At 54.4% G+C, this 105,479-nt stretch overlaps 1 protein-coding gene across 2 annotated transcripts; it reads right to left on the bottom strand.

Moving 5' to 3' along the window:
• Nucleotides 1-25,854: 25,854 nt before the first annotated feature.
• FBLN5 (fibulin 5) lies at nt 25,855-97,712 on the bottom strand. Of its 2 annotated transcripts, none has more exons than XM_055132005.1 (11): nt 97,427-97,712; nt 93,998-94,052; nt 90,131-90,182; nt 86,371-86,667; nt 51,202-51,324; nt 47,716-47,832; nt 43,852-43,971; nt 39,313-39,435; nt 38,201-38,327; nt 35,200-35,395; nt 25,855-26,815 (listed from the first exon to the last, which is right to left on the bottom strand). In XM_055132005.1, the coding sequence occupies exons 1-11, from the start codon at nt 97,441-97,443 to the stop codon at nt 26,654-26,656; spliced, it is 1,389 nt and encodes a 462-aa protein (XP_054987980.1). In that variant the 5' UTR covers nt 97,444-97,712; the 3' UTR covers nt 25,855-26,653. The 2 variants fall into 2 exon arrangements, with proteins under 2 accessions (XP_054987980.1, XP_054987979.1); XM_055132004.1 differs by lacking the exon at nt 97,427-97,712 and adding an exon at nt 94,501-94,600.
• Between the last annotated feature and the right edge of the window lie 7,767 nt (nt 97,713-105,479).

Below are 105,479 nucleotides of genomic sequence, written 5' to 3'. Positions count from 1 at the left end.
CCAGTCTACACTGCACCAGCTAATTCCCAGAGACTGATTGAGAATTTTTTTAGGGGTCAGACTCAGTGATTCTCAGGGGTTACTCTTGGCTCTGCACTCAGGAATTACTCTTGGCGGTGCTTGGGGGGCCCTATGGGATGCTGGGTATCGAACCCAGGTTGGCTGCGTGCAAGGCAAACACCCTACCCGCTGCATACTACTGCTCAGATCCCGAGACTGACAGAATTAATAGATGGTTGCTTTCGTCTACACGGCACTCGTAGTCTGTTACACAGCAGTACTTATCTAACATATCCTCCTAGTGTGGGGTGGGCTGGGGTGAACCCAACTGTGACTCAGAGTTCTAGACTAGCGTGCCTATATCCTCCCCACCCCACCCCATGTCTCAAGACCCAGGAGGACTAAGGGGAGGATATAGTTTCACACTTTCAGTCAGATTCTATTTGACATTTTCTCTCCTTTTAGCTGAAGAGCATAACTATTTGCCAAGCAGAGAGTAAAAAGATTTAAATAAAAGTCCCCGGAAAGGCTATTCCTGAAGATGAATGGTTGTTTCTAGATGCAACTGAAAATCACTATCTGCAATAAAATGTGAAGCCTATCATTTGTGTGATTTTTTTCCCCTTTCATCAAAGTTTTAAGGAAAACTCATATGGCAACAAAAGCCCCAGGCAGCTCAGGATGCCAAGATTTTCCTCCCCTCCCTTTAAATCTGCTCCAAGTCCATATGGAGAATTCATGAATAAATGTGGTTGGCAGATGAACGAAATATCCAAAGACAGGCTTTACGGCCATTGCATCTTAATTTGCGAGTTTGAAGTTCCCATTGGTCGTTACATGAACGAGGAGAGGGGAGATCAGGAAAGGGGAACCTTCACAACGCTTGGCAATCCTTGCTTTTCAGACATTCCTTCTTTCCCGACCCCTCCCTGTCTTTCACTAGCTTCCCCCACCCTTCTAGTTTATGAGAGAACTGATGATGATGGGATATTTTTTTTTTGAGAAAATGTGGGAGGTCTGCTCTCCATTTCCTACTTGATGTGGGCTTCATTTACCAGAAGAAGAAAAAAAAAGACCAACAATGCAAACACACTTGTAGCACAGCTGGATGGCAGCTCCATGTGCTGCAAGGGCTGAGAGATCCCCCCGAGAGGTGACAGTGCTCCAGGGAGTGGACAGGGGCTCTGAGGGCCAACCCTTCCATTCCTGAAAAACATCCCCTTAGGAAATAATTTGGCATTTCCTGCAAAACAGGAACTTGCTTGGCAGTCTGACTAACTCATCACCCCTGTTCATCTCATGCCGCATGGATGATTAATTACAAGGACCCCTACAAGAATCCAGAGACTACAACTTCGACAGGAAAGGGGGCCAGGGGACACAAGCCCTCTGGCCAAGAAAACACACAAGCACACACGCCTACACACCCCTCCCCACAGATATATAAATCCACTTCCCAAACGTTGAGAAATATCAAGAGCCTCCATTAAAACCACTTTTCAAGACTGGGAACTGGGTGGAAAAGTAACTTCCTTTCTCTCATCCAAATATGTTGGGAATGATAATAGCCATTCTCCTGTGACCTATCTCATGCCACGCACTGCGTTATGGACCATATGCGGACACGTTGTTTTTTTTTTTTTTAACTCTTGCAACAACCTGCCGAGTCAAGAGTAATCTCCAAACTTTACAGTTCAGTAGCTTTGCCAAGATCCCCCAGCCCCGACCCACGCCAAAAATAATTGAGAAGCCAGGATTTGGACCCGATGCTGTGTGTGATTCTAAAAGCTAAGCTCCTTTCCTTAAACTGCAGGCTCTGTTAGAGTCCTGGCAAGCCCAGGCACAGAAGCTATTTTCAGACACACTTCATTCTTTACTCAGCACCCGATGAAATCTCTACCTTTCTATGAATTCGTCACATGTTATAGACAAGAGTTCTGATGATTACAAGCACCAGTCGGCTTGGATTGTTCCAGCAAATGGTCGACTGTGATGTTCTAGTCCCAGCCCGAACAAAGCTAAGCAAACAATGAAAACAGAGAGGAATTAAGACACGTAGGTCAGCTTGTTCCAACCAGTTACTCTGAGCCCTCAGTCCTTCGAAGCTGCTGTCAGCTTTGACTTCTTTGATGAAAATTCAATCAACCCTGGGGCTTGGAGCCTACTGCCTAAAGAAGTAACAGCTTCTCCCTTCCTACTTTTCAGGGGGATGAGCTCAATCCCTATATACCAGCAAGGCCCCACGTAAGGTGTTGGACATTCCTGGAACAGATATTTATCCCAGTTCCAACCAGAGGTATAAAGAGAGGAGAAGATCAATCAATTTTTTGCTAGACATCCTGGTCTTGGAAGAATCCTGAAATCTCATTAATGCTCAGCTCCTACGCCCCCCTTTTCTTTATAGGGCTGGTTTGCACAACTTAGTTTAACACTTAATTTTTTCTTTTTAATTATTATTATTGTTGTTATCAAATCACCAGGAGATTCAGTTACAAAGTTGTTCATGATTGGGGTTCAGTCATACAATCACCAATGCATAATTCCCACCACCAATGTCCCCAGTTTCCCTCCATCCACCCCTCAACTCCCCCCTCTTTCCCTCTCTCTCTCCTTTTGGGCATTATGGTTTAGTGCTTAATTTTAAGTAACTCTCATCGCTCTTAGCCTTCTGTTTTTTTGCCAGAGTCTAGAGAACCACATCTAATTTTGTTTCATATGCGAACCCTAGCAGAATGTTAAGCATATAGTGGACACCTCCAAATAAGTTGCTTTATTAAAGTTCACTGTGGACTGAATAATGGCGAAAATAGAAAGGATTTCTGTTTTTCTTCCCATGCCCACAGAAAAGTAATCAACCTAGAAGCAATACCAAGCAGATCCCAAGGTTTTAACTCGGTGATCTAACTGAAGCTCTCATGGAGAAGGAATTTGATTCAAAGCACACAAACTCTAAAACGTCCAAATCATATTAAAGAGATATTTAGGCTTATAGCTCTCCAACTGAGCTAATACCCCTTATCTCTGCTCTGATTCCATTCCTTTACTGTAGATCAGAAGTCCCCTCTGAAAATAAACAACTCTTAGACTATTAGAGTGGTACATTTACTTGTGCTCCAATTTGCTAAATTTGCTTTTGAAAGCCTTGGTATGGCATTACCAGAAATTAACTACTGGCTATGCTGCTGCATTAGGTATTGTGGCTGAAAGCTATTAGTTCAGGACATTCTGCTGCCTATAGCTGAAATGACACTCAGCGTATCAGTAAGAATACTCTCAGTCACATACAAAATCCTGGTGATAGAAAATAAAGAAATGCACCAGCTGGGATAGCTGTTCAAAACATATACCTCAGACTTCGACAGCCCTCCCATCAAAAGTTACTCTGTGGGGCTGGAGCGATAGCATAGCAGTTAGGGCATTTGCCTTGTAGGCAGCCGACCCGGGTTCGATTCCCAGCATCCCATATGGTCCCCCCGAGCACTGCCAAGAGTAATTCTTGAGTGCATGAGCCATGAGTAGCCCTTGTGCATCATCACTGGTGTGACCCAAAAGCAAAACAACAACAACAACAACAAGTTAGACTCTGTGTCCCTTCTCTCCCAGCAAGAATGACCTTAGTGACTGCCCAACAAAAGAATACTCTGGATATCATATAGATGTCCTAGTTAGGTCATAAAAAGAAACAAAATTTGGTCCTAGCTCTCTTTGGATATTTTGTCTTGACTTGCAGGGCTACCAAGCTCCGTGGAAGCCGAAGAAGTTCATGAAGAGGCCTTAACATGAAAAGAACGGGTGGCCTTGAGTCTCGAGTTTGACAGAGCCAACACCAACTTCCCGGCTCTGCGGGTGGGCCATCTTGGAAGGGACTCCTCCACTTCAGCTGTCCTCCTCCTCCTAGTTGAGCTGTCCCAGATGACAATTGTGGAGCAGAGACAAGTCTTCCCCACCCAGCCCTGCCTATATTGAACTGAAGAATGACTAAATGTCATTGTCTTCAGCCACTAAGTTTCGGGAAGGTTTGTGATGCCAACAATAAGTAACTGATATGGGGAAACTAAAAAGGGAGTCCAAAGGTAGATGGACTTCAGAGAAAACAATTCAATAATCAGACCATTTATCATTGAATGTTTTCCTTCCTGCTGCCCTGTTCTGGATTATGTAAAGTCTTTCTAAGTCTAGCTCCCCTCATGTTTATAGAAAAAGTGCCAGAAACAATTAGACCTTCCTCCTTTAATTCAGGGTTGGAAGAGAATGACTCCCCTGGATGATTCTTGAGAAATAAACTTTTCCAGAAATCTTCAAACTTCTCCTCCGATTAGGTCACTGCTAGTTTTTAAGTCAATAAGATGGACTAGAGCAATAGCACAGCAGATAGAGCACTTGCCTTGAACATGGCTGACCTGGGTTCGATTCCTCTGTCCCTCTCGGAGAGCCCGGCAAGTTACTGAGAGTATCCCGCTCACAGGGCAGAGCCTGGCAAGCTCCCCGAGGCGTATTGGATATGCCAAAAACAGTAACAACAAATCTCACGATGGAGACGTTACTGGTGCCCGCTCAAGCAACTTGATAACATCGGGATGACAGTGCTACAGTGCTATTCACCTGTCGAAGAGAGTGAGATGCCATTTTGGTTAATTGGTGCTGTCTCTCAAGTTGACATCCATGCTCCAAGTCTTACTGCTGCTACTCCAGGGAGATATTGAATGTTGAAAACATTTACTGGTCTAGACATTTAAGACATTTAAAAGAGAGGGCCAGGTAAATAAATGAGAAACATCCTTGGGTTATGACCAGTGTAAGATGATAATGAATAACAAAGGATAGAGATTCTCTTGAACTGGCCAGATGGGGTTTAGCTTCCACATATTAGGAAGGAGAACTACTTCCAAGACCATTATTCAGGACTTTCCACTTATCTCCTCTCTGGCACATCCTATTTTTGCTGTCTGTATTATCATCAGTCATTTACATACTTAAACTCATTCTCTGGCAAGACTCAACAGAAGGGATGCTGCATCATTCAACTTCTGGTAACTTTATTTCCCCTGAAGATAACCATTTGACCTAAGTTAGGATTTATGTCATTATTTTCCCCGTTTTTGTTGATTAAATAATGAAGGCTTTCTGCTTTGGGCAGGTTGTTTTCTCTTGGATCAATCTACTCATATATTAAAAAAGAAGGGAATAAATGAATAGCTTTCGAGCTCTAAGAGTTCCCGCATTTCCTCTTTTCTCTGCTCCAAGAAGACTACATACAAGACGGATGACTATGGCAGCTCAGAGTATGAATGCTGTTTACTCAGCTTTATCCATAATTGCCAACTCCCCTATTTCTTAGCATGTTTTCACTTCTCTGGCCATTTCCCCACATTCTGTCTGCTTTACTCCCTCCCCACCCTGACTAAAACGAATAAAAACCCCTTATCTTTTCTCTATGAAGTCTTCTTGCTCATTTCTTCAGCATTATGCTGACCCCTTTAAATACTCCTCTATTTTATTTTATTTTTTGTTACAGGATACCCAGTACTGCTCAGGGGTTGTTCCTGGCTTTGGGTTCCCTGATTCTTCCTGGGTGCTTGGGAGAACATCTTCAGTGCCTAACTTAGGTGTACACAAGGCAAGTCCTTGAACCCCTGTCCTAACTCCCCAGTCCTAAATACTCTTTTAAACAAACTCAAGTTGTGATGGAATTCACCAAATGTTATATTTCCAAAGTGAAATAGGATTCTTCCTGAAAAAAAATTATTTTTTATTTATTTAATTTATTTTTTATTGAATAACAGTGAGATACAGTTACCAAGCTTTCATGTTTGAGTTTCAGTCATGCAATGTTGAACACCCATCCCTCCACCAGCGCACATCTTCCACCTACCAATGTCCCCATCCACCTACCAATGTCCCCAGTATACCCCCCCATCCTAGCCCTCCCCCTGCCTCTATGGCAGATAATTTCTCTCTCTCTCTCTCTCCCCCCTTTTGAGCATCATGGTTTGCAGTATAGATACTGAGAGGCTATCACTTTTGGTCCTTTATCTACTTTCAGCACACATCTCCCATCCCAAATGATCCCTCCAACCCTCCAACCATCATTGACTCAGTGATCCCTTCTCTATGCCAGTTGCCTTCTCCCCCAGCTCATGAGGCAGGCTTCCAATTATGGGGTAGTATTCCTGTCCTTTGTGTCTACTGTCTTTCTGTGTCAGTCTCATATTATGCTATTTGTATTCCACAAGTGAGTGCAGTCCTTCTATATTTGCCCCTTTCTTTCTGACTAAAAAAAAATTGTAGAGTAAGTTTTGGGTGTTCAAATTAGGCATCAAGTTATAATCTCATCATGGGAACCACTCCCTCATCCACTCCAAATTTGCACTTCTGGAGTCACTACTATATTTTTCTATAATTTTACTCCCACAGAGTTGACTGGTTCAGAAAATGTCTGACCCAAAATGGGCAAATCAGAATCTTCCTCTAGAGCACTAAAAATAAAATCATAACAAGAAAAAATAGTCGGCTTTTTAGCAATAGAAGACTCTTTAGTGGCCAGTGGCCTAAATAGAAGGAAACAATATGTAATAAAGGGTAATGCAATTGATTTACTGAGAGAATTAAAGATAAGAGAGGGTAAAAGACACCCCGGCTAATGGGGGAAATATCCTTCTTCCTTGGTCTTTCTTCCCTCTGGGAAGAAGCGGCGTGGCATCCGCCATATTATGGGACTTTTAAACAGGTATGAACTTGGTGGCACGGGGAAAAAAATGTGTTTTGAACTTGAAACAGTGGGATGCTTGGGCAGTCTCAGGCCGGAGCCAATACCGGCTCGTGCTCCGCCAAGATTCGACCCGGGTGGCCATGCCTTTGCACGGCCGCTTTGCTGCTGAACGACCAAAATCTAGAACCAGCTATATTACTTCTGGTCCCAGCAAGTGCTTGCAGCCATGTCTCCAGACTGTGAACAAAGCTTTTGCCCCATGCTGCCCCAGGAAGATAAATGATGCAATTTCCAACATAAATCTCTCTGGACTTAATTACTAAAATACAGAAATCCTAGATATTTGTGTTTGTCTACATATCCTAGATATTTGTGTTGTCTATATATCCTAGATAAATAGATACATATTTAGATAAAATACTAAAATACAGAAAGACTTTATATCTCTTCATTCTCTTCAGTGAAAAACTAATTATCAAATGTTTCCTTGTCAATAGGGCCGTATTTTGGGGGGATAAACTCCAACAAGAATAGTGAGTTCTGTGTTGAAACTCCAACAACAATAGTGAGTTTTGTGTTGAAATATGAAATGTAATCAAGGTAAAGAGAAAATGAAGTGAAATTTATCAGTTATGCAGGTGGGGGTGGGGGATTGGGGGATAGGGGGTGGGAGGTATACCGTGATTCTTGGTGGTGGAATATGGGCACTGGTGAAAGGACGGGTGTTTGAGCATTGTATAACTGAGACATAAGCCTGAGAACTTTGTAACTTTCCACATGGTGATTCAATAAAATAAATTTTTTAAAAAAGAGGGTAAAAGAGCCTTCGAAGGCATTAATTCCTCGGTTTTAATGGGGTTGTCGTGCTAAGGGAACATATGCCCATGCTTTCCTCATTGTACTAAGCCACACCAGTTATAAACCCAAATGAGTCATTTACCTAAGTTAATGTTTGTTTGTACTACTTAAACACACGATATTTAGTCTGAGTACTCAAATAACCAGGTTCCTACAAAATTCTTGGGACTAGGTGAAGGGCATTTCATTTGAATGTGATTTGAATTCATTTTCATTTGTTTAAAGTACTCACCTCTTGGACTGGAGCACAGCAGGTAGGGTGTTTGCCTTGCACGAGGTCGACCCGGGTTCGATTCCTCCGTCCCTCTTGGAGAGCCCGGCAAGCTATCAAAAGTATCATGCTCGCATGGCAGAGCATGGCAAGCTCCCCATGGCATATTCGATATGCCAAAAACGGTGACAACAAGTCTCACAATGGAGATGTTACTGGTTCCCGCTCGAGCAAATTGATGAACAACGGGATGACAGTGCTACAGTGCTACAGCGCTACTCACCTCTTAATATTTTCTTCTGACAGGCCTGAAAAAAAGAAAACAGAGGAGAGAAAATAATTTAGGGACAAAAACCTGCATTTCAATTCTAACTTGAATATTTTTGTGGTAGTGCAAGAGACTCCTTGCACCTTGATTTCTTTTCTATAAAGTGAAGATAATAATAATAATAATAATCTTTTTCATATCAACCACTTAGATCATTAAGATTCATCAAAAGAAAATAATGGACAGAAAGGAAGTTCCATAGTCTTCTTTGGAATATCTATTCCAGAATAGATACTGAACTTAGTAAAGGAAAGAATAAAGCTTCAGAGCATTGTGTACACTTCAAAACACTATTGACATGTGACCTAAAATGAATAATACCACTTTACAATAGTGGAGTGTCCACATTGGCAGAGTGAGTCCAAGCAGCAATCTCAGGTTATGGACCAAACTTCCCTCGAACAAGACTTAAGATAAAGGCAGGAGTCTGTTCGTGGTACCTTTCCACATTCTCTTTGGTCACTGGAGCTCTGAGAAAGATTTGCATGGTATCCTGCCCTCCCAAGCCTGTGTTCTCCCCTGGAGTACGAATCTTGCTTGCCTGTGTTTCTTTTCTTACTCACAAAATATAAAACTATTTTGCATCACTAAAAAAAGTACTGGTCCCAAGTTTGGAAAGTGGACAAGGGTCTGGAGATGGGGGGTGCTCTTCAGAAGCATGTTGGTGGAGACAATGTGAAGAAAGAATAATTTATATGATCCAAGGGCCATTCACTTCCCCTTCACACATCAACTCAATCTCTCCCTTTGATTCACATCAACATGCTTAAGGTTCCCACAAAACTATGAAGCTGAAAATTGCTCCTAGTGACTCACTTTACCCTCCTCGAATGTTCATGAAAATGAGGCAGGATTCAAGAATCTCAGTGACCTGGGACTCATCAGTGTGTGCCAAACAGTTCTGCGTGTTGTATTAAATGCAGCAGCGTATAGCCATTCTCATGTATAAAATTAATCTTGCATCACCACCAAGTACAACTTGACACATGTCATAAGCCAGCTACCAAGACAGAACAACACCCGATCCTTTATTTATGATATCCATCTAAGTGACTACAATTATTTTAAAGGAGTCACATTTCAAAATGAAAAAGACTAAATTGTCTGAAACATATTTCCTCAGATGATTCATTTTCCAGCTATTCAAGAGAGTCCGGTCTCCAGATGGCATCCAACAGTTCAGCAAATTAATTGTGTTTATTCGATGCCCATAAAGATCACAGCTCTGAATATTGTATGAAGGTAAAAATGAACGATCTCCCAGCAGCATGCATTTTCCAGTGAGATAAAAGAAAATATCTGGCTTGGAACTGGAGAGATAGTACAGCTGAATACAAGGGTAGGACACTTGCCTTGCACTTGGACAGTTTGGGTTTGATTGATCCCTAGCATGCCATATTGTCCCCCGAACATTGCCAGGAGTGATTCCTGAGTGCAGAGCCAGTAGTAACCCTTTGTGCATTGCCAGGTGTGGCCCTGAAACTAAAAGACAGAAATAAAAAAAAAAAAACTACCTGGTTTGATGGGCCAGAGAGATAGCTCAACAAGCCAGAACACATACTTTCCATGTGGGAAACCTGGGTTCAATCCTAAACAAATTGCCACTGAGCACCGCTGATAAGCCTCAGTGTCTTCAGTCCCCAACTTTTTTGTTCTCATTAATCTTGGCTTTTTCATGTTTTGAGGGAATGCCTGTATTTGCCCAAAATTCCTACAGCAAAGATGGTTGGGAGAAAATTATTGGGGGCTTTGTTTTTTGTTTGTTTGTTTGTTTTTATTTTTAGTTGATACCAACAGTACACAAAGTTGATTGTTCTAAACAAATTATCGCCCACTTTTCTACCTTACTAGGTAATACATGCATGTTATCGGGTCACAGCATCACCAGAAGACACTTTGCCTGACATGTTTGAAGATCAGTAAGGGGGGAGGGGGACAGATTATCTAAAACAAGAGGAAGAGAAGGAGAAGATCAGAAATAATAATAAAAACAAAAAAAAAACATGAGGTGGGTTCAGGGTCAAGGAAATGGTGTGATCCACAGTCAAGACATCTGTTTTCACTTTGAATAGGCTGAGAGGACACGGGGGGTTTGGAGTAAAGGAATGACATGATTTGGCTTCCCATTTATTCTTATCCCTCCGTGGTTGGGTCGTGCATAGACTCAGGAAGAAGGATGGAAGCAGAGAGTAGAAGCAAGAGAGAAGAGTGGCTGGACCACGAAGGCAGCAGTGCGGGGGAATGAGTGAGGGTTAAATGACATAAAATGTGCAGAGAAAACAGCATAACAGTGACACAGTCTCTAGGAGATGCTGCCTGCCATTGATTACTATGCTACTTTGAAGTTCACAACTTGTCAATATGTGGTTGGTTGATTTACAAGTCAGGGTGTCCACAACAGAGCTAGAAGAGGAACTTTTTAGACCTTTTTGAAAAGACAACCAAAATGAAATGAAATGAAAAACAAAGAGCCTATTGCCTCATCATTAGACTCTTCTTGGACTTAAATAAAAACAACTACAGAGAGAGAGAGAGAGAGAGAGAGAGAGAGAGAGAGAGAGAGAGAGAGCTATGATAAAAAGGTTGTTGAAACCTTCAAATACCTAGAATCCATCCTGACCTCACTGAACTCCAAGATTTTAAAAATTATTTCTCTGGTCTTAATATTTTTGGGTTTAATAAGCACAAGAGGCTATGAACTCCAATATCTGAAGCAAACGTGTTAAGCATCTGGGATCTGGCATTAGTTTCTCCTGTGGGATGCATTGTTTGTGCAAGCTTTTATTAAATAATAAAAAAGACTGAGTTTCAAATTTTTCATGTAACCTAATAAGAATATTTCTCTTGAGCCAGAGACAAAATACAGAATTCTTCAAACCATTTAACCCCCTTAGTTTAAAACCAGGTCCTTAGATTAAAAGCCCAACGTGATATGTTAATGGAGTCAAGTTGAAGTACCCAGAACTTTCCACTAACAAAATAGTTTAAATAAAGTGGTTGTTTTTCTGCTAAAGTCTGCAGCTCACCATCACAACACCCTAAGAAGGCCCAGGGGATTGACAAAAAGGCATTGGCTCTCACACACGTAAGGGCATCTTGTATTCTCTTCTACGCTTGACTTCTACTTATTTCCAATAAAAAGTAGAAAGAACAACACTGTCCTATTAAAAGCATGAAAAAATGAGCAAAAAGCTTTGTAAACACAGACTTCTCAGAAAAGAGGAAACACAGAGAGGGAGAAGCAGGAAGAAGAACACCAGAGATTGTAACTAAAAGATGACAAAGACCAAAACAGCTGAACAAAGCTTTGGAAAGAAGGAAAGCTCAGAGTGATTTTTCAAAATCCCCAAGGTGCTCCCCAAAGACAGGGGACTTCCTGGACAACCTTATGCCCCTCCAAAGCACCCATAGGCTGATTGATGCTGACTGATGACCCCCCCACTCCAACTTTTACAACTCATTCCCTGAAAATTTTAAAGGCTGGGGGACAGGGGGACAGTGGGGAGGACAAAGGGGCCTACCCTGCTCTCCCTGGCCGGCTGAAAGATGGAAAGCAGAGAGGGACAAGGTCCTCTTGCAAAGGGAAGAGGCATAACTTCTGGGGTGTCTATCACTCTTCTGGGTTGAGATGCTCCTTCCTGCAAAGTATTTTTGTGAAACAGAGCATCTGGAGAGCTTTAATGGTCAACTGGGAGTTGGGTTGCAGAGTAGGAGTCCTGCACACTGTGTAGGATGAGTCTGGGGTCTGGGTTCCTCGTGAGAGGGAGAGATGAGGAAGAAAGTGGAACACAGAGGAAGCCAGAGAAACAGCAGGGACGAAGAGCTGAAATGTCCACTCCTCTCTGGCCACTCTCCCCTCAAATCCTCGGTTCATTTGCCTACAACCACATGGAAAATGACACTCGTGTGGTTTCTTTAAGGTTGCTTCGCTTTGAGTATCAAAAATTTGGTGGCTGAAACAACAAAATTTTATTTCTCTCAGAAGAGGGAGAAGTTTGACAGCCCTAGGTCAGGGTGCAATAGGACCAACTGCTTCTGAAGCTCTATCCTTGCCTCCTCCAACTTCCAGGGGCTCCTGGAAATTCCTGTTGATCTTCGACTTTAGTTGACTCACTCCAGCCGTACCTTCTCCGGGCCTTTTCCTGGGAGTGAGCCTGGGTATCTTCCCTTCCCTAAAGGACACGATCGTCCATTCACTGATCTCAGCGCTACCCATTCCAGTTTGGCCTCATCATCACCTGATTTGTTGTAAGTATAAATACCTTATTCCTGAATAAGAATCACACTCTGAAGTTTTAGCACTGCAGCACTGTAGCACTGTGGTCCCATTGTTCATCGATTTGCTCGAGCGGGCACCAGTGACGCCTCCATTGTGAGACTTGTTGTTACTTTTTTTGGCATATCGAATATGCCACGGGGAGCTTGCCAGGCTCTGCGGGCAAGATACTCTTGGTAGCTTGCCAGGCTCTCCAAGAGGGACAGAGGAATCGAACCCGGGTCAGCCGCATGCAAGGCAAACGCCCTACCTGCTGTGCTCTATTGCTCCAGTCCAATAATTGTTTACTTTAAGTGAAACAGATTCTAATGGTTGCAGTTTTAAGTCAACATGAATTGGAGGGGAAGCAATGGAGAGTTGTTGCATGTTGTTTTTGTGGAAAGCAAGGGAGAGGCTGAGTTTCATGTGAGGGTCAACTGGGAAGGGCCTCAGGGGCGAGGCTGGGGTGGGAGTCGGGGAAGAGGCCTCTGAGAGCAAATTCAAGCAAAGTTCCAAGTTTGGAGTCAAAGGTAACCATGAAAACAACAGCTCCCCTCTCCACCTCCCGGAGGAATTCTCAGAAGTTTGGAAGGAAGGACTCCGGCATTTCACAAGAGCAGGGGATGAGGAGTTCAAGACAAGATTATGTGGAAAGACCGCCACTGACTGCTGGGTTACCTGAAAGAAAGGAAAACGTAGACGTGGGATAGAAGGAAGAACAAAAGTGGGGCCAGAGTGGGGAGGTGGGTGAGAAAGAGAGATGGATGGGTCTTGAAAGGAGAGAGAGGGGGAAAAGGAAGCACACGTTTTTTAGACTTGGGAGATTTAAAGATCTAACACCAGACGTGGAGTATAAAAAGTGCTCCGCTTAAGTTTGGGGAAGAAAGACAGAGGAGAGGCACAAAGGAGCAGAGAGAGAGAGACAGAGAGACAGAGAGAGAGACAGAGAGACACAGAGAGAGACAGAGAGAGGTGTGCCTGGCAGAACTAATGAGGTATTGCCAAACATGCCACCTCTGTCACCCAGAGCCATCCTCACCATAGCGACCACCTCAGGGCCTCGTGAACTTCAGAGGCCAGAGCACCAGGAGGGCACTCTTTCTGCTCCTCTCTGGGTGCCCTTGTTCTTCTGAGGCAACAGTCATTTTCCAGCCATGCGTTACAGAGACTTCCCTTCCCAGAGGCTGCACGTCTGATTTCCACTCTGCTTGGAGCGGCCATATATTTGTGCTTCTGTGGTTTTTGCTGCCCTGCAGGGTTTATCAGGCTGAATTTCTACACAGGGGAATGAAAATGGCTTACATGTCTGAGTCCTTCAACAATAAAGTGCCCGGAGAGCTTCATGGATGAGATGGGCAGTTTTCTAATCACCTGAGACACAAGCAAATACAGCAGCTTAGGCCTGGAAAGATTCTGGAGTTTAAGAGAACTGGACCAGACTGACGCCCAAGGACAGTAGATACAAGGGCCAGGGGGATTGCCCCATAGCTGGAAGCCTGCTTCACGAGTGGAGATGGCAGATGGAATAGAGAAGGGATCGCTAAGAAAATGATGGCTGGAGGAATCAGTCGGGATGGGAGATGTGTGCCGAAAGTAGATAATGGACCAAACATGATGACCTCTCAGTGTCTGTGTTGCAAGCTATAATGCCCCAAAGTAGAGAGAGAGTATGGGGAATATTGTCTGCCGTGGAGGCAGGGGGAAGATAGGAAACGGGGGGCGGGTATACTGGGGATATTGGTGGTGGGGAATGTGCACTGGTGGAGGGATGGATGTTTAATCATTGTGAGATTGTAATCCAAACATGAAAGCTTGTAACTATCTCACAGTGAGTCAATAATTTTTTTAAAAAAGAGAGAACTGGACCAGGGACCTTGTGGCCTATATACCAACCCATCACCAGGCGACACCCAAAATGAGTCAGTTCTCTTTACCCAGCTCATTGTTAGCAAGGTGACTAGAACTTGATATAATTTCTCTCAGTTCAGTAGCCACAGCATTGCAGAAACATTATCAGTACAATTCCTTAAAAATTGCCTAATTGGGGGGCTGGAGTGGTAGCACAGTGAGTAGGGCATTTGTCTTACACGTGGACGACCCGGGTTCGATTCCCAGCATCCCATATGGTCCCCTGAGCACCGCCAGGGGTGATTCCTGAGTGCAGAGCCAGGAGTGACCCCTGTGGATCGCCAGGTGTGACCCAAAAAGCAAAAAAAAAAAGGCCTAATTGGTATAGTGTAACGTATTATAACTGAAAATTTATTATAAACCAAACCCCCTATTTGTAGAAAGTGGGTTTTTTTTGTTTGTTCGATTGTTTGTTTTGGCTTTTTGGGTGATGCTCAGGGGTTACTCCTGGCTCTGTACTCAGGAATTACTCTTGGTGGTACTAGGAGGACCATATGGGATGCCACGGATCAAATTCAGGTTGGCCGCCTGCCCTACCCTCTGTCCTGTCTCTCCAGACCCTAATTTGTAGAAAGCATAGATGAAATGGATTCTCTAAAATAAAATGAAAGGAAGTGAGATGAGATGAGATGAAAGATAAGGCAGGATGAGATGAGATGTGAGATGGGATGAGACAAGATGAGATGATGAAATGAAGTGAGGTGGGATGATGCCATGAGGTGATGTGAGGGGAGGGGAGATAAGTGAAGTGAAAAGGAAATCGTTGAGGTGGACTGAGGAAAGTTAGGGCCAGTTTGGTCTTTCACATAACTGTTGATAAACTGAGTTGTGGCTCAGGCGAAAGAGTAAGTTATTTAGGTGAAGGAAAGCAAGAGGGGAATCGTTGCTTGCTGGGGTAACAGGGGACTAAATCATTTCAACTTAACACCTGTTGCAATTCTGAAAATAGCAAGGAGTTACACCCATTGAATATGAGGAAAGTGAGGCTCAGAGAACCCAAGGTACTTATTACACAGACCACAGACTCATGAGTAGCAGAGTCAGACCCAAACCCAGATCTCTTCAACTCTATCCCAGGGTTCCTTCTGTGTCCCCATATTGGCACTGTTAGACCGAGTGATCGGAACCAGAACACAATGAATATAAAGAACCCAAGTCATGTGGGATTTCATCCTTTGGGATAGGAACGTGGACATGCTTTTGAACTGAGGGATTGTCTGGTCGGGGATCAGAGGAGAGACTTATCAGAGCAGGAATTCTGAACATTACCGGCGACAACAGCAGAGTGGGAAGCTGAATGAACAGGAGCTGAGTGAATATAGGATCCAGGGTTAGAACGATCTGCCAGTTATAAGAAGAGAAGTATCTGGGACTCAGATCATGTGATTTGTCTTAGGTCAGAGAAGATCTGGAAAAGTTTTCACTTCCCAGAGAGTTCTAAAAAATGAGCCCCAGATGCCTAGACTTCTGGCCTGGAGCTCTCTGCACATCGCCATTACTTCTAGGACCAAATAGACTTTTCCTATATCTTCAATGAAATGCAATATACTTTGCGGAAGAAACAAAAAATGTTACCCTTCAACCAAGAGCATTTATTTGCCTAATGGGCTCATTACAAATCGATTCTGTAGCTTCAGGGAGCTATTAGATAGCATGATTAATGAGATTTTCAGTTCTCATATTTGGTTATGAGTCATGTTTGTTTATCTTAGAATTATTTCCTCATGTGTTGTGTGTGGTAGCCATAAACCCTGGGGACTGGCACCCCGTCACTCACTCAGGGAGTCATCAGCTGACTTGCTGAGTTCATGATTGCCTCCCTGATGTGTTTGATCAGTCAGACTGAAAAAGAGGCCCTCAGATTCCTCAGTTCCAAGGAGCCACTTTATCTATGTGCCCAGGGCCCCTTCTCATGAGGACTCCCAAAGCTCAAACTTTAGCACCAAACTCTTGTGTGTGTGAATGTGATTAGGGAACAAACCTAATCTCATGCATATAAGGCACACATTTTACCACTGGGTCACATCCCTGGCCCCCGACTTCTCTTCTTTCACAGACTTTGGAGCATCTTCAGGATATCTCCCCTAATGTCTCATCATCGCAACTTCAACAAGACCAAGAACACCTAACGGTCCAACTAAGATCCATGCATTCTTATGGTATAGGTGCTGTACCTATACCATAACGCGGCAGGGTTTTTTTTTTTTTTCCTTTCTTTTTCTTTTTTTTTTTTTTTAAATTTATTTATTTTTAATTAGAGAATCACCGTGAGGGTACAGTTACAGATTTATACACTTTTGTGCTTATACTTCCCTCATACAAAGTTTGGGAACCCATCCCTTCACCAGTGCCCATTCTCCACCACCCGTAAACCCAGTGTCCCTCCCACCCTCCCCAATCCCATCTCCCCCCCACCCCACCCTGCCACTGTGGCAAGGCATTCCCTTCTGTTTTCTCTCTCTAATTAGCTGTTGTGGTTTGCAATAAAGGTGTTGAGTGGCCGCTGTGCTCAGTCTCTAGCCCTCATTCAGCCCGCAACTTCCTTCCCCCACATGGCCTTCGACTACAATGTAGTTGGTGATCGCTTCTCTGAGTTGACCTTTCCCCGGAACGTGAGGCCAGCCTCGAAGCCATGGAGTCAACCTCCTGGTACTTATTTCTACAGTTCTTGGGTGTTAGTCTCCCACTCTGTTATTCTATATACCATAGATGAGTGCAATCTTTCTATGTCTGTCTCTCTCTTTCTGACTCATTTCACTCAGCATGAAACTTTTCATGCCCATCCACTTGACTACAAAATTCTTGACCTCCTTTTTTCTAACAGCTGCATAGTATTCCATTGTATAGATGTACCAAAGTTTCCTCAACCAGTCATCCGTTCTGGGGCATTCGGGTTTTTTCCAGATTCTGGCTATTGTAAACAGTGCTGCGATGAACATACATGTGCAGATGTTGTTTCGATTGTACTTTTTTGCCTCTCTGGGATATATTCCCAGCAGTGGTATTGCTGGGTCAAATGGGAATTCAATATCTAATTTTTTGAGAGTCGTCCAAATTGTTTTCCAGAAGGGCTGAACCAGTCGGCATTCCCACCAGCAGTGAAGAAGGGTCCCTTTCTCCCCACATCCTCTCCAACAGCGGTTGCTTTTGTTCTTTTGGATGTGTGCTAGTCTCTGTGGTGTGAGGTGGTATCTCAAAGTTGTTTTGATCTGCATCTCTCTGATGATTAGTGATGCAGAGCACTTTTTTATGTGCCTTTTGGCCATTCGTATTTCTTCCTTGGTAAAGTTTCTGTTCATTTCTTCGCCCCATTTTTTGATGGGGTTGGATGTTTTCTTCTTGTAGAGTTCAACCAGTGCTTTATATACCATTGATATCAACCCCTTATCTGATGGGTATTGTGTAAATATCCTTTCCCATTCTGTGGATAGTCTTTGTATTCTGGTCACTGTATCTCTTGCGGTGCAGAAGCTTTTTAGTTTAATGTAGTCCCATTTGTTGATCTCTGTTTTTACTAGATTGCTTAGTTCCGTGTCACCTTTGAAGATACCTTTATCTTCAATATCGTGGAGGGTTTCGCCGACCTTGTCTTCAATGTACCTTATGGTTTGTGGTCTAATGTTGAGGTCTTTAATCCATTTTGATCTGACTTTTGTGCATGGTGTCAGGTCAAGGTCTAAACCCATTTTTTTGCATGTGGTTGTCCAGTTGTGCCAGCACCATTTGTTAAAGAGGCTTTCCTTGCTCCACTTCACATCTCTTGCTCCCTTATCAAAGATTAGATGATCATACATTTGGGGTTGTGTGTAGGGATATTCCACCCTGTTCCATTGGTCTACGGCTCCGCGGCAGGGTTTTTTAAAGAAACAATTCTGATATGGGATTCTTCTTCTCCGACTGCTTAAACTCCCCCTCTCGAGGTTTCCTTTGACTCAGCACAGGGTGTCCCTCCATGCCCCCGACCTCTATACTCAATGAGTCATCAAGACTTAACTGACTTCATCGACTGCAGTGTTTGTTCTGGTCACTTCCCATGATCACATTCACTCAATGACTCTTCTCAGTGGCTGCTCTGATTCAATGACCCACTTCTACAGGTACCATAATGGCCCTTAAGCTCATACTGATGACCGTGAGTAGTAGCCTGCCACAAAGACTGCGTGGTAGCAGCCTGCGTTTCAGAACCCCGTGTGGTGGCTACCCGAGAGGTGCTCTGGGAGCACAGGAGGAAGCTGCTACATCCGGAAGCAGTAGGGAAAGGGAAGCAGTGCCATTGGGAAGGGGTCATGGACGGAGTCGGGGAGCTCCTAGAAGATTTGATCTCGGAGGGGAATTTTGAGAGTTAGAAAAGCCAAGTGGAAAAAAGCAAAGAATGGCTAATTCTAAGAGCCCTCTCAGGAGCAAGTGAGGGTAAATGAAAGTGAAGAGTTTGTTGTTCGTTCGAGAATTTGCTACAAAATGAGGGGAATCGTAGGGCTATTCCTGGCTCGGTGCTCAGGAGTGACTCATGGCAGTGCTCAGGGGCCCGAGCACGATCCTTTCTCTTCCTTAGTTACAAGAGAAGGAGAAAAAGGAAGTTGGGACTTTGCTGAGGAAAGTATGTTCTAGAAAGTACATTCTAGAGTCTGGGGAGAGGCTCCCATGAGATTAGGAGAGAAGGAAGGGGACCTTCTTCAGGAAAGAAGAGAGAAGAAGGGCAAAATACATCAACACTCTCCTTATTGACCCCCCAGACCCAACTTCACTTTCCCTAGACATGACCTAGCCCTGATCCCCTTCCAAGCTCTAGGACTGTGAGACCGAGAGGGTGTGTAGACCCTGATTAGAGACTGGATAAAGGGAAGGAAGCAAAGGGAGCAATGAGGGAAGGGAGTCTTCCAAATGCCAGTCTTCTCTGGGAAGGAAAGCAAGGTAGCACAATTCAACCTGCACCGGCTCCGTCTCCAACCTCTTCCTCTTTTCCCTCTTTGGCTCTCTGCGGGTTGTTGGAGAACCAACAAAGGCGAGAAAGGAGGAGGCTGAGTGAAATCTGGTGAAAATTAAGAACAAGAGCAGGCTCAAGGCGATGTTCCAAGATGCGCGCGGGCAGCTGGAGAGCGTGAGTGTGAAAAGCAGAGGCTTCATTAACTGAGCATTAGCAGAGCGTTGGCTGGGCGTGTGCTGGAAGCCCTGACTTCCTCTCCTCCCCGTGCTAGCTGCAATCCCCCCGATGAGGCAATCCGTCTCTCTGCCCTGTGCCTTAGCTGTCTCCACATTCCTGGAGCACACCAGGGAGCTCTTCACCATCAGTTTCCGGAAGTCCTGGCTTCCGTGGTGAAAAACGATGCCAAGGAGTTTTAAAATATGGTACCGAGGCCCGAAGAAGATAATATATGCTTAAGCACAGAAGGGGAAGCAGGAAGCAGGGAGAGGAGGGTCTAAGTGCTCTCTCTGCAAATGTGCCTGAATGCTGAGCTGAAGGAATCCTTTCAACTCATGTGAGGATTTTGCTGAAAACAAGGAGATTGGGATTTCAGCCGTGACCTCCCCCGTGAGACTGCAGCAGGGTGACTGGCCTGAGTGGCCGTATTTTGCAAAGACTGGCACACTGCGGAGTGGAAACACCAGGTTTGGGGTGGAAATCTCTGGGGGTAAGTGGTCTTTACAACGTAGAAGTAAAAAGCAAAACCAAGACTAAACAAAAAGGCTTCGTCTTGAGGATCGCTGTGAAGAACTAAGTTCTTTGCAAATTCCACTGCTCGATTCCAGTGGTGGACGTTTGGGGTTAAAAGAAAAATTAAGAATAAGGGAGGAAAATTTTTTACCAATATGGCAGTAATCCATGGTATTCTTTCAGGATAAAATATAAATGTATGTGACTTAGCACTGAGGAGAGAGGTAATGCTGTGGATTGTACACAATTACCTCAGTTTGATCCCCTGGCACCACATGTGGCTCCCTGAGTCCCACCAGGACACCCCCCCCTCCCGAAAAAAAAAACCAAACAAAACAAAACCCAAAAAAGACACACATACACACACACACACACACACGTGTTTGCAAAAACCCTGAGGTCAACTTTGCTTGCTGGAGACCCAGGTTGGATCCCCAGAACCATACACTCCCTCCATGTCCAGCACTGCCCCCAGGCTGACCCACTGGGTAGCACTGCACTGTAGCATTGTCGTCCCCATTGTTCATCGATTTGCTCGAGCGGGCACCAGTAACGTCTCCATAGTGAGACTTGCTGTTACTGTTTTTGGCATATCGAATATGCCACGGGGAGCTTGCCAGGCTCTGCCGTGCAGCGGGATACTCTCGGTAGCTTGCTGGGTTCTCTGAGAGGGACGGAGGAATCGAACCCGTATCGGTCACATGCTACTGGGTCTGACCCCAAAACAAGCATAAAGAACTAGGAAAAAAGGCTAGGTTAAAATCAAAACAATCTTCCCCTGTCCCACCTCCAAACAACACACACCAAACAAACCAACAAAAACGATTTTGGAGCATTAGGGAGAAAGAAGGAAGCCTCCTAAGATGTGCTTGGGGCTGGGGCCACCCATGGTGATAGTTGACCAGACTGTGTGGGCCTGATGGTTCAGTGCTAGGGCCAGGGATGAGGTGCTGGGGACCACCAGGGCCTCAGGAGTTGCTCAGAAGGAAAACTTATCATGGCATCAAACTATGCAGCCAGCTCTCTCTGAATCAGTATTAAGAAATGAGTAGTCATTTGTGGAGTATAGAATAACATCACATGAGGCTGACACCCAAGGACAGTAGATACAAGGGCCAGGAGGATTGCCCCATAGCTGGAAGCCTGCTTCATGAGTGGAGGGGAGAAGGCAGATGGAATAGAAAAGGAATCACTGAGAAAATGATGGCCGGAGGAATCAGTCGGGATGGGAGATGCATGCTGAAAGTAGATAATGGACCAAACATGATGACCTACCAGTGTCTGTGTTGCAAGCCATAATGCCCCAAAGTAGAGAGAGAGAGTATGGGGAATATTGTCTGCCATGGAGGCAGGGGGAGTGAGAAAGGGGGTGTATACCTGGGATATTGGTGGTGGGGAATGTGCACTGGTGGAGGGATGGGTGTTTGATCATTGTGTGATTGTAACCCAAACATGAAAGCTTGTAACTATCTCACAGTGATTCAGTAAAATTTAAAAAAAAAGAAATAAGTAGTTTAGTAAGTCTTGATGACTAGGTATCTCAAAGACCTGGAGATTCGTATCTTGGTGCAATTTACCCTGGCCTTTGTGTTACAGTAGTTTTATATATTTGCATTTTACATTTTTTTTGCCCCCAGATAGTTCAGATCCCTGAACACAGACTTGCTAGCCACCACCTGTCAGCGTGTAGCATCCCCTGGGAGACAGTAGCATCCAGGTGGCTTAACAGGCCCCTTGTATTTCTTACCCAATGGCTGAGTTCATGGAAAAGGTTTGTTAACAAGAAGCATGAGCCAGTGAAAGATTCTGAATGGAGACTGCCTCACTCTTGGATGGGAGATATAGTACCTGTCACATGACCCACCTGGTTTGACCCCTGAACCCTTCGAGGAGAGATCCTCCAGCACAAAGCCAGGAGTAAGCCCTGAGTCTGGCCAGAGTGCGCCATACAACCCAAAGAGCCAAGTTATTACTCTCACCCTTCTGCACTCCCGTGTCCAGTGGCGTCCCGGTGATTCCATTTTTCACTTTTGAGCCACACCCCATGGTGCTCAGGGCTTATGTCTGGCTCTGGGCTCAGGGATTACTCCTGATGGGGTTCAAGGGACCATATGCAGGGTTGGCCACATGCCAGGCAAGTACCTTAACCTCTGTACCATCCATCTGGCTTGGTGATTTAAAAAAAAAAAACATTATTCAGTTTCTCAGGGATTCTATTTCTTTCTTTCTTTTGTTCCCTCAGCAATTCTAAGGAAGATATCATCCACCTTAGTGAGAGCACTAAGAAATTGGAAACAAAAACATCAACAGAAGGATTGACTTCAGCAATAGTTTTCATGAGGAGCTGATGAGAATTGGCTGATGCCAAGGTTATGGAGAGCTTCACTAGACTCTGGAAGCTATTTCAAAGGACGTACCCTTGGTATCAGGAAGTCAGAAAGTTTTCATGTAACCTGGCTTTTGTGATACCGTTCAATGTGTTTTAAATCCTTCTATTCTTCGTAGCTCTAAGCAGAGCCATCTTATTCTAAACCTCACAATGTCTCTGGACAGTTTAGAAGAATGAATGTTGCCTAAGATAGGTATGTCTTATTTTTTTGTTCTGTTTGGGGGCCACATCTACGGAGTAAGCAGTGCTCAGAGCTTACTCTAGGCTATATGCTCAGGGGCACTCCTGGTAAGGCTCAGGAGACCATATGGGGTGCTGGGGATTGAACCTGGGTTGGGCGTATGCAAAGTATGCGCCCTACTCACTGTACTTCCCCGTGGCTCTAAAATAGTTACGTCTTGTGAGGGGGCGGGGTGGAGCTATACTGGGATTCTTGGTGGTGGAATATGAGCACTGGTGAAGGGATGGGTATTCGAGCATTGTATAACTGAGATTTAAACCTGAAAACTTTGTAACTTTGTAACTTTCCACAATAAAAAATTTAAAAAAATAAATAAAATAAAATAGTTACGTCTTAACAATTATTAATGTCCAGCCAAAGTCATTTGTATTCATCCTGCTATCTACACACATCATACAACATTCATTTTGTCTCAGAGATCATGTGCATTATCGCCCCTGGATAAATATCAGTAGTTTAAAAGCTTCTTGTTCGGGGGCTGGAGCAATAGCACAGTGGGTAGGGCTTTTGCCTTGCACGCAGCCGACCCGGGTTCAAATCCCAGCATTCCATATGGTCCCCTGAGCACCGCCAGGAGTAATTCCTGAGTGCAGAGCCAGGAAGTAACCCCTGTGCATCACTGGGTGTGACCCAAAAATCAAAAAGAAAAAAAGCTTCTGGTTTGGGGGCCCTTCAATTGCTGTGATTCCTCCTCTTCAGACTCAAAACCAAACAAACAAAATAAAAACATTTCCAGGGGTCGGAGCCATAGCACAGCGGGGAGGGTGTTTGCCTTGCACAAAGCTGATCTAGGTTCGATTCCTGGCATCCCATATGGTCTCCCCAGGAGTAATTCCTGAGTGCAGAGCCAGGAGTGACCCCTGAGCATCGCTGGGTGTGACCCAAAATGAAAAAAAAAAAAAACATTTCCAAGAAGGTCCAGGACCAGGGACATAGTTAGTGGTGGTGGCCCCGGGTTTGACACCCAGTACTGATGACTCTGAGCACCAGCATGCGCATCCCCAGAGATGAATGACCCTCCCCTGCCAATCACCAATGGGGGCACCCCGGTGAAGAAAGAAAAGTTGCCACACTGTATTATCAATTGTATCTCTCTGGTCCACTCTCCTGGCTCAGGACGGGGCATTTGTGGGCACGGCAGTAAACAGGTCACAAAAACACACCGAGCCACTGAAAAGGTCGTCATCAGGCCCACCTCCATATCCTCACCGTCTGGGACAGTAACTTCCCCCATACCCCCCAACTCTGTTACCCTAGAAACTCTCTAATACTCGAGGGTGTTATAAGGCCTGAGAGACACAGACAGGCAGGCCCCTTCCAAAGTGCTAGGATTGGCAATACTGCGTGTGTCCCCAAAGTACCTTGCCAGGCCTCACGACACTTTAGAGTTGGAGGCGGCTGAATGGAATTCTCTGTAGGGAGCCCCGGGGCTGGAGCGATAGCACAGCGGGTAGGGTGTTTGCCTTGAACGTGGCTGGCCCGGGTTCGATTCCTCCACCCTTCTCGGAGAGCCCGGCAAACTACCAAGAGTATCCCGCCCGCACGGCAGAGCCTGACAAGCTTCCCGTGGCGTATTTGATATGCCAAAAACAGTAACAACAAGTCTCAAAATAGAGACGTTACTGGTGCCCACTCGAGCAAATCGATGAGCAACGGGATGACAGTGCTACAGTGCTACAGTGACACAGGGAACCCGTGAGGTGATGAGGTGGTAATACACGGTCTTTGTCAGGAGCGCACGGGGCTCTCATCCTGGCACTGCCGCGCCCAGGGAACCCTCCCGATGGGTCAGGACAGAGCAGAGCGGGTGCCTGTGACAGGCCAGCTCGGGTCTGGGGGTGAGAGTGAGGCACGGGGAGAAGGGATCTCTGGCGTGGAGGCCCCGCCAGCTCCCCCAGCGCTGCAGCAGGGGCAGAGAATGACACCCAACTCTTCCGAGGGGAGGGGGAAAGCAAACCATGGAATCGGCCTCCCAGAGCACATCATCCCGGGACATTTTTCCTTTTTTTGTGGGGGAGGAGGTGGAGGGACAAGTGCTTTCTTTTTTCTTTTTGGGTTCATGCCTGGTGATGCTCAGAGGTTACTGCTGGCTCTGCACTCAGGAATGACTCCTGGTGGTGCTCTGGGGACCATATGGGATGCTGGGAATCGAACCCGGGTTAGTCGCGTGCAAGACAAACGCCCTCCCCGCTGTGCTGCCGCTCCAGCCCCTGACAAGTGCATTCTGAGGGAAATGGGTCTCACATGCTCGGATTCATGAGAGCTCCTGGGATGGAGTTTGGGAAAAGCCTGAGGTCCCGAAAGGCCCCGGGGTGGGGGGTGGGGGGCACTTTCATGGGTCTCTCTTGGGCCTTTTCTCTCAGAAGCCGGAAGTTGCCACTGACACAGACAGAGACTCGGCTGGTCTCTGACACCAGCTGCTCCTCCGCCCTCCCAGCCAGAGCCACTCTGGGTTCTCACCCTGCCTTACCCAGGCGAGGAGAGACGGGCTTGTGGAGCCTGCCTCGTGGCTTCCCAGCACAGGGGCTAAAGCAGCCCTCGCCTCCTCGTACCTGACACCTCAGGACCCCGCTTCCCCCTGCAGGGAAGCCCCAGGCTGAGGGCCGGGCTGCTCTTTGCAGAGAGCTGGGCCAGGAGGCAGCGCCTACCTACCCTGGGAGGTCTGTGGGGAACTGTCTTCTCTCCGAGCTGTCACACGGGGCCACGGCGAGCCACCGCAAGCGGCCATGGGCAAAGGTGTGGTGTGATTCCTTCCAGAGCAGAAACCAAAGGCACCTGCAGGGCTGGAGCCGAAGTCCAGCGGGCCTAGCTTGGATCCCTGGCATCCCACGGCGTCTCCCCACCCCCGGCAGACGTCATCCCTGAGCACAGCATCAGGAGTTAAGTCCTGAGCACTGCTGGCTGTGCTCCCCCTCACATAAAAATAATAATCATAATTATTTTATTAAAGTCCCACTAGTTGTCTTCCAGGGCTGTCCAGGAAGATCTCGGGGTTGGAGAAAAGCCACTTGAGTTTTTCCAGTTCTGCAAAGGGCCTCAGATGACACACGGCCATACACTATTTCCGCATGGAATGAAGCCGGATTCAGGCTCGATATTTGTCTCCCAAGAGGTCCACCCTCACCCCCAAACCCATCTTCTGGTCCTCAGTCCCACCGCATGAGCCACAGGGCAAAGATCTGGCCCTCCCAAGAAGCTTTCCCAGCCACGACACAACTCACAGCTCTAAAGCGAACTCGACCCGGCCCCAGAACAGCAAATCCCCCGTAATGTGAAAATGAACTGGACACAAGCTCTCTTCAAATATTTAATCAGTTTGGAGACCTCTGCCTTCCAACCCAGGTGGGTCCAACTCGGCAAGAAAGCACAGTGAAGGGGTCCTCGGAGAACACGTTGGCGCTGGCAAGGCCAGGAGATTGGGTTGGAAAGAGGCAGAGCTTAGTATGTGTCTCCAGCCTCCTTGAAGAAACTCTACCACTTACGTTTGGGGTTTCGTTTTTTTTTTTTTTTTTAAAGAAACTCCAAATGAACAAGGAAAGATGAAACCGTTATACAGATTTCAGGACGACTAAAACTCCTTTTATGGCTGCAAATACCAGGGATAGTTTTGCAATCGACTCCTTGAGACCTCCTTCACTCCTGCCAGCGTTTCTCTCGACCCCCTTCCTCAGGCAAGAAGCAAACTAGCTAAGCCCGGTGCCCCGAGCTCACGGGGCCTCGGCAAAGCAGCGGTCAGCGAGAGCGAGGAAGGCAGCGTGGAGGGGGTGAGGCGCCGCGCACCCCCCCCACCTTGGAAACTCGCACCCCAGCAAAGCGAAGCTACTTTCTTGGACCATCTTGGAGATGAGCTACAAGACTGGCACCCTGGCCTGTGGGGTATGGACGCTCAGGGTGCCCAGAACAAGACATTTTGGTGGCTGCCGTGGAGGGGCTAGGGGCAAACTCGCGCCAAGTGGCGGGTCAGCATGAAAACGGGCGGGTCAGGCCCTGGGCCGCCTCCTCGGGAGACACTCAGCAGGAAAGGCGCTCGGCTTCCGCTCCTCGGCTCCTCTGCTGTCCCCGCGGGCTGTGACAGGCGCTGTCAGCGGCGACGGCCGGGGCTCAGAACGGGTACTGTGACACGTACACCCGCAGCCGGATGACGGAGCTGCCCCTGAAGTTGATGACGGTGTTGACGGTGATCATTTCCAAGTCCAGCTGCAGCTCCCGCGGCCCTTTGATGGGACGTGTCATCACCAGGGTGGCGCTGATGGGCCCCGTTTGCTGCAGGTGGGACAGAAGGGGGGACACCGTGAAGACAGGCCGGACTCCCAACCTCAGGAGCCGGGGGAGCAGCCCCCACTCCGACACTCCCCCGCTACACACACACCCTGCAGCCATGGAGTGCGGGGGATGGGGGGGCGAGCAGGAGGCCATCGGGAGGGGATTGCAACTTCCCCAACGTTCTCCCGAGTGGGAGGCTGGGTGGTCTGGCCATAGCGCCCCCTCATAGAGCCCTGGCCCGCTCGAGTCAGACTGACCCCCCCCTGCTCTTCCTCACCTGCCTATTCTTCGGGTCCTACCTGAGACATTACTTCCTCCCTGAGCACCCCCAATCTGATGGGGGGGATTCCCCGGGGTCCCCAGACACTGCCTCTATTCCCATGTGCCAGTACCCATACTGCTGACATCCTCCCCCTCCAGCCCACAGCCAGATGTGGGTCCACAGGTGCAGGTGTGAGAGGGTTGAGAACCACAGGTCTACACTCCTCCAGGGCCACGTCCGATGCCTCAGTCTCTACCGGGCTCTGAGCACTGCAAACGCAGCAGCTGGGGGCAGGGACACCCCCCCCCCGCAGGTGCTCGGCGAGTATCTGGGAAACTGTGGCCGCTGGAGGCACGGGGGCTACTCCCAGCACGGGGGGCTCCACAGTGCCAGGGACCAAACCCGGGGCTCTCCCGAGGAAAAGGCCACACCCCAGCCATCTGCGCCACCTCCCCGGCCCCACCAGAGAATCTGCCTTGAGCCATGAGTTGCCAGCTGCAGCTCAGATGGTCACTTCCGCCCGTCTCTTAGAGTCCCTAGCAGCAGCCCCCAACGTCCCTAGGCTGCCGTGGGGCAGGGCGAGGGGGTGCGTCCGGCACGCTTAGAGGCTCCGAGCTTGGGGGTTCCTCCGGGCAGTGCTCGGGGCACCAGGCAGACCAGGGACTTGGATCCAGGGCTCCGGCATAGCAAAGTGGGCATGCCAGCCCTTCCAGCTTTCTCCCTCGCCACGACCCGAGTTTTACAAAGAAAGGGCTCCAGGAGTCCGTTCCAGGATCTTCTGCTGCGGCTGCTAAAAGGACGCTCTGTGTGTGTGTGTGTGTGTGTGTGTGTGTGTGTGTGTGTGTGTGTGTGTGGTGGGGTGGGAGAGGACGCCAGGGGGAGCAGAATGGTTAATCTCCCCCACTAGGGCCCTGGCGAGAGCTCCATCTAGACCCAGGACCCGACCCTCCCCGCCCCTGCTTCACCACTCTCTGACCCCGTCATTGCAGACACACAAATAACTTTGTTTTTCCTCCCCTCAAGCTGCCTAGGAGCCCTGACATCGCTCCAGCACCCGCCCCTCAAAGACAGGGCTCCCCTGCAACGCCTTGCAGATGCACACACTTAGTTCATGTTCATGTTCAATGGAGCAGAGAACATGCCTCGCACATGCAAGGTCTTGAGTCCGACCCCCAGCACTGCACTGCATGACACCCCCCCACCTCTCAAGCACAGCTGAGTATGACCATGGTCACCTCTAAGGCCACCAGCCCAAGCACCAGAGGCCACACAGGTCCCAGCTCTGCCGGAAGAGACCTGCAGGAGGGACACAAAACAAAACAGAACCAAAGACCCAGAAACGCCTGGTGCCTTAGAGCGTGCAGGGGGCGGGGAGGCCCTCCGGGACTGGAATTTGGAGCTTGTCACCGTCCCCGACGGTTCCTGGACAAGAGAACAAGGGAAAAGTGCTGGCTTTTTACAAAGGACAGATCCTGGAGCCGCACAAGGGGTGTTTCATCATCCCCCCATCTCACCCGGCAGCAGGCGGGGGAGGGGACCGGCAGGACTAAGGTACTGCTTAGGGTCACTCGGCCAAGGGGGCAGAGCCAAGGGAGGCCCTTCACAAGCTCCTGCACCCTCCCCAGGCCTTTCTCCCCCCATGGGGTGTATTTCCCGTCTCCCTGGCATGGCCCTGCTGGACAGGTGCCACGGGCAGACACCGGGGGCCACAGAGTTGCTGCTTCTCTGCCGCCCAGAACCGGAATGCTCCGCCAAAGCCGGAGACGGGGCTGGTGGAAAGAAAGCCACACCAGGTGTTTTTCCTGCCCCTGCCGGGACGGCTCCCCACCCCCCCACCCCCATCAAGGTCTTTCCAGGCCCCGGAGGTGCCACAGTGTGTCAAGGGCAGGGCTGGGACCTGCCCAAGAGCCGTCCCAGATGCAGCTTCCTGTTGGCATCTGTCCCCTCCATTCCCGTCAGCAGCCGAGCAGCCGCCACCTCCACGGCCGGGGGGACCAGGTGCACTTCCTTGTCACCTCTTGCAAAACCTCGGGGCCCTGGGGCCAGGTCTGCAGCGGGGCAGGGCGCCAGGGGAAGTGCCCAGGGCCTTGGCATCTGCAAACACCTCACTGGCCTTCCTGTCTGTGTGAGCCCAGGCCCAGGGTGTGCGGGGAGCCCCTGGAGCGGGAGGGACGCTCCGGCTTCTGTTTTGGTTTGAAATGTACTAGTCTCGGCTCGGGGGACGAGCCGGTTTGGGGGCTGCTCTCAGGACTGGGATGTGGGGGGTGGATCCCAGTGTGCCCAGGGGACAGTCCCGTGTCCAGGCCGAACCCTGGCCTCGCTGCATACAAGGCCTGAGTTCAGATCGCCGTCTTACAGCCAGTGGGAGAGCTTATGACTGTCCCTGGCCAAGTCTCCAGAATGGAAGAGAATCGTCACCCACCCACTTGGAGTTACCCTGGACCCCCGGGACCCTTCAGGGTCTGCTCTGCACTCCCCTTGGGGGTGGGGGAGGGTACACGTCCGGAAGCTGAGGACGGCCACCTCTCTCCGCACTGTTTTTTATTGACTCGCTTTGTTTTGTTTTGTTTTGTTTTGTTTTGAGGCCCCACTGGGGGGTTCATGGGCCCCTCTTGCCGCTGCGCCTGGGAGTGCCCAGGAAACCGGGCAGAGCTGGGGACGAGCCTGGGCCTTCTGCATGCCAGGCTCTGCCCTCAGTTCTCTGAGCCTCTCCCGGCCGCCCTCTCACTACGCCGAGTCAGAGCACTAGTGACATAAGCCTCCGGGAGCCTCTAGTCGTCGGTGGCCTGAATGGTCACTGGTGCCAAATGGTCACAATGGTGATGGTGGTGGCACTGGTGATGGTGGTTATGGCGGGGGGTGATGGTGGAGGTGGTTATGGTGATCGCGGTGACTGTGGTCGTGGTGACGGTTATGGGGGTGATGGCAAGGGGGGTCACGGTGGTGGTGGCAGTGGTGATGCCAGGCTTTTCTCTGCCCTTTCTGCCACCTTACTGAGTTCCCTAAGGAGGTGAAGGACACCCCCAGCACGGGGCGGGCACGGCTCTTGCTCTTGAACCGTGCTCCCAGCCGCTGTTCCGCACACCCCCACTCTCTCATGTGTCGGGACCATCCCAAATACACTCGGTCCCTGGTCAGCGTTTGTGCGGTTCTTTCGTTCCTCCCCACGCCAGCTTCCGCAGGGCAGACGCACGTCTCCTTTGCGCCTGACTCAGAGCCACATGCTTCGTGGCCCCACGCCGGAAGGGAGAGTGGCAGAGAGTGCCAAGTGGAGGAGGCGGCCGGCACCCCGCCCGGCCCCCTCCCCCACACCTGGGTCTTGCTGGCCCCGGTCCTACACACCCGCTGCTCTGGATCGGCCGTGGATGGCGTGGTCTGACGTGTGGCCAGCAGCCAGTCAGCTTCCCTTTCCCTCCCCACCTGATCGCCGTGGGTCAGGGGGTCAGTGTACTTTGGCACAGTCTGAACCCCGTGACCCAGCTCCTTCTTCTGGCCCTCACTGCGTTTCCAAGTCAACCAGCCAAAGCCAATCAGCGGCCCTCAGCCTGGGGTTCAGTGTGAGCTAGAGTCCCGACAGAGCTTGGTGTGTGTGTGTGTGTGTGTGTGTGTGTGTGGTGTGTGCGCGCACGCACAGTATGTGTGTGCATGCATTTTTGCGTGCTCAGTGTGCACATGTGCTTGTGTGCATGTGTGTTCATGATATGTGTAGCACTGTCGTCCGGTTGTTCATTGATTTGCTTGAGTGGGCATCAGTAACGTCTCCACTGTAAGACTTGTTGTTACTGTTTTGGCATATTGAATACGCCACGGGTAGCTTGCCAGGCTCTGCCGTTCGGGCAGGATATTCTCGGTAGCTTGCCGGGCTCTCTGAGAGGGATGGAGGAATCAAACTTGGGTCAGCTGCGTGCAAGGCAAACGCCCTACCCGCTGTGCTATCACCCCAGTCCATGGTATGTGTATATGTACATATATGTGTGTGGTATGTTCACGGCACGTCCACTTGCATGGATGTGTTTGTGTGTACGGGGTGTGTATGTGGGTGCACACAGCGGCCGGCGTACATGTGTGGGCCTGCATGTGCTCTCATAGATGTGCATGTGTGCTTGTATGCACATTGTGAGTAGACGGTGCTTGTGCATGTGAAAATGAGACTCTGCCCACGGGCTTAGGGGACAATCAGCAACCCTGGGAGGCAGGAGGGCTGGGAGACCGAGCAGCCACGCAGCGCCTGCGCCAGGACGCCCTGTCCCTCGGACAGCACTGCCGACCTCCCGGGCCAGGGGCTGGCTCCCTCCCGGCAGCAGCGACAGCAGCCACAGAGGAGAAACCAGCGCACTCAGCAGACGGTCTGCTCGGGGTCTGCACGCTGGCGGTGCGAGTGGGCACGGGAGCAGGTGTCTGCTCGCATTGCGGTTTCTCCGAGCCCCAAAGCTCAGGGGGCCGGGGGGATCCCGACTCCCGTTAAGACACCCCGAGCCTTGTCTCCCACGTGGCACAGGCTGCCCGGCCGGGCCCCTCGCTGCTCTGGGCCTCAGCTGAGGATGGCCCTGCGGGGGCTGTTGCAACTTGGGCCTGGGGAGAGCCCCGGCCGCGTTTGCTGGTCCCCCCACCCCGTGACAGGCTGTTGTGGACAAACGGGCTGGCAAGGCCGGAGCCCGAGGGTGGATCTCCTTGGCCCACACCAGGGGACGGCCATGCACCGTCCTCCGGGACATCTCCAAAGAGCCCACAAGGACCCAGGGAATAGCCAGAACATTGGGGTGGAGCCCCAGAGAGAGCCCCGAAATCTGCTTCCGAATGGCACAATCAAGAAGACCCCTGTCCCCGGTCCCCTTGGACCCTCCATACTGCAACCTCTGAGGCAGCATGGTCACTGGGGACAAGAGAGGAGGCAGGTGGTCCTGGCTGGCAGGGAAGGGCAAGGTACTTTGCTGCAGAAGAGATGGAAGTTCCCGTGCTCACCAGCTCGGGCGTTTGCTATGGAAGAATGAGATGGTGCAATCGTAACTGCTGGAGTCCCGTGGGGACCACATGGGGGGCAGCTTGTGGGGTCCCCCTGAGAGGTCACACTTGAGGTGCGCAGATTGGAGACAGCAGGGAGAGAAAAAGAACGTTATTGAATGCTGCACATCCCTGCCAATTCCCACTTATTTGATGGTTAAAGAGGGAGGGGAAGGAAGGAAGGAAGGAAGGAAGGAAGGAAGGAAGGAAGGAAGGAAGGAAGGAAGGAAGGAAGGAAGGAAGGAAGGAAGGAAGGAAGGAGGGAGGGAGGGAGGGAGGGAGGGAGGGAGGGAGAGAGGGAGGGAGAGAAGGAGGGAGGGAGGTCATCATTCTGTGTTCCAGCCTGGGCTAAGTGGATGATCTCCTCTAATCCTGAGTAAGGACTATTATTATCCCCTCTTTACAGATAAGGAAGTCAGGCTCAGAGAGGCCAATGTGCCCAAGGTTGCACAGCCTGCAGGCTGCAGAGTGCCACCCCCAGCCTGGCTCCTGCACCCTTCCAAATGACCAAGGGCGCCCTGGTAGGGTGGGCGCTGCAGCCGTGGAAGGCAGATGTCTGTCTTCCTGTGGCTTCACATGGTCAGCATTGCCCGTGTCCTCTACCAAGATCGCTCCAGAAGACACCACCCGTCCCCGAGTACCTCTGCTGCCCCTCCCCTCGGCACCCCGACATTCTCCCCCTAGAAGTGCTAAAGAACTCGGGCCTTTCTCCTGCTCTCAGAGGCTGGGGTACACTCCGCCGGCTGTGAGTTTCCAGCGTCCACTGGCCTTCTTGACGGGCACCCGAGAACACTTCTGTAATGGGGCCTCTCGCCACCACCCCAGCTACAGGACACTGTCCTCCCACCCCCCCGGAGGCCTCTTAGAGGCCAGCCCCAGGGGGACATCTGGATGAAGGGGGCTTTAGGGGTGGAACCTGAGGAGTGAAATCTTGCCAAGACAAAACCACCTTCTGCCCCTCTTCATTCTATGGGGGGACACACAGAAGCGGGTACTAACAGAGGTGGGATTTTACATCCCCAGTTGGGGGCTCTGTGCCCGAGAACTGGCACCCACAGCGTCCATATATAAACAGCTTCCCGTGCACAGAAGCACACAGAGGTGGGTTGCTCGGGAGCTGGGGCTGACGAGTTTGGGGGAGCTCCTCTCCCCACACTCATCCATCTTCTTCCAAAGCTCAGATCCACCCCATTCCCCCAAGTAGCTAAAGCAGTTCTTGGGAGGAAGAAGACAGGAGGCTTCACTTTCCCTAACTTCAAGCGGTACTCTAAAGCGGGGGAAATTAAAACAGCATGGTGTACTGGAATAAAGACAGACCCACAGACTTGAGTATCCTGAAACAGAACCTCAGGTGTCTGACTGGTGGATCTTCACTAGAGAAGCAGAAAATATGCAGTGGTGCAAGGAAAGCCTCTTCCACAAGTGGCGCAGGGAAAACTGGTCAGCAAAAAAAAGTGAACTCAGATCTCTGTCTAACCCATGCGCAGAAACCAAATTCTCTGATCCACCGCTCCATGGGCTAGGCTTAAGGGTCTTGGGCAAAAGCACGTGATCGAGGGCACAGGCAGGGTGGATTGTGTCCTCCGCTCTCACTGCAGCTGCTGAAAGCGCCCCCTTCTCAGAGTCCCAAAGGCGAAGATGGAAAGAGTCTACAGGGAACAGGAAGCAGGGGTAGAAAGCTGAGGGGTCCGGGCAGCGCCACCCAGTGACTGAGGGACCCTGGTCCTGTCCTTCTGCCCACGGCGCCCCACCAGAACCTTGGCTCACCCCTTTCTGAGTCTGATACAGATGCATTCAGACCCCTGGGGGTAGTGGGCTGAGTCATGGCTCCCAAGATACCCGAGAACTGGAACTGGTGAGTGTCGCTGGATAAAGAAACTGGCTCTCTGCAGTGAGGCTGAATGGGAGAGATTATCTTGGATTGCTTGGGTGGAGGCTAAATCCAAGCCCTAATGTCAGGGCAAGGAAGAGGAATTTGATATACACAGGGAGCGGGAGGCAGAGGCTTGGAGGGATGTGGCCAAAAGTCAAGAAATGCTGGCAGCCACCAGAAGCTGGAAGGAGTGAGGAGAGGATTTTCCCGAGAGGCAGGGGGTGGGGGCAGTGCAGTTCTGCCAACACCTTGATTTCAGCTCGGGGAAAATGGCTTCAGAGCTGCACAGAGTACATTTCTGTTGCTTTAAACCCCGAGTGAGCCGTAATTCCTTACAGCCGTGGCAGAAACTGATACATCAGGCCTTCCTCCACGACCGTTTTCTGAAATAGATTCTCTGCAGAGGAAGCTCTTGGAATCCACTTTTTGGACAGGTGTCCAAACGAAGACCGAAATGGGGAAAAGCATCCCTGTGAAGCCAGAACTCTCTGAACAGGCCTGAGCACCCAGGAGGTTGGCCAGGATGCAGCTAGGACATAACAACAAAGTGTGTGTGTGTGTGTGTGTGTGTGTGTGTGTGTGTGTGTGTGTGTGTGTGTGTGTAAACTACAAATAAGCAAATAGATTTCAGGGCGCAGGAGCTATGACTGTTTGCTAAGCCAGGAATTCTCCAATTAGACTTTCTATAACGGTGGAACTGTTTTCTGAACTGGGGCAGCCCAAACACTCATGACGTGTGGCTGGGACCATGGGCATATCTAATTCTGAATCTTATCTCATTTCAGTTGGGATTTAAAGAGCCACTGCGGCCAGTGGGTGGAACAAGGCAGGCAAGGTGCAGACCTGTGGGTCTCTACCGTCTTGCACCATCAGAACCAGGAGGACAGGGATTAGAGGCTGATTTGTTAACTATGGCAAACTGTTTCTAGAAGAGCATAGGAGGTAATTAATAAATAATGGTCTCATGAGTGGGTGGATGCCTGCAGGCACCTTTCACCCAGGTTGTGGGGCGGGGGGGGGGGGGAAGGACACCTGTTTCCACTTGTGATAAAGTCTCTGGGCTCAGGTGAGGCTCCTGGGGTTCAGAGAGAAGCAGCTTTCCCAAGGCCACCCCAAAAGCAATGGGATCCAGAAGCTTGGACACACCTGACTCCCCCCACCTCCCTAATTCCCCCTCCACTCCTGCTCCTCCTGGTGGGGTCCTCCTGACCTTCTTTATTTTTTTAAGCCCCCGTGACCTTGTCTTACCCGCATATAGAACTCTCTGCCTTCATTCCCAGACTTGATCTGGAAAATGTAGTAGGCCCCAGGGTAGCGGGTGGTGGCTTGCATCTGGAAGATGTCAGCAGGAACAGAGCGATCGGACACCACATCCATGTCCCGGTACAAGATGGTGAAGGGCTGGTCTCTACAGCCAGGGTTCTCGGCGGGACACATACAGCGGCTGCAGGGAAGGAACACGGGGTGAGAGCTCAGCCAGCCCTTCCCAGAGGGTGGGCGTACTTGCTCTGAAAGTCCTCAGAAGGAGTTCGCCCCGTCACATGCTGTCACCTGTGATGGGTTTTGTTTCTGTCTCAGCATCTGCCCTATAAAAGATACGGCTTTATAGAATCCAAGTACTGAGTCTTAGGCCCACTTCGCTCCTGGCTCCCATCTAAAAAGTCTTGAGCATGTAGGTCCAAGAGCTTTGACTCCTAGAGAATGGCTTTGCCTCGGCAGGCAGATAGGATAAGCCTTGAGCATTTGTGAAGGCACTCTGCATCTGTCCTGCAGTCTGTCACAGAACGTGACTTTGGTCTCCCAGCCCGCTCGTGTACAGACACACTTCATTAACAGATGTTGGAAGTGAGAAAAGGCATTCAATGGGCAGGGCGTGGTTGGCCCTCTGTATTCTCGACTGCATGGAGCCAGGACGCATAACTGAGCCTTTTCGTTTGACATGCCAGAGCTTGGAATTCACTCTGTCTAATAAGACATGACATTTGCAATGGCAATGATCAGTGAGACCTTGACCTAAGACTGTTCAACTTCCTATCGCGGAAATAAATCATGGACACATATCTGATTCCGAGCAGCTCACCAAAAATGCTAGCAAGACAGGGCTGGAGCAATAGCACAGTTGGTAGGGCTTTTGCCTTGCACTCGGCCAACCCGGGTTCGATTCCCAGCATCCCATATGATCTCCTGAGCACCGCCAGGAGTAAGTCCTGAGTGTACAGCCAGGAGTAACCCCTGTGCATCGCCAGGTGTGACCCAAAAAGAAAAAAAAAATGCTAGCAAGAGAATTATCATAACAAAGAAACTTGAAGCTCTTCTTACCAGGAAAGCATGAGGCCTCTTGATTTATCCCCCATCACCCCACTTATGCCTGGTCCCTTGTCCTGCTGGGGTCAGAATTCAGGATAGGACAAAGACTCCTGTTAATCTATGCCTGGGTGTCCAGAACTGGGGCTCAGCCTTGCCTACTTGTATCTTTAAAGCCTCTGGGTTCTCTCTCCAGTCTCTCCTCGCCCGCTCCACTGTCTATGTTGCACTGCCCTTGAGGATCTCTGCGGTGGCCTCTGACCAGTGTGTGCCCTCCAATCCATAAAGTGGGACTAGAGTGCCCTGTCAATTCCCTGAACTCCGCCCAGACATCAGGGGGCGTGGCCTGTGTCGATTTCCCTAACTCCGCCCATCCCTCAAGGGCGTGGCCTCTGTTGATTTCCCTAACTCCAATCAGACCTCAGGGGGCGTGGCATCTGTCAATTTCCCTAACTCCGCCCAGACCTCAGGGGGCGTGGCCCCTGTCAATTTCTCTAACTCCTAGCAGTCTGCTCTCACTGCTACAGCTACACCAACTCCGAAGACAGAAGGGGTTGCTCCTGTTCGCAGCCTTCATTCACATTGTTCCCACCACGCACTGCTGGCATTCCCCGACTCCAGTCCCCACTGACCTTTCCTCGGAGGCATTTTCAGCTATGCCCTGTCTAGATCTGGTCTCGCTTTCTCTCCCGCCTAGGGAGTGTCTGGGCTTCCTCTCATGCACAGTGGCTGTGTATTCATGTCTCTTTTCCACTCCGCAGCAGAGCAAGGACCACAGCGCCTGGCCCAGAGTCTGACAGACCATGGAGCTCGGTGGCCACCAAATAAGCAAATGTGCAAAAATAATTTTCAAAGTTTTGCACTCTCAGGCTGCATCGAAAGAGCCACGTCAAATGTCCCTGGTGCAAAGATGGCCCCATAAAATATCACATGCCACAGAGCATTGTCTAGGATCACAACAGCAGGGAGAGTGGCACTGCACTGAGCCAGTGACATGGCCTGAAAGGGCAGTTTCCATGTGGCAGGAAATGTCTGATGCACAGAAGGCAGGAACTGGGCGCCCCAAATAGGTCCAGGTGAGAGCAAGCCCCAGCTGGGTTGCAGGAATGCAGGGCCCCTGAACAAGGTCGATTTAATTTGCTAATATGTATTAAATGGGGTTGCACTGTAGCACTGTCATCCCGTTGTTCACCAATTTATTCAAGCGGGCACCAGTAACGTCTCCATCGTGAGACTTGTTGTTACTGTTTTTGGCATATCGAATACGCCACGAGTAGCTTGCCGGGCTCTGCCGTGTGGGAGGGATACGCTCGGTAGCCTGCCGGGATTTCTGAGAGGGGTAAATAAATGGGGTTATTTTGTGAAAAACACTGTCCATCACCACGTCTACAACCAGCTTGGAAAAAGCGAGTCCAAGAGTGGACGGGAGATCTGGAGCATCGTCTGCAGCCCCAGTCGCTCACGGAAAGGCAGGACTTGACACCGTCCAGGCCCACGGAACCAGCATCTTCCAGGGTGGAGCGAAGTGTCTGTGTGTGTGTGTGTGCTTGTGTGTATGGGGGGCGTGCTATACACCATGACTCTTGAGAAGCTCGAATCTAAGTTCTCACGTGTCCAGGACAAGAACGTGGAAGGGAACGGAGGCTCGTGAGGCTGCTTCTACCGCTTAGCTGCAAGAGCGTCTCCCTCAAGCTCTGGCCAGAGAACAGGGGGTGCACGAGTATGTGTGCACAGGTGCCAACGTGCGTGTACGCGTGTACGTGTGTGCACATACCTGGGTCTATCTGTGTTTGTACACGGCTGGTAGCAGGAGAGGGCTCCCCCTTCCTGGGCAGGAGTTGCCAGGATGCCCACGATTCAGTCTCTTTGATCCCACACTACCACCACCTCGGCCACTCGGCCAGGGCCCCTGCCCCGCCCTCCCGCGGGGCAGCCCCCGACTCACTTGTCGTTCATGCGCAGATATGGCTCCTCGCAGCGGATGGGGTCAATGCACTTGAAGCTCCCCTGCAGATTGTAGCAGGTCTGCTGCAGGTTGCAGGTGTGGTTCCTGTGTTCGCACTCATTGATGTCTGAAACACAGGGGAGACGGGAGGTTGAGGCAGGGGGCGCTATCCGGGTCAGGCACTACGTGAGGACAGGTGTGTGTGTGTGTGTGTGTGTGTGTGTGTGTGTGTGTGTGTGTGTGTGTGTATGTGTGTGTGTGTGCTGGCTCTGACTTCTGAGCCGTGCCAGCCAACCTGGCAGCTGCCGGCCACGGTGCCCACTGGGCCCTGGGCACGTGCTATCTAAGTGACATGGGGCCACATGGACCATGGAGGCTGAATGCCAGAGAAGAAAGCAGGTGGTCCCGGGCAGCAGGTTGAGATTGAGGACCTGCCGGAACGAGAGGGGATGCTGTGGAACGTGCCTTCCTAGCGGGCATTTCCCGCTCCCTTTTTTTCTGGGCAGGAGACCCCCAGAAATCTTGAAGGCTGCATCTGGTTCACACACTGATCCTAAGCCTTGGCACTGCTATGGCGAATTCTTGCCTGGTGTGGGGATAAGGGTGGTCCCAAGAGTTGGAGGTCATAGGTCAACATCTGTCTCCCCGTTGGCTAAACAGCTAACCAGAATGAGTGTACCTCATTCACAGCTTGGGGTGCTGGCCCTCGGCGGGAGAGGGGTGGGAGCCCCACACAGGGATGGAGAAGAGCTGACCATTTAGCCTTTGGGACAGCGAGGACACGCCTGGGCCAGGCAGACCTGAGCAGGACAGAGCTTAGGCTCTCACAGCTGCAGGGTGGAGGAGGAGGGGGCTACAGTCCCCCCGGTCTGGGGACTGGAGTGGGAGTGGCCGTGTCCTCTCTGGAGCCAAAGGACACTGGGGAGGGGGATGATCCGGAAGGCACCCACCGGATCATCCAGCCTTGGGGCCTGCCACTCTGAAGACACCAGCAGCCGCACACACTGTCCCAAGGCGCACAGGATACCCTGGAGAGGCCAGCCAGGGGACACCCCGCCCCGAGCCCACCTCTCTCCCCACTGTCCCGCCCAGGGCCCACTGGACGGCCTTACCCTGGCAGCTTCGGTTGTCCTCCAAGAGGATGTAGCCAGGCGGGCAGGAGCAGAAGTAGGTGCCTGGCTGGTTCACACACTCGTGCTGGCAGAGGAACTCCGAGAAGCTGCACTCGTCCATGTCTGTGGGGAAGAAGCCGCACGGTCACCCACAATCACAGACTACCCGGGAGGGGGAGACCCCTCGCAGGAGACGGCATGACAGGCAACGTCTTCGTTGCCCGTTTGCTCCTTGAATGCTTCCGGTCACGGAGGGCTCACTACCTCCGAAGGAAACCCTCGGCTCCTTTCGGTGTTCCTGCGGCTAGAGAATTCTCCCCAAGTTGACGCCGCTCCAACCCCAGGCTCTCTCTCCCTCTGGATCAGGTCCATCCACAGCGGACTCCCACGGCCTCCAGTGGGGAGGTGGTCTTGGCCGATGGAACACTGATCTTGTCTCTAGCATCCCACTGCCCCCCACCCCACAAATTTACCAGCTCCCAGTCACACGGCCAGGGCAATATCAACTGTCCTGGTCCGGCCCCCACATTGAGAAACAGGATTTTCTCTGCGTACACTCCCAACTAAGCGGGACCTATGGACGAGGCCGGGCGGGGTGGGCTGGGGCGGGGGTGATGGTGGGTCAGTGTCATAGGAGGAGTCATTGTGTCAAATGGTCCTTGAGAGAGAAAACTCTGCAGAGGCCTGGGGGACTGGGCTGGTGATGTGCTGGCCTCAGCGTTCCAGGGGCCGTGAGGCTCAGGGGAGGGGACCCCACTCTGGCCGCCCGGGCGGGGGCGTGAAGTGTGCGCCCACTGGCCGCGGTGTGGAAGCAGGCATTCCCGAAAACCTGAAACCTCAGCACACAGGGTTTGGCCAGGGCGGCCCTCGCCGAGCCTCGCTCCGACAGCTGGCCAAAAATTAAAAAAAAAAAAAATGTTTTTCTTTCATTTGTTGTTTCCCAAAAGCTTGCTCTCCCTTGTTTCCCCCTGTGACATGTCCTTGGATTACTCTGTCCCTCTCAGGCCACGGTGGCTGGCCTCCCGAGGGCTCCCCGCCGGCTGCCTCACACCCACCCACCCCCACCCCCGGGGCCTGCAGAACGTGGGTGCGGCTGGAAAAGTTCAGGCCAAGGCAGCCCAGGAGCAGCGGCTCTGTCCTGCCTGCCCCATGCTGCTTCCTGGGTGTCCCCCACAGCCCGGGTGCCCCCGGCCCATGTCAGCACAGCAATTCTGTGTCTGCGCCTGTTCTCTCAGGAATATCTGCCCAGGCCTCCAGGAGGCGCGGCGGGAACCAGGAGCTCGCTAGGAATCAAGCCCCGAAGCAGATGCTTGAAGGATAACATGAGACTGACACCCAAGGACGGTAGAGACAAGGGCCAGGAGGATGGCTCCTGGGCTGGCAGCCCGCCTCGTGAGCTGGGGCAGAGGGCAGCTGGGGTGGAGAAGGGATCGCTGAGTCAATGATGGTGGGGGGGATGGCTCGGGGTGGGAGATGTGTGCTGGAAGTAGAGAAAGGACCAAACGCCAAAACGTGACAGCCTCTCAGTACCTGTATTGCAAACCATAACGCCCCCAAAGTAGAACAAGAGTAAGAAGGAAATTGCCTCCATAGAAGCGGGGAGAGGCGGGATGTGGAAGGAGAGGGATACTGGGGACACTGGTGGTGGGGAATGTGCACTGGCGGGGGGATGGGTGTTCGATCATGGCACGACTGAAACTCAAACGTGAAAGCTTAGGAACCGTCACTCGCAGTGATTCAATAAAGAAAAACCCAAACAGGATGCTTGAGTTCAGGACCCTCACCCTCGGAAGGGGGCCCAGTGCTCCGCACTGCACAAGGGCGGGGGACCCCCGAAACAAGGAGGGACGGGAGCCCGGTCACTCCACCCTACGGTGTCCTTGCAGAGCACCGGTGGCCCTGAGAGCCCCACGGGAGTGAGCAGGGCTGGCTGCGGGGTCAGGGTGGGGCTGAGGGGGAGGGTACGCACTGAGCAGGGCCCACTGGCGCAGGAGCGGAGGGGCAGCCCCTCCCACTGGGCGCCCCCAGCAGCCAGAGGGAGGCAGCCCCCATCTGCACCCTGGCCTCTCGCCTCCCCGCACCCACGGGCTGCACTGTGCCCCCGTGGGAGCCAGCTGTGCTCAGCTCCGCAAGTCCCGGAGGGCGAGGGACAGGGGCTGCGTGCAGAGGGGAAGAGCTCCTGGGGGAGGGCAGCAGAGGCCGGCCTCTGCCCCCTGTACGGGAGGGGTCTGACCCTGGCACTGGGAGTGCGTGCGTGTGTGTGTGTGTGTGTGTGTGTGTGTGTGTGTGTGTGTGAGCATGTGCGTGTGTATGTGTGTGAGCATGTGTATGTGTGAGTGTGTGAGCATGTGCGTGTGTATGTGTGTGAGCATGTGTATGTGTGAGTGTGTGAGTATGTGCGTGTGTGTATGTGTGTGAGCATGTGTGTGAGTGTATGTGTGTGAGCGTGTGTGTATGTGTGTGAGCATGTGTATGTGTGAGTGTGTGTGAGTATGTGTAGGTGTATATGTGTGTGAGTGTGTGTGCACGAGCATGTGTGTATGTGAGTGTGTGTGAGAGTGTATGTATGTGTGTGTGTGTGTGTGAGTGTGTGTTGGGGATGGGAATGGGGGAAGGAAGAAGAGATGACAGACGGCCACTCTCCTGGGTTCACACTGCGAGCCTGGAACCCCGGATCCGTGGCACGCAGAGGTCTCTCTGAGCACTACACAGTGGGAGTCAGACATTTTCCAGCACAGCCCTCCCGGCACCAGTGTCCCCAGGTGCCCCCCACCCTCCCCTTCTGGAATACTGAAACACTGAAATCCAGCCATGAGCAGCTCTGCAGTGGTCTCTCCCAGGGATTCAATAAAAAGGCTAATAAGTAAATAAATTAAACGGAACTAAGTTCTTAAAAAAAAACTAAAAAAAAAAAAGGAAAAGAAAGCGAGAGTGGGGTGAACACGGGAGAGGAGTGAGCTCTCTGGGGAGGGGGCAACAGAAAACTCCTTGCCCAGCCGCCACAGCTGTAAGCCCAAGGGACTCCCGGAGCACTGTCGATGCTTCCTTTCCGAGAGAACCACCGTGATGACTCCGGGATACCAGTCGGCTTGAGTCTCGGCGGCCTCTGGGAATCATCACTGACTAGTTACTAACTGAGAGACGGGCTGGGGACCCGCCAGGGAAACGCGGTCCAGCTCTGCCCCCGGGCCTCATCGGACCTGTGGGGCGCTGGAAACCCTGGGACATGGCCCGGCCCGAAGGCCCAACTCCCCGGGGCTTTCCTGGGGGCGAGGCTGAAGTCTAGGGAGGAAGTAGCTCTGCACAATCGAGGCTCTTATATGAAGGATTCCGGGACTGACATTTAATCTCTCTGAGGCGCTCTGTCACAGATTGGTGCGGTGCAAGGCTTCCCGGCCCGGGGGGGCCCCAAGTGACACTGTCACACAGTCCTGGGCACGGCCCGGGTCAGGTGGAGGCAGGATTAGGAGAGGCTCCATTCTGCAAAGCCGAGTGATCCTCACGCCCCAGGGAGCCACCCACTTACTCAGAAAACTCTGGACCCGTTTCAGTAAATCAGACCACGGTCACGTACAACTGTAGATGGTGCCTAAAGGGGACAGGTGTGTCACCACTTACAGAAGGAGGGAAGGAAGGAAGGGAGGAAGGAAGGAAGGAAGGAAGGAAGGAAGGAAGGAAGGAAGGAAGGAAGGAGGGAGGGAGGGAGGGAGGGAGGGAGGGAGGGAGGGAGGGAAGAAGATGGAAGGAAGGAAGGAAGGAAGGAAGGAAGGAAGGAAGGAAGGAAGGAAGGAAGGAAGGAAGGAAGGAAAGAAGATGGAAGGAAGGAAGGAAGGAAGGAAGGAAGGAAGGAAGGAAGGAAGGAAGGAAGGAAGGAAAGAAGATGGAAGGAAGAAAGGAAGGAAGGAAGGAAGGAAGGAAGGAAGGAAGGAAGGAAGGAAGGAAGGAAGGAAGGAAGGAAGGAAGGAAGGAAGGAAGGGAGGAAGGAAAAAAGGAAGGGAGGGAAGGAGGGAGGGAAGGAGGGAGGGAAGCCGGAGGGAGGAAGGGAGGGAGGGAGGGAGGGAGGGAGGGAGGCCCGCTAGGGGGTGGGACTCAGCGCTTCTCAGGCCTGAGGGGGTCTTCAGGAAAGCTCAGCTCAGCTACGTCCTGCTCACTCAGCCGCCTGTCTCTTGCCGTGATGTGGGAACTGAGGACCTGGACAAAGGGGCTGTCCCCCCACAGCCCTGCCCTCTGCGGCATCGCGTCCCCCAGGGTCCCTGCCTGCTCCACGCACCGGCCGTGCAGGGCCCTTGCATCGTGCTGGCAGCGGAGCACTCGCACCCAGGCAGAGTGGAGGGGGCCAGGCGGATTCCCCGCCCCCGTCTGCCCATCTCACGCCCCGAAGGGAGCAGCCCGGGTTGTTCCACGGGGTCCAGTGACCATGGGCCGCCCCTTCCAGGAAGCCTGGGCCGGGGCCGGGCCTGGAGAGGAAGCACCTGTGAAGGGAGCCCGCGGCCGCCCCCGCGCGCCCCCGTGTCCCTCTTCCCAAGCCAAGGTCATTACCGGTGCAGCGGACGCCGTCATCCGCCAGTTCATATCCCGGGTCACAGCGGCAGATGAAAGAGCCGTAGGTGTTGACGCAGGTCTGCACGCACGGGTTCTCGGCCGCACACTCGTTCACGTCTGCGGAAAGCCGAGCATGTCACCCGCCACCCCCCACCCCACACCCCGCAGCAACCACCTCACGCATGGAGCGAAACAAGGCACCTGCCACAAGCAGGGCCGGACAGGGCCCGGGGACCCATCAGGGCCAGAGCTCAGACCCCAAAGGGTGTGCCAGAGAGCCAGGGCACCCCTCTGGACTCCCCTCCTGGAGGCGCCCCGACCACACCCCCATCCAACCCTCAGCCCTCTCCGCTCCCCGGACTCCTGCCTCCAGTCTCAGCCACGGGACTCCCTGCACCACGTCTGTGCTGTCCGGTCCCTGGGTGCAGCCGTGTCCAGCTGCCAGGGACGGGGCTGTGCTGGCCCCCGGCATGGAGGGAGGCCGGCCACTGCTGCTCTACCGCTTGGTTCCCACTGCCTATCCCTGAGAGGCGCGGGGACGGGGGCCAGCCTGCAGGTGGGGAAGGGCCGAGCGTGGAGCGCGAGAGACAGTACAGGGTGGAGGCACTGGCTGCAGTTCAGCCCCCAGCGTGCAGAGGAGCCCCTGAGTACTCAGCAGTGAGCCCGGAGCACAGAGCTGGGGGGAGCCGGCTACGGAGTCAGCCTGGACACAGCAGATATGGCCAACCCCACGCCCAGCCCCCCAAAGGAGAAGGAGAGGCTGAAGACCACTCATCTCCCCTCGTGGTTCTAACTGCTGGACTGTGGGCGTGTGCAGGCCAGGAGCCCGCGGGGTGGGAAGTTTGAAGGCCGCTGATTGGCTGCATCCTACCACCCAACCCGTGGCTTTTTGCTCCTACCCATGTATCTTAACGTTTTATAAAAAGAGAAAAAGCATCACGACAATGCTAACAATGCTTCTACTTATTACAGCTTTAAACCGAATTGTGCCCTGACTCCATCTAAGAGGAAAATCTTTTCTCTGTCCTAACTTTGCCCTGTGGGGTGTTATTTAGAGACGGGGCCTTGGGTGCTGGTCCCGGTGGAAGGGGAGGGGCCCTCGGGAAGGGTGGGCGCACATCTAAGAGATGGGGACCCTTGTTCCCGCTGACCAGTGAGGACACAGTGCCGAGAGAGCCCTCCAGCAACCCACTGAACGAGCATTTTATCTTGTGCCTCTAGAATCATTAAAAAAAAAGAAAAAAGAGGAAGAAGAATCCTGGAGGCTGGAGCGATAGTACAGAGGGTAGGGCGTTTGCCTTGCACGCGGCCGACCTGGGTTTGATATCCAGCATCCCATATGGTCCCCCAAGCTCTGCCAGGAGTAATTCCTGAGTGCAGAACCAGGAGTAACCCCTGAGCATAGCTGGGTAGGACTCAAAAAGAAAAAAAATAGTCCTATTTTTGAAGCATCCCCATCTCTAGGTTTGGTTACAAAGGCCCCTTCCCCGGTGAGCTGTGGGCCCAGGGCCCGTCCCCTGGGTCCAGCAGGAGAATCGGGGGCCACACAGGGCCAGGGGAGTTTTTCAGGGGTGACAGTATATTGGCTGGTTTGAGGGGGAAATGGTTTCCTGTGGGGAGACGAGCGTCCAAGCTCCTGAGACCAAAAGCCTTCAAGGGTGTGTGGTTCGTTGCCCACCAGTTTCCATCAAGAGGACACTTGTCTAAAGGTTGGGAGGTGTAATCTTCAGCCAACAAAGGCATCGATGGGACTGAAACACAAGTCCGCCTCTTCCCATGATGCTCAAGGATTTGTGGGAGACGGGAAGGGGCGGACTCCCCATCGGGGGCCCAGCGGACACTCCGGGTGACCCTTGGCCGGCTGGGCTGGCCGTTCAACGTGAGGCCCCAGGAGGCTGCTGGGAAGGACCCAGCAGAGCTCGGGGCCCTCTGGGGCTGCACCCAAGACCCGATGAGCTGGGGGGGTGGGTGCTGGGGACAGAAGTGGGGGTAGCCCCAGGCTTCACGCCCCTCCTGTCTTTGCATCCCTACCCCTGCACTAACACCTGTCCCTCCAGAGCTCAGGGTTTCTCCGCACTGCACGGTTGGTGGTTGGTGGAGTCTGGGGAAGGGGGGGGGGGAGGAAGGAGTGCCCCGATGCCCAGGCTCCACAAGCCAGCGACAGAGCTCCAGCCGGAAGGATGCCCACACCCTTCCAAGGCCTGGATCAAGTCCTTCTTAAGACTCAGGATAGAGACCTGAGTGTTTTCAGAGCGAAAGACTTTCCCTTGAGAAGCTTGGCCGGAAGGGAGCGGCTAATCCCCTCCCACAAAGGTCCTGCCCCCTGGGGTGCTTTCTTGCCAGTTCTGGGTACTGCATCTCCCCTCCCAACCCACAGCTTTGCCGGACAGGACAGGATGGCGGCCCCCGGGCCTTAACTCACCAGCCTCCCACCTCTGGCTGGCCAAGTCGCTTCACCTTTCTGAGCCTCCTTGTCTGCCCTCTGGGAAGCCGAGCCCCTCTGAACCCGCCTTCCTGCTGAGACTCTGGCTGGGGTCCAGGGAGATGAACAGAGGACGAAGGAGGTTGGGGGGCTGGGAGGGGGGGGCGGGAGCATCCGTCCCCTGCGGCTCCTGCAGGCGTTGCTGATGCAATCCGGGGGGGCCCGTGCAGAACTGGCACCACCCGCATTACCTGCCCCTGGCGGTGCTGAATGACACAGGTAGCCTTTGGCCGCACCCCGCACTGTTGGCTGTTCTTGGGAGGCTGTTCTTGGGCCAGCCGAGGGGGGAGGTGGGGGTAGGGGGCCGTGGGGTGGCAGGCTGGCACCGAGAAGCCCTAAGCCGCTGACGGCTGTCGAGAGAGCGCCCGGCGCCTGCTCCCAGCAGCGGGCGGGCAGGAAGGGGCCTGCTCTATCAGCCTCCTCATCTCCAGCTCCCGAGACACGGGCACGCCGGGCGTCGGCGCAGGGCACCCGTCTGAGGCTTCTGGGCACAATGGGCAGGGCCAGTTTGGGAGGGGAGACTTAGAAAGCAAAGCGGCCGGGAGCAGACTCCTGAGCGCGGATGGCTTCCTGTTTACCCGGCCAGGATGATACCATCAGACTAATGGAGACGTCGGACCCACCACCGACCTCTGGGGCCGCCCGCCAGGCCGCCAACTGGTGTGACAAGGAACAACGGGACCCTGGGAGGCCAGGGCGGGCCCCAGACAAAGGCCTCATTCTGAGGCCTGGAGACCCGGGGCGGGGGAGGCGGCGGGCCAGGAGCCGGGGTGGGGGCAGGGTTTGCACCAATTCCCGGGCGCCCTGGGAGAGGCATGGAGCCCCCCTGGCTCACCTGGTCTCTTCTGTCTCTGAGTTAGAGGAATAGAAAAGCGTATTAAAGAGAGAAGAAAGGGACTTAGCAAAGGAGTTGAGCGACACTTAACGCTCTTGAAAGCACCACAGCAAAATCAGAAAGGGTCCCAGGTGCAGCCTTGGGTGGGGAAGGCTGTGGGCCAGTAGGGGGCGCTACCACCAGCCCTGACTCTGCTAAGGCCCCTTCTGGTGCAGGTGCGTGAGAACTTCCTCCAGGGACCCCAGCTGGAGCCCTTCCTGGTGTCCCCTCTTTAGGCCTCAGGAACTGGAGTTGGGCCACGGGAGAGACGAGACGCTTCTGAGTAGCCTTGAAAGCCGGCAAGGGGACAGAGGCTACCCACCCCCGTCCCCCGTCCCCAGGGCTCTGGGGCACGGGGCTCCCAGGACCCCCGTTCCCATCTCGGGTTTCTGGAAGCCAAGGGGGTGGATTACGCAGGGATGAGGGGCCGCGATCCACGTCCACAAGCTCACTTCCCAGCGACGCAGGCTGGAGGCCGACTCGAGGGGTCGCCCACGGCACATACCTTGGCAAGACCTTCCGTCCTCATTGAGAGTGAAGCCCGGGTTGCAGGTGCAGGAGTAGGAGCCGGGGACATTGGCACACAACTGCTGGCAGTACCCGTAGCGACATTCATCAATGTCTAGGGAACAGAGAGGCAATGGGGTGAGAGGATCCCTCCCCTCACCGAGGTCACCCCCCAACCTCCTCTCCTCGCCACCTTCTGAAGTGGGACCAGGCTAAGGGGTCCAGGCATGCCCCCCCCCCCGCTGAGAGTTGCCTCTGGGTTCCTGTTCGGGACAGCCGATACCCAAGGAGTGTCATGCGGTCGCGTGCACACCAGGATCCTTTCTTCTGCGACCCGGTTGAAAGGACAGAGCAGCCAGTGGATTCGTGCTGCTTGAGCTCTACCATGCCCGGGAAGGGCCAGTGATGGTGAGACCTGCCAGCTTCTGAGCGCCAACCCCCCAGTCATCGTGCCCAACCTGTCTCTATCCCGTGAGCCCTAGAATGTGCCTTGAAAGTCACAGAAGACGTCCTTGCTTAGACTGGGGGGTGCTGGGCTAGAGCCATAGCACAGCGGGTAGAGCGTTTGCCTTGCACGTGGCCAACCCTGGTTCGATTCCCAGAATCCCATATGGTTCCCCGAGCACCGTCAGGAGTAATTCCTGAGTGCAAAGCCAGGAGTAACCCCTGTGCATCGCAAAAAGAAAAAGATAAAACAGTAGATGGGGGTGCTGGGCGGGGTGGCCTCTGGATTGGATCCAAGGCTAAGGTTCATCCCAGGGCGATGGCCAACTCTGATTCGACGTAAATGTTCGACCACCGCAGGAAGGGACGAGTCAGCCTGAAGTACCAGAACTCCCGGCTGCCCTCCATCGGCCACCGGGACGCCCCATCAGAGCTGTCAGAGCAGGCGGTGGGGTCGGCCAGGACTTGCGGGGTGAAGCAGAGTCTGGAAGCCTCCGGGCCCCCCCGGTGGCTTTGGATAAACTCCCGGCACGGCTGCGGGCATCAGCCTGCGTAGACATGCTTCTTCCAAGCTGGGCCGGCTTTGCTGGAGCAAGGTGCCCCTCTGGGGGCTCTCTGCAGCCCAGGAACAGGACCGCCCTGCTGACGCATGCCGGGGGGTCCCGGGGACCCTGAGGTTGCTGGGAAAGCACTGGCCGACACCCCGGGTCCGAGAGCTGAAGAACTCGTCCCGGAGCAGATGAGTGGGCGAGGATGCCCGGGATCAATCCCGCGGGGAGAGTCGCCTGCATCTCTCATCTCTCGTCCAGAGCAGAGCTGGAATGCTCCGGACCCCCCCTCCCCCACCCCTTCCTGCTGGACTGGCCGAGTCCCCCCTTACGCCCCAGTTCCACCAGTGCTCAGGAGACCAGAACCCGTCTCTGTGTCAGGGGTCTGCCGTGCCGTCCGCAAGGACCCCTACGTGCCGCCTTTCCACAGACACTGCACCCTGCCTTCTCGTCCCGCCGTGCCCTGCCACCCCGCCACTCCCCACCCGGCAGCTCTCAGCTCGCAGGGGCTGGGAAGAGCAGTGGTGAGTGCCATGGCTGGTCCTGCTCACTCTTCAGGGAGCACTGTGGCCCAGGGAAGCTGGGGGCGGGGAGTGGTTGAGGGCTGGCGGGAGGTGATGGGGAGAGGAGCGACCCCCCCCTGCCCGGGATGCCCTGGAACCACTGTCTGCACAAGCAACGCCCCGGGGGCGACAGAGGGCTTTGGGGTATGGCCATGGAACTTGCATTTCTGTTTTTACTTTTTGGTTTGGGGGGGACCTGGCGGTACTTGGGGTTTACTCCCGGCTCCTGTGCTCGAGGAATCACTCCTGGTGGTGCTTGGGGGACCATCTGGGGTGCTGGGGATTGAACCCAGGTCAGGCCCTGTGCCAGGCGAGCACCTTAACTCCTGTCCTGGTCCCAGAAGTCGCATCTTGAAAGCAGGAGCTGTCTCTCTCGGGGACGGGCTGTGAGAAACTGCCGGTGGTGCCACCCTGGGTCTCCAGAAGCATCGCTCCCAAAGCTTACCGGAAAATATCCACTCTCAGGTAGAGGAAGAACCCCTCAGCTGACTGGGCAGTGATGGGGCGGGGTAGAGGGAGTGGGGTGGGGGGGGAGGGACGAGCCATGACCTTGAGTCTCTCTAGTGCCCCCTTGTGGTGAAAAAAACTGGCCCGTGGCACAGGAGAGCTGTCAATCCCAATACCTGCAGGGCATTGGCAAACATGTTCCTCCCTGGGGGTCTCCGTTTCCAGCTCTATAAACGTCGGATGACATAATATCCAACACGCTTTCCAGCTCTGAGATTCTACATATTAAGTTCCCTTCAAATAACTCACAGCAATTTGCTTATGTGCCACTCAACGAGCATCAGATTTTCCATAAGCGCCGAGGTTGGCTAAAAGGCGCAGCGAAAGGCACCTTCACCCACCGGGCTCTGGGGGGCACGCCTTGGGGGGGGCACCCAGCCCCATCCAAGCCGGCTTATCGGAGCCGCAGGGCGCTTCAGACAGGACTCTGGAGCCGACCTGACCTCAGCCGCAATCAAGAGAGGCTTGGAGAGAAGAACCTTTCTTGAAATGTTTGGTGTGTTTGCTTCCAAGAGGTTGTTTGGATTTGTTTCCCGGCTCCTCCCGGCCCGACTCGCAGGCAAGAGAATTGCGTCTAAGAGAATCTAAACTGGCAGGGCTTATTCCAGGCAAACACAGCGCAGAAATCACACCCTAGACACAGAAATTGAAACGACAGCTAGAGATTGCTATGAATTCACTCTCTTGGCTCCAGGGGGAGGAAAGGAAATAGCCCCCCTTCCCCCCCAAAAAAATATATAAACAGAATGATCCCATCGCCCATGAGAAGTCCCCGTGACAAACTTTTGGAAGATCCCCAGAAGATGGGCTGACTGGAGCTGGGGGCTGGGGTGGGGAGGGGGATGCTGATGAGACTTGGGAGGAGACAGGTGAGCTCATCAGAATCCCCTGGTCTGCCTGTGAGACCGGCAACGTGTCTCTGGGAAACCAGTGCTTCCTTCTCTTCGTCTGGTTTCGAAGCTGGACCGAAAGCCTTCCCCGCCATCACGTCCTGCCTTGGGCATCAACCCCCTGACGACAGGAAGGTCCAACACACACCCTCAAAAACCACACGCAGAGAAAAAAAATCTAATGATGATCGGGCGTGGTGGAGAACAGCTGATTTTAGAAAGGGGGCGGCGGGGGGCTGGAGCGATAGCATAGCGGGTAGGGCATTTGCCTTGCACGCAGCAGACCCGGGGTTCGAATCCCAGCATCCCATATGGTCCCCTGAGCACCGCCAGGGGTATTTCCTGAGTGCAAAGCCAGGACTAACCCCTGTGCATCGCCGGGTGTGACCAAAAAAAAAAAAAAGCAATAAAAAGGGGGCAGGGGGAATGACCTGTAAGCATGATCTCCTTTCACCCCACCCCTACCCACTTTCCCAATACCCCTGGCCCATCAGAACCTTCCAGAAGGCCCAGGAGCCCCGGGAGCTGTTACCTAAGCACTGTCCCTCCAGCAGCCAGTAGCCGTCCGTGCAGGAGCAGGTGTACCCGCCCTCCGTGTTGATGCAGATCTGGGTGGGGTTGCACTGGTGGGAGTCTGTCGCACATTCGTCCACGTCTGGAAGACAGAAGCCACAGGAGGTCACCTACCTACCTCTCTCCAGCGCCTTGGAGTCACCAGGCCGGCGAGCCGCTTGCTTGGCCCGTCAGGAGGCAGTGCAGGATGCACCTGGCTGACATCCGAGACCACGGAAGTTCCCCCCCTCCTACACCACCCTCCCCCCAAATACTGACCTTCCCTGAGCTTGATCCCCGGAAACCTGCCAGGGAAACTGGCCTCGACAAGAAGAACCACACAGAGGTTCCCTTCCGCAACCCTCTTCCCCTCCTTCCTGCAAGCAGGGGCCTGGGGCCCTGACTGAGTTAGAAAGACGTGCTGTGCGGGGCTTAGTCAGTGTCCATCAAGAGGTGGGCCTACTGTGTGCACGCACAGAGCCAGGATAAACACAGCTGAGAGCGTAAAGGAGAAAAGGAAGGAAGGGTCCCTGCGAGCGCTGGATGGCTTCCGTCCATGAAAATCCTTTAGCCTGGGCCTCGGGTCCCTTCAGGAAGCCCCGGCGCCCTCCCGTCCTCGCCTCACTCCAGAGCTGATCTCCTTCTGCCCGCAGAGGCTCTCTCTCCTCAACTCAACCCCGAGGCACGCCGTGAGCAGGTGCTTCCCAGGGCGAGGGCAGAGCCCGATGGCATTCACTGCCCATCTTGCTGGGCAGGGCGGGGGCAGCGCTGGACACTGATGCTTTCCGCAGGAACGAGTCCTGAACGTGTGGCCAGCTCTTCCGGGTCACGGTTCCCGGGGTCTCCTCCTCTCATTCAAGGCTCCTCTTGTCATTTCACCTCTGGCATCTCTGATTCTACTGATTAGAGTTTTCTCTTTTTTTCCCCCCTTAGAACTTTGGCTCGAGGTCTATCCGTTTCAAAAAACACAAAGAACCCCACGACAAACACCTCTTGATTAGGGATGAAGGCACTCGCTCTGTATGACATGGCCCCCCCCCCACCCCGAGTACTGACGGACGTAATCCCTGAGCACAGACTCAGGAGTACTGCCTGAGCACTGCCAGGTGGGGCCACAACCTCCCAAATAAATAACTACCTCTTAGTTTCCTTGACCTGATCATTGCTGGTTGTTGTGGGGGACATGTTTCTGGGTGCGTTAATTGTTCAGTTGTTTTTATCCAATTTTTTTTAAAAAAAAAAAACAAATACTGTTCTTCTTCTAGTTTAAATTAAAACAAATCCTCCTTCCATTCTCCTTGCACCACATTTTATGAGGAGCACCCAGCACCTTGGTGTCGGGGGACCACCCGATACCCCGCTCTCACTTTGCCCTGGAGGCAGAGTCTGACCCTAAGCATCAATCTAGGACCCCACACTGCACCCTCCCCCAGCCGGCCAGTTCAGTGCCCGCCGCCCTTGCCCCCACTGCACCTGGTAGCCCGTCCCCACAGTCCCTGCAGCACTATAGCCCAGGTCACTCTGTGTCCCCCCTGGGCCAACAGCCAGCCACGGTGCGGTAGGGAAGAAGTCACAGCGCTGTAACCCACTGCCCCGGAGTTGCCTATAACTTAAGTGACATAAATACGGTAACTTCTTCAGCCCTCGCCTGTTACCGTATTTATTCTCACGATACCCATTTTGCAGACCGGAACCTGCACTGAAAGCTCTGGGCAGTAAGACCAGAGGTGAGCCCAGGCCCCTGCTGGCTGCCTCCAAACCCACGTGTGCAGCATCAACAGTGGCCAGGGGACAGGGCCAAGCAGGTGTGAGTGGGGACAGGGGACAGGGGACCGAGCTCCTGCTTCTGTCCCCCACCCCTCACTGCCCCAAGGAATGGGCCACCTTTGGCAAGTGTAACTGCACCTTGGGAGTTTCGGGGGGGGGTCCGGCCCTTGAGTACAGCCTGTGTGTAGTCACAGCATTGCCACAGCTGGCAGGGTGGGCACAAGTGACCGGTGACACTTTCTGCCAGGTAAGCAGTAGTTCCTCGAGTTCCCTGCCCGGTGTCCACCCACGGGAGGTCAATTCTGAGGGCTCGGATCTACCCTCACCCTGCCCCCAAATGACCTGGCTCCCACCCTCCAGACCTGGACGGCCTCCAGGAACGTGGGTCCCCAGGGGGTCAGCAGCCTTTCTCCACCCATGTCTGGAGGCCTCAGGGGCAAAGCGCCCCACCCCGCTCTGGGCCGTACCAGCTGCCTGGGCCTTCCCCCGCCCCAGCCCCGCCTGCCTGCACCACCTCGCAGGGGTGCTGGCAAATAATGCTTGGCCGGCAGCTGCCCTGCTGACGGCCAGATCGAAGCCCACGATAATAAATCACGCTGCTATCGGCCTCCGCACATGGGCCCGTTTCCGGCAGGCGTGAGGGACTGAGCAATTGTACCCTGGGAACCGCTGCCGTAGGAATGTGGGCTCTGCTTTCTGCCCCGGGAGGAAGAGAGGGTGAGGGAGCACCCCCCCACCCCCGGGGGAGGAGAGTGCTCGAGAATAGTGGTGGCCAAGGGTTCCCAAGTCTCTGTTTGGGCAATTGGCCCGGGGGCCGAGAGCCCAGTCGAGAGAGCTAGACTGGGGGGGGCTCGGGAGGGTCTGAGGGCCTGAATGTGCACCCACATGTCTCCCGTGGAGTGTTCAGGCCTAGGAACCAACTTACGTATTTGTTGGTTTCATCTCCCCCCGTCCCCTGCCCTCAGCCCAAACTCTACCACATCCCCTGAACCTTTCTGTCTCCACGACATGCTTCCCCAAACCCAACCCTTATAAATCCCCCCTACCTGGCTCAATGAACTGCGGAGACATACGAGATCTCAGTAAGTCTCTGGAGTTTCGTTTGGTCTTTGTTGGTTTCGGCTTTCTAGCCTCCGAACCTACCTAGTCCTACGCCATATCCACGGCTAAGTAAGTGGCCAAGCATTTGCCGGGCGAATGAGGGAGGGATGGGCCAAGGATGTGCCACGCAAGCCTTTCGCCCCCCCCCACCCACCCCCCGCCCCAGGCGAGCTGTTCCCGGCCAACTTGCGGACAAGACCGTTCTGTGGTCTTTCTCCCCTCACGCCCACCTGCCGGCACCCCCCCGCAGACCCACTGTCAGCTTTCACACCTGCAAGAGCTACAAGGAGGAGTGTCTGAGCGGTGGGTTCCCCGAGCGGGGCCCACACACTCTGACATTCCTGGTCACAGCTGAACTGCTCACATTCAATACATTCGGCTTCAGTGACAGAAGGGAAAATACATCCAGCCACTCCAAGGACATTCTTTGGCAACGTGTTCTTCCTGCCTTGGTGGAGCGGCACGAGCTCCAGCAACCCGGAGTCCGTGTCATTCTCCGCGTCTGTGTCATTCTCCGCGGTCCCCTGCAGGGCCTCTCCTGGTCAGTGTCATCTAGGGGTCAGCCTGCTTCCCTCTGCTCCGTCCCTGTCTCCTACGGGGACGGCTGTGACCGGGGGAGAGAGGAGGTCCCTGCAGGCCTCCAACTGGGGGTCCTGGAAGCAGGCTTGACTCAGGTGGGCCCCTGTCACCTTCCTGACCCCTCCTGTGTCCCTGAGCACTAGAAGGAGGGCACCAGAGCAACCGTGTCCTGGTTCCCCCCTCGGTACCCTGGACCTGAGCTGGAAGGAAGAGCTCAGTGGACCCCCAGAACCTGCGGCTCATCCAGAGAAGAAATCGGCTTGCCCGGGCTGCTGCCTAGCTCAGTGGGCCTGGGCCATGCTCTGAGCTGTCACCCTCCTACATCCCGGACACCAGTATTCACATAAATGCCGACGTTTCCCTTGGAGACGCCATCAGGAACAGCAGCCTCATCGTCCCTGTGCCCTCTCTGGGCCACGGAGGGCTGGAATTCCTGGGGGTGCGCGTTTGGGACCTTAGACTGTGGGCAACGCCTCACAGGAGGGAAGGTCTCACGGCTACACCGTGGAGTGTCCCGGGGTGTCCGTGGGCCGGTGTCTAGGGCCCTGTGTGCTTTGGGATGGGTGTGTTAGCAGCAATGAGGGATGTCCTTCAAGTCCACTCTCCAGGGCCTCACAGAGGCCCCCCAGCGCAGAATTGTGGTTGTTGCCTCTAGACCACAACTGAGACCACAACATGTGTGGAATCTCCCGGACTAAGTAAGGGAGAGCACGGAGAGAACAGCCGCCACTCAACGGCTGCAAGTTTGGCCCGGGGAGCCAAGTGTGTGTAGGGGGCAGGTAGCGGGGAGCCCCGGAGGGCTGGTGGTGCCTCGTATTCATCCTGCCCTGGGTGCCGGCTGCCCTCTGAAATGAACACGACCTCCAGGACCAACCAGAGCTCACAAGGGGAAGAAAATGGCAAAAAGAGCTGAGACTGGATCCTCTGCCAGAAAGGAAGATTGGGTTAAAAGGAAGACGAGGGCCGGAGCGATAGCACAGCGGGTAGAGCGTTTGCCTTGCACTCGGCCGACCCAGGTTCGATCCCCAGCATCCCATATGGTCCCCCGAGCACCGCCAGGAGTCATTCCTGAGTGCAAAGCCAGGAGTAACCCCTGTGCATCGCTGGGTGTGACCCAAAAAGCAAAAAAAAAAAAAAAGGAAGACGAAGAACCTGGGGGCTGAGCTGGGTGTGACTGGACTCTGGCCCCAAATCCGGGTTATAGTTCTGAGCAAGAATTGCTCACTGGGGGCTGGAGCGATAGCACAGCGGGGAGGGCGTCTGCCTTGCACACGGCCGACCCAGGTTCAATCCCCAGCTTCCCATATGGTCCCCTGAGCACCGCCAGGAGTCATTCCTGAGTACAGAGCCAGGAGGAACCCTTGAACATCGTGCAGTGTGACCCAAAAAGAAAAAAAAAAGAAGAAGAACTGGCCACTGGCTATCGGAGAGTCCCAGCTGTTGGCCTCCGCGGGCATCTCGCCTGCCTCACTTTCCCTCCCTGTGGCCTGGCTCAGTCCCTTTGCCTGGACAGCTGTCATTTCTAACAGCAGTGAAGGGGCAGGCTCTGTTCTTGGGGCCTTGGAAAGATACACGGAGGGTTCAGGATGCTGCCGGAGGGGTTAGCACCTCGGTCCACCTGGAGTCAGGCCGGGCGGGCATGAGGCAGGAGACGGGGAGCAGAGGTGAGAACAGCAGGTCCAGGCCTTTCTGGGCCTCCCAGGGGCTCTCGCTGTCGAACCGGGGGTCTGTGTGCCCTGAAATGAAGAATCTAGAGAACGGGGAAAGTGACCCTTTCCCAAAGGGTCCTTTTTTTTTTTTTGATACAGTAAAAATCATTTCCTTGGTAGTAAATTTTTACCCAGTGAAATAATACATTTTCCCAGCCCATTTTTGGGTCCCTTTTTTTGCTCAAACTAATGGGGCTTGATAAGAAGAAAATAACAATGGAACATTCCTGTGCAGCCGCTGATTACAGCCAGTTTCAAGCCCGCCGCTGAGCTGGCTCAGGGCCGGGTTCCAGCCCAGGCCGGGCCAGCCCAGCCCCGAGCCCGCTTCCCACCCACCTGCTGAGTGACGCAGGCCTCGGCTGGAAACGTCCCTGCTTGCTGGACTCCCAGGGGCTTGGGGGGGGGGAGGTTTATGGACCCTGGCAATGGTTAGGATCCAGATTTTTGTGCGTCTACAGCACTGGGCCCGGAGTTTGATAAGCGATCCAGAACACGGTCCAAAATTTCTCTCTCACAATCTTCGTCTTATCGCATTGGCCAGGCCCTACTAAAATTCTAATTTTTTCCTGGTTAAGGCAATCAGCCGTGTGCTGCTTCCAATTCTGATGATAAGGTTTCTAAACGTTCACCAGTAAGGATATTTTAAGTTGTGTGTACGTATGAACATTAGACACACTTTATGTCTGCTTCCATCGTTTTCCAGAAGAGACGTTGCATGTTTGCCCGTTATCCACTGCATATCCACGTTTCTTTGTTAATCTATAAAAACTTTATACATTGATAGTTACCTGAATCCCAAACTAAATTAATTTCTCAGGTAAATCCCACTGGATCAAATTTTACTATACCACAAGGTTTGATTCTATAGTCTTTCTAGAGTTTTTACATCTACATTTATAGATAATATTGGTCCTGGAATGGCTTTTTCTTGTAATGGTACCAGGAATGAACCACATTATAAAATTTTTTTAAAAAGAGAAAGAAATACAGAATACAAAGTTTTCTCATCCTCTAATAGGCGAGGAACACGTGGTCCTTTTTCCTAAGCACCAAAAAAAAATTAGATGAACCCAGCTGGAATTCTGGCTCCGACCTCTTCCTTTCGGAAGCCACAAAGTGAGAGCCGGAGGAGGGTCCTGAGTGGTCTCTTCTAGCCCAAGTATAGGAAACGCGCCCCGTATCTAATGCAAACCCCATTGCTTGGTTCTGGGGTCTCACTTTCACCCAAAGTGCTTGGCCAACAGAAGCTGATTGACATCAGCTGCTTTCACGGCGGGCAGGGCAACTGCACACCACTTGAGCCAAGGCAGGAATCAGGTCTTCGATTGTGTGGGTGTGGGGGTCTGGGGGAGATGACACACAAGTTCCTTCTTGAGGGTCCTGTACCCGCATATCCCAAGAGAAAAGGGATGTATTTTGTGTGTTTGTGGGGAGCCTGTCAAGAAGTGCTCAGGAGACCTGGGGGTCATAGAACGGCTCTCGGCTATCCAGGCTGCAGGTCAGGGCTCGGCCCAGAAGATGCGATGCTCTGTTTCTGTGGGGCCCGGGATGCCGAGGCCTCGCCCCGTTGCTAGGGGGCCCTTGCCTGGGTGCATTCGAGGCACATGCCCTAACTCTGGAGCTGGCTCCCACCCACCCACACTGGTGTTTGTCCAAGGGCATGAGGCTTTGGCCAGGACTGTGACCATACAGCAAACAGCTGTGCAGCTCCAGCTCCGTTCCCATTTTCCAGAGTGCCTGCCACGTGGCCCTCCGCAGAGGAAGCGTCTGCGCCCGTCCAGACGGGGAAGATCTGAACCTCCCAAACTGCGCTACCCACAACTCAACCAGCCTGTCTGGAGTCGGAACCTGGAGAGCTGGATCCTGTCAAAGTCATCTAAACTGGTGGTTTTCAATCTTCTCCACCCCCCACCCCACCTGTGGCCTGGGCCGCTCCCCAGAGCGATGGCTAAAGTCCACCGACCCAGATGACTCCAACTTGCAGCATGGAGCCATCTGGATTCCCTCAGCGCCAGACCCAAACTCATCAGCGTCTGCGTGTCTTAACCAAAGTGCCTGGGCCCCACCCCAGTGGTGCTACCCCTCAGCAGTGCTGGGGTTTGGGGGGGGCATAGGGTGCAGAATGAATCAGGACCAGTGCTCCTCAGCTCCTGTTCCGGTCCCAGCGGGCGAGGTTTAAAGCAACTCTTAGTACAGAACTTCCCGGTGCCATCCGGGTCTGAGACGGCTTCTCGGGTGTCCCAACACAGCCATTCACAGGGATGAGAGCGTGTCCCGGTGCCTTGGGGAATCATGCACCTTCCCAGGGGACCCCTTCCTGCTCGCCGCTGGGGGATTTGCATTTCTTCTGCAGGAATGCGGTTCCCCGGCTTTAAATTAAACTCTTGGAAATTCTATCCTCCCAAATAGCGCAGAAATCACCAGAGTCCAGTTGGGACTGGGGCAGGGAGAGTGATGGGCCTTGCTCTTCCCTCTAGGGAGCCCCTTTGGAGGGGACTGGCCCATACAGCGCCCCTCCCACCCCTGCACCCCAGTGCCCTGATCCCCAGGGTCCCAGGGCCCCGGGCCGTGACCTTCTTGCCCGGAGCCCCCTTCTTCTTCCCTCCTGAAGCTGTTTCTGCCCACGGCATCACCGTCTTCCTCTAGTCCTGGCTGCTGACCCATGTCACCAAGCCCTTCCCTTCATTCCCTACCCCCACACACGCCTGCCTGGGAAAAATTGGCCAAGGCCCCTCTTTTTTCTCACAGCCCCCAACACCCCTCCAGACTCCGTGGCCTCAGGCTCTTGAGGCTAAACGATTGCCACCACGTGCAAATCCGTATCATGAGCGCAGAGCCCCCGTGAGAGTGGACGGAATCGAGCATCCGGCCAAGCAGAACCTTAGCGCTTAGAAGTTCCCAGCAGGACTTCTCGGAAGCCCTGGAAGGAGCCCGGGGTGCTCTAGAAGCCCGTGCAGCCCCCCACCCCTGCTTCCTCTGTGCTCTGGCAGGGGGTGGGCTGAGGGGTTTCTGGGGACAGAGCTCGCCGCTGCCAGGGCCTCACCCCTGGCCTCTACTAGCACCCACCCAGGACTTCCCCCCCCCCAAGGCTGGTCTGTCTGCACGTGTCCTGCACGGCAGAGGCTGGGACACGGCCCAGTGGGGGTTGAGGAAGGAAGTCGGGATGCTTCCACCTTCCTCCTGGGGGCCCCCAGCGTGCAGAATGTTGAGAACAGAAGAGGGGGCGGGCCCCTCTGGCCTGGCCTGCAGAGGGCATCGCCAGGGAGAGCAAATCTATTTTGGGGGCTGGGGACAAAAGCAAAACAGAAAAAAGCCAGCTAGGAGTGCTGGCTGGGAACACAGCCAGGTGTGCAAACTCGGCACCCCACCCAGTCCTGGAATCCAGGAGGGAGCGTGACTGGGAGAGCGCACGTGCTTTCATCCCTCCGGCCTGCCGGTCCCCACCTCTGTCACCGCACTCCCCTCCACGCACCCCACTCCCACCTGACACTGTCCTGGGGCGCAGTTCCTTCTCCGCAGCCCCATTCTGGGAGGTCTGGACACAAAGGAGAGGAGAGACAAGTGACTCCACATAACTAGCTCCGAGAAGTAGGTCAGCCGGTGCACCGCACGGGAAGGTACCTCATTCAGCCCGATCCCCATCATTCTTCCTGACGGATGCGAGGGTCCTCTCTCACCCCCCACTCCTGGAAGAGTCCAAAGTGTACACACTCCCTTCCACCCATCGCTAGCTAACAACCTCGGCACCTTGGAGATATCCACAGAAGCTTCCTCTCAGAAAGAGGCCAGACCACAGGTGACAGGAAGAAGAGATGAAAGGCAGGAGGGAATCAAAGGGATGGGACGAGGTGGCCTTGGGGACACTGCCCCCTTGGCTGGGGCTGAAGCACATCTCCTGGAGGTGAGGGCCACACCCCAAGAGCTCAGGACTGAAACAGCCATGCCCCATTCCCTACCCCACCTGTTGAACTTGGTCAGAGTTCAGTCGTATTGACTTGAACTTAAGATAAATATTTGAACCGGTTAAACACTTTCAGGATTGTGTGTGGAGGGGACGTGGCTGCCTGTTCTCACCCCCTGCCTCTGGGGTCCCCACAGACCCTGGGGCTCTCCAGTGGGGGAGGTGGGAAGTGGAAGGACAGCATGGAGACAGGCAACTCACTGGACACTCGCCCTACCTCCCAGTGCCACAACGAGGGGGTCCTTTGGCCACACATGTTCCCCCCACCCCCAGCCGCCCCTGTCGGTCCTAGCTGCTCACGGGTCAGTGACACGGGAGCCTTGTCCATTTCAGTCCAGGAGGGGACAGACAAGGGACCAGATCATCCCAATTCAGTGTGGAGGAAAGAACGGAAAAGAGCTCCCGGAATCAAATGTCCCGTAGAACTGAACAAGCAACGGTTCGGATGGTAAAGCTGAGGTGGTGTGCCCTTGCCACAGTAAAAGAAAGGCAGTTTCTGGAAATAAAAGCCTGCTCCAGCATCACATCACATCCTGAGTGTTGTGAGTTGCTCCCACCCCAGGACAGCATGGACCGGGGGATGGAAACAACATCCCCAGGAAGAAGATGCTCCAGCCGCAGCATCCTTGTTCCAGAGATGCTTAACTCGGCCCCACAGCCCAGGTGCCGGGAAATGCCCTTCTCCACAAAGGAACGTCCTGATATCCCTGGGTGGGAGAGCAGGAGGAGGAGGAAGATGGCTAGAGCGGGAGAAAGACGAAGGCCTGGAGGGGTGGGGTGGAAGAGGGAAGCAGGAGCCGAGGGCTGGACACCTCCCGCCTCTCTGACCATGGGCGGTGCCCAGGGCAACTCGAATCAGGATGAGAACAGGCTCCGAGTCAGGAGAGTTTCAACTTCTGCCACCCTCACTTGTTTTCCAGCAGTGCAATTGCAAGCAGGTTTCGCTGTTGTTGGCGTGTTCGTTCCTGAAAGTGTGGGTCTCCTCGTTTGCAAATCAGGACAGCGAGGTTTTGGAAGGATGCCACGTGATAAAGGCTGAAAGTCAGTGGCTGGTGCCTCTCGGTCCGCGTGGACTATTAACAGTCTCATTTCAAGAGCAAGGAGAGGAGAGGAAGGGAGAGGTCCAGAAGAAGGAATGAAGACCAGGAGGAGGTCCAATGAGCAGAGCACAGCCTATTAAGTACAGGGTCCTGAGTTCAATCCCTGAAACCAGGTACCTGCCACCCCTGCACATTGCCAGTGGCCCCCCAGATGTGAAAATCATTGCTGAAAATGATCCTTATTTAAAAAAAAAAGGAATGAGAGCTAGAGAGATAGAATAGTGGGAAAGGCACTGGCCTTCCAACCTGAATTGGATCCCCGACACCCCATATGGTCCCTGGAACCTGCCAGAAGTGATCCCTGAGAGCAGAAACAGGAGAAAGCCCTGAGCACTGCCAGATGTGGCCAAACAAACAAAAAAACAAACAAACAACAACATCAAAACCCAGACTAGGGGCTGGAGTGATAGCACACTGGGTAGGGCGTTTGCCTTGCACGCAGCCGACCCGAGTTCAATTCCCAGCATCCCATATGGTCCCCCAAGCACCGCCAGGATAACCCCTGAGCATCGCTGGGTGTGACCCAAAAAAGAAAAAAAAACCCAGACTAGGTAGGTTCCAGTCCAGAACCTTCCATGAGTTTAATGGTGGCTTTGAGGCAAGTCTTCTTCAGCCTGTTTCTCTACTGAAAACAAATCTTTGGGTCCCTTCTCTGGGGAAAGGCTGATGAATCTGATCCTTCATCGTCCAGTGAGTACCCCACCTGGTCACACACGGTCATCCCTTATCCTCTGAAGGGCCACGGAGGCCCTCTGGAGGACGCAAGAAGAAAAGACAGAAGTGTGAGTAGGAGAATGGTGTGCAGACCAAATCTCTATTGCCAGATCTGTCCATACAGAGCAGGGGGGAAGCAGGAGGCAAGGGGGTGACCTCAGGAAGGCAAGGGCTTCTCACCTGATGCCACTTTGAGAAACAAACATTGGGGCTACAATGAGGTTATCTTCTACTTTCTGGTCAACCCACAAGGCATCCGTTATTATACATAAACATCATTACATGAAGAGTTGAGCAGTCTAGAATGAAGAAATGCTTTTTTTTTCAGGTTATGGGAGAAATAAGAAGAAAAGCAGCAATCCCAATCTGTGACTTTCTTTTTCTTTTCTTTTTTCTTTTTGGGTCACACCCGGCAATACACAGGGTTCACTCCTGGCTCTGCACTCAGGAATTACCCCTGGCGGTGCTCAGGGGACCATATGGGATGCTGGGAATTGAACATCAGGTTGGCCACGTGCAAGGCAAACGCCCTACCCGCTGTGCCATGGCTCCAGCCCCAATCTGTGACTTTCAAAGGTAGGTCTGTGCTCATTCCTGTCCAGGTCTGCAGACGGCTGTCATTCATCCACTCCGAGTCTGCTCCCAGCCAGAGAAGGAAGGGAGTGAACAGATTTTGGAGGGCTCATTTGCAGAGCTATTTTGGACGATGCTGCAGCTGGCAAGATTGGAACTCTTGGCTGGGCAGAAAGAGATAATTCCTCTACTGCTCGGTCGCTAGACATTCATTCATCTGTCGTTCATTAGATGGGCAAACATTTACCAAACAATGTCTACATTCTTGGCCGTATGCAAGGCACTGTGGATACCAAAGCGAATGACTCATGTTCCAAACAAATTTTACAAAATCAGAATCACACAGATCATATGCTCTGATGACAGTGTAATTAAGTGAGAGATCAATGAAGAATGCAGACCTCCACAAATAGGTACGATTTTCAAACTTATCGCTAAATAAATCCCAGACCGCAAGAAGTGACCACAATCAATCAGGAAGCTCCACAGAACTTCGTGAAAGTAATACATAAGTAATACATATCCAAGCCTGTATGACATGGAGGGAAATATACTATAGTCTTACGTACTAATATTAGAAAAGAAAAAAGAGTCTTAAAATGAATGCGATAAATATTCAGCTTAAGAAACTGGGAAAGGGGGCTAGAGTGATGATACAACAGGTGGGATGTCTGCCTTGCAAACAGTCGGCCCAGGCGTTTGATCCTCAACACCCTATCTGGTTCCCTGAGTTTTCTAGAGTGATCTCTGAGCACAGAGCCAGAAGTAAGCTGGGTATGGCCCCCAAAGCATAAATAACTAATTGGGTGGTGGGCACACACCGGCAGTGCTCAGAACTCACTCCTGGCTCTGCACTCAGGGATAATTCCTGGTGGGGCTTGAGGGACTATATCGGATGCTGGGCTTGAACCCAGGTCAGCTGTGTGCAAGTCAAATGTGCTATCTGCTGTACTATTGCTCTGGCACCCCCAACCCCCCAATATTTTATTTAAAAACCAAGGAAATTGGGAAAGGAACAAAGAAACAAAATTAGAAAGAAGATAATAAATAAATAAATAAATATAAGAGCAGACATTAAGTAAAATTTGGAAAAAAATAAAAGAGAGGAGCTCAACAAAGCCAAAACTTGAGTCTTTGAAAGTGGCTAATAAAATAGGTATGACTTTGCTATACACATATTTTTCAAAGGGCTGCGACAATAGTATTAAGAACAAGAAAGCAATTCCTCCACAGATTCAGCAGAGATTTAAAAGATTGAACAGAGTTGTTTTGTTTTTTCCCTAAAGGCAGTTGGCCTACCAAGAACCAAGATGAATCTTGAAGAAGAAATCAGAGGAACCTGTCTTATTAGGTAATAAGACATTATAAAGCTTTAATAATCCATACTGAATGGTACTGGTGCACAAATTGACAATATAAAACACATGTGTGGACATAATTGGTAGTTCTTCCTGGGAGGGAAATTGCTGAGTCATCGGGCAGCAGGACTATTCAATAAAACGATTCAGAGTAATTGTCTTTTGTCCATACCCAGGTAAAGTAATCCTCATCTATGCCTCTAGCCATACACATAAATTCCTTCTAATGGGTTTCAGATTTGTATGCAAAAGTCAGAGTCTTTCAGCTTTAAAAGACATTATAAGACAACATAGCTATGACCTAAGAGTAAGAAAGGATGACTCAAAGATCTTCCCCTCAAGCCACTAAAAGATTAATAAATTCAATTATTTTACACGGCCATGTCTGTTACTCAAAAAATATCGAAAGATAAGCCACAGTTGGGAGATGAGATCTGAAACCCACACCGTGGAAAGGAATTAGTATTTACATAGAGAGAGAATTCGAGCAACTCGTAAGTATAAAAGAAGAAAGAAAATGAGGTAGAAAACAATGATCCAAAGATGATTCACTTCACAAAATGTGAAACCAAAATGACAATAAATACATTTTAATTTATCAGTTACACAGGCAAGGGGGGGCTAGGGGTGTTGGGGGGGCTAGGGGTGGTGGGGGTGCTAGGGGTGTGGGGGGACGGGGTGGAGCTATACTGTGATTCTTGGTGGTGGAATATGTGCACTGGTGAAGGGATGGGTGTTCAAGCATTGTATAAATGAGACTTAAACCTGAAAACTTTGTGACTTTCCACATGGTGACTCAATAAAAAAAAAAATTTTAAATAAATAAATAAATAAATACATTTTAAAATGGTCAGCCTCAGGGGAACCAAGGCGATGACTCAAAGAACTGGAGCATATGCCTAGTTCAATACCTGACACCTCATTGTCCCCCGTGGCCGCCAGATGTAATCCTGGTGGCCCTCAGGACCACTAGGTCCACGTACAGAACAACAAAGTCCATTGACTAGACCTCGTTTTACCAGGACCGTGCACTGCTGGGGAGCAACGCCCCCACCCCCTACTCCCGGCCAAGGATGATGAACCTCACTAATACCCTGGGAAATGCAATTAAAAATGTGTGTGTATGGGGGGGAGGGGAAACATTTTTCAACTACTAGATGGCCAGAAACTAAGGAATCTCTCACTACCAAGTATGGGTGGAGACTTCCATCACTGCTAATTAGCGGATTAACCTTCTGGCACAGTGATCTCACCCCCAGGAGAATATTTACAGAATTATTCTTTATAATACAAAAACTGGAAGCAAGGCCAGGCAACATCTATCAGATAGGTGTTAAAGCACTTGCTTGTGTATGTGACTGACCCTGGCTCCAATACCTGGCACCAAGTTTGGTCTCCCTAGCAATACCCGGGTCTCTCCTGGGCACAGAGCCAGGAATAGCCCCTGGGCACCAGCAGGTATGGCCCCAGAACCAAAACAACAGTAACAGCAAACACTGCCACAACAATTCTAAACATCTCCCGAAGGCCCTTGGCCAAAGGACAGTGTAGTGTCTCACAGGGGAAATGTACCCCAAAGAAAACAGTAAACTCTGTTTACGTACAAAGGCATGGGGAATCTTAGACACAAACTCTAAAGCGAGAGGAATAAGTTCGAGAAGCCAAGGATGGAGCCAAGAAGATGCCGAGGAAGTGTCTGGGTCCGTGGGGTGGGGGGGAGGGTGGGGGGCTAGCTTCGCCCATAGCCATAATTCATAAGCTCCTGGCTCACATGGAAACTCCAGATTATTTTCATATATACCCAACATTGCATACGGCTTTTCACTCCACGGTTCAGCTGCTCGCTGAGAAAGATGAACAGCAGCGATTAACATACTCTGGTATTACAATGAAGCAATTAAAAAAATAAAAATAAAACCTCTGGAAACTTCTGCTGCTGCTTCTGTAGGCAGGAAAATCTCCCCTGCAGGAGAGCGATTCTGGGGGGGGGTTAGTCAGGGACTGTCCCTGCTCTACAGATAAACGAGACTGCGGTGCAGAGAGTTTGTAACACTTGCCCCAAATCAGCCAACTTCTGAGGGTCCGAGCTGGCTCCGGTGCAGGCGGCCCGGCCTGGGACCCCTCCCTGGAGGCTGCTCCCTGAAACACTTGTGGGGAAGCGTCAAGTCCATTCCTGACATTCCAGCACTCCTAGAAAAATTCGGCTCCGTTTACAGAAAAGTGTTACTCAAGTGCTTTCGCTTGCCTTTCCCAGTCAGCGGCGTGCCCTGAGTTGTGATTCTAGAACAAGGTTCTCGGAAGTGGCCCAGAGCCGTCTAAGCTGACCCCACGACCTTTGTTTCGAGAACAGATGCGTGGGGCTGGATCATGAGACCTTCAACGAGTACGTGGCTACATTCATCCCCGCGTCTTCCTTCCTGAACCTCACGGCTCGCGCGTCACCTCCTCTGCTCTCTCTGAAAAGGGCCGGGAGATGAGGGAGGTGGAGGCAGGTGGAGAGCTTGAGCGAGGGTGCGCCATAGACAAAGGAAACGGCACTGAGGGCCAGAGAGATAGCACAGTGGGTAGGGCGTTTGCCTCGCTGATCCAGGTTCAATCCCTGGCTTCCCACTCTGGGTCCCAGGAGTGATCCCTGAGCACAGAGCCAGCAGTAAGTCCTGAGCACCACTGGGTTGGGGCGGGGGGGAGGGGGGATGCCAAGAAAAGGTGACCAAAATGCACAGAGGCTTTGCAGTGTGATCATGACGGTGGTGGAGGCACATGAGACACGCCTGCCGGTCTCTGTGCCCGTGCGTGGGTTTCCCCTAAGGCAGAGGGCAAAGACGGCAGCACAGATTTGAACAAAGCCTCGGGTGCTTTTCCTGCACTTGAAGTTCCGTGACAGCCTGATGTGTCCGCAGAGAGGACTCTGGGGAGGCACTGGGAGCACTGAGCGACAGGGGAGGTGGGCCGGGCACCTGCCTACCTGCCTGTGCAGTCAGTGCTCTGTGGGGAGCACAGAGGTCAGCACCCTCCTGACCGCCCAGCACCGCCCCACGCAGCTAAGGGCACAGGCGCCACACGCACGCAACCAGCTGGTGGCATCTCCCCCATAACTGACCACCACTGACTCAGAACTAACTCATGGTTCGTCTCTTCCGCTTCCGTGTGGAAGCCAGAAGCCAGGCAGAGCTCTCGCCAACTCAGCCTCAACCTCACCCGTCTGGTAATATCACTCCATGTTCTGTAGAGAAACCCCCTTTCTCTTCCTCTGGTGCCTCTGTTCCAAGTCTCATTAGATGCTCCGGACCAGGGCCAGGTTGGGCTGTGACGTCAGCTTGGAAAGTCACAGCCCCACGTATCGATACTGCTCTGGGGTGTTTGTGGATGGGCGTGTGACCCGGCTCCAGGCCCCCAACTCTGCCCCTCGGCCACACTTTAGAGATGGAGTTTTCCTCTCTGAGTTGCCTAACTGGGAAGATGAAAGCCTGGTGCTCCCAGGGACCACCTACGAGAGAGCCTGTTCTGAGAACAGAGAGGCTGGGAAGACGGGCAGGAAAGGGGGCCACCTCCCCATCTGGTTGACCCACTCGGAATGCTGGGATCCAGCCATTTAAGGCAAATTCTATTTGCGGTCATTTAGATCATGAAATAAAAAAAATTAATTGTCTGGGCAGGCAGGGTTTTTCTAAAAAAAAAATATATGATTACTGTGTTCTGTTTTATTTATTTTTGCTTAAGCCACTCCAAGCTGAGTCTTTGTGACTCACAAGCAGAGAGGCCGGTGAATTAGGACGTCAGATGTCCTTGACTTGCCCTTCACCTTTATTGAAACAGAGGCCCGGGCTGGCATTCACTCCACCCCAAACCAGAGCACCATGAACAAAAACGTGACCGTGTTTCATTTAAGAAGACAGATACTGGGAAACCTTCTTTCTCTTCGTTCCTAGAAATCTCCGCGGAACACATCAAATCGTCCTTCTCAGCCTTTTCCATGTCCAGGCACACTTAGAAAATTCTAGAAGTGTGTCTGGCTCACTGAGCAAGAGCCAAGGCCATTGACCTAAGGACACAGGCATGATTTCCAACAATCCCAAGAGCTAAACCAACACCCAAGGCACGGCCACCTCGGGGTGTCGCAACCAGGGCGCTCTGTTCAAGGAAGAGAAGGGAGAGGGGCGCGAACGGGGCTCAGACGGGTGCCCTGCCCGAGCAGACAGCACATTCTTCACTCCGCAAACACCATTCCAGAGCAAAGCACTTCCAAACTGTAAGCGTTTCCCCCGCAGCCTGCCAAGGCCCAGCTGTTTCTGCAGAGTCAGGCTTCCTGGGGTGTGCGGCGCGGGACTCACGGGGAGAACACCCCTGGCTCTGCTGAAACGGCCTCTGCAGACCCAGACTTTCAGCCAAGAAACAAGGGGACGGAAGGTCGCTGGACTGGGTGGGGGGGTGGGCGGAGGGAGGCGTGTCCCCTCATCTGGGCCCAAAGAATGTCATTCTCCCTCCCGAATGATTGAAGATCATCTCCACACAGCCCCAAGGAGACATTCTCCTTCCACTCGAGGGCTGGGGGCGCGGGGCTCAAGAATGCCGAGCGTCCCTTCCCGCTGGCAGATTCCGCGGCTGACCCGGGGTGGTCAGGCGAGGACAGACAGATGAAAAGGAACTTCCTCCTCCCTCCAGGACCTCTGCTTTGCGAAGGAGCGCAAAGGGCCGACAGGAAGGCGGACCCCGGGGCTGCTGGGTGGAAGCACATCTTCCTGTTTATCCGGCACTCATTTCCCAACCGGCTCGGACCACACGGTCATCTGCGAGCCAGCAACTCCGGACCCTGCACAGGGGTGAAGGACAACACATGCCCTGTCCAAGGAGGCCCCCTGGAGTGTCTGGGGGAGCTCTGGGTGTGGTGTGGAGGGTCTGTGATGGACGGGGCATCAGGAGGAGGAAGAGGAAGAAGTGGGGATAGCCAATGGGCCGGTCACCAAGGGCAAGGATGGGAAAGTGGCATCTGACCTCAGAAGGGTCACCGCGGGAAATACAAGGACCCCCCAGATTCCTAGGCTGAAATCAAACTGTGCTCCCCCAAGTTCACACGTTGAAGTCCTAACCCCTAACACCTCAAAAGGCAACTGGATTCAGAGAAAGAATCTCGAAGGAGGTAATAAATCAGCCCCTATGGGACAGACGTCCTCGAGAGCCGGGGAGGTGGGACAGACACGGGCACTGGAGGCAGGTCACCCAGTCCATCACTAAGTCCCCCGAGAAGACCCTGGATCACTCCCCCAGGTCCCGAGAGGGAACCAATCCTGCCACACCTCGACCTGGAACTTCCGGCCTCTGTGGGAATAGAAATGTGTGTCGTGAGAGCCCCAACTTTGTGTCACCTGGAAAGCGGCCAGAGCAGACTCGATGATACTGCGCCCTGGGGTCCTCCTTGGCCCCCACTGGTGGTGACCCCTGGCCCCACATTACCATGCCCGCTGCCACCTGCAGGGCATCCCCGTCAGTGGGGAGGGGGGAGAGGGTTCCCTGGATGGCGTCAGCTGCCCGGGTGGAATTCCTGGCAGGCCGGCCCGCCTCAGGGGCGCCAGAGCCAAGTCCCACTCTCCGGGGCCGTCGGCCCTGCCACTCCAGCCGAGGGGTGTCTGCCGGCCCCGCGGCAGCTCTGGCATCCCGGGGAGCAGACGAGCCAGCAGGTGAGTCCGCCCAGGTGCCCTCTCGACGGGGTTGTGTGTGGAGAGAGCGCAGCGCTAGGACCCTGGACGTGATTCCTCCTGGCGGGGCCCCATCGCGGGGCAGGGAGTGGATTCTTGTGAAACTGGACTCCAGGGAAAGGGACTGAGGCTGAGGCCGGGAGCCAGTGGTTTTTTCTTTTCTCTAATTTTCTTTCTTTTTTTTTCCTTAATAAGGGCCACACCCAGCTGTGCTGAGAGGCAGCCTCTGGCCCATTGGACCCTGGGGCCACCACACCCAGCAGTGCTGATGGAGCCACCTGCTCCGGATGCACCGAGGAAGAAGAGGAAAGGGAAGCCCCAGAGGAGCAGAGAACAGCCCACCCCCCGCCCCCCATCCAGCCCCTCCCACCATCCGGACAACATCTCAGAATTAGGAATCCAGAGGGTTGGGGCTCTAGTCCAGCCTGCGAGTGACCTTCAAAGTGACCTTAGGAAAATTGCAATTTGCTCCTGGTCCTTGTGCTCCCGGCGAAACTCTAAAGCAGTGAGTGTCCCCCACCCACCCACCCACCAGCCGCTTATGCCAGGCTGGATTCCCTCGGGAATCCACCCCCATGACGCTTCATCCAGAATGGCCATGGGAGGGCCTCCGCCATAGCCGGCAACCCCTCATACACTCCACACTACCTCCACACACACACCACACACACCCCACCCCAAACATACTCCTCACACATAATTACCAAGTCCCACAACAGCCACAAACACACCACACACATATACTCACTCACCCCACACATCATACACGACACACATATCCCCACACAAACATATTCCACACGCATACTGCGCACTAATACACACATACCACACTGCACACACACACCTCCATCACCAGTACTCCCCCACGTGCACGCATGCACACGCACACACACATACACACACACACCCCTCCATCACCAGTACCCCCACATGCATGCATGCACACACACACACACACACACACACCCCTCCATCACCAGTACTCCCCACGTGCACACATGCACGCATACACACACACACACACACACACACACACACACACCCCTCCATCACCAGTACTCCCCCACGTGCACACATGCATGCATACACACACACACACACACACACACAGAGTCCATTTCCTGTCAGTCCTCTGAGGAGCCCCCTCTGACTGAAGGGTGAGGTGGGGTGCCTTCTGCTCACATTCCCCCTGGTCACAGTCAGCTCTGAGGAACCCAGGATCACCCCAGAGCTCCCTTCCGCCCCCTCTCGCCAGAACCAACTAAGGACCCGTGAGAGCCATTCCTGCGTGGCTGACCCGGCAATCTTGAACCCCAGGGAGGAGATCCCGGCCACCCTGAAAACACCGTGTGGGAAGAGCGAGAGACGCTCCATGCACCCCATCCTAATCCTGGATCCCCAAAGCTTACAAAGTTCCAGTTCCCGCCTGGAGACTCGGTCACACTTGGTTGGGACTCACAAGCCAGAGGCTTCTCCTTCCCCCCCCCCGCCCCCCTGGCCGCAGCTATGGGTCCTGTACAGCTCCCCGCTGACGGGTGACAGGGGTGCAAAGTGGGGGCCCAGCCTGCAGACTGGGCTTCATGCTTGGCTGACGTTGTTGGATTTCTGACACCCTTTGCGGAATCCCGAGAGCCCCCGCAGACTTCACCGGAAGCACTGCAGGAATCCAGGCTCCATGGCAACAGCACCCCCAGGGAAATGCCCAAGTTGGGGAAACTGCCCGGAAACCCTCTTAGCGGGGAAGAAATCAGGTTGTCGGTCCCGAGGGGCTCACCAGGCAAGGGGCCCACATGCCATGACTGGGTCAGGTCCGCAGACACGCAAGAAGCTGAGCCGCAGCCGGCGAAGGACACCCAGGACCAGGTGTTCTCTGAGTTGGGGCTCAGCCCCTCAGCACTGCCAAGAACAGCGCCATGCCCAGGCCCACCGACTCAGAAAGCTGGGCTCAGGGCACACACGGCAGTGACTGGCACTGCCAGCAACCAAAGTCAGGCCTCGTGGTGGGGGTGACATCTGGACTGAGCTGGTACAGGGAGAGTCTCGGAGCAGCCACAAGAAGACTGCAGGCAAAGGCAAGCCAGGGTCAGAGCAGGGCCACAACGGGGGGCGGGAGGGGGCCGAGGACAGGCCGCAAACAGGGGAGGTGAGGGCAGCCCGGGAGCCTCAGAGCATCCACAGGGCTCGGGGGGCTGCTAACAGCCCAGGTCTCCATCCCGGAGCCCAGCAATGGGGGCACGGAGACGGCCCCGGGCTGCTGGGGGCGACCCTGAGTGTGAAGCTGCAGGAGGTGCTTTCAGAAGTGGAATGATACAACGAGGGGACTCGCTCAAGAGTCACCCCAGGCTCCAGTCCCCCCACCCGGGGAGCCCCCATAGCCCTTAGCCCAGTGTACCTGCCGCTGACCACCACCGCTGGTGCCTCAGACAGGGACACAGCCCCCTTCCAAGGGGCCCTGAAGGACCGGGTGATTATACAGTGGCCAGGGCACTTGCCTCGCACGGCGTCAAGCTGGGGTCAATCCCCAGCATCCCCTATGGTCCCCTGAGCCCCACCCGGGGTGGCCCCTGAGCGCAGAGCCAGGAATAAGCCCTGAGCACAGGCAATGAGACCCCAAAACAAAAGAAACTAAAAAAAGAAATATAAGGGTCCCCCGAGGGTCTGAGAGATAGTACAGGGGGTTACACTGCCTTGCAGGAGGAAGGGCAGAACTGACGCCATGACAGGCGGCAGAAATCGGCAAAATCAGCCCGGCCTCAAGTGCAGTTTCTGGAACCGAAACAGATACAGTTTCCCAGCACTGGAACAGTGCGTAAGTGGCCAACCTGAACCCACCTGGGAAGTTCCTGGGCCCAATAAACGGGCCCAATCAATCCCTATGCCCCAGGTAAAACACCCCAGACATTGTCTTTTGTTAACCGTAAAGAATGAGTAGCCTATGGGACCACAAACTGTTACTGGAAATTATTGTTTAACCATTGCCTGACGACTTCACCCGAGACACTTGCCAAAACAAGTGTTTGGGAACTAAGGAAGAACTTTTCCTGCAACAGTCAGGCATGGGCTGCCTATGTCATCAGAACCTAAAGAAACCGCTTGCTGCCTGGAGTCGGGGTCGCGATCGAGAGACCACTCTGTGGGTGAGAGAGTTGACCCCCGTACGCTGGAGCACAACTCCTTTGCCTTTGCCTTGTCTTGTGTGTGCCTCTGCTCATCTCCTCACCTGAGAAGCCGTCACCCCGGGTGTGACACGCACAGTTGATTCCGCTCCCTCCCTGGCACCTCAGAGGGTCCCGGAGCCGGGAACAGTCTCTGCGCACCAGCAAGTGGTGGCCTCACAGCCAGTGACACTAAAGGACTTTTGGAAAAGAATTCCCCGAGAACTGGGTGGGAGTGTCGCAGGAAGCAGATTAAGGAAACCCCCCCCCCCCTGTTCTACCCGACTGGGGGTTCTAGGTTTTCTCAGCTCCCCGGGACGTGCGCTGGAAGACGGGTGCTGCCAGCTGTCCTGGGCACAGCAGAGGCAATGCCAGGCTCTCTGGGCTCCAGGCCCCATGCCCTGGTCACCATGAGAATGACTCAGCCCCACCATGGCTCACCCCTCAGAAGGATGCGAGGGCAGGCCCCAGAGCCCGGGGAGGTGATAGCGGTGTGAGTGCAGGTGGGGCCGGCATGTGGACAGTCACAGATAGACACACGTGGACACTCACAGCCTCTGACGACACCCATCTGAGCGCCCAGGGAGCTGGGCACAGGCTCTGCACACAGACAGCCCCGGGTAGATACCCAGCAGCACGTAAGCTTCCCCCGAGCATGGCCAGGGACAGCCCCAGACACAAAGCCAGGAGCCACTGGGCATGGCTAGGTGTGGGCCCCACCCAAAAGACAAAACAAAACAAAACAAAAACACTGCCTCAGACCACCCAGCCTTCTCCTGGGGGCTTGAAGGTTCTCCCAGCTGAAGTGGGCAGGGCTGGAAGGAAGCCGGACCCACTGCGACCCCACAAGTGGCCACAAGTCCATCCACAGGGCCCCTAAACCAAAAATATTTTTCAGACTGACATCCACAAACTATCCCCCTCCCCCTCACACACACTTATACAGACACACACACACATACACACACACAGTCACATATACACACACATAGACACACAGTCACATACACACACATACATACACAGAGTCACATACACACATATACACACACAGTCACATACACACACATACACACACACATATACACATACACACACACACTCACATGGCCTCGAATGTGCACAGAGCCATGCCCGGGGGCAGCCCCACTCCACCGCCCAGGGTGTGCCCCCTCTTTCCCTTGCTCGGGGCAGCCCCCAGTGCCGGAGGCCCCCACGGCGCCCTCCCTGCAGTGCCCCCACCACCCAGGAAAGCTCTTGCCTCATCTGTCTGCGCACCCTGGCCTCTTCACCCCCAGCCCCCCCCTAGACTCGTCTCTCACTGAAAATCCCACTCGGCTTCCCGGAGTCCCCCCCACCCCGCGGCCCTTCCCAGGGAGCAGTCCCGGGTCTCGCGGGCAGCCACACCCTCCCCGGCAAAGTCCCTCCTGGACCGTGTTGGTCCAGCCGTCCCCCTCGCGGGACCCTGCATGCCAGACAGAGCCTAACTGTCTGCAGAGGCCTGCCAGACCCCCGGGAGATAAGCTCGGAGAGGGCAGAGCATGTGTGAGCGCCCAGGGCGGGGGATGTGTGAGCGCCCAGGGCAGAGCATGTGTGAGTGCCCAGGGCGGGGGGAACCGAAGAAAGTCCGTGCACCCCGCAGAGATCATCAGTGAGAGGCGACTTGGGGTGCGTCCTCTACACAGTGCTCCCCAGATCCCTGATCCTGGCCCCTTCTAAGCTTCCCTGTTCAGTAGTTGGGGGCATTTTGGGGTATTTTCCTGTATTTTGGGGTGCTAAAAATACAACAACCAAGACAGAAAGATCCTGCCGGGTAGAGAGATGTTCAAGACACAGACACGAACGTCTCCTCGAGGCACACGTGTCTGTCTGTGTGGGGGAGGGACGGGGCGGGGGACGGGGTGTCCATCGGGGGTGCTGTGGTCACTAATTAGCTCTGTCTGAGGTCACTGCTTGCCCCCGGAACAGGGAGTGCGACCCCAGCCTCATCCGACCTCATTTTGGTCACAGGGGTATCCTGCCCAGCCCGGGGGCCGTCCATCCCCCAGCTCAGAGGGAAAATGACCTCTGAGCTGGGGGATCTTTTCCCCCTGCTGGGAGACAAGCGAGGCTTTGCGTGTCCTTGCAGGGTCCCAGAGACAGAGACGCTCCCTCAGGTATCCGCGCCCTTCCCACGGGAACCAAGACGCCAGTTCCCTCCCTCTTCCCAAGGCGAGTCTGTTCCTCTGACCTCACGGGCTCCTGGGGGGATGTGTTAAGACCCGTGAACTATGCGGCGCTCAGAGATCAGCGCTGGCTGCGTTTCTGCAACTGTCTGAGCTGGACGGGAAGGGCAGGCCATGCAGACGAGGCCTCCTGGCCCCGGAGTCTGGCGGCTGGCTGCAGGGGCAGCGCCTGGCGCTGGCTGTCCCCGGCTCCCCTCTGGCCTGGCTCCCACGAGCGAGCGGGAGGGGAAGTGGAGGTCAGTCCTTGACATCCCGTCTGCTGTCTGGGGCCCTCCGGGGAGAAGGAATCCTGTGAATGTCCTCTCGCGGCCAGCGCCCCGGGAGGTGGCCCTGAGACCCTCCCCTGGGCCTGGGCCTCTGCTTCCAAGACAAACAGGAGCCCCGGGTTGGCGAAGGGGCTCCAGGGGGTGCCGATGGCATGTCGGAGAATGGCACGGTGCCCCCTGGAGTTGTTCAAGTTGCTGGCTGGCCCTGACTGGGTGTGGCTGGCACAGAGACAAAATGTGGTTTCAAGGCACAGCTCACGACTTGGCCCTCCCTCGGAGGCCCCAGGACGGGCACCCCGGCCCCCCGCAGCAGAAGGGAGGGCTTTGTGGCCCGTGCCAGCCCTCCAGAGAGCGTGTACACTCAGCACGCGGGGTGCGGGCACACACGGGGGGCCCACGGACCCACAGGGCACGGCAGCTCGAGGAGACCCAGGGCCACCTGGTCCCCACTTGGTACCCAGAGAGCATCAGCGGGTGAGGAGTGAGTCGGAGATGAGTGAAGCTTGCTGGGTTAGAATTTCCCGAGCTCCTTCCTCCCCGCTCTCGAGCCCTCCGCCTTCCCTCTTGCTCCCCCCTTCTTTTTCTCCTTCCTGCCTTCCTTCCTTCCCTCCCTCCCTCCATTCCTTCATCCCTCCTCCTTTCTTCTCTTTCTTCCCTCCTTCTTTCACTCCTTTCTCCCTTCCCTCCTTCTTTCCCTTCCTTCTCCCTTCCCTCTTTCCATCTCTCCCTCTACCTTCCTCCCTGCTCTTCTTCCTTCCCTCTCCTTTCCTCCTCTCACCCTCCTTCATCTCTCCTTCCTCCCTGCTCTCCTCTCCTTCTTCCCTCCTTCCTTCTTTCCTACCTCTTTCCTCCTTCCCATTCCCCACTCTCCTCCCTTCTTTCCTGTCTTCCCTCCTTCTCTCCCCTCCTTTCCTCCTCCCTCTTCCCCTACCTGCCCCTCCTCCTTCCCCCTCTCTCACTTACTGAGAATTCCTGCTCCCAGGTGCTCCGATAGACAGCAGGCAGTGAGCTGGGGCTGAGTCCAAGCCCACCAGGCACCCCAGGCCCCGACCCCACACATGGGGTCTGTGGCTTCTCTGCCTCTGAGATGGAGTCAGGCCAGCGAGGGGGGATCCAAGCAGTGGAATTCAGCCCCTCGCCGATGAGGAGTTGAGGGAATTGACAGGGTCACCGCAAGTGCCCTCTTTCTCCTCTGTCCCTTTTCTTCCAGACACTCGTCCCTCTGGGCTTCCCGGTCAGCAAGCAGGGACTGGAGGGTGGGGGCAGACAGCGCTGAGGAGGCAAGTGTGAGCCGACAACGCTGTCCCGGGTGGGGTACAGGCCCGACGACCAGGCCCTCAGAGCCCCCGGCCTGCCGAGACCTTCCGCCCATCTAGAGGGGCCATTCAGAATGGCCAAAGGCTCTGGGACATGTGGCTGTGCTGGATAGAACTTGAACCCCCACAACTCGGGGTCTAAAACCAAAATCTCTCCACAGCGCCCTGCCACCTCCCTGGCCTCACCCCTACTCTCTCCAGGTCTTTGAAATAAGGAACATCTTCTGGGGGCTGGAGAGGTAGTAGAGTGGTTAGGGCACCTGGGCTCCTGAGTTCATCCCAGAGGCCCTGAGTAGCACGGGGTCTGGTTCTGGGGGTCCCCAGCACCGTGAGGCCCAAGCAGCACACCCTGAAGCCCACTGAGCCACAGCCTGGTTGGCCAAGTCCCGTCAGGTCCCCTGAGCATCTCCCCCAAAGATGTCCCTGCTTCCCTGCGACTGTCCCGGGGAGCCCTAGTTGAAGTGTCCCCAATTGCTATTTTCACGAGCTTTATTACATTCACACACACCCTCCGTAGCACAGACAGACACTCTCCGTAGCACAGACAGACACTCTCCATAGACAGACAGACACTCTCCGTAGCACAGACAGACACTCTCCATAGACAGACAGACACTCTCCGTAGCACAGACAGACACTCTCCGTAGCACAGACACTCTCCACTCCTGTGGGGCCTTTACCTCTTTCTCTCATTAATCATTTCAAACAGCACAGGAGGCTCCCAGATCACTGTCTTCCTGGTGGGGTCTCACGGGTCCCCTGAGATGTCTGCACACAGGTAAGCACCACGGGGAAAAGTTCCGGAAAGCGCCAGAGTAGGTGCAGACCAGGGAGCTGGGCTGCGGTGGGCACCGGGGTGCCAGCCCATCTGTGCCAGCCTTGAGGAACACAGACAAAAGGTCACCACCTTGGTCCTGTGCAACCGTGTGACCTTCCCAAGGAGCACAGAAGCACCAGAATGAGCGCCTCTCTCTCTCTCTTTCTCTCTCTCTCTCTCTCCCTCTCTCTCTGTCTCTCTGTCTCTGTCTCTCTGTCACTCTTTCTCTCTCTCTCTCTCTCCCTCCCTCTGGGAGGTCCGTCCCCGCACCACGAGCTCTGCCCTGTGGCAGGCCCCACAGCCTCCTGGTCACCCACCCCGCCACAGCAGGGCCAAAGCCCCCAGCTCTGGAAAATCCACCCTTTTCCCATCCATTTGCAAAGTCACTTGCTTTGCTCACACACTGGCTCACTCCAGAAAGGAGCACGATGAAGAAAACCACGACCAGACCGAGGAACATATGCTAAGAGCCAAGAAGGAGGAGGAGGGTCATGGAGAGAATTATTGTTAGACTCTAGGGCACTTCCCACACACAAGGGCACTAAGGCACCCTGCACCTCACCGAAGCCTGGGACCCTTCCCCAGGCCACTCTGACAGGTGTCAGGGGCTCAGGGAGGGCAGAAGGGGCTTCCTCGCTCCTGGGGAATCACGTGGTCCAGGCAGAAGACAGCACTGAGTGCATGTGCAAGTGAAACAGAGGAGGAGAGGGGCCCAGAGAGACTCACAGCAGGCGGGGCACTTAGCTCACACCATGGATGATCTCCTGAGCCAAAGATCAGGAGTGATCTCTGAGCACAGAGCCCTGAGCACCACCTGGTGTGGCTCAACAACCGAAAACCAACAGCGGAAGACAAACAGACAGGGCTGGGGAGACCGGACAGGGGAAGGCACTTGCCTTGCATGCAGCTGACTCGGATTCAATCCATATATCTCATGGTCTCCAAGACTCCCCCCAGGAGTGATCCCTGAGCACAGAGCCAGGAGTAATCCCAGAGAACACCAGGTGTGGCCCCAAACAAACAAACAAAAAAACTAAACAAAAAAGAAACAGACAAGATGTAAACCACCTGGACTAGAAAGGGTTAACAGGAAACCCGGTCATGGGACACCACATCTTCCCTTGAAATTGGGTAGATTTGGGAAAGTCAAACGTCCTAGACTTGGAGGGAACCTGACGGGTCCTCAGTTCCCAGAACTGTTAGCACCTGTGTGCACGCGCTGAACCCATTAGACTGATGAAGACCATAACACATGCCACCCCCTAGAGCCACATAATGCTCAACTCATTGATTAGGGTAGGAAATCTCTCTACTGAAAGAAAGCTACCGAGATCCTTTAAAAACAAACTCGTGACAGTGGCAGCGACAGCGGTGTGCCAAGTCACCAGAGCAGGGGGCAGGACTTAGGTTCTCTGAAAGGGCAAGAGCAGGAGCACAGCAGGGAGGGCGTCTGCCCTGCACAGGACCAGCCCAGGTCCAATCCCCGCCATCTTATATGGTCCCCCGAGCATCGCCAGGAGTAATTCCTGAGTGCTGAGCCAGGAGTAACCCTGAGCATCACCGGGTGTGGCCCAAAAGCAAAATAAATAAAAACCATCTGTAATTTTGAAGTGGTGGTAGCACGAATGATAATTTCAAAATAATGTTTCCAAACATGGCACGTCCTTGCAAATACTTCAGATAACTACTACAGCTATAATTACACAGACACAGACACACACACACACACACACACACACACACACACGCTTCTATTATTATTATTGTCACTGGGGCTGCTCAGAGTCCTGTGTTGATTGTGGACATAATGGGCGGTGAGGTTAAATTTCACCAGAAATTTGAGTTAAAATAAATTTGAGTAAAAATAAAGATGGATCATCGGAATACAACCAGAGACTCAAATACTCTAGTATCGCTCCTGTACTCTTCTAGTACAGATAATGGAACTTGGAACATAGACGCCAAGTGACTTTCTTTTTTATCCTTTTGTTTTGGGTCACATTCAGCAAGGCTCAGAAGCTACTCCCAGCAGTGCTCAAAGAACTATCTGGTGCCAGGGATCAAACCCAGGCCTCCCACGTACCAGCCATGTGCTCCAGCCCTCTGAGCCACTCCTTGGGCCCCAAATGACTTTCTTTTTTTGTTTGTTTATTTGTTTAGTTGTAGTTTTGGGAGCACATCCAGGTGCTGAGGGCTCAAGCTGACTCCGTGCTCAGGGAGTGAGCACCAGAGGGGGGTGGGCCTATACTGGCCACCAGAGATTGAATCTGGGCTGACCCCATGGCAGGGAGAGCACCCTAACCACTGTACTACCTCTCTAGTTCCAAAGAGACTTAGTGTCGAACAGGCAACAGCAAATTGGGTAATGCAACCCCCAACACACACCTCTCTTAGCCTTCCTAAGCACAGCACCCCCAGCTGTGCAGACCAGACAGTTTGCTGCACCAGCAGTGCTCAGGGGACCTTGGGGTGCTGGGGATTAGGCAGGGGACTCCCTCACACACCAGGCACGTGCTCCAGTCCCGGGACCGTCTCTGATTTCTGGCCCCACGCCTACTTCTCTGCTTAGTTCGCTGCTGTGCTTTTTGGGTTTGGGGCCACACCCAGTGATGCTCAGGGGCTACTCCTGGCTCTGTCTCAGGGTCATTTCTGGTTCAGCATTCAGGGAACGACACGGTGGAGCAAAGCCAGGTTTCTGACACGCAAAGCATGCGCTCAGCCCAGGAGCCTCTCTCTGAACCCTACAGCCACTTCTAACACGTGTCACCTCCGGGGGAGTGAAATCATATCGGTCACATTTCTTTGGGCAGTTGGGGTCTCTCAAGTCCCTCCTGGCAACTCGTGGCCACGGGGTCAGTGGATGGATGCAAAAGCTCAAGAATGCAAGTGCCACTCGGGCTCTTGGGTAAAGGGGACTGACTGGATCCCCCTGACGGTCGGTCACCCCCCACAGGGCTTGGGGAGTGGGGCACGTAGTGTCAGGGACCAGATGAGCGGTGGCTGGACGCCAGACCTCAGCCTTAAGCCAGGTTTTGTCTTGAAACGGGCCAGAGGGCTAACACAGGGGACTTGTCATGAGTGTGGTTGACCCTGGCTTTGATCCTGGACATCACAAGCATGGGAGAGAGATTAGCCCCGAGCGGCTGTGGTCACCAGAATAAATAAATAAGTAGCTTCATCCCAGCCGGCGGAGGGAAAGGACTTGTGGGACTTGTGGGGGGTCGGGGGTGCACAAAGCACAGGGGGCGGCTGAGCAACCCAGCAGGGGGCCGAGTCTAGCTCTCAGCCCTCCCCGCTCCAGGTCCTAACACCCCCAAGCTGAAGGCCTCCGTCTCCGTGCACGCAGTTCCCCCAACTGAAGGAGAGGAGAAGAGGGGCCCAGAGAGATAGTGCAGCAACTCTGCCGTACGCACAACCGACCCGGGTTCCATCCCCGGCACCGCCTAAGGTGGCCCAGAGGTGATCGCTGACTGCAGAGCTCAAAGTGAGCCTTGGGGACACGTGGCTCCTCAAGGAAAGAGAAAAAAGAAAACTAGGGAGAGATGCACCAGGGAGGCTGAGTTCCCCTGGGGGTCTGTCCTCGGTTGAGCCACTGAAGCACATGGCACGGGGTCCCGGAACCAACTTCCCACTGCTCAGTTGCTGAGCCCAGCGGAAACTGTCCCGGGGCTCTGCTGGGATCTCACAGCCCCGGGCAGGGGTCAAGGACAGGCTCTTCATAGCCAGGCAGAGCCTGCTGGGAGCGTGTGTCACATCCCCCCGTTCAGCATTCAGCATTCAGTAGTACTGTCATCCTGTTGTTCCTGTTCATAGTGCTTGTGCTATGTTACTGGTGCTCGAGCAGGCACCAGTAACATCTCCATTGTGAGACTTGTCGTTACTGTTTCTGGCATATCGAATACGCCACAGGGAGCTTGCCAGGCTCTGTTGTGTGGGCGGGATACTCTTAGTAGCTTGCTGGGCTCTCCGAGAGGGATGGAGGAATCGAACCTGCGTGCAAGGCAAACGCCCTACCTGTTGTGCTATCACTCCAGCCCCCACTGTAGCTCACGGAAAGGTTTAAAAGATAATAGTTCAGGGCCAGAGAGATAGTACAGTGGAGAGGGTGTTAGCCTTGCATGCGGCCGACCCAGGTTCGATACCCAGCATCCCATATAGTCCCCCAAGCACTGCCAGGAGTAATTTCTGAGTGCAGAGCCAGGAGTCACCCCTGAGCATTGCTGGGTGTAGCCCAAACTATTAATCAAGAGCAAATAATGGACGACACCACTAACACACACTGACAGACTCTCAGCATCTTCGGTCTTAGGGCCGAGGTAGATCCTGTTGGGTGTAGGGAGCGGAGTTTCTTTATCCAGTCCTACGCGGATGGATCCGGAGAGTATCAAGCTGTGAGAGGTCAGAGAAGGGCAGGGGCAGACACAGAATAATCCCCTCATGGGTGGGATTCAGAGAATAAATACCCACAGCAACAGTAGGAAGCATCTCACTGGACGGAAGGTAGGGGTGGCAGAGGATGGGGAAAGAGGACTTGGGAACACGGCGGGAGGGAAGCCGACACTGCTCTTAGCCGTGAGGCGGGAATGTCTTACACATGAAACCTGGCTGCCATGATCAGTGTCATAGGTCACGGTACCCAAAATAGAGTTAAAGAGTCTTTCCTCACTTTATCTCATGATTCTAGCAGCTTCCTTTCTGAGTTTCCCCTTGTGACACCCACATAGACTACGGACAGGGCATTTTTGCATCAACTGTGAGGTAAGGATTGCTGTGCCCATTTAACAGATGGGGAAACTGAGACCCAGTCTCACAGCTAAGGAAGTGGCCAAATCAAGTGTCTGACCTCCAAGTGCCAGCCCTGCCCCTGCCTGGCACTCGGTTCTGCCACCCCCATGCGCTGGAGGAGCCTGTGGAGGCAGCCCAGTACTGCTGTCCTTTCGTGTTGTCTAATCCCCGCTCCCTGGCGTACGTGCTGGAGAGAGCCCCACCGCGCCGCCCAGCCACCCTGCACCGTCAGCAGTGCCTCCGCCAGAGCTGGCACCGCACGCCGCTTGAGAAACAGGAGTTGAATAAACGTTGGCTGATTTTCAGAGGGAGCAAAACAGAGACTCCAGAGGCAGTCTCAGCTCACGCCACCCATCTTCGAAAGCATCCCTCCGCGTTGCCCTCTGCCCACAGACCCCCCGTGCAGCGAGAAAGCCCGGAAGGGAGAACCTGCATGCAGTCCCGTACAGGACCTGAGAACTCCTGCAGCCCCTGGCGAGGCCCGTCTGGCCCAAGGCTGCTCGGGGAAGTCTCGGAGTACGAATCAGTGGTGGAGTCCCTCGATCTGCCCCAGCAACAAGGGGATGTGCAGAGCCAGAATCCAGAAGGGCTCCCCAGAGAGGGGGGTGTGGAAGGCCCAAGAGGACACACACAGGGGGCTGGAGCAATAGCACAGCGGGTAGGGTGTTTGCACTCGGCCGACCCGGGTTCGATTCCCAGCATCCCATAGGGTCCCCTGAGCACCGCCAGGAGTGATTCCTGAGTGCAGAGCCAGGAGTCACCCCTGTGCATTGCAAGGTGTGACCCAAAAAGAAAAAAAAAAAGAGGACACACACAGAAGTATGTGGTGTTCATATTCAGGGGCCTGTGTTGTCATCAGCGGCGCCATGCTATGCTAGGAAGGTTCTAGAACAGGGATCTCAATTCTGGGTGCTCAGGCTTCTCCCCGAGCCTTCGGCACCCACATGTCGCTTCACACCAACCTAATTCTCAAATATCTCTTGGCCAGCTCCACACTTTTTCAATGCATTTGCTTTAGCCTTTTTGTCGCCATCCCGGTGTATTCCGCACAGACAAGACGTCTTCCCCGCGGCCTTTCCCCTTTGTCCACCTGACTCATCCCCTGAGAAAACAGCACCCCAAAGAGCCAGGGTCCAGGGGACACAGGCTAGACGGCATGAGTCCGGGCACTCCCAAAGAAGCTTGGAGCCAGCGCCAGCTTTTCTTCACGACAAGCTCTCGTGGTTTTCTGGGCTGGCATTTCTGGGCCCCTGCTCACCCCGCTGCCAGGACCCCAGGGGGGCAGCCAGACTGAAAAACCAAGGGCTTGCAGACTCGGGCCCGAAACCCAACTTAGTTCCAGAAGAAGTCGAGTTGAGTGAGTGCCAACGCATAAACCGAAACAGAGAGAACAAGACCAAGGCTGGCAGTGGGGAGCCGGCTCTGAGCCTGCAGGAAGGGGGCACAGACTAAATTAAACGTAAGGAATTGCTTCCTGGGAAATGAGGCCAAGCCCCAGAAAAAGGCCCCCGGGAAAGGGGACGCCCAATGGCTTCTTCTTCCCCCACTATTTTCCCCTCTCCTGCTGTGGGCGCCCTGCTTCTCCGGGGCCCGTTCCAGCTCCGCCTCTCTCATCCCTGCTCCTGGGGCAGGCACGCACGGGGTCTCCCTTCCCTCGTCCCCTGCGCCCCGCCGCCACCTCTTACAATACCCAGAAGGGCCTCTGTAAATCAGGAAACGGCGGGGTGGGGCCGGGGGAAGTCGGGCCCCGTGAATGCAGAATGCTAAACTTTTTGGAAATGGACGGGCCCCGTGCCAGCCCTCACGAGGGTTCCTGGATTGCCGCCTTCTTACAAAAGGACCATTATGAAGGCTCGCGGCTCCTGTGGGACAGGTCCGCAGCCAAACTCTGCATGACGTCACAGGGGACCCGAGATGAATAGGTTTCCCAGCCCCGTCCTTATTCTCCAGGGCCCTGGGTCCCTGGAAAGGGGTCAGTGGAAGAAGGGGCAGTCAGAGAAGCTGGGCCTCAGTGCCAAACACCAGGTAGACAGGGCTGGGGTGGGGGGGTGATCACTGGGCACCCCGTCCAGAGGGGCTCCCACGGGGCTCCTGCCCCAACAGCCCCCACGGCTCCCCAGGGGAGCAGCGCACCCCAACTGGTCCTTCTCTGTACTGGGGGTGGGGGTGTCACTTTTATTCTGCCTGATGGATGGGGACAGGTGGTGACACTGGGCAAGTGGACAAGGGTGTCAGGGCAGCCAGACTCCTTCCAATGCCCTCATCTTGGGCTCCACGCTCCCTTCCTGTGAAATAAGGAGGCTGAGGTTCACTGTCAAAATCCCTCTGTTGGGGCTGGAGCGATAGCACAGCGGGGAGGGTGTTTGTCTTACACATGGCTGACCTGGGTTCGATGCCCAGCATCCCATATGGTCCCCCAGCACTGACAGGAATAATTCCTGAGTGCAGAGCCAGGAGTAACCCCTGAGCATCGCTGGGTGTGACCCAAAAAGAAAAAATAAATAAATAAATCCCTCTGTTCTGCAGGACCTGACATTGCCAGCAGGGAGTGGACACTGCGCCCCACCGAAGCTTCGGGCCAGGCTGGGCTGGCCACCGCTCTCTCTGGGTGCTCGTCCATAGCACCACAGCAGAGGGCACGGCCCGCTCAGCCCCCTCTCCCTGCCTCAGGCCCCCACCTTCCTGCACCTGCACACGCCAGCCCTCGGGACAAGTGAGACGGGAGCGGGTCGGGTCCAAGTGTGTCCTCTGAGCAGTGGACACGTGTCTGCATGTTATTTCCAAGTCCCCGGGAGGAAGCAAACACGCGTCTGCGTGAGCAGGTGGAAGACACTGCCAAGTAACAGGGCAGCAGCTCTGACAGTTGGCCACGGCCCCCCACTTTGAGACCTGGTGTGGGATTCCCCCAGAAGCCCCCCCAAAGTAGACCAAATGTCAGGGCTCCCAATGTTCGGGTTCAAGAAAGGAAATACGGATTCCAATGGTTACTTCCACTCACTTCTATTTTCTTCACATCCCTTCGGTCATTCCTAGTTTCTCTGCGGCTTTTTTATGTCTCACGCCACACGAGTGTGGCGGTAAAGGCATGTAATTTACAGAGATGCATCTCTCTGAGACCTGGCTACAAGAAGACGATGCCAGCGGAGGGCACGACTGGACCAGCTTGGCACCCTCCCTCAAGGCCACTGCCGCAGGCCGGAGACAGTTTTGAGACTTTGGTCTGAGCTGAAGAGACGGGACAGGTCAGATTGGGCTCTTGCCTTGCAGGCAGTCAATACGGGTTCCGTCCCCTGAACCCCGTACGGTCCCTGCCCCACCTGAGTGAGCCCTGGGTGCAGAGCCAGGTAAGCCCTAGCACGGCCGTGTGCGGCCCAACAAGGAGAGAAGAAGAGAAAAGACGTTGGTCCTACCACAACCAAAGTGACTGGGGAGGCTCCCGGGAAACTCCTCCGGGCCCCGCTGGGCCAACAGAAACCAGAGCTGGACAGGCTCGGACCCCCACGGCCCCAGCACGGGCCCTCACAGGATCTGGTGCCTCCGGCGCCCAGAGTGCTATGCAGACCCCCAGCGGCCTTTGCTGCAGTCCCTTGATCCCCACCCAGAGTGTCCACCACCTTTCCGACACAGTCGGCCTCGGTGGCCCTGGCTTCGCCCAGGACAGGGAGCTGTGCTGTGTGCACACAGAGAGACAGGGGGCGAGGAGAGCCGTCTCCCCGGGACTCACGCCTTCCACTCACGCCTTTGTCACCGATAGAAAAACACACTTGGTCCTTCAATGGACTAGACAGGATCAGCCCATCCCCAGGTGGGTCCAGAGAGGGGTGAGAGTCAGAGGAGATGGTGAATGAGACAGACAGTGGTGACCCCGACGGAGGTACGGAGACCCAGGCCGAGACAGGATTCTGGAGGAAGCCAGCGGTTGAAGAGGGCCAGCTACTGATGTCCCATGGGTGGGGGGAGGACCCTGCATTCACGGGGGAGGGGGCACCGCCCAGTGGGAGGGAAACCCGAGACCGGGGCCACTCACCCACGCACTGGTTGCCTTCGTCCATCTGGTAGCCAAAGCGGCACATGGCAGGTCTGGAGATGGTGGGGTAGTTGGACGGGGGCAGCGGCGGGGCGGCGGGGGGGTAGGGCCCCGAGTAGGGCGTGGAGAAGGAGGACGAGGCGGAGGACGCGCCCGCAGAGGCGCCAGCGCCGGCGCTGCCGTAGGGCCCGCGGTACACGGGGTTGGTGCGGGGGATGCACAGGTAGCCCCCGTTCTGGTTCACGCACATCATGTCCCCGCGGCAGGCCTCGGGGATGGTCCGGCACTCGTCCACGTCTGGGGAGCGGGAGAGAGAAGACGGGGTGAGGGGCACGGCCGTGGCCCAAGCGCCAGCGCAGCTCTGTGCCAGCGTCCAACGGCCCCAACCCTGGGCACATTTGGGCTGACCAAGCGTGGGGCACCCCACGGAGTGGACTGGGGAGGGACGTCCAGCCATCCTCGTGCTCCGGCCACAAAGACCCCTGAGACCTCTAACGTCGTGAGAGTAACTTTGATTTTTTCTTTTTGGGTCACACCCGGCGATGCACAGGGGTTCCTCCTGGCTCTGCACTCAGGAATTACTCCTGGCGGTGCTCAGGGTACCATATGGGATGCCCGGGATTGAACCCCGGTCAGCTGTGTGCAAGGCAAACGCCCTCCCTGCCGTGCGATGGCACCAGCCCCGAGACTAACTCTTAGCCAGCTTGTGTTTGGAAACCCAGAACGCTGGCTTGGTTATTTGTCCGTGACTTCGGCCCACTTCGCACCCCCGGGGGAGCCCAGAGAGAAGGGATGGGAACCGGAAGTCGGCCCCTGCCAAGGCTGCTCATCGGCGCTAAAAGCACCGAGACTCTGGTGCCCCATCCCCCACGCCAGGCACCCCAGAAGGAATGAAGGGCTTGTGGGTGTTCCTAGGCGTCCTTGGCATCAGGGAAGATGAGGTTTGGTCAGAGAATGAGATTTGTTTTGGTAGTGCCCGTGGTTTGCTCTGTGGTGCTCCGGGACTACTCCTGGCTCAGTGCTCAGGGGTGTTCCCAACAGCCTTGGGGAACATGTGTTTTATTTGGGTTTTTTGTTTTTTGTTTTTTTGCTTTTGGGGTCACATCTAGCAATGCTCAGGGGTTCCTCCTGGCTCTGCACTCAGGAATTACTCCTGATGGTGCTCGGGGGACCATATGGGATGCCGGGGGATCGAACCCAGGTCGGCCACATGCAGGACAAATGCCCGACCTGCTGTGCTGTCGCTCTGGCCCCCGGAACGTGTGGTTTTAGGAACCGAGTCCAGACCTCCTGTGAGCCCACCCTGTGCCCTGCCCTCTGAGCCATCTCTCCGCCCAAGGGGACGCTCCTTGTGGAGAAAGCAGGGCCTGGTTTGTAAGGGCGCCACAAACAGCGTCCTTCCCGGCCAGGCCCGAGCTCTGCGGGCAGGTCTGGAGAGGGCCCAGGTGGGTCTGCGGGAAGGGAGTGTGGCCAGGTGGGCCCAGGGCTGGCCTTGTTGCCCGCCCAGACTACCTGCCCTCACTACCTGGTCCCACCCTGGGGCCCGCTCACTGCCCGGGGGTCTGCTCCCAAGTCTGACTGCTCCTCCGCCCTTCACTGCAAACTCAGCCAGCCCTCTGGGGGCCCAGGAGGAGACCCCCCACCCCCCACGACCCAGCCCTTCCTGTGGCTATGAACCCGAAAGTGTCCCTCACACCCGTGGGCACGGCCAGGGAGGGCCTGCACCTTGCCTGTAGGAGGTTCTAGGCACCAACAAAACTGTTTAGGCCATGGGGACTGGAGCGATAGTACAGTGGGGAGGGCGTTTGACTTGCATGCAGCCGACCTGGGTTCGATTCCCAGCATCCCATAGGGTCCCCCGAGCACCCCCAAGGGTAATTCCTGAGTGCATGAGCCAGGAGTAACCCCTGAGCATCACTGGGTGTGACCCAAAAAGAAAAAAAAAAAAACCTGGTTAGGCCAGGAGAGAAGCCCACTGACTGTCCCCGCCTTGTGAAGTGCATCCTCTGCCCTGGACGTTAGAGCCAAGTGCCAGCTCCGATTCTTCCTAGCAGAGCTGCACTCTGCCCCGCCGGGCACGGTTCTCAATTGCCCATTTCCTGTCGGGCCTCTGCTGCTATTGTTGCTGTTATCATCTCTGTGCTACATGGCAATGGGGTTCATCTCTCTGATCAAGTGCCGGGGAACTCTTTCTGGCATGAAATTCCGCTGCAGGAGGCCTGTTTAAATTCCTAACAGCCTCACCCCCCACTCCGCACCCCCCCCCAGGGCTGTCTGTCATTGCAGGTTCCGGCCCTGAGCTGAGGGAGAGGCGTGGGCTGTTATAAACCCAGTAGCACCCTTGGATCGACACCTTTGGGCCTCTCCTTCTTGACCTACTTATGTGCCCCTTAGAAATAAAACTATGTCCATCTCGGTCACGTGACTCTCCTCATGTCCAGAACAAGAACACAGGAGCTGGGGGATGGCCTCGTGGAACGTATGTACTGTGGGGTGGGGGGTGGGGGAGTGGACAAGTGATTGGACCTGATGCAAAACCCGCAGACACCCAGAGGTAGGGGTGCAGCCTAAGCTTGCCCCGTGAGCCACCCCCCACGGGCCCGGGGTGTAGGGTCACCTGTGAGGACCTTCGATCCAGCCCAGGAGGGAGGTCACCGTGTGTGGTTCCGCACTGAGGGTCACCCAGCGAAGAGAGGCACTTAATGCATGTTCCTCTGAAGGCGCCTCTGCCCCTCGGAATGTGTGACTGATTTGATCCACAGGAACATTACTCAGCCGTGAGCAAGAAGCAAGTCTTGCCACTGGCAATCAGGGAGGCAGCAGGGGGTGGTGAAGTGAGCGAGATGGGGCCTAGAGACACAGTCCAGGGAGTAGGGGGCCTGTCTTGCATGAGGCCCACTAGATTCTAATCCCCTCTGCCACATACAGTCCCCTGAGTATTGCCAGGGACCAATCCTGAGCACAAATTCAGGAGTAGTCTTTGAGCATCCCCAGGTGTGACTCCAAAAACAAAAATAATAATAATAATAATAATAGAGTATCCCGCCCGCACAGCAGAGCCTGGCAAGCTACCCGTGGCGTATTTGATATGCCAAAAACAGTAACAATAGCTCTCATTCCCCTGACCTTCAAAGAGCCTCCAATCTGTTGGGAAAGACGAGTAAAGAGAAGCTGCTAAAATCCCAGGGCTGAGTGTAATAGAGACGTTACTGGTGCCCACTCGAGTAAATCGGTGAACAACGGGATGACAGTGATACAGTGATCAAAGTTGGACGGAGAAGTCCAAAAGCCCCACTACATAGGATACTCTTAAAAGCTGAACATATTTTCACCTGGCAGACGACCTTGGACCTTCGGACACACGGGAGAGAAAATGTGTGTGGTTCAAGGTGCTTGTGTGCTCTGATGTGTCCCAGCAGCCCCAGGAAACATCCCGGTACAGAACTCACTGACCCAGAGATCCACCCCGAGTCATCTTTCACCCCTCACCGTCCTTAGCCCAACGCAGGGCACAAAAAGGTGATCAGGGCTGGCCTGTGACTCAGGGGAAGCACTCACCTACCTTTGCGAGGTCCGGGGTTCGATCCCTGGCACCACCCCCCAAATAAACAAGAAAGTGATGCAGAAACACACCTCCCAGATGCGCCCCTTCCCAACACTGGTTTCTCCCATGGGTTGCGAGTCCTGACTTGACAACAGGGACCGTGTGTGGGTGAGAAATCAGTGTCCCCAGAGCGGGGGACAAGACGGCTGCACCTACCTAAGCACTGTCCCGTGGTGCGGTCCATGCCGAAGCCGTTCGTGCACTGTTGCTGCAGAGAAGAAGAGACATGGGTCATTCCTGTCACCGTGAAAGCTTCCTAGCTAGGCAACGGGAAGACTGGAGAACGGGGTGATGCTAGAATCCACACTATTAACATAGGTACGATAGCCTCGCACCACCCCCAATTTTTGTCTTTTCTGATAGTGATTTCACACCTGGCATTACTTGTTTTCTTTTCTCTCGGGTGCTGGCGACATCACCCTGGGCACTGACGCTCCAGGCGCGTGCTCGTGCGCGCACGCACACACACACACACACACACACACACACACACACACACACACACACACACACTGAGCCGGAGCCAGGCTCTCGGCACTACTGCTCTAAGCTCTGCACCATTTCTTCGAAATCCCTTTTGGGAGCAGGTGGTAATGGGCATTTTCCATGCACAGCGGGTAGGGCATTTGCCTTGCACACGGCTGACCTGGGTTCGATTCCTTCGTCCCTCTCGGAGAGCCCAGCAAGCTACCAAGAGTATCCCGCCCGCACGGCAGAACCTGGCAAGCTCCCCGTGGCGTATTCAATATGCCAAAAACAGGCACAACAAGTCTCACAATGGAGACGTGACTGGTGCCCGCTCGAGCAAATCGATGAGCAACGGGATGACAGTGCTACAGTGGTGACAATGATAAAGAACAATAAGACCAGAGCTGACGTGCCCAGCCCAGCTCAGCCCTTTCCAAGAAGGGGGTCAAGAGCTATCCTTCTCAAGCAGGGGCTATAGCCTCACCTTCTCTTCTCTTTAATTGTTTAATTCTGGTTTAGGGGTCATAGCCAGTGGGGCCCAGGGCACCGGGGATCCAACCCAGGTCAGGCACATGCAAGGCAAGCACCTGCCTCTGGGCCAGCCCTTCGGCTCAGGGTGAGCTCTTACCCCCTGCTCCTGAGGTCTGCACAGCAAACAGAACCCGCACGGCATAGCGGCCTTCATTCCTAAGACCAGCAGGAGGCTTCATCCCCGGCCGGACGGTGACGCGGCCGCTTCTAGAAACGCATCTCAGCACTCCGGCCTCTAAGGCACAACTTGAGTGACAACTCCACACGTTGCCAAACTGGTCTTGGCCAGCAGTGGACTCCGTGGTAGAGTCCGGGTGTGGCTTGCGGGAGGCCCTGGGCTCAATCCCTGGCACCCATAAAGGTAGTTAAGGCGTCACCACCAGGGAGGCTTCCAGGGCCCAGAGTCTGCCAGGAACAAGCCCCAAGAAATGAGTGTCTGGGAGCAGCTGCAGCTGGAGACAGGGTTGGGCTCCCCCCAGCTGTGGATGATTTGTGGGGATAAGGGATCCAGCTAACACTTCTAGGAGGAGGCCTTGTGGAGGTCTGAGGGTCTGGGGACCAGGGGAGCAGGCCTGGCCCAACACCTGAGAGCCAGCACGGATTCCAGCCCTGGACTGCCGGCCTTCTACTGTCCACCTCAGTCCCTCCTCACGGCGTCACTTCTCTGTGCCTCAGTTTCCTTGCTTGTAAAATGGGTGTGGTGACTCTTGCCTCAAGTGCTCCACGGAGTAAATACTATATTGTACCCACACTTCTGTGCACCTTCAGCTTCCCCCAGGCTGGGCAGGAAGGAGCCAAGCTTTCTCCAATATCTTTCTGTTACTTTTCTCAAGATTCTTTGCTTCCCCAATGTGTGAGTGTGTCTCGAAACTCTTACTCGGAAGGAGGAAGTGTTCCCCTGCCCCGCCTGCAGCCTGGGCCCTGCTCAGCAGAATGGGCTATCAGAGGGGGTGGGGGACAAGAATAGTAGAGATAAGTACCAGGAGGGTTACTCCACAGCTTGGAAGCCGGCCTCACATGCTGGGGGGAAAAGCAGCTCAGATAGAGAAGGGAACACCTAGCTAGGTGGGCCCTCTAGGGATGGGAGGTAGGGGCTGAAAATAGACTATAGACCGAACATGATGCCTGCTTAATACCTCTGTAGCAAACCACAACACCCAAAAGGAGAGAGAGAGCGAAAGGGAATGCCCTGCCACAGAGGCAGGGTGGAGTGGCGGGGGATGGGCTGGGGGTGGTGGGAGGGATACTGGGACCATTGGTGGTGGAAAATGGGCACTGGTGGAGGGATGGGCACTCATCACCGTATGACTGAAACACATGCATGAAAGTTTGTAAGTCTGTAACTTTATCTCACAGTGATTCACTAAAAAATTTTTTAATTGAAAAAATAAATAAATAGCGGCTGGAGCGATAGCACAGCGGGTAGGGTGTTTGCCTTGCATGCGGCCGACCCGGGTTCGATTCCCAGCATCCCATACGGTCCTCTGAGCACCGCCAGGGGTAATTCCTGAGTGCAGAGCCAGGAGTAACCCCTGTGCATCGCCAGGTTTGACCCAAAAAGCAAAATAAATAAATAAACAAAAAATAAATAAAAATAAAGATAAAATATTTTTTTAAAAACAGGGGAGTGAGGGGGAGCGGCTAGGAGAGGACTCTCACTTCTAACCTGGAGACATACCGAGCTCTCCTCCCTTTAAAGTGAGGGTACGGGGCAGGAGCGATAGCGCAGCGGGTAGGGCGTTTGCCTTGCACGCGGCCGACCCGGGGTTCGATTCCCAGTATCCCATATGGTCCCCTGAGCACCGCCAGGAGTAACTCCTGAATGCAAAGCCAGGAGTAACCCCTGGGCATTGCCGGGTGTGACCCAAAAAAGCAAAAAAAAATAATAATAATAAAGTGAGGGTACTGCAGGCCTCCCCAGACCGAGGCTTGAGCCCATCCCCCCACCCCCGCTTTTGTCCCCTTCTCAGGACCTGGGCTCAGAGGGGGATCTCCTCGCTGAGAACCCTCCCCCTCACCTCGCCTCACCCCACCCTGCAGACTTTCTCTCCCTCGTTCCACTCCCTCCTTCCACGGGGGGGGGGGGTGAGGCTAGGGACACCCCTCCCCACTAACACCCCACACAGGGACAGAGACACCCAGACATACTGGACCCCCTTCCCTGATGTAGGAACTATTTGAATATCAAGATGTCGACACCCCTCACCCCCTAGCACACATGTGGAACTCCAGTGAGCAGCAGCTCGGATCAAGAGTCTCGGGTGGGGACCGGGTTGCTGGCACGAGGATGCGCCAGCTTTGCCCGGGGTTCACCTTGGCTCCAGCCGCTGGCACCACAGGGGAACACTCCCGAGCACGGAGCCAGGAGCAGCCCCTAGCACTGCTGGGTGTGGTCCCGCCACCCGCCACCACCCCTCTCCCCCAAAGAGATTCTGGAGTCAGGAGCTCCAACCCCAGCCCCAGGTCACCACCCAGCCGCTCCCTTACGGACTGTCACCCGGGCCAAGTTTTACCCTGAGCCAATTTATTTATTTATTTATTTATTTATTTATTTAATGAATCACCCTGAGATACAGTTACAGACTTGTAAGTGTTCCTGATTACATTTCAGTCATACAGTGATCGAGGACCCATCCTCCAGTGCCCGTTCTCCACCACCAATGTTCCCAGTATCCCTCGCCACCCCTCTATGCCCCCACCCCTCGCCCATCCCCACCTCTGTGGCAGGCACCTTCCTTGATTCTCTTTCTCCTTTTGAGCCAAAATTTTAATCTCTGCTTTTGGGGGTTTGTTTTGGGGTTACACGCAGTGATGCTCAGAGGTTACTTCTGGTGGAGCTCGGGGGACCATACGGGGTGTCGGGGATCAAACCCAGGCTGGCCACGTGCAAAGCCCCCTAGCCCATCACCTTTAATCTCTGCACAGGAAGGGCTTCCTTGAGGCCAACGCTCCCACCGCCCCTGGCTTCTCTAGGCGTGCACACGCCTCAGCCCGGTTTGTAAGAGGCTTCCAGAAAAGTCTTACCTGTGCATTCCCAGGCCTTGGGAGACACAGAGCCAGGATGGTGGCAGCGAGTAGCCTGTGGAGAACAAGAAGTCACGATCAATGTCAGCGACATCAGGCTCTCACAATGCTCACGATCTACCACAGCTGCATCTTTGCTGGGGGGCTGGGGTGGCCAGCGTGCAGGCAGGAGAGGCCGAGAGGGACCCCAGTTACCCCGGATGTCCCCACAGTACAGAACCCCTTCTACTACTCTTCGACTTGGACATCACCTATCGGATGGACGTTTTCAAGGAAAGCGTTTCCGTATGTCAAAGAAACAGTCAAGGGGCCAGAGCGCAGGCCTGTCCCGTGGCTCCAGCCCAGTACCACACGGTCCCGAGCACCATCGGGCCAGAGCATCCACCTGGCAGTTGATTCTGCACAGCCGGACCCACATCCCAGGACTTGCTCAGAGACCCTGATGGGGAGCTCCTCCCTCGCGCCCAGAGGTAAAAAGAAGGAACGAAAAAGTCAAAGGTCACCCTGTGGTTGCCAGCATCATCTGGCACAATTGCCTGGACTCGCCCCTCCTGCAGGAGAAGCCCCCCGGGCCGGAAGCTCACAGACGCCCCTTCTGGAAGCTCTGCAGAGTGCCCAGCCACCAACCCTCAGCACGGGGACGAGGCGCAACTCTGAGCCACTTGGATGCCAAGGAAGAGTCTCAGGAAAGCCAGCTAGTCCCGGAGCACGACACTGCACAGCCCCTGACAGAGACTCAGCCAGGCGAGGGGCTCGCCGGGCGGGGGGGGGGGTGTGTTCTGGGGAACTCAGAGACTTGGGAAAACTTGGGTGGGGGAGGGATGGCAGCCTGGCGATCTGGAGCTCTATTTTATGTGCAGGAGACTGGGGTTCAATCCCCGACATCACTCAGTCTACTGAGCACTGCAGGGAGGATCCTCCCCCTGAGCACAGAACCAGGAGCAGCCCCGCACTCACAAGGGTGGACCCCAATCAAACATAAAAAAGCCTTAGAGGGAGAACCCAGAGCCTGTCCCTGCTGGACCTCCACGGGCCGCCCTGTCCACTCCCCTCACGCACAGGCTCTGCCCAGCACCAAGGTGCGGTCAATGAGCGTCAGAAATTGGACTGGGGGCTGGAGCCATAACCCAGCCGGTGGGGCCCTCGCCTTGCTCGTGGCGACCCGGGTTCCATCCCCAGCATCCCATATGGTCCCCAGGGCTCATCCAGGAGTGATTCCTGAGTGCAGAGCCAGGAAGAAGCCTGAGCATCACCGGGTGTGACACAAAACCACCAAAAAAGGGAACCAAGAACCAGTTGACGAGGGAGTAGAACCCAGAACCCAGGAAGTCCCAAGAGTGGGGGGACACAGAGAGGGATGGGGGGACTTGCGTGCTGTCTGAGGGACGGAAGTGGGGAGGAACCTCCACAGTGCGAGGTGCAGGGCGGGGGACGGGGGGCACGGGAAGGTGCAGGGAAACGGAAAGCGGATGTACCGAAAGATGCCGTCACGCCCCTTCGGCAGTGGACCCCAAGGAGCGGAAGGAGGATTGCCAGAGACCTGCACACCTGCGCTCGGGGCAACGGGAGCCACGAAGGCCCAAAATGGGGAGCCCCCAAGACTAATGCGAATGGGACCCACCTGGGCTGGGACTACCCCAGCCTGGGAAGGGAAGAGGACATGTCCCCTCTGGGAGCACTGAGGGAAGAGCAGGGCGGTGGACCCACGCAGCCCGAGAGCAGAACAGGGGAGGTGGGCTGGGGAGGTGGGGGGCTTTAGCGGCAACAGTGTTTCCCCCGGGCACCTGAGAGGAAGGCTGGCCACGGAACACGCAGAACCAACCCCCACCCACGCTGCGCCCCCTCCCCTCAGCATCCCGCTCAGTCTCCAGGCAGCCCGGCGTCACTGCTCGGGACTCACCCTGCCCTGAGCACTGCGGGGCTGCCCCCGGGACTGGGCCGTGTCTGGCTGCTGCCGTGACAACCCAGAGAGGATGACCCACACCAGGCCTGAGAGCCAGGCAGTAGGGACCAGGCGGGCTTCCTGGAGGAGGTGCTCTGGAAGGCCTCCTGGGCAGGGTAGCAGACCCGGGGAGCTGGCGTGTCCCCTCACCCCCTGGCCCTCCCTTTCCGAGACCGCGGGGACACTCAGCACTGGCGTCCCTGTGCTCCCGGCGGGCAGGAATGAAGGGGACCAGCGGAGGCACAGAACCCGCTGTGGGGCCCGAGGGGCACGCCCTCCTCCCCCATCCCCTGGTCCCCCAGAAGGAAGCCCCCCAGGGTGCTAAGCACCTGCAGGAGCGGGTCCCAGAGGACGCAGAGACAGAGGAGCTGGAGCAGCGCCCAAACCCAGGGCCCTGCCATGTGCCGAGGCAGGTGTGTGTGAGGAAGGCGCAAGAACGGCCACCGGTTTGTTTTCCAGGTGGACCGGGAGGAAGGTCAGTGATTCCCTGCGGCCTCCCGCTTTCCTTCAGGGCCCTGGACTCCAGGACCCCCGGGGTGGAGGCCGGACAGGCTGCAGCACCCAGGAACCCAAGAGCTGGTGGAAAAGGCAGCGACACCCCAAACCCCTGAGACCCCCCCCCCCCACCAAGTCCCCGTTCCGTTTCGCCTCCCCACCCCGTGCACCCCGCAAGGGCTCCTGCCAGAGATCCAGCCTGAGCCCAGCAGCTGGGAGAGACAGCGGCCCCGGCGCTCCCGGGCCAGTTCGGGGGGGCTCCACCTAGGACATAATAGCCACAGCGCCGCCCTCCGCGCACGGAGAGCTGCAGCTGGCCACGGACACAGCCCAGAAAACCCGAGAACCCACTGGCTGTCGGGCTCCTGGGGAGCCTCTGGTGCCCCAGCTGGTCAGTCTCCAAAGCAGGAGGGACCACCCATGTGTGCGTCCTCGGAGGGGCTGCGGGGAGCCCCGCGCACTCTTGGGGCGGAGTGTGGGAGAGCACCGGTCCCGGTGGGGGATGACCCGGGAGCTGAGTTTTCAGTACACGCGCGCACACACGCGCGCACACACACGGCCGTGCATAACACACACGCGCGCACACACGGCCGTGCGTCCAGCACCGCTGTCCGCAGGGTTTGCGGGCTGGAGAGCTGCAGACGGACGCTCCATCCTGTCCCCTGGACGCTCCGGGAGGCCGTGACCAGCTGCAGTCGCCGCGGGGGCAGCGCGGGGCTCACCGGGTTCCCGTGCGCGGTCGCGGCTCCCCCGGGCTCCCCCCTCTGGGTCTCCGCTGCCCGTGGGGGCCGCCCCGAGCCCTGCGGCCGCGCGCGGGGCCCGGCAGGGGACGGGAGGGGACGCGCCGCCGCCGTCCCGGGGTCTCCGACGCCCCGTCGAGGTCGCGGTGCCCGGAGCCCGCGCGCAGCCGGCGCGGACGGCGTCGGGCGGGCAGGCGGGGGGCGCCCGGTCCCCACCCTCCCGGGGGCGCGCGCGGGGGCCCGCGGACCCACCTCTGCATTCCCGGCATGTCCAGGGGCCGCGGGGCGCCGGCGGGCAGCGAGGGCGGCGGGTCGGGCGCGGGACCTGCGGCACGTGCGGGGCGGCGGGGGCGGCGCGGGCAGAGCCGGGCGCGGGCACTGAGCGCCCACGGAGCGGGCACCTGGTTTTGCTTAGCCTCTTCGGCAGGTCCGCATCAAGCCAGCTGCGGGAGGAATGTCAGAAATGAACACTTCATTTTCGAAGTATGTTAAACAATGCGGACGGGCCCGGCCCGGGCGCAGCTGGTTCGGATTACAGCGCGCACCCACTGGCCAGACGCGGCGCGGCGGGCCCGGGGCGGCTGCCAGGGCCGAGTGTGGGGGCCGGCCCCGCCCCCGCCCCCCGCAGGCGATGGGAGGGCACGGCGGGGGCGGGCGGTGGGGGGGCTGTTGACCCTTTCCTGCCGGGTCCCCTAGCCCGGGTCCGTGTCTCTCCCGTCCCCACGCCGGGGCGGCACCGTCCGAGGGATCCCGGGATTCCTGGACACCCTGGAGAGGCTGGGGGAGGGGGTTAGCAGGAGGGGGCGGGATGCAGCCCCAGCCCCCCAGCTGGGCCGGAGAGGGGCACTCGGGGCCTTCGCCGACCCCTTCCTCCTCCCCGTCCACCCCCCCCCGCCCCCCGCAGCCCACCTGGCACCTGGTCCGCAGGGGAAGGCGGTTAAGGAAAGGCAAAGGGGAAGGTCTCCCGTGAGAAGAAACCCCCCCCCCCGCGACTCCAGGGGGGATTAGCAAGAAAAAGGGGGGTTTGAATAGACAAACCTGGGTGGGGAAGGCAGCAGGACCCAGGTTCTCTCTGGTTCTTGGTCCCTTCTGTCCTTGATTCCAAACTTCCTTCCTCCTGATTCCTCTCTCCTTCCCTCACCCCCCTCTCTCCCTATTTTCCACCCCCCTCCTGTTTTTGGACCACATCTGGCGGTGCTCAGGGCTTACTCCTCGCTCTGTGTTCAGGGATCACTCCTGGCACTGCTCCGGGGGCTCCAATGGGGTGCCAGGATCAAACCAGCCTTGACTGCCGTGAAGCCAGAGCCTTCCCCACTGGCCCCTATTCTCTTTTTAAAGCTTGAAACCTTACCAAGGTTCTGTTTCTCTAAAACATGAAGGCAGGTTGGCAGCACTCAGAGCTGCTCTCTCCCCCACCTCTTGACCTGATTCTTGCCCTTCCCTCCACAGAGCTGGAATCAGCTTCCTGCCTTCCCCAGGGCCTTGCAGGGATTCAGGATCCAGCCGAGACCCCACCACCTGCCAAGCACTCTATCCTCTCCCAGGACTGCCTGTCTAAGTGGCGGACTCTTACTCAAAAACTGCATCAGGGACCAGATAGAGAACGTTCAGTAAGACACTTGCCTAGCATGTGGCAGAATTGGGTTAGGTCCCTGAGCACCACCAGGAGTGATGGTGAACTCAGAGCCAGGCGTAAGCCCTGAGCACCACTGGGAGGGGCCCAAAGGGAGGAGGAAAGACAGAAGACTATCTCCAACAAGAATTGCAAAAAAGTTAATAGTTGGTAAAGCTCTGTCCTTTATACTATTCTGTTAAAAATTTCCTGGAATGAAACACTTGTGGAGGTGTGTAATTGACATCCAGTGTACTCGGGGCTGACTCCTGGCAGAGTAAGGGTACTTGGGGTCCTCTCTGGTGCTGGGGAGTCAAGCATATGGTCACCAAGGAACACCGGGGCTGATCCCTGAGTACAGACCCAGGAGTAAGCCCTGAGCACCCACTAACAAAAAAGAAAATACATTGTATTTCTAAGATTCTTCCTCACTTCCATTGCTTGAGAAAGATTTTAATAGCCTTGTAGCCTTCAGTAAAGTCAGACTTCCAAAAATGAAGTTTTAGAAGGTAAAAACGGAAAGTGAGATAGAGAAATTAGAGAGAGAGAGAGAGAGAGAGAGAGAGAGAGAGAGAGAGAGAGAGAGAGAGAGAGAGAATGAGAAAACTGTTTGCCACAGAGGCAGGTTGTGGGAGTAGGGAGGAGGGCAGGAGGGAAACTGGGTGAAGGGACCCCAAGTTGGAACATTGTATGACTGAAACTCACTCATGAACAACTTTGTAACATGTGTCTCAGGTGATTCATTTAAAAAAAACCAAAATGAGTTACTATGTAACACATTTATAAAACCCACAGCATTAGACACCAGGCAGAACATGGGCTTTTCATGGAGGTCTGGGGCTCAATCTTTGCCTCTACAGGTACCTGAATACCATGAGTCTCCTCCGTGCCAGGAATAGCCCCTGAGTATTACTGGGCGTAGTTCCTCATCACCACCCCTAAATGCAGGTTTTTCCATGATGTCAAATTCAAAATGAGATCGTGTTTGGCAGTGGCGGGGCGGGGGGGGGGGGGCGGATCAGAACGCTGTGGGGTGGGGAGCTGGCTCAGAGGGCAGGTAGGCATGGTTTTCGTGCAGGGGGCCCCACTTTCTTTTCTTCTCTCTCTCTCTCTCTCTTCTTTTTTTTTTTTTTTTTTTTGCTTTTTTGGGTCACAACCGGCAGTGCTCAGGGGTTACTCCTGGCTCATGCACTCAGGAATTACCCCTGGCGGTGCTGGGGGAACCATATGGGATGCTGGGAATCGAACCTGGGTCGGCCGCATGCAAGGCAAATGCCCTCCCCACTGTGCTATCACTTCAGCCCCAGGGCCCCACTTTCTATCCCAGTTCCACAGGAGCACTGCTAGGGGTGGGCCTACTCCTAAGCATCAAACATCCCAGGAGTCTTCTGGCTGTCTTCAGAACCCCAGCACCCAGAGGGCTCCTGGATATTTTGCCATGAATAAACTCTGAGCACTCGGGTGTGACCCCAAAGCTTCCTGCCTCCGAAAATTAAAGACATTAGTACTAGACTGGTGGAGAATGAATCCCTAAGGGACCCCAGCTGGCATCTAGAAATTAGAGTTTCCATTGCTAATTCTTCTTTCTTTTTGAGATGTAAAATAGGGATCGTAACACCCATTGTCCCAGCAATGCCATCACAATACAGGACAACTTCCCCATGGAGAGGGTGGCTTAACTGTAGGGACAGTTGTCCACTGCAGAGAACCTTCCAGACTTCAAGAAACTGGATTTCCTTTGAGCCCTTGTGTGGGAAGGAAGCAGCAGGGAGGCAGAGGCAGATAGGAACCGCCCTCCCAGCCCCCCCACCCCCGCCTCTCCCCTGCCAATGAGTTCTTGGGAAGTAATAAAACCAAGGAGCCAGGGGTACAAGGAATACAGCGGGGAGGGCATTTGCCTTGCACAGGCTGATCCGGGTTCGATCCCCGTCATCCCATAGGGTCCCCCGAGCACTGCCAGGAGTAATTCCTGAGTGCAGAGCCAGGAGTAACTCCGGAGCATCCTCAGGTGTGAGCCCAAAAGTTAAAAAGATAAAATAAAATAACAAGGGGTCCCAAGGCTGCCAGGACCACTTTGTCGGCAAAGGAACTGAGGCCCTATAAGACTTACCTGGCCCCACGGTGGGCCCTGGGTGGGCTGGACCCCTTCAGAGAGAAGCTCTGCAGGAACAGAGCAATCTCAAAGACATTCAACAGCTTCCAACTCTTCCCCTTGGCAACCACCCTAGCAACAACAGACTCTTTTGTTTTATTTTGGCTCCTCTTGGGTGCTCAGGTCTTCTTCCTGACTCTCCGCCCAGGTGTCACTCCGGAGAGACTTGGGAGATGGAAGGGATGCCAACGGCGGAGCCTGGTCAGCTGCGTGCACCGCAAGTGCCTCACGCCTTGCTGCTCCGGCCCTGAGGACCCCTACTAGCTAGGGAGCCCCACATGGGGCAGCTGGGGAGAAGCCCCATAAAAGCCGACTGGAACAAAGCAAACGCGCACATATGCTGCCTGAGCACATGTGTTGCTGCCGCGCATATGTGGTGCCTGAGCACATGTGTTGCCTGCATCTCCCCTCCTGAGGTGCGGACATCATGCTTGACTATGGGGCTCTTCTCTCTGGCCTCCGAGGGTGGAGACAATATCTCGAAGGGCTGGCAGGCAGGCGAGGCATAGGGGTCCCTGCATGGCCACCCTGGTACCACCCGAATAAACTACAGAACATCCCTGGCCTCGCTAAAGGGCCTCAAGCCCCTAACTAGGGTGTCGCTGGAGGCCCAGAGACTCCACACTCCTGGACCCTGTTAGACTCCTCCGAGTAATTCCTGAGTGCAGAGCCAGGAGTAACTCCCGAGCATCCCCGGGTGTGACCCAGCCTCCTCCTCCCCACCTACCCCACACCGAGACTTCTCAGATCTGGGCCTGCCTCCCCCATCCTCCGGGAAAGTGCTTCCCCTGTGACTTCGGGGTGCTTTTCTCCATCCCTGACTGCTCCCCCTTGTCTGTGAAGGGCGCCTGGGGCTCCATCTCCCCTGGGCTGTGTTCATGACTTTCACTCCTTGGGTTTCCTTTCCCTCCAGGAATCTGTTTCCTCTGCCTCCCCAAGGTACACCCAGCCTCTCACCTCTCTCTCTCCTCTCTCCTCTCTCTCTCTCCCCCTCCCTTCCTCCCTCCCTCTCTCTTCCCTCTCAGTCTCTCCTCTCTCTCTTCTCTCTCTCCTCTCTCTTCTCTCTCTCTCCTATCTCTTCTCTCTCCTCTCTCTCCTCTCTCTCTGTGTTCTGTCTCTCTGTCTCTTTCTCTCACCCCTCTCCCCCGTATCCATCTCTCTCTCCCTGTCTCTCCTTTCTCTCCCTTCCTCCTCTTTCTCCCTCTCTCCCTTCCTCTTTCTGTCTCTCCCTCCTTCCCTCTCTCCCTTCCTCCCTCTCACAGTCCCTCCCTCTCCCTCTTCCTCCCTCCCTTCCTCCCTCTCCTCCTCTCTCTCCTTCTCTCTGTCTTACCTCTCTCCTCTCCTCTCTCCCTTCTCTCTCTGTGTCTCTCTCAATCTCTCTGTCTCTGTCTCTCTCTCTTTCCCTCTGTCTCTGTCTGACTCTCTCTCTCTCTCTCTCTCTCTCTCTTGCTCCCTGTTGGGGAAACAGTCGTGGGTCCTCTAACTCATTGAGGACTCAGGTCTCTCACAGATAACTCCCCCGTGGGCCCCCAGAGAGTCCCCGCCTCCTTCCCACAGAGGCGTCTCTCCTGACTCGCCAGGTGCCCCGGCAGGGCCCCTACTCACTCCTGTGCAGGAGTGCAGCGGAGCAGTGGGGGTCCCGCCCCGGCTGTGTTGTCAGTGTGGGGCCTGGAAGGCGGTGGGGGTGGTCCAGGTAGTTCAGTGGTTTGGTGCCAGGCTGGCTTGATCTGATACCGGCTCTCCCATCAGCCTTGTTGCCCCCTGAAGGCCGACGCTGCAGGCTCCCCCTCTCCACCATGTCATCTCTGAGGTGGTGGCCTGTCTCTGGTTTCTAAAGGTGCAGCCATTTTTTTCAATTTAAAAAAAATTATTTTGCTAAGGTTGTTCATGATGATTAATTACATTTAATATTCCAACACCAATCCTACCACCATTGCACCTTTGCACCACCATCATTTCCGACCATGACCCAGGTCCCCCCGAAAAGCAGGCCCTATATAATTTATTTTATATCACATGTTATGGGCTGGAGCGATAGCACAGCAGTTGGGCTTTCGCCTTTCACGCAGCCGACCCGAGTTCGATTCCTCCGCCCCTCTTGGAGAGCCCGGCAAGCTACTGAGAGTCTCCCGCCCGCATGGCAGAGCCTGGCAAGCTACCCGTGGCGTATTGGATATGCCAAAAACAGTAACAATAAGTCTCTCAATGAGAGACGTTACTGGTGCCCACTCGAACAAATCGATGAGCAATGGAATAACAGTGACAGTGACTGCAATTACATGTTATGAATAATTCTCTATAAATGATCAGAAAAGGTCCAGGCACAGCTACAAGGAATGCTGGTATAGGTAGACCCTGTCCCGAGACCATAAAGCTACACGGAGCTAAACGTGTAGTTCTCTTCCAGGAGGGCAGAGAGCAGAGTCAGAGAGTAGGGAACACCCTTGCCTGCAGACCCTACAGAGAGACCCAGAGTCTTCTCTCTCAACCCAACTTTATTTCTATGGGACACGGGTGGTCCCACTGTCATTCACAGGACACAGACCCTCTCGTCCTGCCTCTTGCCTCTTCGTCTCATTTTTGTGGGAAACCCAACATTTGATATTGACTGGAGCGATAGCTCAGCAGGTAGGGCATTTGCCTTGCACACAGACGACCTGGGTTCAATTCCTCCGTCCCTCTCGGAGAGCCCGGCAAGCTACCATGAGCATTCCGTCGGCACGGCAGAGCCTGGCAAGCTACCCCGTGGTGTATTCGATATGCCAAAGATAGTAACAACAAGTCTCACAATGGAGACGTTACTGGTGCCCACTCGAGCAAATTGATGAACAATGGGATGACAGTGCTACAGTACTACAGCTGTTTAAAAGTCTCAATCCAACAACCCGTAATGAGAAACACAACAGGGATTGGGACCCGGGTTTTCTGGCTCCTATTCCAGAATTTCTTTCCTTTTATTTACTTTTTTAAGTTTTTCAATTATTTCTGGCCTTTCCTTATGTGTTGTTGTTGCTTTGATTCCTGTGGGGTGGTGGCACGTGGGGACATTGCCAACAAGATGGGGCTCAGGGGAGCGGGGTGACGTTGGGGGAGAAGCCTCATTCCCTGCCCACAGCTTCCCGTTTACTGTGTTCTCCCACCTACTGGAACGTGACCCTCTGTCTGCAACATGGCGGGGTTTCTTGCACATACTTTGAATTCTCTGGAAATTCGGCAGATTATGAAAGCACCTGGGCTTTTTTTCATGATTTGTGTGAGTGAATGAGGTTCAGCCACCACACGTGGCAAATGTGGGCTTCCGGTTCTCTGGGCAGCAATTTATGCCTGGAGCTCCAAGCCACAGGCAGGAAATAGCTGCTGGGATTCCGCTCTAGAGCTCTCTGTTTGTTCCATATGAGTTGGGGCTGGAAGAAAACAATCTATTAAATATAACTTTGAATATGACTTTGCCCTGGTATGCTCGTAGTTTTGGGGTACTGTGTGATTTTGTGTGTGTGTGCTAGGAATAAAACATAGGCCCTCATATCTGCAAGACATGCATTCTACCACTAAGCCCCATCCTTGGCCCAAGATAATATGCACAAAAGACCTCATTCTGGGTCCAGAGTGATAGCACAGTGCCAACCCGGGTTCAATTCCCAGCATCCCTTATGGTCCCCTGAGCATAGCCAGATGCAGAGTCAGCAGGAAACCCCAAGCGTCACTGGGCGAGGTCCCAAAACCAATAATAATAATAATAATAATAATAATAATAATAATAATAATAATAATAATAAAGGACCTTATTCCTATTTACAGTCCACAAAACCTGATCCACGTTAGAGATCCTCTGGGGTTCCCAAACTTAGCAGAAAAACAGCTCCCCCGAACATTAGAGAGAAAACTAGGATGTTGCCCACTTTTAATTTTGTTGAATAAAATTCTAAATTACAGACAAGTCTCATATCTTAATTCATCACAAAACTCAATTCATCAGTTTTCTCCCTCGAGGGGCCTCCCAAGCTGAAGGGGCTGAGGCGGGGTCACATCTCGGGATTCTCAGCCAACCAAGACAGTGAATCAATGTGCTTGTCGGTGGAGACAGAGCTTCTGGGGTCCGCAGGGGCAGGGACCATGTCGGTCACCCCCACGGTGCTTGGGGGCCACCAGAACTAACCCTAGCAGTGCTGGGATCACCAGGGTCACATCCTGTGGTGAGCAGGAACGTCCAAGGCTGCATCCAGAGCTCGGGAGGGAGAATAAAGTGTATTTAAATATACTTTATATTTAATATAATAATCTTATATTATTATATTAATATAATGTAATGATTTATATTTAATATAAATTATTTATATTTAATTAATATAATGTAATATAATTATTTATATTTAATATAATTGTTATATTAAAATTATATTAAATATAATTATATTTAATATAGTATAATTATTATATAAAAATTATGTTAAATACTTTATATTTAATATAATTTTATACATAATAATCTGTCTCTTAAACCTTTTTAATAAGTCCTGGATAGGGGGTAGATACTACAGTGG

Source organism: Sorex araneus, chromosome 3 (assembly GCF_027595985.1).
Source record: "Sorex araneus isolate mSorAra2 chromosome 3, mSorAra2.pri, whole genome shotgun sequence".
Lineage (NCBI taxonomy): Eukaryota > Metazoa > Chordata > Mammalia > Eulipotyphla > Soricidae > Sorex > Sorex araneus.
Note: the sequence above shows the minus strand (reverse complement) of the source record. Positions and strands in the feature narration are given on the sequence as shown.

Excerpts from the sequence above, each read along its gene's own strand:
- FBLN5 (XM_055132004.1), bottom strand. The coding sequence starts at position 94,520 with ATGATGCTGGCAACCACAGG. Across the intron at positions 90,183-93,997 it reads CAAGGCCTGGGAATGCACAG|CAACAGTGCACGAACGGCTT; the intron begins GTAAGACTTTTC and ends TCTTCTCTGCAG. Across the intron at positions 86,668-90,130 it reads CACCACGGGACAGTGCTTAG|ACGTGGACGAGTGCCGGACC; the intron begins GTAGGTGCAGCC and ends CCCGCTCCCCAG.